This window comes from Gopherus flavomarginatus, chromosome 4 (assembly GCF_025201925.1).
Source record: "Gopherus flavomarginatus isolate rGopFla2 chromosome 4, rGopFla2.mat.asm, whole genome shotgun sequence".
Taxonomy (NCBI): Eukaryota; Metazoa; Chordata; order Testudines; family Testudinidae; genus Gopherus; species Gopherus flavomarginatus.
Window position 1 is genome coordinate 55532130 of NC_066620.1, and position 108610 is coordinate 55640739.

Consider the following 108610-nt stretch of genomic DNA (forward strand, 5'->3'; position numbering starts at 1 on the left):
ATACTTCCTTTTGTTTGTTTTAAACCTGCTGCCTATTAATAGGCATGTTCTTATTCTACTTGCATCATAAATGATCCACATCAGCAGTACTGGGTCAGGATGCAGTGGGGACAGAAAATTTTGCTTTGTTAGGCAGATGAATCCCCAGCCTTCCATCATGGAAAATGCCCCATGCTTTAATTATCATCACTGGATTCCTTATTCTTCCTTATTTCAGGATCGTCTTTGCAAAGCTCTCTCTTTTCTGGGAAGGAGGGACCCCTAAGGGGAATCATTTTAAAGTATTATTTAAAATATCTCCTGCTGGCGATGGTGGGTTTTGCTGTGTATATTTCAGTGAGCTATTTAAAACCCCTCACTTATGGTTTGGTTTTATTAACATTCCTCATGCAGATTGCCACAGCCTGAAAGCGAAGAGACGCTGGGGGACGGGACACAGAAGGGGGATAAAGGAGCAGCAACGAATCGTGGAAAAATCAGCAGCCTTCAGGACGCACGTGGTTTCCTGGGAATTTATGAAAACTCCAGAGATCTGCACGCGGTGGACGAGGGGATGCTGGTGGCCATGCCGAGAGCCCAGGTCCCCGCTCAGCGCGTGCTGCTGCGGGCTGTGAGGAGAAGGCTGCACTGGGGAGGGGAGGAAAGAAGGGGAGGAGATCCCAGGACTCTCGCATCTCCGCCTCCTCGCCCAGCAGCAGCTGCAGGATTTCATTCAAAGCTGCCGCGGCTGACTGAGCGGCGGGACTCAGAGCGGGGGTCCCCCTGCGCCCCCAGTCTGGGATTATAACGGGAGAGGCCAGTGGGGGCGCGATTGAGCGTCGGGGGAGCAGAGCCGGAGCGGGACCGAGGGGAACAGAGAAAACCTGCGGAGCGGGAGGAGAGGGCATCGCTCGCAGTCCGGATCCTGGGGGACCAGAGGGACTCACCCCAGAGCGCCCACCCGCATCGGCGGCTTCTTCTGTGCGCTGGGGTCTCCGTCAGCTCCGGGTTCGCCCTCTGCCTTGGGGGCTCCCCTGGCCGCTCTGGGGGTCCCCGCCCGTCCTCTTGGTTCCGTGGGGTCGCTGAGCGCCCCCTCGCGTTGGGAAGGCGCGGGGGGGGGGGGGGGAAACTCCGCTCCTCGCCTCCTCCTGGCTCCCCGTCTGCTTTCCCAGGTCCGATCCCCGCTCTCCCAAGCCGGGCTCTGCCTGCGTTTAGCAGGGCGAAGGGTCTCCCCTCTCTCGTTTCCTTGGCGGTGAGGACCTTCCCCATCTCCATTTTGGGGATCTCGGGTCTTCTGGGCTTGGGGGCGCCCCAGCAGTGAGCGGGGGTCTCCTCTCGGAGGCAGGGAAGAGTCACCTGCTCCTTGAATTTCTGGGGTTGTCTCCACTCTGCGGCGCTGGGGTCCTGATTGCGGGGTGGCGGGGGAGGGGGTTTCTCCCCTCACCATGGCCTTCACGTTCGCTGCCTTTTGCTACATGCTGTCCCTGGTGCTGTGCGCTGCGCTCATCTTCTTCGCCATCTGGCATGTGAGTATCCGACACGCCCTCCCCTCCCTCCAACAGCGCCCCGCCCCCAGCTCCCCAAAGCCCGGGACAGGGGCAGCCCCCTCCCCACCACGTCTCCCCCTGGCTCCAGGGCAGGGAGATCAGACGCTCCTGAGGTCCCGGCCCGGCTCAGCTCTTGGGAGCGCAGGAGACAGCTCAGATCCACAGCCCCAGTGACCCTCCGGTGCTGCGATGAGTCGAGGAGCGATAACAACGAGGCGCTGGGAAATGCCAGCCTCGGTGGTGGGTGCGTTTAGAAACGATTCCAGACAGAGGGAAAGAAACAACCTTTGAGCGCGGTGCGGGAGGGGGGACGAGAAAGGAAGCGTGTGACAACTGCAGAGGGATAAGTGGGACCCTTGGGCTGAAGGAAATGGGAATTTGCAGCACCCTCCGTTTTCCTTCGGGCCTCCGAGACGTGGCCTTTGTTGGCCTGTGCACCGGTGGAAGTGCTGAGGCCCCGGGCTCAGCGCACGTGGCTGGACTGAGCCGTCCGAAGCTATAGGAATTAGAGATGCAGGAAAAAGTAGCAGGGTGGGTGATAATGATGCGTGCTTTGCAGAGTAGGAGAGTTAAATCCCGGGGCTTGTCCACATTAAGCGCTGCACTGCCGAGAGGAAAGACCTGCCCAATGTACAGGGGTAGGCAGGACCCTTTGGCTGAACATAAGGGTAATTTACAGCGCACAGTCCGGGTCCGATGCTGCAAAAGCAGGAGATGAGCGGAGACAGAGCCAACCCTTTGGCTGAAGAGTAAAGCCGAGGACCCGACCACTTGTTAAAGACCCCCGGTACTTCTTGCTGGAGCAGGTGTGCGAACCTTTGTTTCATATCCAAAGCCAGCTCGGCTGAAGAGGCAACCTCAGGGTAAAGTTGCCCCTAGAGTTGGGTTTATATAAAACAAGCTTTTTGGAAGCCAAAGACCAGTGAAAAGATCCTCAGGATTTTTTAAAAAAATCACAATGAGGAGACCTTTGAAACGCATGTTCCCTGAATGCTGGGCCTGATCCTGTAAAGTGCTGAGCACACTCCACACCCACTGACTTTTATGAAAATCAAGGGCGCTCAGTGTCTCCATGTTCAGTTTGGGCCCATTGATCATGCTAATACATGAGAACTGGGAAGTAAAGTGCTAATCATTTTCATTGTCCAGGAAAGGAGGAATGGTGGAGCGTAAATACTGAAGAGTAAATTAGAGTATTTCACTTTTTTCAGTTTTAGTAATCTAATGTGTCACTAATTACATAGATGAGGACATTTGTGTTAAAATGTTGAATTTATTTAACCTGAGATTGCCCCCTTTTCCCACCCTCTTTAATTTTCCCACAGTTATGGATATGGGGTTCTTCATTTCCTGTCATAACTGTGTAGCTGTGTGGTGTTAAACAGCTTGGGGGATTTGTGTGTGGAAGGTAGGGTGTGTTTCAGTGATGGGTTATAGTTATCCGTATATATAATTTGCCAATCAATTTAAAATTGTTACATGTTTTAGAAGCCTTTGGGATGAAGATGTGCTGTATTAATAATTTCCTTAATGTCATAAAAATACCTACGTTGGGACCAGATAGAATAGAGCAAGATAACCTGGAAAAGGGAGACAGCACCATATAGAACTTATGGAACAGATGTCTAATGGAGCAGGATAGAGGGATTTAGGATTTATTATTAATGAAACATGGGAAGGACAGAGCTGCTAATTTAGGTCTGCTTAAGCATTTCAGGAATATTAAGTGAAAAGATAAACACGTCTATATAGTGAAACAATTTTTGTATCCTAATCATTCTAAGCTAATACAGGTGCAGTAACCAGGTTTCTAAGCGTTAATGCAACTGTAAAAGTTTTGTGATAGGTACTACCTCCATGAAGACATAGAGCACCTGCAGCCACTGAGCCAAATTTTTCTGATGAACTGGTGTAAATCAGTGGAACTACTCAATTTTCTCCAGTGTAATAAAACAGAAAGAGGCCTCGTCTCTTCTTGTAGAATGATAACAAATAATACTACTTAAATAAGTGGTTTATGAAAGTAGTAGAATAAAGATTAAATCCCACACCAACTTTTAAATGTGCCTTCTGTATGTAAATAAAAAACCTGACAGAGCTTTTATTATTCCCACAGTGAGAACAGTAATACTCCCATTTCTTATGAGATTTAACTGGAAGACAAGGATATCTGATGTAGTATATTTACTCTAGTCTTTTATTCGAAATATTTCAGTGCCGAAACCTTCCCATCCTTTCCCCAGAATCTGACATTGGTTCTTATATATTTATAAGGGAGAGTTGATGTATTCCAAATGGATTCTCAAACTCACAACAGAGGATCTTTTTAATGATTAAGATGGCTTGATTGTAAATCTCCTTAAACAGTTTGGCTACTATGACTAAACTGAAGATTGATCCAACACCCAAATACTCAATAACTTTTGAAAGGGGTTGGGAGATTCAAAAACTGAACCTGAATCTTAACTTTGGAATTATTTTAAAGAACCAGAACAAAATCCCATATTCAGACTTTGTGGTGTTCAGAGTCAGATCTGAAATTTGAGACTTCAGCAAGTTTTTAGAATGAATCCATAGTGGTTCAGAATAAAATTAAAGTTCTCATTTTCATCCGTACCTCATGCTAAATAGTACTAATGGTTTGTATAATGATTATTAGTATTACTGTAGTGCATAGGAACTGTGAAACCAAAATAAAAACAAAGACTGACAAAGGCTATTGTTTTATTTTTATTTATTTTTTACTTCCATAGAGCTTTTTATCTGAGATGCTAAAAGTTCTTTAGAAACATTAATACTTGTAGCATCCTAGTGAGGAAGATCTAATAATGGTATATAATATTTAAAGTAAATTATTTGAAGTGTGTGTAAATCAAAATCTAGATGAAACTGTTTATTATCTGGAAGAGTCAATACTATCTTTCCTACTTAAGGGCTGAGTGCACCATCCCTGCAATACTCCCAATATCTGCTTGCATGGAAAGAACTCTCTAGTTAGATGACCCATTGATTCAAAAAAATCCTGTGCACAGTTTAAACTTGTGATACTGTTGTTATCACTGCTGAAATTTCACCGATACTAAATTAGTGGTGGAAAAGTACTGAAAATTCACTGTTAACGCACTCCATAATATCAAGACTTAAATCCAGGTCTCTGTGGCATGGCAATCATCACACCTCTCAGAATTATTTTTATTTGGAATAGCATAGTGCTAAAGTCATTCTATATTATGGACATTCTGTCCTGCTCTTGTGGAAAAGTACTAGAGAACGTGGAAGAGAAGATGACTTCTCTATAAGTTTCTTTTAACCATTTTATGGAATTTAATAGAAAATTATATTCCTGCTATATAGTGGTTAAAAATAGTCTATAGAAAGGTTAGCATTTTCTGTGAAATTCTGTTGATGTTTAGAGTAAGTTTTATAGAGGCTTAGTCCTTTTCAAATTCTTTCTGTCTTTTTCATAAGGTTAACCTACTCAGGTCCTAAAGTATTTCCAAGAGCTTGTTCAAGATCTCTTATAGGGCCAGATTGTGAGACACTTGCTTATGTTTTGTTGTACCTTACTCTTTGAATTGTTACTTTGAATTCAGTGGGACTTCACATGAAGTAAGGCACTACTCAGTGTAAGGAAGGGTAGGGCAATTTGGCCCATAGATAATAAAGGTCTGATGTAATAAATATTACAAAAATAATTCTAAATGTTATAATATGACAAGCTGGTATGTCTACACTGACTCTGTATTGGTACGTCCAGTTAGCTCAATTGTGTTAACATGATTGAAAAATCCTATTAAGATGCAGGCTATCATGTATGAAGCCAGGCTAGTTGGCTGTGTTGTCTGGTGGGAGCCTAGCTTCAGATGTGTTAGCCTGCGTGTTAATGTGGCTTTTCAGTCATGTTACCCTAATTTGATCGAGATAACTCAACTGAAAAACTCACCTTTGCCCATCAAGGTATACTCTGTGGGATTGTAAAACATTGCAAAAATGTAGCAAGCTAGAATATATCCCTCTATTTTGAATTACTAGCTGAAGTAGCCTCCGTATGTAGATATTTGGCCAAATTCTGCTCTCAGCTGCATTCTTACAACTCAGCTGACTTCAGTAGAGCGGCATGGTGTAACTGATAGCAGAATTTTAGTCCAGTTGCTATATAGTTCGGTAGATTTTTCTGATTTAGTTATTAACCTAATAGAACTAAAGATCAAAGCTAACTCTATCCCCTCCTAAATCTCAGCTCTCATTGCTGCTCCCTTTAAACAACTTTCCAACTATCCAAATCAGGATTACTCTTTGTCCTCAACTAAGATTCCATTTATCTAAGCTATGTTAAGTCTTTTTGAGTTCCTAGCAGGACTTAAGGTGCCACATTCATCCCTGGTATAACTCCATTGATTTCAGTGAAGTTGCACTTGGATTGAATGTGACCCAAGATGTCTTAAATTGATGTTTATTCCCAGCCACTTGAAATGTGACTCCCTTATACAAAGTCCTACAACCTTGACACTCGCTTCAGATTAATATATTTGAACATCCATAAGTGAGGCCATCCTCTTTCAAACGTTTTAAGATGAAAGATGCTTATGCTTTCAAGTTTGTCACATTAAAAGCTACGTTATCAATGGAGAGCATGGCTTTTTCCAAAATCTCTTTTTTTATAGTACAACTTAGTAATAATTCATAAATGCAAAGTACTGTACTGTTAACATTAATTAACTGCATACAGTTTTGAGATCACACCACCACATTTCTTTGGTGTTAATGGAGTGTGTCCTGTGAATGCATAACAGTATTTAGTGCTCAGTGCTATGTAAGAATATATTAAGAATACAATTTTAATGGACAAAACTCATTTCACAATATTGAATATATATGTATAGAGCTAGTAGGGTTCATTCAGTGCTTGCATAAAGAATAACATAACATCACCTAAGCATACGGAGTATTTTGCTACAACCTTAGGTCCAAACAAGCCTTGTACTCCATTAGCCCAGTTCTCTGACATGGCAAAAGTAACAATCTTTGAAATCAATGGGAGTTACTTGTATCCTGGGGCAGGAGAATAAGACCCCAGAGCATGGCAATCCACATTCCTTTCCCTTATATTTAATGTCATGTTTTTTTAGGTGAGCGGAGGAAGAGGGGAAAAACATTAATCCTTAAAAAATTACATTCATATAGTTCTGAGCCTGACTTGAAACCACAAATATACATTTTAAGTTATATTTGTGACAGTGGGACAGGAACAACTTGTGTAGTGGGGGTGCTGAGAGCCATTTAACCAAACTGTAAACCCTGGATATGATGGAACCCCTTTCAAGCCAGAGGGTGTGGCAGTAACCTTAGTCCCAGCACTGATTATTTATGATGTATTTTGCCCCCGCCTGTTGTGCCTAGACATTATGGGGGCAGTTATTAATCCTGCATACCTTGGCACAGTGATATGGATTAAAGTTGGCATTTCAGTTTTAAGTGAAGATAGAGAATGATAACAGCAAGGAGGTATGACTCAGGAATCCTGTGTTCTGTGCCCAGCTTTGCAGCTGACTCACTGTGTGATTACTGGGCAAGTCATTTATACCTTTCTATGCCTCACTTTCCTATCTGTTAAATGTGGATAAATAGTATTCAATTCTCAGGGATGTTGCATGTGACCTTGGTCAATTTATATCTTCAGTGCTTTGAGATCTTCGAGTGAAAGGTGCAGTGTGTATACATATAATTTTGTTATTAATCACTCTGTATTTTCTTGCTGGTATAGATTTAATTTTATTGGAATTCAATTTTTAGTACTTTATGCTGGGATTTTCAAAGGCATCTGAGAGAGTTAGGTATTCAACTCCTTGAATTCAATGGCTGTTAGACAGCTAACTCCCAGAAGCTCCTTTAAAAGTGCTGGCTTTAATTTTTGTCAACCTGCATAAGCTTAATTTTGGAGATGGATGAAAAGAGCATAAGGGAATGTCTTAAAGTTCTGTGCTGATAGGGAAGTCAATAGTTCATTGCAGATAATCAGTGTACTTTAGTAACCAGACATACATGAGTAAGTCAGTATTTTTCACATATAATGCCTCACCTATTTCTTTAGCCATGGCTTGGAGGGTAGGTGTCTTACCTGGAAACTGTTAAAGTGATTTGTGAACTAGCTTGAGCCTGGGCCTCTCCTATGTAGAGGTTGTCATTGTCAGTCATCTTGGTTCAAATTATTTGCAATGCATTAGAGTATGCATTGGACTGAAAGTCATTTCCTTCAGGGGTTGAGGTTAGCCTTGAATTTACCTCCAATTATACATGGTTAATACCATCCCTGAATGATTGATTAACAGTAATTTATCTGAGTACACTTTACGATTCTTTGGAGTTAAGGCAAGGGTGGGTCAAGGTTGAGGCACATGGACAGAAAAGTTACACTGCCATTGCCTGTTTTGTACCTGTTTGTTGAAGATTTTTCTTCCCTTCCCCCTCAGCTGAGCTGAGCTGAGCCCTTTGGCTGAGCCCATTGATACCTGCAGATTTCCTAAATTCTCCAGTTTAAGGAATGAGACTGAGATTGAAATCTTCTCTCACTGTTCTGTAGACTCAGAACACCACCAGGCTGGGCTGACCATAATGCATTTTAAGTCAGCTAATAACTACCTTTGGAAAAGTTTGTCATATTAAAGTTGTCTTTAGCAGCCCCAACAGCATCAATATGGTAGACAAATGAATTTTATGTCTTGAAAAAAGAAATAGATTTCAGTTTGTTTACTTTGTCTCATTTAAATAAATAAATCTTTGAAGGATTTATGAGTTGTTGCAAAATTAAAAATACAGTAACTCCTCGTTTAACATTGTAGTTATGTTCCTGAAAAATGCAATTTTAAGTGAAACGATGTTAAGCGAATCCAATTTCCTCATAAGAATTAATGTAAATGGGGGGGTTAGGTTCCAGGGCAGCTTCCCCTACTCAACCCTCAGCCCACCCACTCCACGCCTTCCCCCAAGTCCCCACCCTTGACCCACCTCTTCTCCCCCCCACCTCCTCCCCCTTTACTTCGCACGCTGTGTCCTGGCTCCTCCTCCTCCCTCCCCTCCTTTCTAAATGCCGCAAGCCAGCTGATTGCCACGTTCGGGAGGCAGGGGAGGGAGGAGGAGTGTGCGCGCCAAATCCTTTCTCCTCCCCCCTCCCTCTTGCCAGGGAAATCAGCTGGCTTGCGGCATTTAGGAGGCAGGAGGGAGAGGGGAGGAGTGAGGACTTGGCGCAGGCTCCTCCTCCCTCCCCCCTGCCTCCTTCCCGGGGCAATCAGCTGGCTTCTGGCATTCGGGAGGGAGGGACGGAGGGGGAGCCTGCGCACTGAGTCCTTGCTCCTCCCCCCTCCCTCCTGCCTCCAAAATGCCGCAAGCCAGCTGATTGCCGTGGGAAGGAGGCGGGGAGAGGAGGGGGAAGGCACTGATCCGCAGGGTCTGCCGGCAGGCGGGAAGCACTGTGGGGGAGGAGGGGCGTAGGGAGGCTGCCAGCTGTAGAGAAAGCAGGCAGCCAAACAACGTAAGAGTGGAGCGTTGCACAACTTTAAATGAGCATGTTCCCTAATTGATCAGCAACGTAACAACGAAACAGCGTTAAGTGGGATGACTTTAAGTGAGGAGTTACTGTAGTAAAATCATTTAATGGGTCCAGAAAAAAAAGCCAGTGTGTATGTTTGAACTGTGCACATCGAGATTATTCTGGGGAGAGATTCTAAATTGTAAGTGGGTAACCATCTTGAGCTTACAAGTAGCTCCAGATGCTTTCCAAGTCACAGCCACTTCATCATCAATGAGCCATGAATTATTCTGTGGAGCCTTATGTGAATTTTTATTGGCGTCACAGAACTGTTATAATGTAATTTGAACAGTGGCCAACACTGTTTCTGAACTTATGTTGGCTTTAGAAGGAAAATCTGCTTATTGCTGGCATTTTTCCTCTTAGTTGGTTTAATATTTTTTTTAAAAGCACAAGCAATCTGCCTATTATTACAGTGTTTCCTAATAAGCAGGGCAACACCACTGCCACGTTTTATTGGGCCATTAACATACCTCTCAGATGGGTTGGGAGGAGTGAAGTTATAGGCACTTGTATAAATTTGTATCTTCAGCCACACAAGATATATGTTAATTCAATCCTATAATGTATTAATTCAATTATAAAACGGATCCCGTGTTTTACAGTTGATTTTTCTTCTAAATACAAAAAATCTTTTTATCAAATATCTTTCCAGTAAATTGGGAAGTCTGCATTGCCATTGTTGTTCCTGTTCAATGGGTAAAGAATACTTACCCCTGAAGGAGAGTGAGAGTCAGTGGAGAATCTTGAACCTAAACCTCTAGATATTGGGGTATCCACAAGGATTGTCAACTCCTTGACTTCTCTTCCTTCCCCAGCTTCCTTGACAGCACAGCTCACTTATGAGCAATATTGCGATTGACAACCAGCAGAGTCTCCATCTTTTGCAGACTGTCCTTGAGCCAGGTCATTCTCATTGAAGTCTCTATCTTGGCCAGTTACTAGGAAAGCAAGGAAGCTGTGCTGTCCAGGTTTGCAGGAAAGGGGCTATAGGTTGTACATCATCCAGTTTAGAGCTGGTCTGGAATTTTTTTGACTAAAAGGGGAAACAGAAAGGAAGGCAGCCACCTGTGATTCACCTGATTTGGAGCAGGGACCTGAAACTGAGTCTCTCACATCCCAAGTGATTTCCCTAACCACCAGCTTATTCTTGGGCTCTCTTTCTCAGAACTCTCCTGTAGGAGCTATTCCACTTTGTATTAATAATGAAATATTCAGTGGGCCAAAGAGATTGATTCTAGAGCCCAGTCGTTATGGCCCACACCTGGGACATGGGAGAGTCAGCTTCAAGTCCCTCTTTTGAATCAGGCAGGGCAAGGACTTGAGCTTGAGTCTGCCATGATCCAGATGAGTTCCACCAGGCTATAGAGTATCTTCCTGTCTCACTTCTTGTGAAAAATTTCATCCCAGTGAGGAATGGGCAAATGTTTGAAATCTAAAAAATGACTGACAGCATGGTAGCCCCAAATATCTTTCAGTCTTTTCTGGTGGCCTACGTATTGCACAGGAAGGGTAACAGAATCCAACCTTAGGGACTTTGTATGAGAAACAACACAGGAAGGAACGGAGCCACCAAACAATAACCTCCTCCAGCCCTGTCAGTTGCTATTTCAGCAGTTACGTGACACACATAGTCATAGTGATACTGAAAATGTCTGAGCTTTCTCTCTGGCTTCCCTGTGTCCTGTCTCATGTATTTATTTTACCACAAAGGCAATTGCTAATTCAGCACTTTTACAATATTGTTACCCAGACAGGCTAGTTACACTCTAATATTTGATGATTTGCAGTGCCCTCTAATAGAACCTTTATCAATTATACCCCAAAGTACAGTTCTGCTTCATATAGTGCAGTTAGAATGATTTTATACTATGAGAAGTGAAGAACTTTATAAACTCTCCTCTACATTATGCTTTGATGTTTCACATTTGGATTTTTTATACACACACACAAACAATGGGCAACAAGCAGGCTCTTTTGTTCTGGTAGAGCAGCATACAGCCCAGGAGATCAGCATCTCCTTCATTTGCTTTAATCCCTGGTAATTTTGTATTAGCTTCTTTTGATGTGGCAATTGGACATTCGTTAAGGGTTAATTACTAGCTGCAGCATATACAGAATACAATAGTCATCCCACTGAAAAGAGTTGCATGGCACCCCCTGTTAAAAACATGATTGTTGAAAATTTAATGATTTTAACTGAATAGGAAAATAGTGGACAGTTGGAGGCAGTGTTGTCTAATGGTTAGACTGGGAGCCAGGATTCCTGGGTTCTGTTCCAAACTCCCCCACTGATTCTATTTTGTTACCTGGATGAATCATTTAATCTCTGTGTGCCTTAATTTTCCCTTTTTGTATAATAAATATCATACTTACCTACATCACACGGGGATGTGATGCTTTCTGAATAATTTGCAGCATTCCCAATTCCAAGCATTCAAACATAATGACTCAGGCCACCAAAATCATAACTGGATTTAAAAAAAAATTAAAAAAAATAAAGTTAGAGTTATTTGCCTTCTGGTTTTTGAAATTTTAGGTTGCTCTCTGGTTACATTTTCAAGCTTTATTACGCAACTAGAAGGGCCAGAAACTTTTTTTTTTTAAAAAAAAAAAGCAAACTGAGAATATCACCTAATCACTTGAATCCAGGAACTGGAACTTTAAGAAAAATCTCAAATATTCTGACAACCCAGGAAGAAATGGAAACAATTGGCAACACTCCTTGTACAGTCTTTTGTGATTCTTTGATGATAGATACTATATAAATGTCAAGTGTTGTTATATGGGCCAGCTGTTTAGGTGCAGTAAAGTTCAATTTCCTATAAATCTAAATGCCAACCATCTTCATGCTGTGTGTCACTCTTTTAAGTGTTTGAATGTTTAAAGTCAATGTTCTGTCTTGTTATTATGTTTTCAAGTTAAGAGTGCTGGGTTCATAGCTAACATCACTATGCATGATTTTTTCCTCCCCTTAATAACATTTTAAAGAGAACTAATTGCTCACATATTGACAGCCCAGAAGACTAAAGCTCTTTCATACATTCACAGGATGGGTAGAGCTAGACAGAAATGGTGAAAGTTCTATCAAGATCATTTGGCTACATGCACTTCAACCTTGACCTGTTGTTACTATTACTAACTCAGCAATTACAACAGATCCTCAGAAATGCCATTTCTGTTTGGATACAAGCTCAAGGCTAACCACATTCCTTAACCAGACCATATCCCTTTCGTTACACGAATGTGTTTCATGAGAACATACGCAACTGGAGGGATAGAACAGGAAGATGCTTTTAAGACCAGCATACTTGTCGCTCCTGTGGTTATCTTAACCAGGAGCGGCGCCAAGGTTTCTGACACCCTAGGCGGGCGGCCATTTCGCTGCCCCCCGCCGGTCCGGTAGACCTACCGCAGTCATGCCGGCGGACGGTCCGCTGCTGGAAAGGCACTGGTGGAGCTGCCGCAGTGATGCCGGCGGGCGGTTCGCTGGTCTAAAGACTCCGGTGGACCTGCCGCAGGCATGACTGCGGCAGCTCCGCCGGAGCCTTTCCAGCAGCGGACCATCCGCCGGGATGACTGTGGTAGGTCCACCTGACCCACGTGCTGCCCCCCTGGCAAAATAGCGCCCCCCCCAAATTCTGGCACCCTAGGCCATTGCCTAGGTCACCTAAATGGTAGTGCTGGCCCTGATCTTAACCTCATCTTCCTACTTTACCACCTATCCCTTTCTTCTTATATATCTCTCCACTTTTCTTTGATTGCTCTCCTCCCATAACCAGAGGTGCAACCACTACTGGAACAAACATGTGTTTTCCTTCCCTTGGTGATGTCCACACCCAACTCTGCATGCTCTGTGGATGGAGAGGAAAAAATGGAAAGATCTTGGAACCTTTCCCTGAAAGGCCCCTTTGCTGCTGCTCATCTCCACTTAATATCCCTGGAGTAAACCTTGTCTCTCCTACCCTAGCTCCCGCTGGAGTCATTTGGCTCCTGCTGTGCTGCAGATGGCAGAACCTGCGGGGGGAGGAAGCAGCACAGATGCCCCAGCACTTCCTTCTGGGGCCCCACAACAGGCCCCTTTCCTCCACCGTAGGAGGACTACAAAGCACAAGGAGGTTGAGCAGGAAGGAATCTGGGGATAGAGAGAGCATGGAGGGGAGAAGGAGGAGGTGAGGAGTGTAACAAGGTGACATCTTTCTTTTGCTCTGTCTATACAGACTTGAAGATGTTCATTTGTCAAGCACCCAAGTGCAGTGTATTTTCATTTGCTTTTCCCACCACCTTACTGAGCCATACCCCATAATTATTTACACTTTCAGTTTCTCCTCAGTTCTCTGCCAAGGAAAGGAAAGGGAAAAGATCTCTGTACTCAGCATTCCTTCTCAGTTCTGGCTCTGCTAGCCTGCCCCTCTCTCTCTCTCCTGCACTTCCCTCCTGTGCTTCTTACGCTTACTATGTTAATGGGCCAATTTGCTCATTACTCCTCTCCCAGCCCATTCTAATCCACTTATTAGGCCCCATCATGTCCACCCTGCAGGGGAATTAATTGGTGTTTCAGTGACTAGAGTACTGATTCAGCTGTTGGTTCCCAGCACTCAGTCACAAAGAGAAAAGAGACCATGTATGTGCACGTGTGGGTGAGAGGGAAAGAAGGAGGGGATAGTAAGCATAACAGTGCTTGGTGTTGAGTATAGGAATGGAAGAGGAGAAAGTTGGAGAAGAGGAGGCTGCATGAGTCTGTAAGGTGAAGCTGAATGTATGTGTATGTGGAGTCTCTTGGGATAGCCTGTGTAATGAGTCCTATGTAGTTAGGATGGGGGAGCCTGCATGCATGTGTGAATGGATGTGTGGGGGAGGCAGCCCACAAGTGTGAGTGGGTTCTGGGGGACCTTCAGGTGTTTGTGTATTTTGCTGGAATTTGGGGGAAGGCAGTAGTACATGTGTGAGAAAGTGGGAATGGGAGCACAAGACAGAAGAAAAGAGGGAAAGAGCAGGGTCAGCCTCAGGGAAAATGGCACCCTGGGTGAACTTGTATTTTCGCACCTCTGGCCTCCACTGCCTCCCCATCCATCCCCTGGTTCCCCTGCCTCTCCCCCATTCCTCCCCCCCCAATTGCCCTGAGCTCCCTTTCACAGCCTTACACCCCAGGCCCACCCTGTTCCTTGCCTCTTGATCATAGCTCCTCCCTGACCACTGTGCCCTGGGTGGTCTACCACATCGCCCACCTGTAAGGACAGCCCTGGGAGAGAGATGGAAGCATTGGGGAATGGAGGAAGAGAACTCAGCACAAGAAAACGAGAGGAAGGGATGTGTGAGAGGAGAAGGAACAATGTTCACAATATAGAAATAATATTGAGATAATAGACTGGAAAGACAGAGAAGATAATAAGAGAACTAAAAAAGTGAAGGAAGAGAAGAGATGAAGCTAGAGGAGACAAAGTCACATTTAAAATGTTCACTTAATAGAACATATAAATGCCAAGACAGTTGTCATAAACAGATAGCTAAGGGTTAATGTTCTTTTACCTGTAAAGGGTTAACACAGGGAACCAAACACCTGACCAGAGGACCAGTCAGGAAACAAGACTTTTTCAAATCTGGGTGGAGGGAAGTTTTGGGTGTGAGTCCTTTGTTCTTGGTCTGTTCTTTTCTCGGCTCTGAGAGTGACCACAGGAATCTCCAGGCTTTCTAATCTTCTGTTTCCAAGTTGTAAGTACAAGGATAGTAAGACAATAGGTTTATATTGTTTTTTTGTATTTACATGTGTGTAGTTGCTGGAGTGTATTCTTTTTGGATAAGGCTGTTTATTCATTTTTCTTTTAAGCAATTGACCCTGTATATTGTCACCTTATACAGAGACCATTTCATGTCCTTTCTTTCTTTTGATATAAAGCTTTCTTTTTAAGACCTGTTGGAGTTTTTCTTTAGTGGGGACTCCAGGGAATTGAGTCTGCAGCTCACCAGGGAATTGGTGGGAGGAAGAAGTCAGGGGGAAAATCTCTTTGTGTTAGATTTACTAAGCCTGACTTTGCATACCCTCTGGGTGAGGGGGAAGAGAGATTAGCTCTCTCGGTACTTGTGTTTCAAGGACTTGAAACAGGGAGGGTAGAATCCCTTTGTTTAGATTCACGGAGCTTGCTTCTGTATATCTCTCCAGGAACCCAGGGAGGGAACACCTGGAGGGGAGGAGGGGGAAGGGAAATGGTTTATTCCCCTTGGTTGTGAGACTCAAGGAATCTGAGTCTTGGGGTCCCCCAGGGAAGGTTTTGAGGAGACCACAGTGAGCTAGGCACTGTATAATTCCTGGCTAGTGGCAGCAATTACCAGGTCCAAGCTGGTAACTAAGCTTGGAGGTTTTCATGCTAACACCCACATTTTGGACGCTAAGGTCCAGATCTGGGAAGAAATGTTATGACCACAGTATAATCAGTAACAGAATATAGGAAGCTTTTTAAAAAGAAAACGGATAGGATAAAATGGGCTGTGAGGGCGAGACTGGAAACTTGCTAAGGGTCAGCACTGACTAGTTGTCCTGCCTCTTTCCTATGATTTTTGTCTTTCTTACTCTGAACAGAATTCCTTCTCCTGGTCTCTCTCCTCCCTCCCATCTTCACCTGCAAATATTTTCTCTGGTTGCATCTAGACCAGTAACTTATTCCATCTGTTTATTACCCTTTGCTTGACGTGATTCTGGAGAAACTTCCCATTTACTCTTAGCTTTGGGTTATTATGTCCCTAAGCTTTTGAACCCTTATATAGAAAATACTCCATTTCCTTCTAAGAATGTAACTCTAAGAAGAAAAGACAGTGTGGATTTTATGCATTTGTTTTTCCTCTTGATGTTCCATGGGGAATAATTGATATATACTCTGTGAGTGATAGAAAAAAAAGAAACAAAGGAAAGTGGAAGTATTACACAGGAGCATATTGCACGAATAATCTGCAAATGATTTTGAATGGGGAGAGAAAACAAGGGCAGAAGAACATTTCCTTTCATGACCGTAGATGGGCCAGTTACATGGTCCCTGGTCAGAATTAATCTGGGAACCACATGGCTGATGGTGTGAACTCTTGTAATATGCACACTTTTTGGAAAATTTCTTTCTTGTTAGAGATGGATCTTGTTGGCTCAGAAAACTGGAAAAGCCTGATTTCCACTGAAATCAGGCCCACAGAGTGCCCATTTGGACTTTGGTGCTGCAGGCAGAGGAAGCCCTCCACTGCTGCTTACACATATCACAGCGATCAGCTTGCTAGAGGATTGCACACCTCATTGCTTATGCAGGCTGAGCTGTTAGCCCAGCTGGGCCCTTGCCCCACTATGGCCTGCCTTCCTAGCCAGGCCCTTTTCCCTTTGCCCCCAGCTCTGGCCAGCCCTGATAACACACAGCTCAGCCTACATAAGCAACACAGTATGCAGTCCTCTAGTAATAAACCTGTGATGCACAGATGTGTAGGTAATAAATTTCAGTTGTTTATTTCCTGGCTGCAGCTTCCTGATTTGGGCCTGGGGTGTAAAACAAGGAGTAACAGGAGGCAATGCAGCTCCCTCTCTTATACTAAAGCAGAGGGGAGCCCTCCCTCCTCTGCCTGTCTTTTTGTCTTGGATAAACAGCAATTCCCTGCAGCTCCTGCTACTCCTTCGCTAGGGTGGGCACAGCTCCCACTCCTGGCTCAAGCTAATGGACCCACTGTATGGGTGACTGTCAGAAAGGTTAATGCTGCTGCCACATGACAGTGGTCAGTGTTCTTTGATGTCAGTGGTTTCTATTAGATGCTTGTGCTGCAAAATTCAAATCCAAATTTTCCCAGAATTTGGGGTTGTTGTGATCTGGGTTTTCTGGGATGGTACATTATAGAAATTAGGGCAAGCTGCAAAGTTTGGATGTGGATTTGAACTTCCCATAATTCAAGTGTGTTTGGGTATGGGTATTTGGTTCAGACCCATCTTTATTATGGGCTTTCCAGGCAGGAAGAGAGAAGAGAAACTGGTTGGAGGACTCATTGTTGAATAACACAAGAACGAGTTCCCTGCTCACCTAGTGTGAGACAGTCCCTGGGAATTCATCCCAGGATATTTTGTGGCATTCAAACGTCAGAGTAAACTAGTTCATAAACAATAAGTCATGACTTTCCTAATGTCAGGGGCGGCTCTACATATTTTGCCGCCCCAAGCACATCAGGCAGACTGCCTTCGGTGGCTTGCCTGCGGCAGGTCCCTGGTCACGCGGATTCGGTGGCACGTCTGCGGGAGGTCCGCCGAAGCTGTGGGACCACCGGACCCTCCACAGGCATGCAGCCAAAGGCAACCTGCCTGCCACCCTCGTGGCGACCAGCAGAGTGCCCCCTGTGGCTTGCCACCCTAGGCACACGCTTGGCATGCTGGTGCCTGGAGTCGCCCCTGCCTGATGTGTGATGTCAATGTTGTGTTGTTACCTGGCCAGTCAATAAAGTATTGCATTGGGTTTTCTGGGTATAGTTAATACCTGCCTGTGAACCCTTTAAAAAAAGTTAAGTTACAGCAGGGAGGTGTTTCACCATTGTGTAATGGAACTTTCTACAACAAACTATTGGCTTCCCTGTACTGCATGTAGTAATAGGAGGGTTCTAAATCATAATAATAATTAATAATGGAAGAATTGTGACAACAGTATGATGAAGTCCCTCCAGTAAAGAAAAGCCTGACAGTCTGGGCTTCAGAAATTCTTCCTCAACTTGAAATTTGTTTTGAAATGTATTCTGACTGCAGATATAGTAAGTAAAATCATCAGCCTGTTTAGGAACAGGCTCCATACAACTACATTTGCAATGTCTCTTCCACATAGCTTGCTTGTTTTCATCTCCATAATGAACACCAGTGCACAGCTGATTTCCCCAGCTGAATTCACTTGGTGCTGCATAGAAGTCCCTGAGTGAGTTTAAAGCTCTGATGGAGGCACAGAGAATTTCTGAACCTTTGTTTGTGGATTTGGTAAATAGTTGGATCCTCTTTCTCCCCCTCTCTAGAAAAGACGGTTGAAATCCTCCAGTTTTGGCAGCCATCTTGTTACACCAATTATATTAGACCAGTAAAAACCAGCAGGATATTATTAAAGGGGACAAGACATTTGTCACATTTATTGTCAATACCATAATAAAATAAAAGATAACAGCAAACAATGTTGTTTGGCTACTTATTCCTATATATATATATATATATATATATATATATATATATATATATAAAATCAATTCACACAATCATTCATACAAGTTCTGTATAGATATTATAGTTACCAGCCTAAAGTTGCTTGTGACAGAATACTGGCCAGGTACCCTGTACACAAGAGTGGAGCCGAGTCCCGGTCAGGTGCACCTGGTGCTCCTGGAGGCTGGCAGCAGAACCATAGACTAAAAGTCCTCAGTCTTCAGAGTCCAGTTTTATAGGGATTTTTCCCTATGTTAGTTCATGGGAGTTGTTTCATTCTGCTGTTGCTAGATCAATCAGCAGGTGGCTGGCTCCATTCTGTCAGATGTTTGTTAGGTGCTTGGAGTGGATTCCAGTTCGCCCTCTGGGGGTCATCTGGTTGATGCCACTTGACACCTTCTTCAGCCGACACTGAATTTTTTCAGGCTGGTAACTCTCTAACCATTCATTCATCATTTATACTAGGCACTCATTCACATACACTCTTTATCTTTTGGGGTGTGACACTCCCTGTCTTTAGATAAAAATGAATTTACAGAGGTGGGGGTCTCTATTTGTAGTAATTATACAGTTTTGCCTGAGGCATAGGGTCAATTGACGGCTTGCACGCTGAGTCAATTAACCAATTTAGCAGCTTAGGAGTCAATTGACAGCTCGCCTGCTGAGTCAATTGACCAGTTTAGCAGTTTACATCGGCTATTACAAACTAAAGTAGCGACTACAAAGTTTCTCTTAGAGAACAGGCACTTAGAGTCCATTGACTTTTATACAAAGTATCTCTTTTGAGCAGGCTTCACACAGACACAGCTATTTCTAACAATAAATCATTACAAATTTACTTCTAACATAAACCTTAAGTTATAAAGTATCAATTAACAATAAATCAATAAATCATTTCTCACATAAACCATGTTTAATATAAACCTTTTTTTTAATATCCCTACAATCTGGTAAACAAGGAACATATTTCAGTGGCTGGGGCTGAGGAGGTGGAATGTATATGTCAGTCCCATATCTGCCAGTGAAACCTCTTCTTTCAGTTGCCATTGGATAAGATGGTTTTAAAAACAGGTGCAAAAATCTGTCAGTTGTTGCCTGTCAAGTCAGCCATCTGTGAACATGTTCTCAACCATCTTATGATGCTGGAAACAAAACCAATAACAAGTGAATACGGATTCCTTTAACTTCCAAAATGTGTTTGCTTTTCCCAGGCATTGCCTGCAGTGTTACAATAATAATATTTAATAACTTACATGGAGACAGGGTCCTTCAAGATAAAAATTGCTATCCTTAAAATAAACATCCTTATAAACTTCCAAAACTTGGGTTTTCATGACAGAGTTCTTCATTCTCAAAGTAACAGATGAATTCTTTTAAGTGACTGCCACATAATGATCCTTAGAAGTTTGCACTGTACTTGTCCACTTGCTTGGAAATCTGACTTGGCTCTAGCTGAGGCTGCTTGCCACACTTGTATGTCCATACAGTCACGTCTATATGGGGAAATTTGCCACCATAACAATACCACTGTAGTCATAGTGGTATAAGTTTTTGTGTGGACACTCTTTTTCCAGAATAAAGGATGGTGTATAATTATGCCACCAAATTTTCCTGAGTAGACAAGCTGTTAAAATCATATTTACAGAGTCAAGACTGAGCCTGTGTTGTGAGTATGTCTTTAATTTGTCATACTGTAATGCCATGTAAAAGACATAGTAGGTTAGCTTAAATCACTGAGAAAGTAAAATGAGATTTTCATGCCTTTTGAGTTAGCTAAAATACTACAGTAGTTAGTGCCTAAGAGGCGAAAATCATGTTTGGTAGTTGGACTAAACCTGATACTCTTCTTTCCTTAGCACAACCAATAACAAACCTAGAATTTAACTTCAAGAAAAAGATTAAGACCAAGTGGCTGGGTTTAAATTGGTGCAACTCAGATTGGAGCCAACGGAAATTGTGCCTGCTTACACCAGGGCTGAATTTGGCCTTCAGTTCAGAAAGATGTTTTTAAGTGGTGGCAGATGCATTAGCAAGTTCAAATCAGATGGAGCAAGAAAGTGCCGTATGGTTATTGATGGGAAATCTGACAAAAACAGTTTAAAACCACCCAAGGGTGAGAAATTTGCTATTTTCAATCTTAACCCGAAAGGCATTGCCTAAAGCAGACAACTAACAACACGTGTTAGCTATGGGGGTTGCATTTATTACATTTTATATTAGTCCATTACTATTAACCTCTTCAGCAATGTGGTATTCTGGAGGCACTAATCTGTTTAGGCTTAGACATTCTTATTCTAACATTCCTGCTTTTCTATGTTACTCCCAGGCTCATTCTCTTGCCCCTCCCCCCCAATAATCTATAGGTTACAGCTTTCTCTCCCGCTCCCGTTATTATTCTGTGGGTCACTTCTACTCAACACCAAATGCATTAACCAAGTTAGACGTGCACCCCACAAACATATAAAATGTATACAGCTCCAGATTTTATGTGGTCCGGTGTAGAGTTGGGCCAAAACTGGAACTGTCAAGCTGTACTCCTTTGACTTTCTAGATGTATAGGTTCAGATTCAAATCCCTGGATCTGAAGCTTCTGTAAAATATTGGCCTTCAGTCAAAGCTGGAAGGAAACCTCGGTTCTATGTTTGGTTGGGGCACAGACAGAAATCTCGAAGTGTTCTGACAAAATTTCGACTCAAGATCACAGAAATTCCCCAGGATCAGTTGATCTTTTGAGAAAAGTTTGTGAGATTTCAGTGACAACACTACCCAGATCTAACTCTGTCTTGACTGCCAAAAAAGGTGTGTTTTTACTGTGGGATAAATAACCCATGTTAGCTATCCCACTGTAAAATCCTAATGAAAGCAGGCATTTGTAGTTTTTACTGGGAGGTAGCTAGGTGAGGTCAGCACTCCACTCCACCACCACCTCCAAAACCCCATGCTTGACCTTACCTAGTTTATCTTGTGGTAAAACTGTAGTGTAATGTTTCCACCAGGTTTTTAATGCAAATTAGCTATTCCACAAAAATGCACCTTTTTTGGCAGTGAAGATAAACCCTGAATCTGAACCTTGAACTACAGCTTATGCCTGATTCTGAACACTACCTCCTTGGCCCATGTACAATTCTGACTAGAGCTAGCTGGCTTTGTTTGAGTTTCAAAAATAAAGGCATTTTGAAATTTTAGAGTGATTTTTTTCCCTCCTGTTTTTTGACATTCTCTAGAACTTATCATCAAACTTTATCAAATAAAAATGTCAAATGTTGAAATGTTTGTATTGCTAATGATATTATATTAGTGCCTAGTTTTGGATCATGGCCCCCTTGTGCTAGGCACTGTACAAAATGTAATGGAGACGGTCCCTGCCCCAAACAATTTCCAATCTTAAGTATAAGATGAGAGACAACAGCTGGATACAACAAACATAATTGAGCAGTATGACAGGCAGCTGTCACTGCATACCTGCTGCCTACCCGGAAAATAAAAATGAAATCTCCTCTAGTTTAGATTAGCAAATTGAACTCTGTGTGCACTGGCTTATTTTAACCCTCCCATGCTAGCAAAATCAAAACTGCAGGCGAAGTACTTTATTTGCATTCATAGTAACTTATCCTAAGAAGTGGCATGTTAGTTTTAAAGTAAAAAAAAACCTCAATTTTTTTATGAAGTCAGATTATAATTAATAATAATTTGTACTTGCATTATATAGAGCCTTTCATCTGAGGATCTCAAATCACTTTACAAGTCACATTCATTAAATCTCACTTTAACCCCCATGAGCACATTAAGTATTATACCCATTTTACAGCTGAATAAACTGAAGTACAGAGAGATTAAGGACCTGATAATGAGTGGTGCTAAACACCCTTAACTTTCACTAAAGTCAGAGTTGAAGGTGCTCTGGGCTGAACGTCAGGTGACTTGTTCAGATCCCTAAAGAGGGATTGGCAAAGCTGAGATGAAAACAAACAAACTAGAAAAATGCAACCTAGATGGAGCTACTATAAGGTGAGTGCACAATTGGTTGGAAAACCATTCCCAGAGAATAGCTATCAGTGGTTCACAGTCATGCTGGAAGAGCATAGCGAGTGAGTCCCGCAGGGATCAGTTCTGGGTCCAGTTCTCTTCAAAATCATCATCAATGATTTAGATAATGGCATATAGAGCACACTTATAAAGTTAGCGGATGATACCAAGCTGGGAGGAGATGCAAATGCTTTGGAGGGTAGGATTATATTTCAAAATGATCTGGACAAACTGGAGAAATGGGCTGAAGTAAATAGCATTAAATTTGATAAGGACAAATGCAAAGTACTCCACTTAGGAAGGAACAATCAGTTGTACATGTACAAAATAAGAAATGACTGCCTAGGAAGGAGTACTGCAGAAAGGGACCTGGGGTCAGAGTGGACCTCAAGTCAACACTGTAACACTGTTGCAAAAAAAGTAAACATAATTCTGGGATGTATTAGCAGGAATGCTGTAAGCAAGACACGAGAAGTAATTCTTCCGTTCTACTCTGTGCTGATTAGGCCTCAACTGGAGTATTCTGTCCAGTTCTGGGTGCCACATTTCAGGAAAGATGTGGACAAATTGGAGAAAGTCCAGAGAAGAAAAACAAAAATTATTAAAGGTCTAGAAAACATGACCTATTAGGAAAGATTGAAAAAAATGGGTTTGTTTAGTCTGGAAAAGAAAAGACTGAGAGAGGGGATATGATAAGAATTTTCAAGTACATAAAAGTTTGTTACAAAGAGGGAGAAAAATTGTTCTTAACCTCTGAAGATAAGACAAGAAGCAATGGGGTTAACTTGCAGCAAGGGAGGTTTGGGTTGGACATTAGGAAAAACTTCGTAACTGTCAGGGTGGTTAAGCACTGGAATAAATTGCCTAGGGAAGTTGTGGAATCTCCATCACTGGAGATTTTTAAGAGCAGGTTAGATAAACACCTGGCAGGAATGGTCTAGATAATACTTAGTCTTACCATGAGTGCAGGGAACTAGACTAGATGTCCTCCTGAAGTCCCTTCCAGTCCTATGATTCTATGAGTCCTGACCCCTAGGGCATTTCTCTAGCTCTAGATTACGTAGTGAAGCATGGAGCCATAGAGAGGCAGTGTGATTTAGCTGTTAGAATATGGGGCTATGTGTGAGGAGGCCTGAATTCTGTTCCCTCTTCTGCCACTGATTCAATTTGGCAAATCATTTGATTTTTCTGTGTCCTGTTTTCCCCTTATGTAATGTGAGACCAGTTCTTTCCCCACCTTTGCAAAGTGTTTTAAGAGCCTTGTTGAAAGGTGATTTATAACTGCAACACTTTTTTTTAAATTATTATTGCAGCAATACAGATCTCATGGTTTTGACTTCCTACAGGACAGAGACACCTGTAAGACAAGGCTTGGTGTACAGGGCAAGGCCATACTTTGCATCATTTGTTGTGGCAATGAGTTCATAGCTATCCTCATAGTCTGCAGAATAACAACATCAATGTTATTCACCTTGAGAACTCTTGAAAGCTACTGACACTTAGCATGTGACAGATCTTCTACATTAAGCTGGTATACACATAGAGCTGGTCCTACAGTTCTTTGGTGCTGTCCCAGAAAGGCCTCTTAACAAATTTCACATTTGCTGTTCGTACCTGGAGATTGACAAATCAATGTTCAGTAGCCTTTTGACAACATTCATTATGTTAATTAATAACACATAACAGGAGCTCCACATGAAGGTTGTCATCTTGACTCAGTGTTAACTTTTGTGGTCAACAGATCCAAAGTTCTTGGGGATAACTTAGAAAGAAGCTTGACTTTTAAAGATCAGCTGGAAAAGATCTGTGAAAAGGTAAAAACGAGGACTAGTCTTGTCTGAAAACTTGCGGGCACAACATGGGGTAACAACGCACACATATTTTGAACAGCAACAATAGTACTGGTATACTTGACCATTCTATATTGTACACCAGTCAGAATAGGCAGCTCCCATACAAAATCTCTGGATGCACAGCTTAATGCCACAATGAGACTCATAACAGGAAAATTAAAATCAACATCTGTTCAATGGTTGCCTGCTCTGGCACACATACATCCTTTCCCCAAAATCTGGAAACACACTCAGCTGTGAGTACAGTCAAACCATGGCCAACATGAACCTACCAATTAATCAGGACTTCCCAAACCTTCTGAAGGCACCTCTGAAATCTTGCTAGTCTTTTTGGGATCATGCTAAAGCTCTAAAAGCACCCCCATTCAAGCCTGAGGCGCACTGGAAAGCATTCTGGGATAATGGTAAGGTCCCAAACACCTGATTACCAACCCAACTAAAGAACTTCCAGGCTTCTGCCTACCCTGGAAACAATGGTCTTTGTTGAACCATTTCAGAACATTGCCCCAGATGCTCTCATCTTTTACACCTCTGAAAGGTGAGACATGACACACAATGTGACTATGAACACTAGATGCAAACTATGGACCATGTAAATCAGTGCCCGCTTCAATCATTTGACGGTGGCATCTCAGACTTACACCCAGTCACTTCCAAAGCTATTCAGTAACTCACTAATCTGGACTTGGTTATTTGAACATTGTGGATCACCCCTCTTGCCATACAAAAGATGATTTATTATTACTATTATTATTAACCCAACCATGAATTAATTATTTTAAATATATTGCTCAGGAAAGTATTTAAGTAGCGGAGCAAAAGGAATGTCTTTGATCTCCTTTTCCCTTCCCACATGTCAGTTGGCTGTAGTGGGCTATTAATCAAACTAAGTATTTCAGACATGCTTGCTTGGGGAACCTAGGAGTTACACAAGAGGCTATTGCTGAAATCCCAGGTTTTTCTTTTTCTCTTTTTTTTTTAAACTTGAAATGTTTAAAAGGATTTTGTTAAGTAATAAAGATAAAGAAATATTTAAACATGAGATGCTGTGGCATGTGAGGCAGGCTGCTGAAGATTTTGAATGATCACTCCAGGAAACAGCTGTCTGTCATTTCCTAATGGAAGAGAGAAAAGCTCTTTGTAATAACAGGAAGTCAAGAGGGTTTATTTCCAGTGAAATTATACTTGGCACTGCAAAGATTACCCCAAATTATTTTGCTTTATGTCCGGTACTTGCTTCAGTGATCATGCAAGTCCAATTTCCAAAGAGGTCTAAGACTCACTTAAATATTATTGAGATGCAAATGTGTCCTGCTACAGTTATTTCAAGCATTAGGCAAGTTGTAGCTGGGATTGTAAGGAGAAAAAAGACGAACTAAACCACTTGAGATTATACTGAGAAATTGATCTATATACCCATCTGGCAAATGGGGAAATGCTGTTACAGAAATAAAGATACTTTCTGGGTTTTAAAGATTAGCAGTTAAAAAGAACCAAAATAGGGAATATTGTTGAAGATAAGGAGTTGATTCTTTGATGGTCTGATAATATAATAAAGAGTCCTGTGGCACCAGATAGACTAACAGATGTATTGGAGCATAAGCTTTCTGACGCATGTGTCTGACGAAGCGGGTATTCACCTGCAAAAGCTTATGCTCCAATACATCTGTTAGTCTATAAGGTGCCACAGGACTCTTTTGCTTTTTACAGATCCAGACTAACCCAGCTACCCCTCTGATACTTGATAATATAATGCAACTGGAATTGCATACTTCAGTCACCAGAACAAAATACACAGCAAAATCAAATAATTTTTGGTAAGCTTTAAAGTGAATGGTCTAACTTTATCCCTGCAACTTCATCCAATAGTTACCCTAGGCAAGAATTTTGCCAGTCTTCATACATGTTTTGTAATGAATCCATGTCCTATAGAAAGACAGTTAATACATGAATCACACACATCCCTGGGTTGCTGGGATTAGAACGTTAGGGCTTCAGCTCTAAAAGCACAGGTCTCTACTACTTTGCCAAAGGAAGTGATAGCCTTGGGGTGCTACTAATCAGCTCCCTATCTGACACACAAACAAATCCTATACACGATTATACCATGCCTGCACAAATACCACATAGGGCCTGGATTTGGTCTCTTAGCTTTTGTACTACCATTCCTTTGAATCTGAACTTTGGGCTTAAAACTAGATTTCAGTTTCTGTTTAACAAGAGAAAAGAAATCATAGGTACCAAACCCCATGCAGTTGTTTCTGTGTAATTGTCCATGAATACAAAGCTTTATGCCGTCTCTATATGGTAAATTGAATTTGAAGATTGAATAGTGACTCCAAAAAATACTTATGATGACATGACAGCCATTCAGAGAATTAAGGCTCACACCTGCCATTTGCAAATACCAGCAGCATGACGTTGATGTGAGAGAAGAGATTAAAGCTATGTCAAAACTCCCAGCTCGTACAGCCTCTAATCAAACTGTAGCCTTCGAGACTCATTGAAGTTGATAGCTTATGAGCAGCTTTCCTTATCTCTCTGGCTCCAGCTTGGTTCACGCAACTGGTTTCCCTGCCTTCTGAAGAGACTGAAGATGAAATTCCTGCTTTGTTTCCTTGCCAGGGACTCTTGTTATTTTTCAGGATTTAGCAGCAAATGTAGAATTGAGCAAACTCCATTTGGAGCCAGTCACTGAGTAAGTCATCATCAGCACTATGTGTCCCTTCCACCTCAATATGAAGGGAGCCTAGTCTGCTGGATTTTCAAGAGAAGCCAAAGTATGTAGACCTTTCAGGATGGTTACTCTGTCCTGGGAAGCAGTGACTCTGAAAGGCTAAGCCCAGGTCTACACTAGCGGGGGGGTCGACCTAAGATACATAACTTCAGCTATGCGAATAGCGTATCTTAGGTCGACTTACCTGGCCGTGAGGACGGCGGTGGGTCGACCGCTGCTGCTCCCCCATTGACTCCACTTCTGCATCTCGCAAGCTGGAGTTGCAGAGTCAGCAGGGAGCGCGATCGGCGATCGATTTTATCGCATCTACACTACACGCAATAAATCGACCCCCGATAGATCAATCACCAGGCGAGTAGTGAAGACCTGCCCTTAGGGGTCATCCTGGATGATCTGCTGAACTTGAGCTCCCAAAGTGACTATGTGGTCAAAATGACTAATGTGGTCCTTGGATGCATTAACAGGGAAATCTTGAGTACGAGTAGAGAGGTTATATTATCCCTGTATTTGGCACAGCTGCGACCACTACTGGAGTTTTGCATCTGGTTCTAGTGTCCACAACTCAAGAAGGATGTTAATAAATTGGAGAGGCTTCAGAGAAGAGCCACAAGAATGATCAGAGGATTAGAAAACATGACTTATTAGTGGGACACTCAAGGAGTTCATTCTATCTAGTTTTAACAAAGACAAGGTTAAGGGGTGATTTGATCACAGGCTATAAGTACCTCCATGGGGAACAAATTTTGGTAATGGCCTCTTCTATGGACCAGACAAAGGTATGAGAAGATCCACTGGAAGTTGATGCTAGACAAATTAAGACCGGAACTAAAGTGTAATTTTTTAACTGTGAGGGTAATTAACCATTGGAATAATTTACCAAGGGTCATGGTGGATTCTCCATCACTGACAATTTGTAAATCCAGTTTGGATGTTTTTCTAAAAGATATGCTCTAGTTTAAAAATGAATTATTTTGGGAAGTTCTATGGCCTGTGTTATGCTGGAGAGCAGATGAGATAATCACCATGGTCCTTTCTGGCCTTAGAATCTATGAAATGTTTATCTGATTTTACCTCTTTTTACTTAAGTAACATCAATTACCATGATGCCACAGCACTAGTGTCCTTGGTCCTATCATGAGGGCCTTCTCCTCTGTCCCTAAATCCTGGCAGGATAGGATTAATAATTCTGTGACAGTGCATGGGATTATTGCAGCAGAATTTGATAGGCAAGTGGGGAGTTTAAGGTTTGGTTGGTATTGGTTTTTTAAATGAGGCTGGTTGCTTTTGTTTTTTATTGGTAGGTGTGACGCTGGTAGATATGGTGCCAGCTCATGCCATGGCCCCAAGCCTCACTAACCACTGACAAATGCATAGCTGGAGACCAGTCTGGTTCACCTGTGTGTTAGTATTGTTAAAATAGATATAAGGGTTATAAGAATGTATATAATGTTTACATTTTGGAATGCTTGTAGGATGCTGCATGCGTTAATCCTACTGATAATATCTGTATCCCATGTTATGGGGTAATGTTTAAATATTTGCTTTGTAACTATAAAAATATTTTTTAAGACTGTAAATCACCCACAGTCAGGGCAGAAGCATTATCAAGTATGAAATGCTAATTTACCTCAAGTGGTGTTTTCTCCTCCCCAGCAAAAGAAGGTCTACAGATATCAGACAAGCCACTATGGACAAAAGACTTTGTTGATTGCTTTCTGCATACCACTGAAGAGGGTTTGTGCGCAGGCTCTTGTCCCATCAGTAGGACCCTACCAAATTCATGGCCCATTTTGGTCAATTTCACAGTCATAGGATTTGAAAAATGGTAAATTTCATGATTTCAGCTATGTAAATCTGAAATTTCATGGTGTTGGAATTGTAGGGGTCCTGACCCAAAAAGGAGTTGTGAAGGGGTTACAAGTTTATTGTGTGTGGGGGGAGGGGTTGCAGTACTGCTACCCTTAATTCTGCGCTGCTGCTGGCAGGGTACTGCCTTCAGAGCTGGGTGCTCAGCCAACAGCCATCGCTTTCTGACCACCCAGCTCTGAAGGCAGCACAGAAGTAAGGGTGGAAATACTGCAACCCCCTGCAACTCCATTTTGGGTCAGGACCACAATTTGAGAAATGCTGGTTTCCCCTAAGAAATCTGTATAGTATAGGGTAAAAGCACACAAAATACCAGATTTCATGGCGGGGAAACCAGATTTCATGGTCCATGACATGTTTTTCATGGCCGTATGTAGCAGGGTGGTCACACTGCTCCAGCTTGGAAAGGGTTAAAAGCTAGCCCTTGGAGAGGGCTGGGGATGAAAGCAGTCGAGGGAGGCTGATTGGGCTGGCAGCCGCAGGTGTGGCTGCACCCAATTAGGGTCCACCTGGCCCTGATAAAAGGGCTGGGAGCTAGGCAGGGAGAGTCTTACTCCAGTGGTGGAGTGGGAAGGACCTGCCTAGAGGAGGGTATCCCAAACAGAGCAGTGCTGGGGAAGGACAGGCAGAGCTGGGGATCCCTGGCCAGGCAAGTCCCCAGGCTGAGGTCAGGCTAAAAGGGCCTGTGGTGGTACTGAGGCTGCAGTGGTGCAGCCATGCCAGGAAGAGGCAGCAGGTCCAAATCCCCTTGCCAATGATAAGCAGCCACTGCAGACTACAGTTTGCCTCTGAGAAAAGGGGCTAGATGAAGACTAGCCATCGGTCACTGAGGCAAGGTGGGCTTCAGGGAATTGGGGTTCCCCAGGGAGGGGAAGTCCCTTGAACAAATGGGCACCATGGGCTGGGGGGACATGGGGCCTGACCTAAAGTGTGGTGGAAAAAAGAGAGAAGCAGGTGGTAGCAAGGGAGACACTGGCCAGCAGGAGGTGCTCTGAATCTGGAAGAGCTAATTCCCAGACCAACCAGCAGGAGGTGCCATGCCATGCCAGTGAGTGTGTTCCACCTTGTTACACTGTGAATTTGGTAGGGCCCTACCCGTCACAGCTTGAATGTTGGGGGAATGGAATACAAATTTATGTTAAGGAGAAATTGCTATCCCTATGCTGCTTGAACTCTGAGGGGCAAAGATTTCTAAGCATAACTGAAGAGTCTCCAGCTGTTTAGCTTGGGTTAGCCCTGAAGGACATATAGAGCTTGCTGCTATCATCTTTCAGAGCTTAAGACTGTATCGTGTGTGTGTGTGTGTGTGTGTGTGTGTGTGTGTGTGTGTGTGTGTGTGTGTGTGTGTGTGTGTGTTTACCTGCTCAAACCTTGTCAATAACTCTCATTTCTTTTTCCTAGTTAATAAATCTTTAGTTAGTTAAAGGATTGGCTACAAGTGTTATCTTTAGAGCCCTGTGTAGATAAAAAATTTGTATCCACATTAGATCCGTGATCTGCAAAAATGATCTATGGATTTAAAATGGATATTTGCAGATTTTTCAGTGCTTTAGATATAAAACTTGGATCCGCATTCCTCTGCAAAAGTAGTCTGTTGATATCCTCATTCACATCTGCAGATGTGGATATCTGCAGATATAAAGTAGATATCTGTGGATTTGCAGGGCTCTATTTGTCTTTGGTTTGTGATCTGAGTACAGTTGATGTGGAGTAAGTCACTGATTCTTTGGGACTGGGAGTAACCTGAATATTCTTGTGATTTTCGGTGTAAGGGACCATCTATCACAGAGGCAAGCTTACCTGAGTGGCAAGATGCATTGAAGTACCCAAGGGGACCATCTGTGTCTTCCTGTTAGGGTTGTTATAGTACTGCAGTAATTTACGCTTGTTACTTGGATGGTGAATTCTAAGTATAAAACACCCAACCACTTTGGGGTTCATATTCTGTCTCTTGGCAGTCTGTCCTGAGGTTGGTACCCATGGTCATGAGTAAGGCTGAGAGGTTGTCACGGAGTTTGTGGAAGTCACAGATTCTGTGGCCTCCATAACTTCTGCAGCTTCAGTGGCCAGTGTGGCTGGCTCTAGGGCTGCCCGAGCAGTGGGAGGGAGGAAGGCGGCTTTGGGGACTGCTGGAGTAGCAGCGGTCCTGGGGGCAGCCTGAGCAGTGGCTCTAGGGGTGGCCGGAGGTAGCAAGCCCCCACCACCAGAGTATGAGCCAGCTGTTGGGTCCCAGAACCTCCCACAGCAGCAGCGTCCCAGGCTCCCCAGAGTAGCAAGACCCTAGGAGCAGATAAGATTTAGTCAGAGGTATTTATAGTAACAGTCATGGACAGGTCAGGGCAGTGAATTTCTGTTTATTGTCCGTAACCTATCCATGACTTTTACTAAAAATACCTGTGACTAAATCTTAGCCTTAGTCATGAGCTAGTTAGGCAGTGTAACAGTAGGTTTCAGAAGAGAAATCCCATGGAACCTGCCCAGAAACCCAAGAATTAATTCATTTATAAAATAAAGTTTGAAGTGGAGATTTAGTGCAAGCACTGCGTGGGCCTATTATTAATCCTGACTCTCATGCAGAGATTTTAATGCACTGGCTTTGCGTATGTATGAATGTCAATATCTTGTGCCTGGCCCACAGAGAGAATGAAGAAGCTACTACTAGTGCTAGTTAAGGGAGTGTTGCCAAAGGTGGCAACTTAGTGTTAGGGGGCACTGCTGCTGGATGCTGTTATCTTTTTTGTAAGAGTCATAAAACTAAAGGCCAGACTACCTGAGGTCATTAAAAAAAAATCTCCTGGGATGTCTGGGTGTTGATTCTGTGTTTTGATCAAATTGAAACTCTGGTAATTTTACATTCTGCCAACTAAATCCTTCACTCCCTGCAGTTTCAATTGGATAGGCTATTCTTCATTTCCCACTGTAAACTTGTTTACAAAGTGTTTCTATTTACTGCTAAACAGCTGCTGTGTTCTACCCCAAAGATCATGAACATCACTGAACCATACTGTAAAGCACTTTGGGATCCCTACTGAGGTGTAACTGCATGTAGAATTTGGCACACATTGTGCAGATTTAAACCCACCAGTTTACTGCAGTGTGTGCTACTCTAATGCCCAGGAAGATAGAAATCTGTGTAAAAAAAAAAGAGCCCCAAAATGTTGTTCTGTTATCCTGGAATGCACCATAACCCAGGGGCTTGAGCACCAGGCTAGAAGTGAGGTGTGCCTGTGTTCTAATCCTGGCTCTGGCATAGATTTCTTGTGTACTGTGGGCAAGTCACTGAATTTCCCCACCTGTAAAGTGGTTATCTCACAGAGCTGCTGTGAGGATTAACTAATACCATAAAGCATTTTAATTTATAAAGTGCAGTAGCATAGGTAGGTAAAATCAACATCCTCTAATACCAGCCTTCCAGTACAATGGAAAGCTTGATTCTAAGTTTCTGTACTTGGGTTTGTAACCTTTGTAAATGGTTTTCTGCTATTCCAGTGGGTCACAGAGTTAGATTCGTGAGGCTGAAAATGAAATTGCTCTGTAGCCTGTAACAAAAAAATCCTTAAACCTTATTAGCTCCAGATCCAAAGCTAGATCCCAATAATAAGTGATAGGTATGGGAGTGACTACAACCACGAATGCCCTCCTAGTGTACAGACAAGATAATGGAACAATTTCATCTTTAGAGAGTGACAACTGCAGAGTTTTACTGGTCTGATTTTTCAGAGATGGGCAAAAGTTCAGATCTAGACTTGGAACCAAACTTTGTTGTTTGGGCCTCAGTCTGCATATTTTGTGACCCTCTCCAATATTACTCTCTGGTTTTAGCCTATTTCTTTCTTTTCTCTTTTTAAAATGTCTCATAAACAGCAGCAGTTGACTTTGGCCCATGCCCTGGAGAAACCAGATGATTTGAGAATTGATTCTGAGGAGATAGTCTCCTCTGCAGATCTGTCCAGCTCTGGGTACCTGGAGCAGAGAGTCAGCTGATACTCTCCCGCCTTTCTTAGGTCATGTGAGCCTGGCTGCAGTTCAGGATATGAATTTTGTGGTTATGTAATTATTATGATCTTGTTTTCTCTAAACTTCACTTTTAAATTTCTAAGCAATTTCTAAGCAGCTGGTGGCACAGCTGCTGTTTTGTGAGGTGATATCAGGGCCGGCTCTACAGTTTTTGCTGCCCCAAGCAGGGTGCTGAATTGCTGCCGCGGTCGGTGGGGTCAGTCCATGTGCCCTTAGGGTGGCAGGTGCGTTTCCACGGAGGTGGCAATTTGGCAGCAGCTTCTATGTTTAGCTAAAGCCGCCCTGGACAGCTAAACATAGAAGCTGCCGCCGAATTGCCTTCACCGCGGAAACGCGCCTGCTTCCCTAAGGGCACACGGACTGCCCCTGCCCTCCGCGGCAGCAATTCGGCCCCCTCCTTGGGGGCAAAACAACAGGGATTGCCTCCCCTTGCAGATTGCCGCCCCAAGCACCAGCTTGGAATGCTGGTGTCTGGAGCCGGCCCTGGGTGATATGGGTGGGGGGCTGTGTTTTGGGCTAGAAGCATCTGAGTTCTATCACCTAGAAACTGAGTGGCTGCAGTGTGTAGCATAGTGACAACAATGGAGTTATAGAAGGCCTCAGATTTGTTACAATATAGTTAAACTTCTTTGTTTTCAGTTTAAACAGAGAAAATCCTGGGTTTTACAAAAAATTTTTTTTATTTTCACCCTACTTTTGTGTCTTTCAAATATTTTAAAATCACTTGTTTTATCAGGAAAATGCAATACATCGCAGGAAATATATGTATTATGAAAATACATTGGTCTGTGTGTATATGCAAAGCTGCCTTTGCATATAAGTAAGGCTATGGATTAGTCTAGAAGATACACACAATAAACAGGCATGCACACAAGCTCTGAAGTGTGTGCGCCTCTGAATGTACTGATGAATCTCATGCCCACTAACTAAACATTTCAAGCTATTAACAGATAGTGGTTGAAAGATCTGACACTAAAATGGGAAGAAAACAAAGATCTGTGCCAGAATACATTTCAGAACACAAGGAAGTATTCAGAAGTTTTTTTAAAAAAAAAAAAACAGGAGCAAAAGATGCACTTCAAATGGTATGGCCCAATTATTAAATATGAGTAATATTAGTAAATATTTATAGGCTAATAGTTCTAAGTCCCCAACAGTAACTGTTTATTCAAATGAAAAGTTTTATTTGGGGACTAGAGATACATTGTTTTCGTAACTCAGAGGTGGCATTGTTTTGAGGTCTGTTTAGTACTGCAGCAAACCACACTGAATTCCATTAATCAAAGCATCAATCTACTGACTATTTCCCCCCATCCTTCTGTCCACCAAAATAAACCCTGATATTCACACAGAAAAATTAATTTTTTTCCACCAATTTTCACTTGTTGTAGTAAACACTGATAAATTTCCAGGAAAAATTAAATAAAATAAAAATATAGTTTTGAAACGAGAGCTGAAAACTAGTTCTTCCTGTACTTACCAGATAACCCTTGCCTCAGGGTCACTAGACACCAAACATTTAGCAACATTGCTTAAGATATTACCAATGTTATCCGGCAGTTGAAGAAGAAACAGTTTTTCAGGTTATATCTCAGCTACACCCCATCTCTTGCCTTCATCTGCAATTAGTTATCAAATGTCAGTGGGCCAAATTACCCTCAGGTGTACACATGAAGCTCTCATTAGAAACTTCACAGAAGTTGATAGCATGCAGGGGAGGACAGAGTTTATCTCTAACTTTTTTGCTGTTCCCATTTCAGGCCAGTATCAGTGTTATGCCATTTTAAAGCCTCAATAAATGGCCAAGGCCAGAGGAGAGGAAGCATTTCAAGGCATTAGTAGTTGGAGGGGTGGAGGAAAAAAACAGGAGACTGTCCCTTTAAAGGCCTGTAATGTAGCAGGGTGGGGTTGCGGGACGGGGGGGCAGGAATGCGCTTCCTTATCTCTTGGCCAATCAAGAGGAGCTCTCTGAAAGAGAGCAGTGTATATGCTGCCTTCTCCTTCAGCACAGGGAAGCTGCTGACAGGAGAAGCAAATCAGAGGTGGAAGGTGGAGCTCCCGCTAGGGAGGGCTAGGAGTGGCAACTTTGTAAAGAGCTTACTGGGATAGAAGAAGACCTCCCTCTGTGATAGAACTAAGAGCCAGAGCTGAGTATGAGATTCTGGGATGTGGTGATGGACTTTATTTTGAGGACCTTAAGGACTGTTCTGTTATTTATCCAGCCCCAGATGGGGGAGTGGGGAGTTGGGATGGGAAGGGTGTTACCCACGAGAGAGACTGTGGAGATCTTTAGGGCCTAAAGATGGAAACTAGAGGGAAACTGCTACAGAGCCTCTTCTGCAATGAGGGGGCAACCATGAGACATGAGACTTGATACAAGATCCCACACGCATACCCGTGCACAATGCTGCTGCAAATATTATTTTCCCAGCCCTTCACTTCAACACTTTCACTATTGAGATGTCAATTCCTGCCTCTAATTGGCCAACGATACCAGTCTCCATCACCCACTTGTAAAGTTTTCAAATGAGTACATTTGTTTTCTCCCATCCTGCCCCTCATGCTTGGGAGGTACTCCCCATAAACCTCCACAAAGCTATCTCAAGGTCCTCCTTCAAATTTGTCCTTAAAACTCTTTTTTTTTACAATGGTGCCTACAAAAAACGGGACATCAGTTAGCCTGCTGGTGTGCTGAGACCACTGCCTGTTCTGTGTTTGCTGTTCTCAGATTAGTTCAGCATGGACAGATGTTCACCACATTATTCAGCACTAGCTTGGCACCTTTGCTGGCAGTCTGAACAGGCAAGACACCGTGAATGGGCTATGAATGGACGATGAATGTAGTTCCTCCAGGTCAGGGCTGTGGTACATTTTCATCTCAGTATTTTATTTTTAGATTTTTCTAAGATGTGTATAAATTATAATTTTCAAGCCCAAGAATTATCAATGCAGCGCCTTTTACCAGCCATGAATTCATCTTAAAGAATATTCTCAGCAGATTTCCTACCCATAAATCAGTCATGGTCAGTTTAATAACAAAAAAACAAACACCTGCACTCAAGTCAAACACGCCTGTAAGGGCTCAGTGGTCAAAAATTAGAATGACCTCCCTAAAACACAGAGATCTGGATTCCTTCCTGCCACTGCCAGGTGAAATTTTCAATTAGATCTCTGCGTGAATAGATAAATGGAGAATGAAAATCAGCCTCAATCTCATGCAAATGCTTCTGTATTCAAAGCTGTCATTGTCTGGAGAAACATGCATGGGGAGGGGAGAGGGAATTGAGGCACATCTATAAATATCTTCCTAATTGTTGCTGTTCTGAAACAGGTGATGCCAGCACAGAATCTGTAAACTATGCAGCATAAGAATGTCTAAATTGGGGCAAATTCTGTGCTGATTTGCACTTGGAGTTAATGGCTTTGCATGGGGAGAAAGTCACCACAGAGCATGGCCAGTATATTTATAAATCAAGGGAACTTCTATTCTGTTTTATTAGATGCATAGTGTAGTGTGAGGTCATAAACACAGAGACATGCTTTAAGCAGCAACTGGAGAACCTCCTAACCAGGAAGTTCCTACCTTTATCAAGCTCCTTGCTGCAACACATTCTAGTCCGCTCTAATAACTGTGGAGAACCAGAAACTTTATAACCACCCCATAAGTAGCTCCAATACTTACCTTTTTCTTCCGTCCACAGAACAAGTACAGCATAGGCAGTGGCAGTACAAGCTTCCTGCCATTCTGTGCCCAACAAATATTCCTCAACTCTAACCTGGAAGATCTCTTCTAGGAGTCAGAGGACAGTTCAGTCTCCATAGCCCATTCATTTTCATCATAGTGCAAGAATATTAAATATTGCCAACTATGATGATGTTGGTGGATTTTTTTTTGTTTTTTGTGTTGTGGATACCAGTCCACCAATAACTAGACCACTTGCTTATGACCTTAGATGAGGTGAGGGAGATAATTCTGTGGGTATCAATGGCTCTGTGTATTATGCTTTTAGAGAGACAAGATGGGTGAGGTAATATCTTTTATTGGACCAACTTCTGTTGGTGAGAGACACAAGCTTTTGAGCTTACACAGGGCTCTTCTTTAGGTCTGGGGAAGGTATTCAGAATATCACAGCTAAACAAAAGATGGAACAAATTGTTTAGCATAAGGAGTTAACATCATAAGAGACCATTTTAGGTGAAATGGGCAGGTAACACTTCTGCAGTCACAGAACAAAGGAGGCTTAATGGGTTATAGATTGTTATAATGATCCATAAATCCAGTTTCTTTAGTAAGTCAGTGATTTTTAGTGTCTAATAAAGTTATGAGTTTAAATTCCTAGGCTTGTGTTTTGAAGGTGTTGTGCAGGTTTCCTTTGAGGACAAGAACTGAAGGGTCAAATATACAGTGATCATTTTGTGAAAAGTGTTTGCCCGTGGCTGACATGGTGTTTTTGTCTTTTATCATTTTTCTGTATGAGTTCATTTGCAGGCATAGTGATTGCCTCATTTCACCCACATAGTTGTTTGTTTGGGGCATTTGATGCATTGCATGAGGTACACTATATGTTGTGATAGGTGTGTGTGTAGGACCCCTTGAAAGGTGTGTTGTGGGGGGTATTGATCATCATAGCAATGGAGATATGTCTGAGGTTTTGCATCTATTATGGCAGGATCTGGTGCCACATGCCTATCACAACAGGCGGTATACCTCATTCAGTGCACTAAATGCCCCAATAACAACTATGTGGGTGACATGAGAATGAACTGACACAAAAAATGATGTAGTCTATTCTGGCATCCTTACCTGTCATATATCACTTAAACTGTATGCTGCTCTGGGCAAGGACTGTCCTACATTTCTTTGTGCAGCACCTTCACGTCAATAAGACTATAACAAACATTTAATAATAATGCTGTGACATGAGGAGTTATCAGCTGAATACATTGCAACCTGTAGTTTGCTGTGAAAATGCCATAATTGTTTAATTTTAAATGCTGTCTAACTTGTTAGAAACAGTGTTGTTAGAGCAGGAGACTTGGAATCCTTGATTTTATTCTCATTTCTGCCACTAGAGTGCTATATGGGCTCTGGTCTGGCAAGTCTCAACCTTTCTGCACCTGTGTCCATATCTGTAAAATGGAGACAATCATAACTACTTAACAGGATTGTTTTGAGGCTTACTTGTTCATGAAGCTAGGCAGCTTCCATTTTGTGACCACTGTTTATTTCAGTTTCAGAACAGCTGTCTCATTGGATACGTCTATGCTGCAAAAAAACAGCTGTGAGTCTCAGAGCCTGGTCAACTAACTCAGGCTTTTGAGACTCTCACTATGGGCTAAAAATAGCAGTGCCGATGTTCCTTCTCAGACTGGAGCTTGGGCTCTGACACCCTCTCCCCTCACCAGGTTTCAGAGCCCGTGCTCCAGTCCAAGCAACCATCTCCACATTTCTGTTTTTAGCCCTGTACTGCAAGTCCCGGGTTCTGAAATTCACTGCCACAGGTTTGGGGTTTTATTCAGTGTAGATGTACCCATTACCTTTCTGCATTCAGCATCTGTTGGTTGTGTCTACCTGTTGCCAACTCTCAGGAGACCATACTGGGAATTGTAGGCCCAATTCTTGTCTCATTTAAACCAATTTTACACCAATGTGTCTGTAGTCACTTAAATGGGGTTACTGGAGATTCCCACTGTAGAACAGATTCAGACCCAGTCTGTTCAGGGAACTTAAACACCAGAAGGATACAGACCAAGTAGGTGGAGTTTATAGGAGAACAACAAAAATAATGAATGGACTGAGGTGACTGACTTATGAGGCAAGATTAAAAGAGCTAAATCTATCCAGCTTGGCTAAGCAGTGACTAAGGAGACAGTGGAGAGGGATGTCAGAATGACAGAGGAGTGTAAACAGCAAAAGCCAGATCACCCTCCCCAGAGGGAGAAACCTGAGGGGTTTTCATCAGCAAGCAGTTTTCCTTAGGAAATTCTGTCAAAGGGACAGAATTTGTTCTCCACCTCCCTAGACCTCTTGCAGAACAACAGGGAGTTCAGCCTATATAATCCTCGGACCACCTCTCAGATCTTCATTCTTCTTGGAAGAGCCACTGCAGGCAAAAGGCCATCCACACTAAGACCCTGAGCTTCCAAACTTTGAGGCTCTTTGGTGGTAGCGGGGAGACAATGCAAATTCCCCGCTTGTTTCTGACCCTTTGTGACCGGGTGAGAAGTGAGCCAATCTCTCAGCAAGGTGTGGGCTATCCTAGAGCTGTTTTTTAAAGCATATTTTCCCTGGAAATTTAGGAAACAAAGTGTTTGTTTCTTTCAAAAATTTTCATGGAATTTTCTGGGTTGGTTGGTTTGTTTTTCCAGTGAAGCAAAATGTTTTGTTTCAGGTTTTGCCCTCCACCCCCCATGACTGTTTTCAATTTTTGGCTTTCAGGGGGTGTTTTCATGTTTGGTTCTTTCCTTTCTTTCTTCCTTCTACTTTTTCAGTGGGAAAGAAAAGGTAGGGGAGAGGGAAAAAAGGCGGAAAGGGAACAAAACTGTCAAATAAAAAAATCTCTTTTTGAAAACTAAAAGTTTTTTAATCAAAATGAAAAAAATATATATTAAAAACATTGGAAAATTGTGAACAAAAACAATTTTTTCATTAAAATTTTCCTATTACTTGAAAAAGCTGGAAGGAAACAAAACAAAGAAAAAGGCTGAAAAAATGTTGACCTAGTCTCATCTACACTGTATGAAAATTTGAGAATCCTTGCTCTATGGATCAAACTTTTTTTTACTGGGGTGAGCTGTGGGGGTGTATGATCTAACTGGCATAACAGGTCTTCATTTCTAATTTGTCTGATTTTGTGCTTAGCCTCTTTAATGTTCAAATGGCGAAATAATTCTCCACTTCCAATTAAATCAAGTTGCCTTCTGACTTTTCCTTATTTCAATACAACACACTTTTCCAAAGCTCTCAATGTTAGGACTATGGCTTATTGTATTTATGTATAGACAAATGAATTCATTTTTAGAGTTTTGATCTCTGAAAAATACTGTAGTAGCACTTTTATAGGAGGAGTGATTCAACCTGGCAGAGGGTCAATACATATGTCCTGTTTATAACATGACCTATTCCTTTGTACAGTGATCTTGTGGCTGAAGGTAGCTTTGTGAATTTGTATGTATGGTTCTGTAAAATAAAAGAAAACAATCATTAGTTATATTTGGGATGAATTTTAACCAGAGTTAGTAAGAATAGATCTTAGTAACTACTATAAAGAAAAAGACCTGGATTCACTGCCATTACTGTTATTACAATGTTTGAAAAAACTATTTTGCAGATAATCGCCTTTGATGAGCTAAGGACAGACTTCAAGAGCCCAATAGACCAGTGCAATCCAGTTCATGCAGTGAGTACAGCCTGAGATTTTCCAAACATTAGATATTGAATGGAAGAAGATGTGCAGAGCTGTCAGTGGAAAATATACAAATTGATTTAAGAGTCCCTTATGAATGTAGTTATAGTCTGTAAGAGCAGCTGCTGTTTACTCTTGATTTAGCAACCCATCTTAGTCTGATGGTCTCAGGGTGGATCTTTACTCAGGTAGTTCCTTTTCTTGCTGGAGATGGCATGGGAGCACTTAGAGATTCAGAAAGAGGGAAGTTGAAATGTGATTGGAGGGGTTTTGTGCATCTCTTCATTCTGAGGCACACTTTCCCTCTTTTAAAATCCTTTTCCTCCTCTGCACCCAAGCAGTGGGCTGACCATTTTCTTCAATGTTCGAAGTGGTGTTGTACCTGTGTGGGTCCCAGGATATTAGACATACATGGTAAGTGAGGTAATATCTTTTATTGGATCAATTGCTGTTGGTGAGAGCTTGAAAGTTTGTTGACTCTCTCATGAATGGAAGTTGGTCCAATAAAAGATGTTACCTCATCTTCTTCGAGAGTGACCCATTGTCTGTACTGACTACTCAAGGACTTTGATGAGGGATGCAATCATCATCTTTCTGCCTGGAGGTCTCCCCTACAGTAAAGGGGAATAACCCACCGAAATCAATGAGGTTCCACCTGCTTACAGTAAAGGATAATTTGACACCAAAGCTGTAAACTCTGCTATGCTCCAGCAATCTGTCAATTATGCAGGAGCCTGGGCTAAATTTAACTAAATGTAGACTGGAAGAAAGGAGTGCATCTCCTTTGAAAGTCTGTGGGACAAGTTCTATGGGGACAGAAACAGTTGTATAGATTACATATTGGGTAAGTGGCAAAGATTTGTCATCAGCTGTGTGACTGCAAAACAAGTATAACTTAAAAAGTAAGGGCATGTACCAGGAGGTCCAGCCAATGGATAAGAGACAACTTTCCCTTTTCCCATCTTTTAACATATTCTTGACATCTTCCCAACATTCCTGGTTTAAGCAGGTGCAAATTCTGCTCTCAGGTGAGCCAGTGTTAATCAGAGTGATTCCATTGGCTTCAGTGAAGTTACCTCATATTAATACCAGCAGAACAGAAGCCAGAACTTGGCCCATTGACCTCACTGGGAGTTGCATTTGTTTTCACTACAGGCTGATTTTTGTCCCACATAATATCAAATTGGTGTAAGTTATACATATCTTGCAGTGCCACCAAATGCTAAACAGACTCGAATTACAATACTTGGCCACTTAAATCCATTTCATGACTAGTTTATTCCCAAAACGTAACGTATGCCACCTTCTATGCCACCATTGAATATGACATTGAACCTGAGGCTCCCAAGAAGCTTTGTACTACAGAATCATCGAGCCAGTCTAAAGTTAACATGTATGTTTATGTAAGTAATTGTATCTGCTAATCTACTAAAACAAATCCACCCCTAAAATAGTAACTGAAAATGAAAACTGTAGGGAACAATCTCAACTGAAATATATTACAGCTTTTTCTATGAAAGTAATATTTAGGCCTATTTATCAATGTTTCTTAATTCTCCTTATGCATTTTTGTCCTCATCTTGTGATACAGGCACACTTTCTGTGTCTATCTCTGCATCACGCCCCAGTAATATATTTTGTTCCTAAACTTGTATAGTGCCCTAGAGAGAGAAATTGCTTTTGTTTTAGAATGCTAATGTAATTGGCTTCCAGGATAAGAAAGTCAATGTCTGTGTGTCCCTGTTCAAATCACGTTAGTGATTTAATTAATTAATTCATTAATCCCAGAACGTTCAGGAGTTTTAATTTACTCCGAAAAAACATTACACAGTGTCCAATAAAATCCTGCAAGTTATTCTGTATCAGTAGTACTATTTTGACTCTCACCTAGCAAACTTTCTGTTACTTTTTCCTGTTCAGTGTGGATGTTAATGGGTGCTATTCTAGCACACTAGGAGAGATTTTTATGAAAGGAGGCATTTGCTCTAGTGTCATTCACCAAATGTTTTTCCTTCTTCCCCTATTGTGTATCAGTTGGTGCCCACATTTCCATCTAGCTAATTGTGTGGACTCCAGATCATACTATTTTAATGCCTAATACTAAGCAATTTATTCTCACAGCACCCCTGCTCAGTAAGGGAGTATTATTATCCCCATTTTACAGAGAGGAAGTTGAGTCACAAAGAGATTAGTCAGAAAGACTATGGCAGAGTTGAGACTCAAACTCGAGTCACCTGACTCCCACTGTAGAGTCTAAAGCATTTCCTTCTCCAGAAGACCAGGCATATTTAGCCCCAGACCTGCAATGGGGAGATATGTTGGCAGAACCTTACATCCACATGGACTTTCCATTGAAGCCAATGGTGCTTTACGCAGGTGTAAGATTCCAACCACGTGGACCCCATTGCAGGATAGCATCATAGTCTGATGAGCTTCTTGACATAAACGGTGCCATGTACAGGCAAAATATTACTGTTGTACTTTCCACTGTCTTCCCAAACAGAAACCTTTTTTAGGAGAAATATAATCCTCACAAAACGGAATCAGCTTAAAACAGTTTGAAAAACACAGAAGGCTTAGAGAGAAATGGCTTCACATATTGGTTCATCTCATTGTTTGTTTCAGAAAGGTGACTGTAGATAGTAGCTTTTGCAATTCTAGAGAAAAAGCTTTACCTCCCTCAGGAGACTGTATGGTACACACCAAGCCACTTCTCTAATTTCTTCTAAGAAGAGGTGTAAAACTTCACTTACTTTTGAATTGCTCACTCCTCTTAGGCACAGTGCAGCAGAGTCTGTTCTGCGCTAACCGCAGTAAATGCAGAGTCATTCCATTGAGTGTCATGGCGTTACTTTGGATGTACCCTGATGTAACCAAGAGCAAAATCTTGTCTGGTAGCTTGAGTGATGTGTCTATGCAGAGCGGAATATTGTTTTGCTAGCGAATTTCTCACCTATGATCCATTTAACAGAAAGCCTGTTAAAGTTATTTGTTTTAACTTTCCTTGCATCAGCTGGACCTGCATTGTCTAAACACTGGAATCCTCAAGTGCAATATCTTTCAGTTCATATAAATATATCTTCTGTTTTAAAAGGATATTTTTAGCATATTACAAATACACTGTAGTAGACTGATCAACTATAAAAGTTGCACATCGATAGAGTATCTTGGCAATTATAGAGGTACCTATCTAAACAAATGTTCTCTGTGTGATACCACTACTGAAGTTAGTGGGAATCTGAAAGTTTGTGCCTCTGTCTCTCTGGACCAATTCAGCCTTAGTGTAAGAAGGCACAATTACTGACTTCAAAGTTGTTGCCCTGCTAACTTTAGGGCTCAGTTTTGTCTCTGGTTTGTTTTCTGATATGTTATTGGGAATAATAATCACCTTCCTCACAAGAGTGTTTAGACAACTGAGTGAATTAATTTTAAAGTAATATGTGAGAGCTAAATATTACTAGGCCAAATTCATCCCTGGTGCAACTCTGTTAATATCTGGATATAAGCCATGGATGATTTTGGCCCATTATGTTTGTAATATATTTTCTTCAGTTAATTACACAATATAACCTCCCACCACTTTTTCCTCACCTTTCTTTGACAGCGAGAGAGACTAAGAAACATTGAGCGCATCTGCTTTCTTCTGCGAAAGGTGAGCATAAACCAACACAGGATCTATGACATTGATGAGAATTAAGACCATCATATAGCTGTTCTGGGTATGTCCATTTGCCCGTCCCACTGATCCTCCATCATCACTCATGAAATCTGAGATTCCAGTGCGGAAACCAGGAATCAGTGTTACCTTTGAAAAACAAAGTGGAGGTAATGAGAAGGGGCTGCCATCAGTCAGGATTTCCTGACAAGAACTGAACATTTCAGAACATTCTCAGGTTCAGATTTAATAACCTGCTTTTTGAAGGTGGTGATTGGTTTCTGGAGGTGTAACTTGTGACAGTTATGGCCACATGCCCTGTGCTGCCATCAAGATCTGAGGTTTATAATTATTCTTTGCTGGACAGTCATTTACTAATTAAATAGAGCATTTTATTTGTATGAGTTCAACCTTTTGAGTTTCTTACAGGCTGAATGAGAATGTTGAGATTATAGAGGCAAACCCTATGATGGCGCCAAGTGACCTCAGTTTATATGGGAGTAAAGGGTGCTCTGCTCTTTGCAGGACTCACTCAGTAATGAGTTACACGTTCTCCTGTAATTTAAGAATGGAATTTTTAAAAGCACTCAGTGTTGGCCTTACTCTGTTCCCATTAAAGTCCCATTGATTTCATTGGATACAAAGTTAGATCAAAACTGAACATGTTTGGTTTCCTTAGGGTGGAGCTTTCAATGTAAGCTGTAATGTAAGCTCATCAATGGGAGAATAGCACCAGTGACCATCAGGACCAAAATCACAATGCCCCAATGCATGTGCTAAAGGAGCAACACCGTTAGCTGGGAGTGAGTACAAGGCTCTTAACTTTGAAGCAGGCCAAACACTAGCTGTAGACATGATCACATGCACTTAGCCAGTATATTATGCAAGCTGCTTACATTGTCTTTTTAAGTCATTCTGTCTCTGAACAGATGAAGAAAAAAGACCTGACCTTGCAAAAAAGTTTTCATAAGTGTACTTGTGCACTGTATTATAGAATTCAATGCAACATCATGATAATTAGCAAAACATTCCAGCCCCTAGAAAATGTCATTAGAATGTCCATACTGGAAAGTATTTGTTGCTGCATTGTATCCATCCTTAATAGGTTATCAACTGTGTTTAAATACTGTGGGCCAGATTTATCTGTGCTGCAACTCCCGTGATGTCAATAGTGTTAGACTGGGGGGAATTTGGCTCAGTGGCCAAATTCTGTCATGAGATACATCCTTGCAACTCCTGTTGACTTCATTGTGAGTTGGACGTGTATTGGAGAGCAGAATCTGGCACAGTTTCCCAGGATATTGTAGGTAGGAGCCTAACTCAGAGGACAGATTAGTAGAAAGGAAAGGTAGTGGGACTCAACTCAAGCTGCAGTCACAATCCCAAGCTGTTCTGCTCTAATGTACTCAGGTTCCTATATAGTGCTCTCATCACTATTGTATCTGAGCTCCTAATTCTGCCTATAATTGCAGAGTAGGTGGATGATTCTGCTACTGTGATAAGCAATGAAACAGATAACACTGTTGACTGCATGTGGCTATGTTCAGAACAGCTGGGAAACTCAGTTTCAAAATGTTGTGATCTTGGCAGTGCTAAGTACTGGCTCAGCCTGATCCCAGGGCCTGATTATGTTATAAACAACTGTATCTGCACTAGGGAGGGACCCTACTTTATAAAACACTTTCATTGAATAACTTAATTTATACCAATCTAGATTGATTATGGGAACAATTGTGAGCACACTGCTATCAAGAGCCTGTGTAATCACTTGCACTAAGGCATCTGATGAAAGAAAATATTAATCCATACTAGCTAAACAACATAAAAAAGAATCAATTCTTTTCCAGGAACCATTTTGCTGACTTAGCAGTCAGCTAGTTTCCAGCTGTGTCCCAGTTTCTCTGACAGAAAGCAACAGGTGGGTGGCAAATGTATTAATATATGTGAGTCCCCAGGGGAGTCCTTGCTCATAGGAAAGTTTAATTTTTATTGAGCCTGAGCCTCATTGCTAACAGCAAAGATGGTGCCTTTTGGCTAATTACTGATACTGCATACCCCAGGGATCAGACTTCTAACTCACTTAAATTGTTTGTTAATGAAGCTTCTCCTCCCAGGCTCTTTGGGGACACATTTGTTTTAATTGGGAGATGTGATACAGGAAGAGGAAGAAGGAATAACTACAGAGATGTGCAGTCTTTTCAAGTCCAATATTTACTAACAATCACTTTTGTGTACATAGCAGTTCTGGAACATTCATGATTAGTGGCAGAGCTTTGGGGAAGCAATTAAAATACTAAGTGTTGTAAAGAAAATGTAAGGGACTATGTAGTTTGTAATGAACTCTAGAAGACCTTCTGATTACTGTAACACTGCTCTGTGTGGCTGTGGGTAAATAACCTCAGCGTGTCTGTTTCCCTTTCTATAAAATGAAGAAATAGTAACATACCTGTTTCCTAGGGTGTTGGAGTTGGCTAACGTTTTCAAAGCACTTTACAAAAATAAAGCCAGCAGTCTTACTGTTAATGCCACTAGAACTGAATTCTTGATTTTTTGGCTATAAACCTCTATTTTAAAGGGATTTATAAGTGGGCTGTAAATATTTGCTTCATTTCACTTCCCAGGGTTCTACAGGGGAGTCTCTCACAAGTGATCATAAACACAGCACCATACAAGTCACATATAGTGAGCCCCAGTTGATGAAGAGACTGGATGGTTTGTCAGAATTATTTTGGAAATCCTTAGTTTTTTTTTAATGTCTTGGAGATCATTAGCAGGGTTTGACCATAGCTTGTGTGTATGTATTTGATTATACTAGAAGATGTTACATAATTTGATTGAGTTTTCAAGCATGGTGGGGTTGACAAAGGAGGGATCCCACTACAGCCAGAACATTCACAAACATCAGTATCTGATGTGGATTACTTTTTGGAAAATGTTTATATACCATGAAAACAGTATCTCACTGTCATAAACAGATAGCTAAGGGTTAATGTCTCTTTCACCTGAAGCACCTGACCAGAGGACCAATCAGGAAACCGGATTTTTTCAACTCTGGGTGGAGGGAAGTTTGTGTCTGAGTCTTTGTTTTCTGTCTGCCTGCTTTCTCTGAGCTTTGGAGAAGTAGTTCTGCTTTCTAATCTTCTGTTTCTAAGTGTAAGGACAAAGAGATCAGATAGTAAGTTATATGGTTTCTTTTCTTTGGTATTTGCATGAATATAAGTGCTGGAGTGCTTTGATTTGTATTCTTTTTGAATAAGGCTGTTTATTCAATATTCTTTTAAGCAATTGACCCTGTATTTCGTCACCTTAATACAGAGAGACCATTTGTATGTATTTTTTCTTTCTTTTTTATATAAAGCTTTCTTTTAAGACCTGTTGGAGTTTTCTTTTCTGGGAAATTTCAGGGAAATTGAGTCTGTACTCACCAGGGAATTGGTGGGAGGAAGAAATCAGGGGGGAGATCTGTGTGTGTTGGATTTGCTAGCCTGATTTTGCATTCCCTCTGGGTGAAGAGGAAAGTGCTTTTTGTTTCCAGGACTGGGAACGGAGAGGGGGAGTCACTCTGTTTGGATTCACAGAGCTTGTGTCTGTGTATCTCTCCAGGAGCACCTGGAGGGGGGAAGGGAAAAAGGATTATTTCCCTTTGTTGTGAGACTCAAGGGATTTGGGTCTTGGGGTCCCCAGGGAAGGTTTTTCAGGGGGACCAGAGTGCCCCAAAACACTCTAATTTTTTGGGTGGTGGCAGCAAGTACCAGGTCCAAGCTGGTAACTAAGCTTGGAGGTTTTCATGCTAACCCCCATATTTTGGACGCTAAGGTCCAAATCTGGGACTAAGGTTATGATACTCACTCAGGCGATATGTAAAGCAGGTGGCATGTATGTGATGTTCTGGCTTTTATGTATGTGTATCACTGCCCTCCGCTGGAAAGACCTGCTCAAATTTTCTGCTAGACACTAAAGCTTTGATTACGAAGAGGCTATGAGCTTTGTTCAGACTTGAGTGATCCCTTGGATCATAATGTAAGTGCCTTAAAGATATTATTTCCTGAAGCCAGTTTTAAAACTGGCTTTCCAGTGTGGTACTGAAATTCTCCTTTATGTCAGAGGCCTGTTTTTTTGGAGCTCTGTAGTATGATCTTCCAGTCATATGTGGTTTAGCTGGAAATCATACACTTTTTGTGTATGTACATGCCCATAGATTTATTACATAAGCTGATTTACTTAAAGTATATGCTAGTGATGCTGATAGCTATGCAGGCTGGGTCTACACTAGCTTTTTCCCCCCTAAAATTTGTTACCAGCTCTGCTGGTGAGAGCTCTACTCTAAGCAATGTGCCAATGGTGTTTTAACCATCACTGTTTGCAATGTTTGTAGTCTTTTTGGTCACAGGATATTAAAGAGTGTACCTTTCCCAGCTCTGAAGAAGAGCTCTGTGTAGCTCAAAAGCTTGTCTCTCTCTCACCAACAGAAGTGGGTCCAATAAAAAGATATTACCTTACACACCATGTATCTCTTTCAACCATCATGTCATTTAGACCAGCTATGAGCAGAGAAAGGCATGGTTGTTAAAATGCTAGTGGCCCACTTGCTGTTGGTATTATGGGTGGAACTGAACTGGTGTTAGCAACACTGGGAAATTGTAGGGAAGAATGGCTAGTGTAGACACAGCCACAGTGCTGGCAAGAGGTAGAAGAGCTGTGGATTTCCCCTCAGCAATCTGGATGCAGAGCAGTGCTGTGAAACGTGTGTCTGACTCGGAGCAAGCTGTTCTCGTTCTACATTACCATGGCAAGTCAAGAGCTTACTCTTGCGTCATCCCTGGGAAGGTGGAGGAAGGAGGAATTGAACTGGCAAGAGATACTGCAGCCTGGTATGCAAAGTAACTGCTATGAGATTTTTAAAAGGTAGTTTATAATACTTAGCATATACCATCTGTAGTCACAAGGCTTTTCCTATAGGTGAGTAGTACTAATGTTCCCATTTTACAGCCGTGGGAACAGAAGTACAGTGGGAAAATGAATTGCCCAAATTCACACAACAAATCTGTGAAAGAGCTGGAAATAGAGCTCTGTTCTGGTTCACTGGACTCTCCTCATGCAAGTGATCTAATGGGATTTTTTCTCATTTATATTATATTTTTCTAATTTGTATCTCATTAAATACCATAGTTTTTTAAAATATTTTACAGTTAATTATGATGACTATATTACGTTATTGGTGCACTGCACAACATTCTCTAGAGAAACTTATTTCTATGACAGATGCCTGTTGGAAACTTTTCTTTTCTTCTGGTTTTAAGGGCAGTTAGGATTTTCCTGTATTAACACATTTGGCAATGTGATGGAGCATGAACATTGTAATACTATGATACCGTCCCAGAGGACAAATTTTAAAAGTGGCACCTTTATAGCAGGTAGAAATTCAGATGTGACTATGGACTGCATGGATTGGGAACAATGACTGTTAACCTCATTACCCAACACGGAAGTCCTTCCAGGTTAAAGGAGAACATTGTCTGGAAGGGAAATCTCCCATAACATCTTCTCTCAGCAGATAAATTCCAGACCCATTTGCTCACACTCATCCTTTCATGAGCAATAAAAATGACTCTACGCGAAAAATGACTGAGGGTTTATTTTTAAACCTAGTTAACTTCAAGCAAGATAGAGATATGAGAAGCAGAACTGGAATTGGAGTCTGTGTGGAAGGGGACTAATATTGATAAAAGACAGATCTTTCACCTTTTCTACAACTGTAAAGAAAGCATTTATGCTAGGCCAAACATAACATCTCTGGAGCTGCAGGATTAGAGACCTGCTGAGTCAGATGTTTATCCTTTTATTTATTGTTGGTAAATTCAGAAAGAGCAACAGGGAACAGTGCAAATTTCCAGAGTCAAAGTAACTGTAACCACAAAGTGACTTGAGAGGGACATTTGCCCCCAGAGATGTTCCAAATAATTGTAAAAAAGACAAGTAGGGTTTTGGGGCGGGGATTACAATTGAAAGATAAGAGCAGCAAAGAATCCTGTGGCATCTTATAGACTAACAGATGTTTTGGAGCATGAGCTTTCGTGGGTGAATACCCACTTCTTCAGATGCAGCAACTGAAGAAGTGGGTATTCACCCACGAAAGCTCATGCTCCAAAACGTCTGTTAGTCTATAAGGTGCCACAGGATTCTTTGGTGCTTTTACAGATCCAGACTAACACGGCTACCCCTCTGATAATTGAAAGATAAACATTGTATCTTTCTTTTTATTTTTGGTATCTTTATGTAAGAGTCCTGGAGACTAAAGTCCTCTTTAGTAATTTACTATCACTTTTCTACAGAAAAGATAACGCATGGACAGCAGTAGTGCTAGGTTCACCACACTACCCTACCAATGTCCCTCAGCCATAACCTGGATGGAACACTTCTAGGGGTGAGAGGCCCATAATGATAATACGTTGCACTTCTTCCAGTGTGCTCCATTGGAAGATCTCAAGACATTTCACAAACGTTAATTTCTCACAGCAGCCTTATGAGGTAGGTAATTATCATTAGTCCCATTTTACAGATGGCAAAACTGAGGCACAGAAATGTTAAATAACTGGTACAAGAAGGTGATCTAGCAACTTACTGGCAGAGCAGAGATTAGAACCCAGAGGTCTTGACTCCCAGAGGTGAAAGATTAGTGCACTAACTCACTGCCTTGCCTTGCCTGAAGAATAGTTCATGACAGTGAGAAGAGAAAGCTACACTAGCTTTTTTACCCCTAACATTTCCCAAAATTGCTACCATAGTTCAGCTCCACCAATAGTAGACATGGTGGCACCCTAGTGTAAACAAGCTGCTGGTGTTTTAACCATCTTGTGATCTCATCCTGCTCAGTGCCAGTTTAGGCAATACAATGATTAAAATGCCAGTGCTTGCTGATGCTTTATCTGTTATAGAGTTCCCACCATTGCTATCATCAGTGGAGCTGCCTCAGTGATGGAAGAGGTACTGTAGATAGGGTTCGGGTGCTCAGATATGATTTTACCACTGTATAGAGTTTCAGTTCTGTCTGTACTAAATCCACCAGAGTAGCTACAACTTGTGGAACTGCACCAGTTGGGGAATTAGGGATCTGAAAAATCCCAGGGTATACACAGCCTAAAGTCTAGTGTAAACAAGCCCAACAAATCAGGCTATGTCTATGCTACCGTGGCACAGCTGTAGCTACACTGCTATCATGTAGATATGCTTCCTGCACTGATGGTTTTTCCACTGATGTAGTTAATCCACCTTTCCAAGAGGCAGTACCTGCCTCTACAGAAGAATCTTCCATCAACCTAGGTATGTCTCACTGCAGGTTTGATTGACCTAACCACAGTACCCAGGGCGTGACATTTTTCACAACCCTGAGCAACATAGCTAGATAGACCTAATTTTTAAGTGCAGAACAGGCCTCAGTTGCAAAGCTGGGAATAGAGACTATAACCCTACCTTTAGTAGCACTATAAGTCATTTTCAGCACTGATTAAAAATGAACCAGTTCCTAATTTAGGCAGGGATTAATAATGAAAGTAAACATTACAGCATAGCCATACTGTAAAGATAGGTCTGCTTTAGAGAGAATCTTGTATTGTTTTCACTGCCAGGTTTGTAACATACCAGGTGCTGTCTCCTGCTCTAACGAATAGTAAAAAATTTCTTCTTGCAGTTTAGGTGCCTCTGTCATCAGAGAGGGAGACTGAATTGTTGGCCGGTGAAAATCAGGTAAATTAAGTCTCTGGCAGTAGCAGAACTTGCTGTGATATTTCACAGAACAATGCAGGATGCATTTTGAGTTTTGATAAATTGTTCCTAGGACGAAGACCATAATGAGAACAGAAACTGGCATTACATGAATCCCTTCCGTTGATAGAGACTGTAACAAAGATGAAGTATATGCACTTTGTCCACTCTTGTTAGAGTCCAAAGACTGCATCCTTGTTAGTGGCTTCTCAATGCCTGCTATATTTCCTGGCATACCTAATGCTTTTCTCTTTCATACCTTCTGAATATCATGACACTGCTGAGTCTGACTCACCAGCTGGGCAACAGGAAATCCTGCAGGAGGCTCCTCCTGCTGTGTGATTGGTAGCTAAAACTCACATCAAAAGGTAATGTAAATTAGTTATGAAGAATAACCAATGCTTGTACAAACTGTGCTGGAACTATTTGGGCAATCAGTCAGTTCACATTTTAATAGCTTAAGTGTCCTTTTAAGACAATACAGATAGAAACTTCTACCTTAGCAGACACTGCTGCACATAAAATGATTTGAATCAGTATTATAATTTTAAAGTTTTAAATATTTATCATCTCTTATTATTTTCTTAGGTATTTAAACCATTTGCTTCTAACCTTGAAGCACAGTTGCAAACTGGTTCTAGCTAGAGATGGCCCTGAATCACAAAACATGATCTAAATAGCTGTGGATGTAGGGAAATTTGGGTTCAGATCTGAAGCCCATGCCCAACCCTTTTCTCTAATGATGGAGCATACTGACACTCCAGCTATGAACACCCTGAAACTTCAGGGAAGTTTGAATCCTGCTCTGGACTTGACAGCCTGGACCCATCTCTATTTATTGTGCTGAACTGAAATAAATGTTGCCATTAAAACCCAAAATCACGATGAATGTGCCTAGTTTCAGTTTTTGTTACAAACTTGAAGCTCAGATGTGTTTGGAGATCTTTCCGTCTAGGGTTTTAGTTCAAGCCATAGTTTGAGGGAGGTGTCAGACATAAAATACAGCTGCAGACCCAAACTTTCCCAAAGTTCAAGTTGTGTTTGGATCTGATTTCAGGCTCATCTCTACTTTTAAAAAGAGTTGGGTCCTATAAGGACTGACCAGCTAAACCATTTTCCCCTGAAGTGGGTTTATACCATTTTAAACCTTTTCAGGAATCCTGATTCCTTTACAGGTTTGGATTGGCCTTAAATATGTATTCAGTGACTGGGACCACAAAGGCTTTCTTAAACTATTTGATTACCTGAAAAAATCTTAATGGAAATTGATTAACAAGGATTTTGTGTGTGTGGTCTTGTTCACCAAACTGCTCACTTGAGCATTTTGTTACTATCTCTTTTCTGATTCAAGGAATAACCAGAAACTTTTACCTATCTAGCAGCCTACAAAAATATTGGGTAAATATACTGAAGGGAACAATTCTGTTTTGATCAGGGTGTGGATGAATTAGCATATGTAATAACTTTTTCTTTCTAATTTCTGTGTTGCTGTTGTTTACTTTTCCCTTTCGTTTCTGCTTCCATTATTTATGTACATATGGTAGTCCTTGGCAGGCTGAGGTACTGAAATGGATCATTGGCAGAAATGTGGACTCTTCCACATTTATCATGAGAGCCTGATTCTTATTATTTGTATTACAGGAGTACCTCAAGATCTTAACCAAGATCAAGGCCCCTTTGAGCTAGGTGCTATACAAACACATAGTAAGAAATTGTGTGCTTTTCAGGGCAGGAACTATCTAAATAAACAAGACAGAGAAAAGGTGGGAGATGAAACAGAGGTAGGAAGGCCAACAAAAGAACGTAGACTCCTAGAAAATCACTGTGACCCACAAAGCCTGAGTTAAGTGCTAGGCTCCCTATGCAATGCCTGGGGGGAGAGAGGCACTTTAGAATGCTATGCACAAAACCCAGCACACTAGGCAGGGAGCCACCTAAGCTAGCCAATCGGAGATGCTGAAGAGAGTGGTGTATTCAAAGCCCTGCCCCTCTTATGGAGGTAGGCACCTAAGGTCAACTACATGGAGGTGCTGAGCTCGGCTAGTGATCAGTGAACAGGGAAAGAGATGTGTTCGTCTGTCTAATGTGCATGCAGGCCCGATCTGGTAGGCATGCTCAGAGGCTGCCTATCTCCAAACAAAACAATCAGCCAGGGAAGAGACCCTCCCTTTAGCTTAATAGTTAGGGTACTTGCCCAGGACATGGGAGATCTCCTGTTCAAGTCTCTTCTGCCTCTCAGGGCAGAGAAGGGATTTAAACAGGGCTCTGCCACCTGTCAGGTGAGTGCTCTAACCACTGGACTATGGGATAATCTGATGTGGTGTCTGTCAGTCTCTCATATTGAAATTGTTCTCTTTGAATTAAATAATGGAGCCAGAGAGAGAGACTGACACTATCGCCCAATGATTAGAGCACTCATCCCTATTGAAATTCCTTCTCATTGGGGTAAGGGAAGCTTGAACTGGGGGTCCCCCACATCCTTAACTACTGGGCTAAGGGTTATAAAAGAGGGCATCCTCCTTCCCACCTTATCTTGTGTGGAGTTAGGTGGCCTCTGAGTACAACAACTGGATCAAGCCTCACACGCAGGAATGATTTGTGGATTGCTCTTCAGTTCAGGCAGGTGATACCCATCCAGACCCCTAGGGTGAGGCAGCTGTGCATGTGCTCGGGGCAGAAACATAGGCACCTAGAGAGGCTTTTACTGCAAAAACTGACTCACAAAGTGAGTTTAGGTGCCTATAGGGTTAAACAGCAGCCAAGCAGGAGTTTTGTGGATCACAGTGGTGCCTAAAACAGAACTCGGGCACCTAAGTAGAGCCAGGCCAAAGTGAATTGTCCAAGGTTACACAGCAAAGCCAGGAATAGCACCAACATCATCGGAGTGCTAGTTTACTCCACTACCTACTAAACTCCAAGCCAGCATGAGCCTGCAGTGTGTTGAGTGCCTCCCACAAGGATGCTTCAATAGATATTAAGTGGATTAAGCATTCAGTACCTTTCACAGGATTGGGTGCTGCCTGGTTTAGTCTCAGATCTGTCTGCATATGCTGTAAAAAGGCTGTCTCTGGAGAACGCAGCATCCAGAGCTGCTTGTAATATTAGCTAATTAGATCATGTTTTTTCTGTTTTGAAAATCTCATCGTTGATCACCAGTGTAATTCTATATGGATTTTTAAAATACTCTTGCTTACTGTGGTAAGTTTCTTAATGATAGCCTGGAATATCTCTCTGATATGCTTTCTTTTTATTTTCTTAGTTGTTTTTGAGCTCTCAATTTACTGATTTGTCCAAAATAGATCCTGAAAGAATTTGGGGCAAGAACTTTCAGTTTCTGTTCTCCGTGATTATGGTATCAACTTTCTGTTAGCATGCAGAAAGCTGCATTCCTTTTAGTTTATAAATCATAACTGAAAATGTCTGCTGCTTTTTGGGGAGTTGATGACTTAGGGATTTGATAATGGAGCGTGGGATCTTTCATCTTGAGGACACCCATGCAAATTCAGCCCAGCTCTATACTGATTTACAATTATTACAGTCTGATTGATGGCTCATGGGTGTGAAATTACTTGGTGGTTTTCAGTGTTTAGATAATTTGGTGATGTGTGCTGTACAAAACCCCAAGATTATGTAGCTAGAATGGTCTCAGCCCAGGTTTTAATGGGCAGGAGTCCACCAAACTACCACCTCCATAATTAGTCCTTTTGTAGACTGTATCAGCAGAGACTCCAAGGATTGAATATAGACATAGGGAGGGTAGTATCCTCTTGCCCCTAATGGTGTTGGTCAGCTCCGCAGTAGATCAGCAAGACCATGTGGAGAAGCTTGCAATTCCACTCTACATGCTATGCATGTTCTGTCAGTGCACTTCTGTCTCCAGGGCTGACAATGCAGCCTCCTTTTTTTTTCCCCCTCTTGCATTGTAAAACCAATGTTTATCTTGGCCTTAAGGATAGTTCTAACAACATGTTTAAAACACTTATAATGGGGTATAACTTTGTTAGTCTTACACCATGGAAAATAAGATTTCAAGTAGGTTAAAATACATTAGTACAAAATTTTCAGCTAGCTCATGGAAATCATGCCTTCTGCGTAATTTATTTTTAGACTGTTTCTGTAGAGAGTCTCTTGTTAGTCAGAGAAGAAATGGAACAATTTGCAGTTTATATAAACAGCAGGACTGTCACCAGTTTGCACAACTTAAGGTTTCTTAGCTCTAGAGGGAGCATTGTCTCCCTGCACGGGATGTGGGAGGGAACAGGAAAAGCGAATGAGATATTTTGAAAGTCGTTTGGACTCTGCCAGTTTATGCATCTACATGAACTACATTTCCATTATAGTGCTCCCTCTGCAATCCATATAGCTAGCCAAATCTTTCTTGAGTGGAAGCAGCAACAGTGGTATGCTCAGGGGTGGCTCTAGATATTTTGCCGCCCCAAGCACGGCAGGCAGGCTGCCTTTGGCAGCTTGCCTGTGGGAGGTCCCTGGTCCCGCGGATTTGGCGGCACGCCTGCGGGAGGTCCGCCGAAGCCACGGGACCAGCGGACCCTCCTCAGGCATGCCGCCGAAGGCACCTTGCCTGCCACCCTTGCGGCAACCGGCAGAGCACCCCCCGTGGCTTGCTGCCCCAGGCACGCGCTTGGCATGCTGGTGCCGGGAGCCGCCCCTGGGTATGCTCCACAGGGTTGATTCAGGATTGATCCAGTGTATGATGGTCAGACCCAGATCCAAAGGCAGTGAGAGGTTTTCAGGTACAGACTTTTGCTTTGGGCCAGTTGCAACACTTGGAATTAAGCTTCATGAAAATGGGAGAACTTGGTGCAGAACCACTTCTCATACAAATGGGCCACATCTAGAACTGGTATAAACTGTTGTAACTCCATTGAAGTCAGTGGAACTGAGCTTGCTTACACAAAGTCTGATTTTTGACTCATATTTATAGTTTGACACTAGCCTATTTATGTCCTCTTTATTTATTTCAGATGGTAACTATGCCCTTCACTCGTCTCAAGGATATCTATATGGTGAGTTTCTGTGCAGCAAGTGAGGGTCTGAATTAACTCTGTACCAGCTTGCCATGCAGTAACTCACTGTATGGACACTGCTACAGCACAGCGAAAGTCCCAGAATGCAGCTTAGCATACTACACTTTCAAATATCAATACACGAAGCCAGTACTCTGAGGCTTTACCGTGGTGTAGCAGTGTCCACACGGCGAGTTACTGCACAGCAAGCTTGTGCACTGTAGCTTCACACTTTGGCTTGCTGAGCAGTAATTGACCATGCAGACAAGCCCCTGGTCTCTTAACTTTAAAGGGCCTAAGGCTTTCACTGACTACTGGAGGCAGGCTGTACAGGATGCAGCGCCCAATGTCTAGAGTAAGTTCATAAACTTTATGGAACTTTATTGTTTGGTGTTCAGGAACAAATTATTTAAAGATGCCCTGTCAAATGAAAATGAGCTGAAATTGCAATCACTCTTGCCAAATCTTTCTTGGATTGTGTGTTGCATTTGCTTTGTACTGAACAGGATTGGAATGGAAGAAGAGACGTGAAAAAGACATAAGGATGAGTTGATTAAAAAAAAGGGGTGAGTGTAAGGGGAGAGCTCTAAGTGTTAAATCAGAGATGAAGTGCATCCTCCCCAGTCTCCCATTCGATGTGGGAGGTATGTCTTTACTACCTATCCCCACTGCAGAAAGAAAAAGAGAAAAAGGAGACATGGGAGATGAGGAACAAGGAGGACCTTTCTATTTCTATTAGGTATTTATACAGTCTCATTACCATAGTATCTTTGCAGTTCAGTCTTCAATGTATTTTCCTCACAACATCTTTCTGAGGTAGGGAGGCACTATTGTCCCCATTTTGCAGATGGGGACTTGAGGCAAAGATGAGCAAAGGAATTGCGGTTCTCTGATCAATGTACTTCATATCTTGTCATCAACAGTGGCTAGTGCCAGATGTTTTAGAGGAAGGTGCTAGAAACACCACAGTCGACAGATGTGGGATAATTTGCCCTCCATGAAGGTCTCATCCTATTCCCTAGTAAAGTGCTTCAGCTCTGGCTGAGCTCCTCCTCGTGATCAGACACCAGGTTGCTGTACTGAATACTACTTTTAAGCCTACTGAACAGGGGTCGGCAACCTTTCAGAAGTGGTGTACCAAGTCTTAATTTATTCACTCTAATTTAAGGTTTCACGTGCCAGTAATACATTTAAACATTTTTAGAACGTCTCTTTCTATAAGTCTATAATATATAACTAAACTATTGTTGTATGTAAAGTAAATAAGGTTTTTAAAATGTTTAAGATGCTTCATTTAAAATTAAATTAAAATGCAGAGCCCCCTGGACCGGTGGCCAGGACCCAGGCAGTGTGAGTGCCACTGAAAATCAGCTTGCATGCTGCCTTCAGCACGCGTGCCATAGGTTGCCTACCCCTGGTCTAGACACTGTTTCTTAGTCCAGCGACTCAGGCACATTCCCAGGGAGCAGACCCCTGTCTGGGACTCTACGTTGCAGCTGTCATAGGCCCCAACACCAGTTCTAACCCCTTCAAGTCTCCCCAATGGCTTAAGCACACCCTCTCTAGAGCTCCACCCTTGTGGGTATTTTGGGTTACTGTTTATCCATTTAAGGACTTTGTAGCAATTAAAACAAGGGAACATGCAGACTGTAGAAAGGAATTCTAACTTTGTCTCTGAGTAAATATACATTTTACTCATAGACAAAGCACAATAGTTGCAGATCTAAGCAAAAATAACACACACCTCCTTCCAGTATTCCCACCACTCCAAGAGCCCTTTGCATTTTGATTAATGTCCATTCAAAATCCCAGGACTCTCCTGCACCACACTCATCCTTGTCAGTTTTCCTGTTGTCAGCCAGTGAGACAACCTCCAGCTTGAGAAGATCCAGCCCTTAAATAGAATTCTGGCCTCCACTGTCAGGTGACATCTTGAGCAGCTTCAAAACCACCATCAGGTTGTATCATGTGTAAAACATTTTTATTTAAAGTTAATTTTTCTTGAATAAAAACAAGGATACAGTCAAATCCAGGGCACTCGATTGTCCCTGAAAACTAGAAATGTCCAAGCTTTCAAGACCTATCCTTGAGACAAATATTTTGAAATTCTGCTCTCCATTGACTTAAACAGGGCCAGGATTTCACTCAGTGTGTTTGTCCACATTTTTGCAAACTCTCCGAAGACTCTTCCCTTTGAAGGAATCTCTGGCCAGCTGAGCTGGTGAGACTGGCAGCAGGTTGGATGAGTGCATATGCAATCCAAGAGTGTCTCCATTCAAGTCTATCTCATGTTGATACCTGGTTGTCCCTTCAGAGTTTTCTCCCTCCCCAGCACGTAAAGTCAAATCCAAATGGTGAAAGGGAAGGCATGGGAAAGAAATGAGTGTAGAGAAGAAGTAGGAATCCTTTTCTCTCACCTGCTTGTGTACATGTCCTTGATGCCCAACATCACTGGAGTGACCTCATGCCACTCCAGAAACATATGTCATGACTTGGAAAATCTGGTCTCCCTAGTCCAAACCCTCTTAGTGAGAATATTTATCATAGCACAACTTTACTCTGATCATAAGTTCATGATGCAGGAAACCACGCCCCCTCTATTGCAAGTCCAAAAACACCAAGACACAGTAAATGTGCCATGGGTAGCAATCTATAGAGAGGCCAGGCAGGGGGAATTCCACAACCTCTGTGAACCAAACTCCAATGGTATGTAGCAGCTTCCTCTGGAGAACAATGGAATCAGGTGCTATTGACCCGTCTGCCAGAAACATCATGTAACAGAAGCCTAGTGTCCATAGCTGCTACTACAACCTGGGTGGTGCTAGAAGGGACCTGGAGGGGAAGCTGCATGGGAACTTCAGGGGCAGAGGAGGATTTCACCTCTCCCATCTCTGTGCACACCACCCCCACGCGAAGCCCATTCACTCAGGGTTGTCATAACATAAGAACAGCCATACTGGGTCAGATCAAAGGTCCATCTAGCCCAATATCCTGTCTGCTGACTCTGGCCAACACTAGGCGCTGCAGAAGGAATGGACAGAACAGATAATCATGAAGTGATCCGTCCTCTGTTGCCCAGTCCCAGCTTCTGGCAAACGAGCTAGAGACACCATCCCTGTCCATACTGGCTAATAGCCATTGATGGATCTATCCTCCATAAACTTATCTAGTTCTTTTTGAACGCTGTTATAGTCTTGGCTTTCACAACATCCTCTGGCGAGGGAGTTCCACAGGTTGACTGTGCGTTGTGTGAAAAAATACTTCCTTTTGTTTGTTTTAAATCTGCTGCCTATTAAATAACTGATAAGGAAGCTCTTGCTCCATCAGAGAACTAATAATTTACCTATTGCAGGGCATTAATACCATCCAAGAATTTCTTTCTAGGCTCCTGTAAATGGTATCCCTGTGCCTGAGTTAATTGCAAGCAGTTCATTTTTGTTTTGAAGCATTTTGAATCATGTTTCATAAAGAGAAAGGGAACACATTATCTGCCTTATTGTAACATTTATTTCAGGTGAGAGAGAAAGAAAGCTAAAGCTAAATGACAAGCATGTTTGAAGCAGAAATATCAGAGCTTTGAAGGAAGGTGCTTTTGAGCATGAGTCAGGTTTTTACATAATAGATAAGAAAAAATGATCTTTCATATTTGGGATATTTTTCCTCCCCGTTGGAAAGAAGTCATTTACAGACTGACACCAATGAAGAAATAAATATGCCAGTCTCGTAGGTTTGTATTTTGTCATATAGTGTAGGTCAAATCAAATGGATAAGTAGTCTATTATCTGCTGTGAGCTCAGGTTAAAATAACCGAATGATCACCTGAGCTTTAAATGAATGTGTAACCCTTCTGCCCCTCTGAGTTGGCAGCAACGAGGGCCGGGTTCAGTATCCAGGGGTTCCGTTTCAGTAACACAATTCATAACCGGCTCGAGCCCCCACCCAGTGACCTGGGACACTCACATACCACATCCCCCTGGGCGCCTCTAGGAGGCAATACTTCCCCTCTCGCAAGCACGGACTCTGAGTGTAGCAAAATCTTTTTAATAAAGGAAGGAATCAATGTGGCATCCCATTGGAGAAACACCACAAACAGGGTTATAACACAAACCATAAACAAAAAACCCACCTCCAAGTATGTTTGGCAATGTCCTTTTTCCCCTTAGGGTTTTAAGTCCAATCACCCCAAAGTCCAACAACCCAAAAGTCTCTGGTCAATGCCACCCCAGAGTTCGAGAGTTTATCTGTAGAGGTCCCTTCCCCCAGCCTAGGTAGAAAGGGGCACCTTACGTGGTCCAGGGCCAACTGCCCTGCCTCTCCGTGGGTTCTGCTTCCGCCTTCTCCACAAACTGCTCCGCTTTACCAGCCGCTCCACTCTGCTCCTCCAGCCGTCCTCACAAACTGCTCTGCTCCACCAGCTGCTCTGCTCCATGAGCTGCTCCAGTTCTCCCTGCAAACTGCTCGGCTCTGCTCACTCTATGGGCCGCTCCACCCGTCCCACAGCTACTCCGCTCCGCCAGTTGCTCCGCTCCACCAGCTGTCCCGTGATCCGCTCCAGCCATCCCCACAAACTGCTCCACTCCGCCAGCTGCTCTGTTCCGCAGTATAGCTTCAGGCTCCCCCACTAGTTAGCACAGTACTCAGTGCTCTCAGCTCAGTAATTTCAGCTCTTTAGTGATTTCAGCTCTTAGTGATCTCAGCTCTTAGTAGGGGAGCCCCAGTGCTAGTGCACCATTTGCCCAAAGTGAGTTCAGCTCAGTCACCTGTATCTAGAGTCTTAAGGGAATAAAAAAATCAACTCTGACATTCCACAGTGGAAAGAGGAGGGGGTGGAACTGGTGCTTCTGGCTCCACAAGGAGACTGCACCACCAGACACAGATACCTGTCCCCAGCCTCTCTCAATTCACTGGGTTTTGGAACCCATGTCCCTTGTCTAGCAAGTATCACCTAACTGAGGTTGAGTCATTTCTGTCACAAAGCAGTCCCACAGCTCGGCAGCCTGGGATGGGGTAGGCGTGCCTATGCAAATACACTCTCTGAAATTCTTTCCACCAGATGTCAGGGTAGAGCTCATCCTGACTGCTTACAAATGGATAGAATGCACCGCTGCTTATCTGGGAAAGTGACCCTCAACCAGTGCAGAAAGACCATATAGCATCTAGAGAAAGTCCAGCCCTTGTTTGTAGGCAATTCCTTCATCACCGAAATTGATTTATGTATGCACCTTGCCAGCACAAATCAAACTATTTTCAGTGAAATTTTACAAGTTGCTGAGTTCTGCATTTTCCAGAGGTTAAGAAAATAATGATTTTTATTTTTAGGTATTGTTACCTCAGGGTCTCTGAGTGCTTAACAAAATATAATAAAAAACTACATCCTGCTTGTGCCTGTGTAGGTGAATAAGGAAGAGAGAGATCACAAAGGGCTAGGCTGTATGGTTACCACAAGGCTTAATGAGGAACAGCCCATAACTGTGACCAAGAGTAACAATTCTGTTTCAGCTTCCTGCTTGCTCCAGGGAGGAAGCTGTGCCAGCCATATACCTGGTCCTGCTTACTTCCCCCTCCATGCTGGCTCAGTTGTGCTGTCCAGCATGCTGGGGCTGGTGGGATGGAGATGAAGCCAAGTCTCTGCCCATTCCCTTTCCACTTGAGAAGGAGAGAGAGGGGCAGTCCCACAGCTGATGCGCTCACCATGCACACAGATCAGTGCAGATTGAGGAGTCGGTGGGGACAGAGGGATGGACAGATTCGTGTTTCTTCATTCCTCTTCACAGACACATCAGGCAGCTCACAACTGAGCCCAAAGTCACTGTGGAAACAACAGTGTGCATGTTGCACATAATTAAAAAATGCTAGGTGCTTTGATAACACTTTCCATCTTAGACTCAAAATGCATTTTATAGATACTAATGATTTCAGATTCACAACAGATTGAGGTAGGAGAGCAGTAACTCAGTTTTGCAGATGGGAAATTGGGGCATAGAGAAGTTTATTTGTTTGCTCATGATCACACAGGAAGCCAGTTGCTGACATAGGAATAGAATCCAAATCTCCTGGTCCTGGGTCTTAACAATAAGGCCATCCTTCCTGCCTGTGAGCTATGAGAGATGAAATCCTTTCATGCAGTGGTAGGTATGTATGCTAACATGACAAGATGTCCACCATGGCAATGAGAATATCCTTTGGGGAAAGGGAACTTGCTTATTAATCATATTTATCACGTCGCTATTTAAACATTGTACTGTAGAGATTACTCTCTTCAATGACTCAATATTGCTTTTCTGCAGCCTCCTTTTTTAAAATGTTTGTTGCAAGGATTAATGTGCTAAACAAAATACCATCCTTTAATAGCAAGTCTGAGATTGCTAATTCCACCCCCACCCAGGTGGGAGGCATCTCCAGGTAGAGGGGGCAGGGAGGCAGATACCAGTATGGGAAGATAACCAAATAAGATCATAGTGTTGGTCCCTCTTTCCTTATCAGAAGGATTGAGGTTAATGGTTATTTTATTAATAAACACCTATTTTATACCTATGCCTTATAGGCACAGTAGAGTAAAAGTTATACAATACTCATAGAGTTAAAGTTGGCAATGTGTTTCAGTGGAGTCCAGATACCAGTCCAGAATCAATGTTCTGAAATTTTTACAAAACTTAGACACCATTCCAAAAATCTGGGAAGTCTGGAAATGAAGAGTTAAAGAATACAGCTAATTCCACACTGGCATATAATCCTTCCTCATTCGCTATCACTCCCATTTGTTTACATTGGGCAGTCCACCTTTGCTTTGCTCTCTTGTTATCTTCTTTAACAGAAATGCAGTTTGGGAGCCTACTTGTGATTTAATATGTTTTTTTTATCAAGAGCCAAATTCTTTCATCTTTATTCACTGACTAGCATCTCATTCCATGAGTAATCCCATTTTTTTCACTGCGACCACTCACAGGGAGTAGGGTCCTACTCACCCTGAGTTTTTATCTACACTGAAAATTGTGTTTTCACGCATGATGTGTTTCAACATTTTGACATGGATAAATGACACTCCCTCTCCCAGTTCTTCTTCATACCCACCCCAGCTAACTGCACCCAGGCACGCCCTACCCCAATGCCCTGCACACCAGTACTTAATTTGTAATGAAACAGATGCTGGGCTCAAGCAATTGTTTTTTTAGTTTCATAACTGACACAGCAAGCTCAGAGGTGCCTGGATCTGCCCTGGCACAAATGAAGCACTGCTACACACCCACTCCATGTCCTCCATCTTCTGGTCTACTGTGTGCCCTCGGTGCCTCACCTTGTCATCTGCATCCTTACTCCATGCCTCTGTCATGACTGGAAGGGTGTCCTGATTTCTGGCACAAATGTGTAATTCATGTAATTTGGATGAGCATCCAGACCTAGGGACACTTGCTATCTCTATTGTCATCTGGCACTGTGAAAAGCTTCACCTCTTGGTCCTCTCTTCATGTGTTCAGCTCATATTCTTCATTTCTAACTCAAGACAATGTTAATCACCACACTGCTAATTGCTCTTATGTCTGCTTCCTCCAATACTCTTCACACAGCAAGCCAGAATGGATTATTTTAAATATGTCTCCTTGCAGTGATAATAGAGCAACATAGGAACAAAGTTGTGCCAAAAACAAGCGTTAACAGCCATGCTGCTTCTAATGGCCTCCTGAGAACAGATTCCTAAGCAGCTCTCAGGAACACAATTATACATCTGATTCTCTGATGAGCTGTGTATAAGTTACTGACAAACTTTGAATCACTAACCTGACAGATTTGTTTGATGTGAAGAAAATAAAAGTTTGCATATTATCCAAACAAAAGATTTAGGTTCTCTTCCCACTGAGTTCAATGCAAGTTTAAGTGGAGTCAGGATCAGACTCTTAATCCCTCAAAGTAAGGCTCTATGCAAATGAGTAAAATAAGTACAATAGGTAAAGTGGATTGAGTTAACATCTCTTCCTGTTAAATGGATTGGAAAGCTGTTATAGCTCCTGCTCAGTTTCCCACTGGGCTTCTGCCTCCTCAGATGGACATTCATTGTACTTGAGACGTGTCAGTGTCTTTCTTGTGAGCATGTTACTCGATGTTCATGAAACTGCCAACCTCAGGCAGGCCCCAGGGATGAGGTCTTAGAGCCCTTCCAGTACTATACAGATGTCTGAACTTCATTTTACTGATCCCTGAGACCCTTTCATCAATATGAACTTGTCTGTGAAATGAGATGGTGGTTTCCCAGTTCCTAATGAATGGATGTGGTACTAATTGTCAATCTTGCTGCCAATCTCAGGGAAATGGCCAAAGACTGGATGGGTTTGGGGACTGAATCATCCTCTCACCCCATAACCAGGTCCTGCCTGCCTGAGGCACATTAGTGAGGCAGTGCAAGGAAGTGTGCACCTCTTGTTCCCAGGCATGTACTTATACTGCACATAATTAGAGGACTTGGATCTCCAGGGCTGCCAATCCAGCCTTTGTCACTATTGCTGAATTATTTGAAATTCAAAGCTAGTGTTAATGTCACCTGCACTCTCTTGGGGATTCTGCTGGAGGAGGGAAGCTATAAGTCCTGTCATGGGCTCAGTATGGACTTTGTAAGCATGCAACCCAGGGACCTCGGTCAAACCTGTTCTTAGTGCCAACCACTTTTTACAGCCTCTCAAAGAAAGTGGTGTTGCTTGGATAGGGTGACCATATTTTCCCAAAGGAAATTTTCCCACTTCACATGGCTTGCCTGAGGCCCCTCCCCATCCCCCACAAGGCCAGCCTGATTGTGTCCCACCAACCCAATGCCTATTCACACAGGGCCGGCCCAAGGCCGCCCTCTCAACCCCACGCATGGTGCTGGCCCAAGACCCCCTGCTGCCTGCCTGTGCGGTGCCAGCTTGGCCCAAGCTGCTTATCTGAGCCCTTTCTCCTGTGTGGGGCTGGCGTTGCTGCTTGCTCCCCCTCACATTCCTCCATGGCCCACAAGGGGTCGCACCCCACTTTTTTGGGCAAAACTGTGCATTTGTCAGTTTGCTTTTACCAACTGATGATCAATCAGCAAGAGCAAACAGGACAAACGCCCAGTTTTGCCAAAAAAATTGGGATGGTCAGAACAGGGCTTAAAAAAAGGGACTGTCCTGGCCAAAACAGGAGATATAGTCACCTCATGCTTGGGTCATTTAAGGTGGGCTGGAGAAGACACCCAGACAGGTGTAGGTGTCGCAAGAGGGGAACTTGTACTTGAATAAAATATTTGAGACTGTTGCAAATGCTAAAATATAATGTATATACAATGTGGTGTGTTTGTACACAGTTCATCAAATATCTCGATGCCTGTGACAAATGGAGCAAACATTTACAGTGTATGTGTTCCAGATGTGTGCCTGTTCCAGAGCAACGCACACACTTCCAGAGTGCCACGATTTTTCTGTATAATCCAGTTCATTTTCTTCCAGTAGTTTGTACTGAATTCTTCTGGCTTGGTCTGTGCTTGCAATTAGCACAATTCAATAGCTGTTAAATAGAGTAATCACTTGTTATTCTCACAAAGGCTTTAATCTGGCAACTGATATTTCTCAATAAACCCATGCTCGTACTAGGTGAGCTCTATTAAGATGGACTCTAAAATGAAATTAAATTAACTCTCTGCTCTGAAAACCATGGATTCTGCTCCTCCTCCCTTCTTCCACTGACATGAAAGCAAACAAATTCCACCTTCAGCTTTAGTAAGTGATCATATGGAAAAAATGGCAAACTTCTCAGCACAGACCTCATCAGTGAGGTGCTTCAGACATTTCCAGACTCCCAAAGGAGATGGATTGGGGGGACCTGGGTGTTGTCCATTCACTGACTGTTCCTGCAGTGAGGAGGATAAAAGGAGTTGAAGTTACAGTGGGTGTAAGGGAAAAAAGCCTTGTTATAAACTCTTAAAGTCTATGAGTCTATGAGTCTATGATGCAGCATCACTGATGGATTTGCACCCTATTACATCAGGCCCAGTTTTGGGTCTTTGGCTGATTTTATGCATATGCAACATTTGCAGTTGCTTGTTGCTGCTATGTGGATAGAATGGGACCGATCTGTTCTTAACGTAAACAGACTTGTTTCCACTTGGCTAGTGAACAGTTTTTGTGTCACATGAAGGAGACCTAGCTTCCAGTTCCATGTCCTTTCCCTTTTTATTCCTCAGGATGGGAATGATAGGGAGGATACAGGCTCAGCCTCTAGAGAGATCGGGAGAGTTTATGTCACCTAACAGCTGGATAAAGAATGGCCTGGATGGGCTTGGAAGGGAATCCCATCTATCCATTCTCTGAAAGAAGGAATGGTGTCTGGTATTTAGGGCTTTTGAAATCGGCGGTGTAAGACAGGTGCTAATGTGGAGAGGGGGAGACTTTCACAGAGATGCAGTGGGTCCTCCTTGAGAAGTGGAAAAATTGTGGGGTTTCCAATTGCGCTGAGATATTCCAGGGCATTAGCTCTGAGCTAAGGGCTTCTAAGTAGTATCAGATCCTTAGCACTTAAGTGAGTGACTTAGCAATAATTGGGTGAACAGGCTGTGATAGGTGATTTTCCATAGGTGCAGGATCCATTAGTAAGAAGGAAGATTTTGTAATATTTATTCCACCACCACTACACTTTTACAGTTGTAATTCCTATAATCAATCTTCAGTGTCGATTCAAACATGGCATTATTCAGCAGTGGACCAAGTTAGAATATTCATTTCCCATGAAAATGATGTCATGTGCTATAAGTGTGGTCACATACAAGAAAAATCAATTCCTATGCAATAGAATAATGACAAAAGGGCAAATAACTATATAAAAAGCCAGGGATGTTTTGTAAACAGAACAACAACAACATATATACAGAAAACAAGAAGTCCAGTGGTTTGGGACTGAGCTACCCGAGAGACTGCCTCAGCCCTCGGGTAGCTCAACTGTAGCAGGGAGGGAGTTCAAGTTGCTAGAAAAATGAGGGAGCTGCTGGCAAGATATTGTCTGCAAGGGAGACTGACTCTGAAACTCACCTTCCTGTGCCATAGTCCAGCAGTTCCCAGATCTGTAAACTTCTGGAGTTGCTGCAAGGCTCTTTTCTCTTAGATTTCTGAGGAGGAGGGAGAAAGCGAGAGAGAGAGAGAGGGTGTGTGTATATGCACTATCTGGTGCACTGGGAGATTAGGTATTTATGATGAGATGAGTGATTTTTTCCTGTCTATATTAAATCGTACGTTGTAATTGTTGTAAGGGCACCTGGTGCAACTGATGGGTCCTGCACCTTTGCTTCTCTCAGGGCAGAGTCCCCTGGGTCACCCCACTTTTACACCGCATCTCCTGGCTATCGCATTCTGTGTACCAAAGATGATTAGTCTGCAGGCCTGACTGTGTTTGGTTACCTGCATGGATCCCCTTTGGGGGCTGTGACCAGTAGGTGACTGACTCAGATCAGCTTCTTCAAAACAAAATATTATTGATATACATCTAAAAGAATGTAGCATTTGGAGAAAAGGGTTAAAACAACAAGCAGCCTACATGCCGTTGCCTAAAGGTCACATCTAATTTATCCAAGACTCCTCAGCCTCAGGGAGTGAAAATCAGTGTGCTCCCCAGTACTCACTGCCTCCTTCTGTGTCCCTCTCAGCTTCAGGACTGAGGTTTTTTACCCCTCCACAATTCTTTATTTCATTTCCCCCAATTGGATTTCCTTCCTCGTCCCTCCCCCCGTGCCCAGGGTTACCAGCCAGCGTACTGATCAGAGCACAGTGGAGGTAAAACTTCAAAGGACTTGATACCTGTATTTAAGTACTAGTCAGTGGGTTATCTACAGCCATTGTCTGCCTCCCTGAGGGTGAGCTCCTGCAGTAGTTCACCTTTTGAAACTGGGTAGCAAACAGAATAATGATAATTAAATATACAGAGGTATACATAATATTCATTGAAATAATACAGATGTCTCCCACATTCTTCACAGACATATTCTCCGAGAAGTGGTGGGGGGATCTTGCATTGCTACTTGTCTTGGCAATCCTGATCCCTGGATAAACAGAGGACTTTGGTCTGCAGTGGCCAAATCCTGCCCTGCCTTATGCCCTTGTAGCCTCATTGAAGTCAGTGAGGTCAGTTTCCCTCCAGATTTACCAGTTTTGTACATTTTACCGATAATGGATCACTTAAAAGACTAAAACCCTAAAAAGGCTATTAAGAACAGGTATACGGGAATTGTAACCCACTTTCAGTGCTAGGATGCTTAGCCAGATATATGTCCAGCATTAAGCACTTTGTATCTACAATTTGTGATTGTGATGAATCCTCCTTGCTAGAAAGGTTACCGCTATACTATAAATCAAATTCTGAAAAGGGGGAAAAAAGCAGCAGTGATAAATTACCTGACTCTGGAATCAAACTGTATAGTTGGGCCATGATCTGTCATCTGCCTAGGACAGGGGTTCTCATACTGTGGGTCATGATCCCTCAGGGAGTTGCAAGGTTATTACATGGGGGGGTCATGAGCTGTCACCCTCCACCTCCAAACCCTGCTTTATCACCTCCAGCATTTATAATAGTGTTAAATATAAAAAAAAGTGTTTTTAATTTATAAGGGGGGTGTCGCACTCATAGGTTTGCTGTGTGAAAGGGGTTGTCAATACTAAAGTTTAGAAACACTGGCCTAGGAGATAGAGCTTTGAGGGTACTATAACTGAAGCTACTGACACAGGATAAGATGTCTCTAAATGTGTTACTTGCTATGGCAAAAGTACCAAAGAGAAATAAAAGTTCTGTGACTGTGAGATGGAAAGATTCCCAAAAAAGGAAAAGTTTGGGTTCCATTACAATACAGTGATGTAGCTAAAAAGAGGGGTCACTGTGGCAGTTGACAGGTTCCATTGAACTATTACCAACCAAACTCCAAATGCCTTTTGTGGTGCAGCCTGTCCTTAGCTGAGGTGGCTCCAAGACCCTGCAAAAGATGAAGCCAAGATGCCTATAAAGGTTTCTGCCTGGTGAGAAGTGATTGCTGTTGGCAAATGTATCTTTATGGTTGTAAAAAAGAGCACCCGAGAAAATGAGAGAAAAAGACCAACTAAGAAAGGGGGAAAGCAGTAGAGATAGTGACAGGACTCTACGGTCTTGTCTACAGTAGCCTTTCTTCCTTAAAATTAGATTTCCTTGTTGCTATCTATTCAGTTCCACCTGCGTTGAAGGTGGGAGTGTTTCTAATGTCCACCCAATTTCTCTCTAATGAGAAATTACCCACTTCTTGGGTCCAAAGAGCACTGACACTTGGAGCCATGTTGTTACTAAGGAGAGACTTTTCAAGGTTTCCTTCTCACAAGATTTTGGCTCAAACTGCTCTCTAATATACACATGAGTCTCCCAGTGATTTAATCCTGTTATAGAAAATCAAAATAGTTGAAAACAATCCCAAACAAAAGTGAAACTTCGGTACTAGAGCTCTAATTTTCAATGGTTCAGTTATAATACTTAGCACTTGAATAGCTCTTTCAAACCATTCACTCATTTATTCTGAGAATACCCCAGTGAGATAGGCAAGTGTTATAATCCCCATTTTACAGACAGGGGAAACTGAAGCAAGAAGAGGATAAGTGACTTATCCAGGGTCTCTCAATAAGTGATTGGAGTAGGGTCAAGATTAGAACTCAGCATTCAATCCTGTGCTCATTTCTTTAGACCATATTGCCTCTCAGTTAAGATGCACCTAGGGGCAGGCACATACACCCATGAGACTTGCAGTTATGCTTAGTCTACTGAAAAGCTGTTTTAGACTATAAAAATCACAGAGGGAATTTTCTGATAGATCTGTTCCCTTCTGCTTTTTTTTCTCTTTAGCTGGTGCTGCCTGAGTATTCTATCCATAGCCTTTTCTGCATCATGTTCTTGTGTGCTCAGGAATGGCTAACCCTGGGGCTGAATGTTCCTCTGGTTTTCTATCACTTTTGGAGGTAAGGCTGTCTTCTATGTACTGGACTATGGTCACCCTCATTTGCCCAATCGGTGTGCATGCATATGGCATAAGGAAAACACAGCAGTAACATGAAGGATGGATTTCTTCCTCCACTCTCCCTTTCTAAACCATTAGTTGCATAGGTAGGTGAAACTCAGTTCTGCTGTGGGTTCATACTTTTAAGCTGAAAGGTCCTCAAACTTTAACTGTCAATCTGGAGAAAGAGGAAAACAGGAAGCATTCAGGTTCCAGTGAAGAGAATGAAATGGATTTTAAAGCTTCTACAAACCTGAATATTAAAAGAAATATTTTTATGGCACTTTAGGGGGGAAAAGGAGTATATCTTTTTAAAAAAAAATCTTAGATTGTTAGTTAACTATTCCTAGACAGTAACTCCTCACTTAACGTTGTAGTTATGTTCCTGAAGAATGCGACTCTAAGTGAAACGATGTTAAGCGAATCCAATTTCCCCATAAGAATTCATGTAAATGTGGGGGTTAGGTTCCAGGGCAGCTTCCCCTACTCTGCAAGCACCAGGGGCGGGGGGGTCAACCCTTAGCCCACCCACTCCACCCTTTCCCCCAAGTCCCCACCCTTGACCTACCTCTTCTCCCCCCCTTTACTTTCGCACACTGCATCCTGTCTCCTCCCCCTCCCTCTCCTCCCTTCTAAATGCTGCAAGCCAGCTGATTGCCGCTTTTGGGAGGCTGGGGAGGGAGGGGGGGAGGCGCGCCACGTCCTTGCTCCTCCCACCTCCCTCCTGCTCCGGGCAATCAGCTGGCTTCCAGCATTCGGGAGGCAGGGGAGGGAGGGGAAACCTGCGTGCTGAGTCCTCGCTCCTCCCCTCTCCCTCCTGCTTCCAAAACGCCGCAAGCCAGCTGATTGCCAAGGCAGAAGGCAGGGGAGGAAGGGGAAGACGCTGATCCATGGGGTCTGCTGGCGGGCAGGAGGCACTGTGGGGAGGTGTAGGGAGGCTGCCAGCTGTGGAGAAAGCAGGCAGCCAAACAACGTAAGAGTGGAGCATTGCACAACTTTAAATGAGCATGTTCCCTAATTGATCAGCAACGTAACAATGAAACAACATTAAGTGGGACAACTTTAAGTGAGAAGTTACTGTACAGTGTTGGAACACAAATACTACAGCAGCATAGAAGTGCTTGAGAACCAGGAAATGAAACAGACTACAATATGAAAGTGAAACTAACCACTGCATTAGGCACTATACGGACAGAGGGCAGTCCTGGTCCGAAAGAGCTTGCTATCTAGAGGGACTGAATGGGCATGGAGATGAAACTACCCTCTCAACCCTTCCATCAGGGTTGTGTATCATTGATGGGAGGAGTCTGAGGGATGTTTCCTCTTTCACTGTTTGTAATTGTGGTTAGGGTTGCCAACTGTCTAATCACACAAACCCAAACACCCTTGCCCCGCCCCTTCCCCAGGGCCCCACCCCATGCTCCACCCCTTCTCTGAGGCCACCTCCTCTGCTCACTCCAGCCCCCCTCCCTTTGTTGTTCACTCTCCCCCACCCTCACTCACTTTCACCGGGCTGGGGCAGGGGGTTGGGGTGCAGGCTCTGGGAGGGAGTTTGGGTGCAGGAGGGGGCTCCAGGCTAAGCCCGGGACAGGAGGCTGGAGTGCAGAAGGGGGTGTGGGGTGCAGGATCTGGGAGAGAGTTTGGGTGCAGGAGTGGGCTCGGGGCTGGGACAGGGAGTTGGGATGCAGGAGAGGGTTTGGGGTACAGACTCTGGGAGGAAGTATAGGTGTGAGAGGGGGCTGGGGCAGGGGATTGGGGTGTGGGAGGGGTTCTGGGAGGGAGTTTGGGTGCAGGAGGGGGCTCAGGGATGGGGGTTGGGGTGCGGGAGAGGGTGCAGGGTGCGGGCTCCGCCTGGGTGGCACTTACCTCGAGTGGCTCCCAGAAGGGACCAGCATGTCCGGCTCCTACGCTCTGGGCAGCCAGGAAGCTCTGCGTACTGCCCCAGCCTGTAGGCACTCCCCTCACAGGTCCCATTGGCCATGGTTTCCCATTCCCAGCCAATGGGAGCTGCGGAGTTAGTGCTCAGGGTGAGAGCAGTGCGTGGAAACACCCTGGCTGTGTCTCCGCCTAGGAACCACAGGGACATGCTGGCCACTTCCAGGAGGGCATGAAGCCAAGGAGCCTGTGCTAGCCCCGCTGCGCCACCAGACTTTTAGCACCCTAAAATCTGCTGGATTGGCTTCAGTAGCCTCCAGGAGATCGAGCCCAATTCCAGGAGACTCCCAGCCAAACAGAAGGGTTGGCAACCCTACTTGTGGCCAGATTCTCTAATCTTCTCCAGGCACTTTGTGCTGCTCTGGCTTTGCAGAGTGGCTGGATTCTGGCTGTAGCTGTCTGCAGGCAAGCTTTCCATTAGTGTAAAACTGCCAGAGGCAACCTCCCCCATCCCATCACAGTGGGAGGGACAGGGCATTGCAGGAGAGGGATGTGGTGGAGTGGAGCTGCTCTGTGCCTGATCTTCCACTGGTTAAGGTCACTTGGGGACATTAAGAATTAGTTGCTTAAGGTAAAGTTTCTCTTCAGCAGCTCTAATTTACGCTAGAGCCAGACAATGTAGGATCAGGGACCTTCAGCCAGCTCCCTGGTAGCCAAGCCCCCAGTGCACCCTCGTGAAGAATCAGCCCTCCATCTGTCCTTAGGATAACTAAGGGACTTTAATCTCCAGTGCTGTCAGTATAGCACCTTTCAGTAGCACTACCTTCCCATAAAAATTTTAAAAGACATACATGATTTTTATCTTCTCAGGGACTCTTTATATCAGGAGGGCTAAAGAATGTAGCAGAGACCCACTGCTGTGTAGCAGTGCGAAGAGCAGTGTTATAGTGAAGAAGATAATTAGGAGTATCTTGGCTTGGACCTAAAGAGTGGGAGCTCTCTCATAGTATTTGCTACAAAAGCTCAGTAGTAATTTCGAGTGGAATGGCACAGTGTATTATTCTGAGTTTACAGTGACAATCGAATTCTCAAAAGCTTGATGGAGTTGTGAATGTGCTTTCTCTCTGGTGGGACTGAACACATGAAAGCTAATAGTATTTCCAACACAATTTTCACAGAGGAGAACACCTCAAGTGTCACAAGAACAGGTGTCTGGCAAGTGTGAAAATTATATTTAATGTGCAAGGCAAAAATGTTGTTTGTGGATGGCGAGTGTTTATAGTCATGCTTGGGGGGGAGTATAGTAGATCTTTATCTGCAGAGATGTCTGCGTATGTGTGCTATTACTCTTATTATTATGCCTTCAGTAAGGATCAGGGTCCCTTATGCCAAGTGCTGTACAAAGACACAGGAAGATGTGGGGAGAAATCATAGCCCCAATGAAGTCAATGGAGCCAGAATTTCACCTATGGCCCCTTTTGAAGAATCTGCAGTCTATAGAAAGATGAGTGAGTGTGACAAATGCTAGAAGGGAAGGAGGGAGAGAGAACATGGTTAGCATAATGAGAAGTTAAACATCTGGTTCCACAAGTTGGCTATGTGCTGGCTCTGCATCATTTAAAAGTACGGGTGGGTTTTTAAATAAACATGTACATCTAATCAGTTCCTGATCCCATCAATCTCTATATAAAAGTTTCTATACTGTATTTTTAACAGTAATAATACTACTTCATCTAAGGATCGCAAAGCATTTAACTGGAATTGATCAGGAAATTATTTTTCCTCATGAAATAATTTAGACAAAAACAATGTCTTGTCCTCAACATTTTTCTTCATTTTTTGAGCTTTTGTTGAAAACACAAACATTTTCAACAAATATGGAAATTTTCCTTGTGTAGAAAAGTCATTTTCCATTCAAAGATTATGTTGGTGGCAATTTTTTCAGACATATAACAATGCAGCTAAGCCATATAATGCATGCCTTATGAGTAGGGCCCTACCAAATTTATGTTCCATTTTGGTCAATTTCACATAGGATTTAAAAAATTGTAAATTTCAGGATTACAAGCTATTGAAATCTGAAATTTCACGGTGTTGTAATTGTAGGGGTCCTGACCCAAAAAGATTGTGAGGGGGTCACAAGGTTATTGAGAGGTGCGGGGGCTGGTTGCAGTACTGCTACACTTACTTCTGCATTGATGCTGGTGGCGGCACTGTCTTCAGAGCTGGGCAGCAGGAGAGCAGCAGTTGCTGGCCAGGAGCCCAGCTCTGAAGGCAGAGCCTCTGCCAGCAGCAGCATAGAAATAAAGATGGCATGGTATGGTATTGCCATACTTACTTCTGTGCTGCTGCCTGCAGAAGTGGGCCCTCAATCAGCTGCCGCCACTTTCCAGCCACTCAGCTCTGAAGGCAGCAGTGCAGCAGTAAGGGTGGCATGGTATGGTATTGCCACCCTTACTTCTATGCTGCTGCTGGCGAAGCGCCACCTTCAGAGCTGGGCACCTGGCTAACAGCTGCCACTTTCCAACCACCCAGCTCAGAAGGCAGCACAGAAGTAAGGCTGGAAATACTATGACCCTTTTGGGTCAGGATCCCCAATTTGAGAAATGCTGGTTTCCGCTGTGAAAACTGTATAGTGTAAGGTAAAAGCACACAAAAGACCAGATTTCATGGTGGGAGACCAGATTTCCTAGTCTGTGACATGTTTTTCAGCTGTGAATTTGGTAGGGTCCTACATATGAGATATGCAAGTATTATTATAGCCTTTTTACAGATAGATAAACTGAAGTGTTTATTGGTTCAGAGAGAATTACCTGTTGTCATGCAGTTAGTGACATAGCTGCTATTAGAATTCAGGAATCTTGATTTCCTGTTCTGACCACTAGACAAGACTGCCACTCATAACATATTCATATTAGAGAGTAAGTCACAGTCACATAAGGAGGATGGAATGTATTGTTCTAAACAGTTAATAGAACATAGGAAGTCCACAAGAATTAATTGCGGGTTGAGCATTGGCCTGCTAAACCCAGGGTTGTGAGTTCAATCCTTGAGGGGGCCACTTAGGGATCTGGGGCAAAAATCAGTACTTGGTCCTGCTAGTAAAGGCAGGGGGCTGGACTTGATGACCTTTCAAGGTCCCTTCCAGGTCTAGGAGATAGGTATATCGCCAACTGCTACATGGATATATGAGTAGTCTGTTTAGATTGGTATCGGATTTCAACAATGGCCAATGCCATATGTTTCAGAGGAAGATCTAAACAGGGGTCGGCAACCTTTGGCATGTGGCTCGCCAGGGTAAGCACCTTGGTGGGCCAGGCCAGTTTGCTTACCTGCTGCATCTGCAGGTTTGGCCAATCGTGGCTCCCACTGGCTGCAGTTTGCCATCCCAGGCCAATGGGGGTGGTGGGAAGTGGGGGCCAGCACAACCCTCAGACCGCGCCGATTCCTGCCCCCCAGCGAACCTCAGCCAGTGGAAGCCACAATCAGTTGAACCTGCGGACGCAGTGGGTAAACAAATCGGCCTGGCCCTGGCGAGCTGCATGCCAAAGGTTGCCGACCCCTGATCTAAAACCTCCAAACTGAACCTAACTGTGGATTTCTGTGTCATGGGAGAAGATGGGATTTCTTTACTCTGGGCTAGTGATCTGGAGCATGAGGACCTGTAACCTGTAAAAAATGGATTTAGAATATTAGTGTCACTCCAGATGTTTTCTCTTGCTCTTTCAGGTATTTCCATTGCCCAGCGGATAGTTCAGAGCTTGCATATGATCCACCTGCAGTCATGAATGCAGACACTTTGAGTTACTGTCAGAAAGAAGCATGGTGTAAACTAGCTTTCTATCTCCTTTCCTTCTTCTACTATCTTTACTGGTAAGCTTGATCATTCCTATGTGGAAGTGGTACAGAGCTGTTTTTCATGTAAAAATTAAGCTTGCACTATGAACCATCAAGAACAGGCAGCCTCATTCCCTTTGTCTGGAGCAACCATTTCAGTCCCCGATTCAGGCAGCATCCCTGTTCAGAACAGCACTTAAGCATGTATTTAAGACCCATTGAGGTCATAGGACTTCCAGTTAAGCATGTACTTACGTTCTTTCCTGAATTAGGCCCAATGCATCCCCAAGGTTTCCAATACAATTTTGTTCAGCCTTCAGTCAAAGAGCTATTTCTGCTAGGAAATGAATTTTTTTTGGTCCTTTGGATAGTCTGTTTAGATGGATGTCACTCTATGTTGATATCATAGCAAATAAGTTACATCAGCTGTTAATAATAAACAATATTAGAGTGAAATCCTGCCCTGTGCTATGCAAGCTGATTCTTACCTAACACTCAAAAGAGCACTAGAATGGGGGCCAAATAGCTGCAGGTGCACCTGAGCAGCTAGCATGCATGCTTTGGTCTGCTGCAGTAAGGTGCACTTGGCAGTACCTCTCCCGTGGCCTATCCTGAGCCAGCCTCCCTTGCATTATAAAGATAGTTCTAGTGCTAGATAGATAAGGCCTCATCCAAAGGTCACTGTGAGTGAAGGAAAGACTAGGTCCATGGACAGCTCCACTCTACTCCTCCCCCTTACACTGTCACATTTACTAAGGGCAGAGATGCAAATGGCTGATGCAAGGAATATGCAGGGATCATGTCTAGTTAAGGCAACACCTGCATGATCCTTGCACTTTTGCTGGTAGGGGCCATGTAATTACACTAAAGCAGCTTGATGACACAAATTCATGCTTTTAATTTTAAATGAAGTTATTTTATTTTAATTTTCCCTCTACTCCTCTCATAACTGGGATCGTGTCCAGTACCCCGTCTCCAACACCCTTATGTTGCATAATGCTTTGTAAGATGGGGCTTGTTCAATCAATACAGTGCTGTCGGAGGCTGAATGTCCCTTCCTGATTAGCAATAGTAATAATGTAATATCTGCTCACTTGTCAATTACAGCATTATCCTGAGGTCTAAATACTGCAGGCTGCATGTTAAAATTTGTGGCAGTTAAATTGAAAAGTAATTACTAAGAGCAAAATTATGTCTGGCCAAATCTGTGTGAGAAGGCACCAGGGTCCTCCCCCCTCTTACCCATCTGCTCCCCTTGGCATGAGTCAGAGGCCTGGTCTACACTACGCGTTTAAACCGATTTTAGCAGCGTTAAACCGATTTAACGCTGTACCCGTCCACACTACGAGGCCCTTTATATCGATATAAAGGGCTCTTTATATCGGTTTCTGTACTCCTCCCCAACGAGAGGAGTAGCGCTAAAATCGGTATTACCATATCTGATTAGGATTAGTGTGGCCGCAAATCGACGGTATTGGCCTCCGGGCGGTATCCCACAGTGCACCACTGTGACCACTCTGGACAGCAATCTCAGCTCGGATGCAGTGGCCAGGTAAACAGGAAAAGCCCCACGAAATTTTGATTTTCATTTCCTGTTTGCCCAGCGTGGAGCTCTGATCAGCACGGGTGGCACTGCAGTCCCAAATCCAAAAAGAGCTCCAGCATGGACCGTATGGAAGATACTGAATCTGATCGCTGTATGGGGAAACAAATCTGTTCTATCAGAGCTCCATTACAGAAGACGAAATGCCAAAGCGTTTGAAAAAAAAATCTCCAGGCTTCACAGTGCTGCGTGACAAGTGTAACAGGAAGCCAGAGACTCAAATGGACGCTCATGGAGGGAGGGAGGGGGTACTGAGGACTCCAGCTATCCCACAGTCCACAGCAGTCTCCGAAAAGTATTTGCATTCTTGGCTGAGCTCCCAATGCCCATAGGGTCAAACACCTTGTCCGGCGTGGTTCAGGGAATAGCTCGTCAATTTACTCCCTCCCCCCCCCACGTGAAAGAAAAGGGAAAGAAATCGTTTCTTGACTTTTTTCAATGTCACCCTATGTCTACTGAATGCTGCTGGTAGATGCAATGCTGCAGCACTGAAGAGCAGTATCCGCTCCTCTCCCCTCCCTGGTGGCAGACGGTAGATGCTTGATAACTGCTGAATACCCCTGGCTGGCCTCAGAGGTGCCTGGGTAAAAATAGGAATGATTCCTGGTCATTCCCAGTAGATGGTACAGAACGGCTGGTAACCGCCTTCATCATAGCCATGGGGAGCTGAGCTCCATCAGCCCCTTCCTTTCTAGTGTAAAGAAAAGATTCTGTACTGCCTGGACTATCATAGCAGCGGGATGCTGGGCTCCTCTCCCCTGCACCGCTTAATGTCCTGCCTGGACTGTCCTAGCACGGGGAGGCTGCCTCCCCCTCATTTTATCTCACTAACAAGTCACTGTTTCTTATTCCTGCATTCTTTATAACGTCATGACACAAATGGGGGGGACACTGCCATGGTAGCCCAGGAAGGTTGGGGGAGGAGGGAAGCAACGGGTGGGGTTGTTGCAGGGGCACCCCCCGTGAATGGCATGTAGCTCATCATTTCTGCGGGATCTGACGGAGCCGCTGTACTCTCTGATACACTGCTTCTCTAGTACACTTGCCCCAAATTCTAGGCAGGGCTGACTCTATTTTTAGAAACCATAAAGGAGGGATTGACTCGGGGAGTCATTCCCAGTTTTGCTTTTGCACCCCCAGCCGACCTCAGCCAGGGGCACCCATGATAGCAGCAGACAGCACAGAAGGACAGATAACCGTTGTAACGTCCTTCGATGCTCTGCAAGAATGAGGCCCACACACACTGTGAGTTATTTGGCTTTAATGAAGGTAGAGTGACACATCTGCAACGGGGACCCCGGGCGTTGCTGTCACTTTGGCGGGGAACCCAGCACCGAAGCTCAGCTCGGCCTGGGTCGGAGTCCAAAGGTGGGACCGGGAGCATACAGCTATATATACACAATACAAAAGCAACTCATACATATGCAAAAAGGGACTTCCCACAAGCTATGCCCGCCCTTTGGCCTAAGGCCATACAAACTGGTTTCAACCAGTTAAAAGCAAGTTATAACTGGCATGCCATGTCCTACAATGACCGGCCACTTAGCAAGCAGGGGCTTTCCACAAGGCCGCCGAGAAAGCGGAGATACCCTAGCTAGACCGTGACATAGTCTTCCGCAGTCCCCTACAACCGTCATCTCATTGCCAAATTACACTGGCAGCAGATGGTACAGAACGACTAGTAACCATCTCTGCTATCATGCAAAAGCGAATGAATGCTGCTGTGTAGCGCTGGAGTATCGCCTCTGTCCGCGGCATCCAGTACACATACGGTGATTGTAAAAAAAAAAAAAAAAAAGCTGAACGGGCTCCATGGTTGCCATGCTATGGCGCCTGCCAGGACAATCCAGGGAAAAAGGGCGCGAAATGATTGTCTGCCGTTGTTTTCCCAGAGGAAGGAATGACTGACGACATTTACCCAGAACCACCCGCGACAGTGATTTTTGCCCCATCAGCCACTGGGCTCTCAACCCAGAATTCTAAGGGGCGGGGGAGACTGCGGGAACTATGGGATAGCTACGGAATAGCTACCCACAGTGCAACGCTCCGGAAATCGACGCTAGCCTCGGACCATGGACGCACACCACCGAATTAATGTGCTTAGTGTGGCCGCGTGCCCTCTACTTTATACAATCTGTTTTATAAAACCGGTTTATGTAAAATCGAAATTATCCCATAGTGTAGACGTACCCAGATACTGTCTGAGTGGGAAGGACATGGATTATGCTTTGTTACCTCTCCTGGCTATGCTAACTTCACCCATCCCTTCCTTGGACTGTTTGGGGAAGGCAGAGCCATAGTACCTTTACCTTCACTCTGTTGTACTGGCCAGCAGACTAGAATCAGCTAATTAGTGTTTCAGAATTCCCTCTGGGCCGCTCATTTCTGTCATTCTAAAACATGGCCAGAAACTTCCAGTTGCAATCTGGCCCTAAGTGATCTAGTGTAAACTACAGAATCACCTATGTCACCCCTACCTATATTATCAGAGATGGAGATACAATGAAGCAGGTCTGTGGTAGTATAATATGATTTCATAGTAATACAGGCTTACACTTAAGATATATGTATCCTAACCAACTGATCTCTTTATTTTTGATGTTTCCTCCACTGCATGAAGATTTTTTTCTCTTAAGAAATGAAACACCACCATTTCAGTGGAAACCCTACTTTTCCTTCTGGAAATGGCTGGCAGAAATTTCAAAGATCAAACACTAGTAGAGTGGTTTTATTTTCTTCACTTTTCAGACTCAGACATCGGAAGTACATTATTAAGCTCACACAAAGCTTGTGGTGTGGTGGAAAATGGCTAATGAATTCATAGCATCTTGAGTGATTCCTGAAACTAATCTTGAATCCACCATAATTCAGTTGCTATAGAGAGATGGAAGGAATGTGAGCCAGTATAGCAAAGGAAGGCATAGGCCATTAGAGTCAAAAATTAGGAGTGGAGGGTAAAGGTTATAAAATTCAAAGTGCTTTGCATACTTCAAAGGGACGCTTTCATACTGGCTCTTTCTCTTTTGCATTCAGCATGATCTACACTTTAGTGAGCTCTTAACTCAGAAATCCTCATTGAAGACTGGGAACAACAAAGGATGGAGAGCAAGGACAAGTCAGCCTAAAGTGATGCTTGGTAAAAAGAATAGCAAAGAGAGGAAAGCTTTGAACCCAAGCAGTAATACAGTATATGAAAGACATATGCAGTAAGAATAATGGCCAGCTGTGGATCTGGAGTACCATGGAGACTAGGCTGAGTAAACTATGCTTATCTTCTGTTTCTCTGTGTATCCCAGTCTGTGGCTTTAAAAAAAAAAAAGGCAAAAAATTATCACATGTGGAGACAAAGTCAAAGAACTATCCGCATCTGATGGGAAATGCTGCTTAGTGAAATTGGTTCATCACAAACTGCTATTTCACAAGGAGCAAAGCTTCTCAATGACTGAGAGTGAAGAAGGAGGATCACCATTCATGGGAGTGGTGGCTAAGGATCCTGCTAATACACCTGTTAAATACACAGCATTCTGATCATGAACACTCATCGGAATCAAGGTGAGATTCATGTCAGTTATCCAAGGATGTTCATCTGACTCCAGGGAAAAAGAGTTATTGTATCTTCACAATTAAATGATTTTTAATGCTTTTTTTCTCCACCCATGACGAAGAAATTAATAACTTGCACTGGTAGTGCAGTGATTTCCAAAAATATACTGTTCCTGTGATTGAATATCCAGTGGTATATATTTTTATATTCCATCTGTGATGCAACAGTTTATGTATGGTACAATTATGTCTAAAATGCATTCAGTTATGACCTAATTCTGTCAACCATTCAGTAGCATAGTTTTCCTCTTACTGGGGAAAAAAATTGTTACAAATCGCAATATTATGGAATGTTGTAACATGAATATTCTACACACCAGAATGGTGTATGCAAAATATTGTATCTGTAAAGGACCAGATTATTTTAGTCTGTAATTTTCTCATGCTGTTTCATGTGTGTTGTCCAGTTTAATCTGAAATTAATGGGCTGTTTTGTGCTTGTTTTCCCACATATTGGACAAGTATTGTGAAGGATGGTCAATCCTTTTAAAAATATTTTAATGCAAAGGTTTTTTACTTCATCTTGTTGATATAAATGAACTATGTATGCTTATGAATGAATAAATATATATGCGCCCACACACAATCCAGCTATAAATATATAAAGGTAAACTGTTTGTTTAAAACCTGTGACTAGGATGCTGGGCTTCTAGAAAGTGTTTTACACACCGGCTATTGTATTAAAAACAAAAGGTAATGTGAACAGTAATTTAATTTCTCATCTCATTGAGAAATCCAGTCTTATACTTCTTAAATGAAAGCTGCAATGTAATACAGAGATATTCAAACTATACAATTCCAAAGAAGAGTAGGTCACTATAAAGAAAATTAATTGGCATAAATATTATTTGGCCAAATCCTATTGGCTTTACTCGCACATAACCTTTGTTCTCACAAGTAGTCTCCTTGACCTCAGTAGGATTGCAGGATGCGCCATTTGTCTCTATTCCAGGGCCACCCAGAGTGGGGGGCAAGTGGGGCAATTTGCCCCAGGCCCCGCAGGGGCCCCCATGAGAGTTTTTCGAGGCCCCTGGAGCAGGGTCCTTCACTTGCTCTGCGGGCCCCAGAAAACTCTTGCGGGGCCCAGGCCCCCGGAGCTTCTTCCACTCCTGGTCTTCAGTGGCAATTTGGTGTTGGGCGGGTTCTTCCACTCCAGGACCCGCCGCCAAAGTGCCAGGTCTTTGGCGGCAATTCAGCATCAGGGGGGGTCCTTCCACTCCAAGACCCGCCGCCAAAGTGCCAGGTCTTTGGTGACAATTCGGCGTCGAGGGCACCCCGCCGCCAAAGACCCCAGGCCCCCTGAATCCTCTGGGCGGCCCTGCTCTACTCAAGGCAAAACTTTCAATCAAGTCAAAGAGTGAATTGTCTGAATATGGGGCCAGATCCTGGACTTCACTAAATTTGCATTTCTGGCGCAGTTCAAAGCAAAGCAGACTTAAAGCTGGCCTAAGTAGCTAGCGGAGGATTTCCTTAATGTGAGGGGAAGCCTTGAGCGCCATAGGGCTGGCTACATCAGCCCTACGCCACCCTGCTTGTAGCCTTAAGCATAAGAGCTGTGTCAGGTGCAGGGTCTGAGGTCAATGGGATTTGAGGAAAGATCCCTCACAGCATCTTGCAGGATCAGCCTCCAAAGAAGCAAGGACCACATAGCAAACCAGCCCTGTTTACTAAATGGTGGCAGATATGTCTGAATGCTATATTCTTAGCTCTTCAAACATATACCAGATCTTTGCAGTTTTCTTGTAAAGGTAAGTTTGATTCCATAGAGTTTATCAAATGGTACAGTAAGTAGAACAGATTGTTTGTTTTGTTTTTAAAGTAAAATAGCTTTGTTTTATGATAAAATGTCTTGTTACTGTAAACGGTCCAGAAACTTAATCTGAATTCCTTTGTATTGTGACTCAATGGCCTAGCATCATAACCAGTATAAGGAGCTGAGGGATGTGTGTCACAAGGGCAAAGAATAAAAACATTTGCAAGACTTAAATTATCTTTTTTTATGTCTAGATTTGCCAGCCTTACATTAAGAGGGGCATCATGAGTGGAGCAAGAGACAAGAGATCTGGGTTCTGGCCTCAACTCTCCAATTGATCTGCTGTGTGTGCTTGGTCAAGACACTAGCTAGAATCAAACCTGAGTCAGGGGAGTGTGTGGCAGGGGTGAATTGTCCCAGGACCTGGGTAGAAACCGACTGATTGTGAGAGTCACAATCTGGTTCCTGCTTCTCCTTTGCTTCAAGAGGGAAGTAATTTGGGCCAGCCCTTTGCTGGTGCTGCTCATTTATCTCTCTGTGCTGGCTCAGCTGTGCTGGTTGGTGCATCGTGGGGGGCAGGGCATAAACTCTGACCACTCTCTGACCACCTTTACCTTTGCTCACCTTCAGTGGCAGCAGGTTTGTATAATTTTTGGTGGTGCCCAGAATGGGTCCAAGTCCTGTCCCTCCCCCCCACCACACCTTGTAAGCAGATATATATTTTTTACAATAATGTAAAAATGGACTGGAAACAGTAAGCGGTTCACAATTTCCCTATATTGCACAATATCACTATCATAAGAAAAAAATATTTAACTAAGAATATCAGCTTTATTAATACTCTTTTGAATACAGAAACAGTCAAGCACTCTTGGATCAATAATCCTCAAAAGCAAATACTTTCTAAAATTAAAACAAAATGTAACCCCTTCTTTTGCCATATTCTTCAGGAGGCAGCAAACAGTGTTTTCAATGGAATTTAAAAGAATAATGAGGAACATTTTTCTGGGGGTTTTAACGGTTTGTTTTTATAAAACTAATTAAATAAAGTGGAGTTGTCACCGTACTAAGGGCTTGTCCACACTGGGGTTTCACACGGAGATAAACTGTGCCAGCACAAGTCAGGGTTAACTGGGCCTGGATTGTCTACACTAGGGACTTGCACAAATGCAGCTATGTTGGTGTAAAATAACTCAGTGCAGACAAGGCCTACAAGTCAGACAGTCTAGCATCCACAGCAATGCACAACTAAGAACCACTTATAAAGAACAAAGGAAAGAAATGCCAACTCCTACGCAAATGTAAGTGGGGGAATGGTCCCACTATTGTGGGGAACTTTCCTGGCTTCTGCACTGCCCCAGTGAAATGGGCTAGTGGAAGGATCTGAGTCCTCACTCCCACTTCCTTTACCCAGAGGCCTCCCAGAGGCCTCGAGGACTCCCCTTCCACTCTCCTGTCTTGCAGAGTGCTTGTAACCCCAACAAGGCTGGGCCCAGGATTCCTGGGGGACTCAATCCCCAACCTTGCTGTGGTCACCTAGGACAGGGGCTAGGCCAGAGGTGGCCAAGCTTTTTGGGCCGAGGGCCACATCTGGGTGGGGAAATTGTATGCAGGGCTGAGGCAGGGGATTGGGGTGCAGGAGGGAGTGTGGTGTGTGGGAGGGGGCTTCGGGCAGGGGGCTGGAGTGCACGGGGTGCAGGGAGCAGCAGGGAGCTCAGGGCAGAGGGTTGGGGTGAAGGAGAAGTGCAGGGTGTATGAAGGGGCTCAGGGCAGGGAGTTAGGGTGCAGGAGGAATACAAGGTGCAGACAGGGGGCTTAGGGCAGGGATTTGAGGGGCGGGGTGCAGGAGGGACACGAGTCCTGGTCCGGCACTGCTTACCTAAAGCAGCTCCGGGGTAGCAGCAATGCACACCGGGGCCAGGGCAGACTCCCTGCATGCCTGCCCTGGCCCTGCTCCAGGAAGTGCTGCAGCCCCTGTGGGAGCGGAGAGCTCGGCGTATGCTGGCCTTGCCACGCCGCCAGGTACCTCCCCCAAAGCTCCCATTGGCCAGGGTTCCCCATTCCCGGACCATGGGAGCCTCAGGGGGTGGTGCCCAGAGGCAAGGACCATGCATGTGGAGCCCTCTACCCCCCCACACACCCAAGGGCTGCTTCTGAGAGCAGTGCGGGCCCCACGGCACCATGAGGGCGCAATCCCATGGGCTGGATCCAAAGCCCTGAGGGGCTGGATCCGGCCCGCAGGCCGTAGTTTACCCACCCCTGGGCGAGGGTGTCCCCACTCCGGGGTACTCTCTCTGCACTGGACACTTCCCTGACTCACTGATCATTACATACAATTTAAAGCAAATACAATTTATTTAATCAGCAATTAATTAAAAAAGAATAAGGAAAGGTTAAAGGAAAACATCACCTGCTCTGTGGCAGGGGACATTACAAACAGTGTCTCTGGAATGTCAGGGCAGTTCACGGTCTGTTTCTTGCAGGTCCCAGGCCTCCTGCTCAGGCCCTGGCTGTGCTGCAGGGATGCTGTGGGTTAGACACTTGTTCTGGTGGTGGCCACACACCTCCGGGCTTTGGGTGGTGGGACTCTTCTTCCCAGCGTCAGCCCCCCATCAAGTTAAGATCGCCCTCCCCGTCTGGCCTGCAAGGACCCTTGGCTGGGAGTGTCTTTCTGCGCTGGTCCTTTTGCCCTGGGTTCCCCCTTGACTGGCCCCAGTTGCTCACCACACCCAACCCCAGACTGCTCCAGCCAGCCCCAGCTCCACTGTTCTAGCTCTGGCTCCCTCTGCCTCAGCGCTGCTGCTCTGCCTCCAGCCTGCTGGGCTGCTTCTCTGGCTTCTCTCGCTCTGTGGTTGCAGCCCTGCTCCCAGCACAGGTCTGCTCTCTGGGCTGCTTCTGTAACTCTGCTCCCAGCTCTGACCTGCTTCCTAGGCTGCTTCTCTGGTCCCTTTGGATCTGGCACAGCTCTGCTCCCCAGCTCAGCTCAGTCCCCTGCTTTCTCCTTGGCTCGGCCCCCACTCTGTCTGACCCAGGCAATTCCAGCTCAGATGGAGGATGGGACCCCCCTGGCCTTCTGACTCCCTGATTAGCCTGCCCAGTCTCAGGGTCCTGATTTTCCATCAACCCTTCCCCTTTTTTTTAGTACTGGGAGCTAGCCAACCAAAACTGCCTCCACTGAATGTTAATAAGGGGACAACAGTATTACACAAAGTATGAGGCTGGGGTTGTGGGGTTCATGGTGCAGGAGGGGTTTCAGGGATGGGGCAGAGGGTTGGGGTGTGGGGCAGTGAGGGCTCTGGGTGGGAGTGCAGGCTGTGGGGCTGGAGATGAGGGGTTTGGGGTGTGGGAGGGCCTCAGGGCTAGGGGAGAGGGTTGGGGTGCAGGGGTGAAGGCTGTGGGTGGGGTGGGGTGAGGGGTACACAGTGCAGGAGGGGGCTCAGGGATGGGGCAGAGGTTTTGGGTCGGGGTGGGTGAGGGCTCTGACTGGGGGTGCGGGGTTTGGGGTGGGGCTGGGCTAGGGATGAGGAGTTCAAACTTTGGGGTGCAGCAGGCAGGCTGCCCCAGGGCTGGGGCCAGAGAGGAGGACCCCCCAGCCCTCTCCCCACCAGCAGCAGTGAGCTCCAGGGGAGGGCTCCCCTCCCCTCCCTTCTGCCATGACACACTCAAGCCCCAAGATGCTGCCAGGAGGTCTCGCAGGTGCCTGGTGGGGTGGGGTGGGGCTTCCATGCCCTCCCTTCCTGCCGCTGCCACCGCCACTCCTTTAGCAGCGGTGCAGGCCACAGGTGAGGCAGGGTCCAGGGACGCTTGGGGGAGGCACACAATGGAGCAGGCAGGGCTGGGGGAGAGATCTAGCCCCAAACATTGGTGGAGCCAGGCCCCCAGGGCCCTGAATTTGCTGGAGCACAGGCACCACAGGCCCATACAACTCACTGCCCCTGCTCACCCTCTCTGCCCATCAGTGTCGGAAGGTAAATAACAGCTGGGCACCAGCTTCCCTCCCATCGCACAGACTCCGGTGAGGCAGGTAGCCCAATCAGGGAAACAAAAAGGTTCCTTATGCCCCCTTATTCCTCTGAATGTGTGTATAGCCCAATGCATGACTGAGCCATTCACCTTTCAGTGCCTCTGTGTCCTCACCTGTAACATGGGAATAGTGGTACCTACCTTATGACAGTGCTTAGAGCTCTTTGGATGAAAGATGCATTAGAGGCAGAAGGTTTTGTTTATGGGAGATGAATATTTCTAAAGGAAGGAGGTAAGAGATGGAAATGAACCAAGTGTGGAGAAAACAAACCTGAAGGAGGTGCCAGTACATGGCATGTACCTAGATAGTTTGGGTTCGTTGAGATCCCCAAAGAGCGAGCTCACTGACATGGCCACACAGTATCCTGGTCTTGTTACTAGATTTTCCCGTTACTTTGAGGTACACTCATTTATTAGGGTTACTCTTCTGAGGGGACGGGTTTCTGTAATTCTATCAATGTACTGCTTCTATCACATGTGTTTTCATATGGAGCTCTACTTCGCGGGCTGGGCCAAGCAGCACTTTCATGCTGTTGCCCTTATATGCTACAGATTCAACACGTTCCTATCCCCACTTTCACATTACAATTGTACTGGTAGTAACCCACTTGCTGAGCAAACCCCACAGAATTTTTGGGTGCTACAGGGATCTTTAGCTTAAGTAAAAGAAGCGTTGCTGCAGAGTAAATGGGGAAGCTAGAAACACAAAAGAGTAAAGTTCAGAGAGAGAAGCAACCAGCTTAACCATAAAAGTTATTTATTGAATAATAGTGATAACTACACAAGGAGGGCAAACAAACATATATACATTATTAAAGGTTAATACTTGAGGTAGAAAAGAAAACAGAGAGAGAAAGAGAGGGAGGGATCTCACCCACTCCATGAGGCTTGAACTGGTTGGGGTTCCCAGGTGACGGTGATAGCTCAGGGTCCTGAGTGTTGGAGACAGGCAGCGCCCCCAGAATGATCAGTCAGGAGATGGAGTCTCGGTGAAACTGATGCAGCGTTTGGGTGCATGCATCAGAACACTTACTTGAACATAGGTAGGGGTTTTTGTAGAGAAACAACAATGGTTCAAGGGAGAACACTAGATTTGTTTATGGGTAAACCGATGACTCAAGGGTTTTCTTTAGGCTCTAGACAATACGAGCTGATCACTCTTGGCTATGGGTGGTGTGTTTTCTTCCAGGGAGTCCCCAATGCAATTAAGCTACTACAGTATTTTAGATATCAATTGAGGATTCATTACTAGAATTGGTCTGATAACTGCTAAGCTTTTTGTGTGCAGGCATAGGTTCATTAACATCCAGAGCAGAGATCCCTCATGATGCAGTGCTTCCCTGCTTTTCTGGTCCCAGAGTTCAGTGCGGTTCTCTGTTGTGTATGCTAATGGTGATGTCTCCCTGTCCCATCTTTCATGCAGATGAGGCTAGGGGAGTTGTCTCTGCTCTCCATTCTGTATGCTAATGGAGATGTCTTAATCTTGTCACCCTTGTCGGGAGGGGTCTAGGTGTATCTCCCAATGCCCTTCACTGCTCTCTGCAAGCCTTTTCTCTGACTGATTTTGGTTCAAGCGGAGACTGGTGGGGGTGTGTCTTTCATGAGTCAGACAGGCTGGATACTGCACCCTGGTTCCCCAGGAACACAGAACTGACTGGTATCGTAGCTGCCTTTTCATGCAGTTGTGCTTAACTGAAAAGGCAGCCCTTGGAAGGAGATTTCTGTTCTCCAGTCTTACACCATTCTATTTTTAGTCACAATCATTGCAATGACGTTGAATAAACTTGTCAATGGTCTGACTGTTTTGGTCTTGAATACAACAAATTAATGCTGATAGCAAAGTGCTTTGACTACAGATAATTAACTGCAATTAGGCTGCCATTACTTATGTCTGATTCATTTATTTCCTTGGGCCTAACCCCTTCGTACAAAGCCTACATAGCTGGAGAAGGAATCGTCCAGGCCCCCAAAGTCACATAGAAATTACACCAACCCGAGGCTGCTGTAAACTCCCACTGCTATTGGGGAGGGGGATGACTGCTAACGAATCAACATTGCCGCTAACAAATCCATTCCTCCTGCTCCCTTCTCTACACCTTAATGTGCAGGGATGTGAGGCTGGAATCCAGCATGCAGAGATGTGCACTTCCCTTATGGAGTCCAGAAATCCTGCTTCCACTCTCCAGCAGCAGAACCACTCTGGTTTCTTAACTTCTAGGAACCCTTGACTTTTGCTCAGAAGGCCTAATCCAAAATCCATTGCAGTCAATGGAGGTTTTTCCATTGACTTTAATGGACTTTGGATTCGTCCCATAGATTGCTATAGAAATGTGGGAGTATCCCCACTGCAAAGCCCTTCCTGTGTTACTGTGTCCCATCTGTGCAAACTGAACTTTGCATCAATGATCTGTTCCCTATTACTGCTCTGGTGAGTTATTCAGTCACTCGTTACTTGTGAAAATGCTGCTATGTATTGTAGTCTGTGTTCTCCTGGGATTAACTATGGCTAAACACTAGGAATATTTAAAAAATCCAAATGTTAAAAGGCATTTTATTTTTCTGCATTGACACTAATATAGACATTTATAGTAACACCATATACATTCTTGAATCAGCTACTTAGACATAGTGGGGGAAAGATAGGACTAAAATCTGTTATCTTGCACAAGGCCAGAGTTAATGGAGTTTTTTGCAGGGGAGATGATACTGGCCCCATGGGAGGGGGGACAACCCCAGCTGACTATTCATATTCCCAGTGGTAGCTTTAATCTGGTTAAGTATAAATTTACAGGTATTAATCTACTGATCCTTAAGAGTAACCTCTTGATTTTAATATATGGCTCCAACAAAATCCATTATGGTTTTTGGGAACTATGCTTGAAAAACATGTCCAGATTATACAGTAGAGAGACAGTGGAGTAGTTCATACACCAGTGCAAAATGAATATAAAATGCCACCAAACTGACATTTGTCACTCCTACCTGAAATAAAGTTTGACCACCACTTTTCACAGATGTAAAAAATCTACACAAAGTGAAAGGCAGAGGATAATCAGGCTGCCAGTGTTGGCTAAAAACTCTGCAGTGCAGATCAGAGAGGAGCATTTTGACTGTAGTTGTTTATTATTGCACAATATGATTTCTGTTTCTCTTGCAGTGTTAATGACAACTCTGCAGAGGATGGGGTTAGGGCAGAGGTGAAAATAAGCCAGTATGCCCCGGTACAGTGTTCCGGCAAGAGCCCGTGCGCCGTACCGAACCAGCTTTCCCAGGTGGCAATTTAAAGGGCCTGGGGCTCCCAGCTGCTGCTACCGCAGTGGAGCCCTGGGCCCTTTAAATTGCTGACGGAGCCTTAGGGGTCCCAGAGCTCTAAAGGCCCTGCCCATTCCAGTTGAGGCCCCGTCCCCTGCTCAGGACTCTGGCTTACCAGTCAGTCCTTTAAGTTACTTTCACCCCTGGGTGGAGGGGAATTTGGAGTTAAAAGTAAATATTCACTTAAAAAAATGAAGTTCACATTTATTGAAATGAGTATTTAAAATCCATGTAGTTGCTTTAAAACACATGCCTGATATATTTTCACATAAACCTTAACTGGTTCTTTGATTATGAATTACGCAATCCAGCAAATGGAAGAATGGATACTTTAACAAAGCTCCGTGGAGCATTATTATGTGAAGCTGTTTTCTAATTGTGGTATTTCCATTTGCTGTTCCTGGTCTCCCAGCCTGACAGAGCCCACCATAGTGATGCCCTTCCCCTGCATATTTATAACAACAGTGACCCAGCGATATGAGAAAAGACAAGCGTGGTTGTGCCTTCCTAGCTGCCAAGTAACATCTTGTCATGTAACCATATTTACTCCTGAACAAATTGCATCTGCTGTGTCACTTTGAATCACTTGCCCTGTCATATGGTGGGGACTTCATATTCAAGAACTTGTACTAACCACATGCAGCAGTGATTTAAAACTATCTTGACTTTATAACCACTCACTGGTCATCATGATGAAACGTACGTTAAGCCAAGGGCAATTTACACTGACCTATTTGTTCTTGAGTTTCGGCTTTATTATATTTCTTGAACTGGAAAGGAGATTTAGCTTTAAACTTTATGATCAACCTCGGTACCTTGGGCTTGGAAGTCTCCCTCCCCCTGCCTTTCACAGAGTGAATTTTAGTACTTAAAGTGATTGATAGCACTAAACACACTTCTTTGAAAATGCTCCTCAATTTTGACCTTCAGCTTCCCTGCAATTTCAGTCTTGAACAGTCTTGGAGGCAGTAAGAGGGGTATAAATGAATGATGAAGTTACATAAAATAACCAACGGAAGGAAGAAATTAAACTGGGGGGCTCTTATTTACCCTTTTTCATACTACAAGAACAAGGGACCATTCCATGAAATTGAAAGGCAACAACTATGAAACTGATGAGGAAATAGGCATATAATTAACCCGTGGAGCTCATTGCGACAAGAAATTGTTGAGGCCAAGAGTTCAGTATGAGTTCACAAAAGCCAATACCTTTATATAGATCGGGGTCTGCAACCTTTCAGAAGTGGTGTGCCGAGTCTTAATTTTTTCACTCTAATTTAAAGTTTCAGGTGCCATTAATACATTTAACCTTTTTAGAAGGTCTCTTTCTATGTCTATAATATGTAACTAAACTATTGTTGTATGTAAATTAAATAAGATTTTTTAAATGTTTAAGAAGTTTCATTTAGAATTAAATTAAAATGCAGAGGCTCCCTCAGACTGGTGACCGCGACATGGGCAGTTTGAGTGCTGCTGAAAATCAGCTTGCATGCTGCCTTTGGCACGCGTGCCATAGGTTGCTTACCCTTGATATAGATAATGAGATCATCTAGTTACATGTGAGGGAATAAAAATAAATGCAAGATATAAACCCACATGTTGCATGGTATAAGCTAGCTACTAATTGATGGAGTTTAGCAGACAATTTACCCTACGAACAGGTTATTCCATTATGAAGTTTTATACACCTTTCTATGATATCTAGATAAAGCCACAGTCAGAGACAGGCTATTAAACTAGATGGGCCATCGGTCTGATCCAGTATGGAAGTTCCTACATTCAGATTCTGTTCTCACATGATTGCAAATCCAAAAAAAGTCTGCTGAATTCAAAGTTGCTTTTTAAATTATTTCATTTTCTACTGAGGGTGAGATTTTCAAAAGCACATAAGGGACTTAGGAGCCTAAGTCCCGTTTTCAAGAGACTTGTGTGTTTAGTAGCCTAGGTCTCATGGAAAGTCACTTTTGAAATTTTACTGTGAAATTAGTGTACATATTTATTTAACACCATAAATGTACTTGAATCAATTACTTAGAAATTAAATAAAAATAAGGCAAAATCCTGTTTTCCTGTGCAAAGTTTCTGTAAAGCAAAGAAGCATGGTTATGTGCTAAGGCAGTAGACTAGCCCTCACGAAATCTGAGTTCAGTTCCTGTCTGTGCAGAAGCTTCCTGTCTGACCATGGTCAAGTCACTTAATACCCCATTTTACACATGGTGAATTAAGACATTAATAGTTTTCTCCTACCTTTCTTTGCCTTATCAGTTTAGATTATAAGGTCTTCTGGGATGAGATTGTCACTTACTATGTGTTTGACTAGTGCCTAGCACAATGGGGCCCAAACTGGGACTGGGTTAGCAGAATGCTACTATAATAAAAATTATTAATAATATTTTTCCATAGGAGGGAACAATCTGAATTCAATGGAGTTAGGATTTATTCACAGCAATGTAACTGAGATCAGGCTTTGACCTTTTGGGTTGCTGCTCAGTAGAGCCCTAGCAGCAAATTTAAAGGTGACAGAAATGGAGGTGTACATTACCTATTGAGTGGAGGGAATGTGATGATCTACTTTAGCAGAAAAAAGAAATTAACAAAAAGAAGAAGTTAAAATAGAGAGGGGTTACGTTATCCTACACCCTTTTGCACCCTTCTGTTGCCTTTTTTCTTAACACTTTGTCCACCATCTGATCATATAATTTACACTTACTTACACTGACCTGCCAACATTAAATGTAAGGCTGGGCTACACACCAACTCACACTGAAATACCTTTTGTAGAGATATGTTTATGAAAGATTGTGATTTGGAGATGCTCCCTCAAAAGGGACAGCATTGTGAGTGTGGGAATTTGGAGATGTGCCCTTTGAGGTGGAGGTTGGGAACAGAGCAGGATTGTGTGCAGCAGCTCTAGTTTGTTTTATTCCTTTCTCATTCTCTGGTTTGTTATTTGATGAACCTCATGATCCTTACATGGTGTCAGAAGTGCTGAATGAGAAGGAAACTGCAATCATTTTGAAGTTAACTCCTGTGTTTGCAACTGAAAGCAGAGACAAAGGAAGGCACCAGAGAAGCAAGGTGGAGCACCAGACACAGAGGCTTTTCCATGTATTTGGTGAACACAATAGTGGCTTGACTTGCGTAAAGGTGTGTGTGTGCCAAAAATGAATGTGTTGCAACCTCCATCAGTCTGCCATTGTCAGGCAGTGTTGCGGAGAACTGGAAAAAATTCAGCCAGAGATTGATTGTATTTAGCAGCCATAGGGTCAGAGGAGAAAAATGATAAAGTGACATCATCCTATTTTTTTTTGCATGTTGTTGGGAGGAAGCATCTGATATTTGTAACAACTTTTAAGTTTGAAGAAGGTGAAAGCATGAATTTAAATATAATACTGACTAAATTTGAGGAGTATTGCATGCCAAAAAGGAATGAGAACTTTGAGAGACACACAGTTTTTATATGCATCCAAAAGACTGATGACACCATACAGACGTGTGTCACAGAATTAAGGACCCTCTGTAAAATTTGTGATTTGGTGAGTTGACAGAGTCTGTGGCAGGAGCAATGGAAGCTCTCTAAAAGTGGGGAGACCATGGTCACTCAAACCATGGTCCTGTCCCCCCCACTGCTCTTTCTCTCTGAGGCTCCGCCCTCATGCCACCCCTTCTCTCTGAGGCTCCAACCCCATACTGCCTCTTCTCCCAAAGCCCTGTTTCTGTGCTGCCTCTTTCCCTCCAAACCCTCCCCCCCCAACTTGCTCCTCTGTGCCTCCTCTCCCCGGCTTGCCCTTACAGCCAGTAAAAAAGTGATGGGGCACTGGCCTCCTGGCCCCTGCTTGTTCTAGCATCCCTGGGCTGTGGTCAGAGACAGAATCATTTGTGGCTTTAAAGACAATTCGTGAAGAGAGAGACTGCTCTGTGACGGAGATTTAACTTTAAAAAAATCTCTCCAAATATGCAGGGAAGCGGAAACTGTGAAAGCACAAGCCAAAGAGCTGAATTCACCAGAAGGGGTTATCCATGTACTAGGTAGTAAAGAATCTAGCTAGAATAGATCAAATCAGAAAGTAGAACCACTCACTATGAAAACCACTGCTAGGGAGAAGACTGGGTACAGACGTTCATGCTGAAGATGTGGATCACAGCATGCCCCCCAACAATGTGCTTCCTTTGGGAAACTCTGTCATAAATGTGAGAAAAATAATCCCAAATGCAGAAAAGTCAAATACATTTCGTTAAAGACAATCTGGTTGAGGAGTTTTTCATAGACGTACTGGGATCTACCAAGCCTGAGGAGAAGGATTGCCTATGACAATGAATGGAACAATTATGCCACTGAAACTGGACACAGGAGCTCAGGTTAACATTCTGTCTGAAAAAGATTATGAGAGACTGAAAATAAGACCAAATATAAAAGACTAAAATATAAATACAAAAGACAAAATATAAGTACAAATATAAAAGACAAAAATAAAAGTAACTGGTTATTCTGGAACAAATATACCAGTGAGCAGGAGGTGAATTGCTAGCATCTACCATAAAAACACCATATACAGGCTCACATTCATTGTAGTGCCAAAGGAAATAACCCCAATCTTAGGTCTTGCTGCATATAAGAAGCTCAATCTGGTAAAACAGGTACTCTCACTACAAGATCATACTAAACCTGGCTACGAGGCACTCTTTTGGGAATATAAAGACTTGTTTCAAGGGTTGAGTTGTGTGCAGAGTGAACATACAATCTGAATAAACAAGCAGGTCTCTCCAGTTATCCATCCATGTAGAAAGAGGGTTATTTGTACTCCATGATAAACACAAAGCTGAGAGTGCAAGGATGGAAGCAATGCAAGTAATACAAAAAATTTAGGAGCCAAAAGAATGGGTGAGCTCCCTAGTCATCATGGAGAAAAGTAAAGGCCAGCTTTGCATATGCTTAGATTCCAGAGACCTCATCAAGGCTGTACAAAGAGAACATTTCAAACTAATAACTGGAGAAGAGATTATGGCTCAATTTGCAAATGCTCAATATTTCAGTAAATTGGATGCATCCTCGGGGTTTCGGCAGCTAAAATTAACCGAAGAAAGTTCTAAGCTATGCATATTTAATATCTCATTTGGAAGATACAGATTTTTACGCTTACCCTTCGGCATACCTTCAGCACCAGAAGTGTACCACAAAACCATACATGTGATCTATAAACATATTAACGGTGTTGACACCTTAATGGATGATGCTATCATCTGGTGCTCAACGAAAGAGGAGCATGATCATAGATTTCAGGAAGTCCTGAATGCAACTAGAGCTGCATACCTCAAACTAAATAGGGAGAAATGTGTTTTAGGGGTTACAGAACTGACTTTTGTTGGGGACATTATTTCCAATGAAGGTGTAAAACCTGATGATAGGAAGATTTCAGCCATTGAAATGCCACATCTCCAGTCAAAGAAAGATGTCCAGTGGTTCCTGGGAATGGTGAATTATCTTGGAAAATTCATATCTAATCTCTCTACCAAAGCAGCGGCTTTGAGAAAACTCCTAGAGAGTAAAAATGAATGATATTGGGGTGCAGAACAAGAGGAATCATGGAAAGGTTTAAAACAACAACTGATACAAGAGCCAGTGTTGAAGTTCTGTGCACCAGGAAGGCCTACTGAAATTTCAGCAGATGATTCACCGTCTGGGTTAGGTGCAGTGATTTTACAGAAGCATGAGGATTGTTGGCAACCGGTGCCATATGCATCCAAATCATTGACTGAGGCAGAAACCAGATACACACAGATCAAGAAGGCGCTTTAAGGAATATTGTTTGCCTGTGAGAGAGTTAATTAGTATATTTATGGACAGTGGAAGTTGAAACGGACCACAAGCTCCTGATAGTGTTATATAGCAAACTACTAAATGACTGTACCTTAAGGATTCAAAGAATGATGATAATATGCAAAAGTTTGGTTTGGTTGTGACCTACATGTTCACTGCAGATGCACTTTCCAGAGCAGTGGCTTCTATGAAATCAGAGAAGACTTTAGAGACAGAGATGCAAGCCTATATAGATCTGATTGTAAAGTCAATTCCCATGGCTAACAGGAAACTGCAGCAAATAAGAGAGGAAACGGAGAAAGAAGAATCACTGGGAATCCTTAAAGAAGTGATAATTAAAGTGTGGCCTGAAGAAATAAGCAGTTGCTGTCCAAGTATAAGAGACTATTGGAACTGCAGATATGAACTTGCTGTGATAGATGGGGTGATTTTCAAGGGCAGTAAGGTTGTAGTCATGAGCGGTGTGTGAACTGCCGGCTGGGGGAGGCTAGCTGCCAGCCCCGCCCCTTCCACCCAAACCCCCCTTCTGCTCCCTCCTTCCCTGCAACCACCGACCCCACCCCATGCTAGTGCCCCCAACTCTCCCCCTGCCCAGCCCCAGAGCGACAGGAGGGCAGGCGGCACAGGCCAAGCTGGGGCCACCCCACAGGGGGATTGTAGCCATGCTGAGCGGGAAGCAGGAGGTGAGAGTCTGGGGGCTGAGCATGGACAGGGCCACGCCTGGCTGTTTAGGGAGGCACAGCCTCCCTAACCTATGATACTTGCCATCCATGGTTGTAATTCCAATGAGCCTCTGAAAAGAAATGCTACAGAAGATTTACAAAGGTCATTTAGAAATTGAGAAGTGCAAACAACAAGCATGAGAGGTGCTGTATTGTCTGGAGATCAATCACAACATTGCTAATATGGTAGGAAACTGCTTTTCCTGCTTGAAATACCAAACCACACCAATAGGCAGAGCCGCTGAGACCTCATCCAGTTCCACAAAGGCTTATAAGAAGGTCAGCATTGACTTATTTACCTGGCAATCAAAGGATTATTTAATAGTCAGCGATTATTATTCTCTGCATCCAGCAATTTTCACACTTCGCAGTACTAATAGTAAGTCAGTGACAGCCAGCATGAAGAAAATCTTCTCCAGATATGGAATTCCATAGTTCAACCATACAGAAGATGAAAGAAAATCAGAAATGGAAGCAGAAATATTATTTTGACAAAAGGGCCTGTGATCTCCCATCTCTTCACCCAGGTGATAGTGTACCTGAGGAATCACACCTGCAATACTTGGAGTCAAAGAGGTACCATTAAAGAACAGCTGCATCCAAGGTCTTACATAGTCCTGACAGACCAGGGGAACACATTTTGACATAATCTAAGGCACCTGCAAGTAATCCCAGAAAGTTCCAGCACATTGACAGCTGATGTGGACGTTGGCATTTCCCATCTGACTGATCCTTTATCATCGACGCACAAAGGAGAAACTGTTAAGGAACAAGAGAACAACTCAGACGCTAATGAATGGCTGATAATGAGAAGATCAGAGTGTGATGGGTTAGATCACAGAAACGCCCTTGGGAGCTGCCACCTGATGTGCCAAGACTATTTCTGCTCCTGCTTTCCCTGCCAGCTTGGGACCCCAGCACCCTGTCTTGCTGAGCCAGACAGGCCTGTCTGCTTCAACACAGACCTAGGGTCCTACTTACGAGCCCCAAAGCTACAGACTTAACTGAAAGCAGCTTACAGAAGTGTTCTTGTCTTTAACACTCAGATGCCCAACTCCCAATGGGGTCTAAACCCAAATAAATCCGTTTTACCCTGTATAAAGCTTATACAGGGTAAATTAATGAATTGTTCGCCCTCCATAACACTGATAGCAAGGTATGCACAGCTGTTTCCCCCCTTTCCCCCCCTCCCCCCCGTATTAATACATACTCTGGATTAATTAATAAGTAAAAAGTGATTTTATTAAATACGGAAAGTAGGATTTAGGTGATTCCAATTAGTAACAGAGAGAACAACGTGAATTACCAAGCAGAATAAAATAAAACACACAAGTCTATGTCTAATACAGTAAGAAACTGAATACAGATAAGATCTCACCCTCAGAGATGTTTTAATACATTTCTTTCAGAGACTGGATGCCTTCCTAGTCTGGGCACAATCCTTTCCCCTGGTACAGCCCTTGTTTCAGCTCAAGTGGTAGCTAGGGGATTCCTCATGATGGCTGGTCCACTTTGTTCTGTTCTACCCATTTATATATATTTTTGCATAAGGTGGAAATCCTTTGTCCCTCTGGGTTCCCATCCCTGCCCTTCTCAATAGAAAAGCACTAGGTTAAAGATGGATTTCAGTTCAGGTGACATGATCCCATGTCACTCTTAAGACTTCATTACCCACTTGCCAGCACACATGTATACAGGAAGACTTACAGGTAAAACAGAGCCATCTGCAGTCAATTGTCCTGGTTAATGGGAGTTATCAAGATTCCAAACCACCATTAATGGCCCACACTTTGCATAATTACAATAGGCCCTCAGTTATACTTCATATTTCTAGGTTCAGATACAAGAGTGGTACATTTATACAAATAGGATGATCACACTCAGTAGATTATAAGCATTATAATGATACCTTACATGAAGCATATTCCAGTTATATTAGCATACTTTCATAAAATCATGTAGAGTGCAACGTCACACAGAGCTGGAGACTAAACATCCTCAGAGACTGATGGAGACTTGCTAACCTGCCTGGACAAGGGATATTTGAGGAAAATGAGTGGTAAAGACTCACTCAAGAGTGATGTGCTGGTAATCTCTCCTCTCTAGGTACTTGACACATTGGGTTTATGGAAATGTACTACATGGATTGAGAATTTAATGTATGTGTTATTAGATAGTTGTTAACTGTTTATATATATATGCATATAAAAGTTAATTAGTTTTTCTTTAAGAGGGAAGATGTAGAGATATGTTTATGAACAATTGTGATTTGGAGATGCTCCCTTATAAGTGATAGTGTTGTGAATGTGGAGATGTGTGCTGGAGGCAGAGGTTGGGAACACTGCATGATTTGTTACAGAAGCTCTCCAGTTTGTTTTATTCCTTTCTTATTCACTGGTGTGTTATTTAATGAACCCCAAGATCATAGAGTTGGAAGGGACCTTAGGAGGTCATCTAGTCCAGCCCCCCAGATTTTTACCCCAGTTCCCTAAATGGCCCCCTCAAGGATTGAACTCACAATGCTGGGTTTAACAGGCTAATGCTCAAACCACTGAGCTATCCCTCCCCACATCATTATGCCTGCATCAATTTTAATTCACACCTTTAGTTATTTCAGTGCAAATCTGTGTGTAGACACTCTTATTTTGTAATAAAAGTGTTCTATTCTGATTTTTTTAAATTGTAAAAGTGACAGAAGCTAAAACAAAATAAGTCACTTTTATTCTGAAATAAGTGTGTCCAAACAGACTTGCCCTGATATACCAAAAGCTGTAAATTAAAATCTATTTAGTTATTTTAGGGCAAGTCTGCGTATAGCCCAGCTCTAAAGCTTGTCTATGTATAGAAGTTGCACTAGTTTAACTAAAATTGAAATAAAAGCAGATATAAGCCAGTGGTTAAGCAACTGAAGTGTGTCCACACAGGAATTTGCACCAGTTTAAATAAATAATTTAAAAATCAATTTTAGTTAAAGCAGGTAGAATGTCTGTGTGTAGACTTAGCCTCATGCTACCATTTACATCAGCCCAGAGATTGGGTCCTGGACATTCACTTCTGTTACCCCTGGGTTTAAATTCCAAGTAGGCTGTTTCTGGTGGTGGTGGGTTTTTTTCTTTTTGAAATATGCATATTTTCCTTTTCCTTAAGAGATTGTATGATGTGAACTGTTAATGGATTTGACTATATCTCTACCTTCTGTAGCCAATCTTATATATAAAAGCTATATATAGGTAAGACATAGGTATTATAAGACTGTAATGCAAGGACTGTATAACAATTAGCATAATCAAGGGCTAGCGACATGAGCAGCTTGGGAATAAGGAACTAACTATTAAAAAGACCGTAAGTCATAAAATAAGTATAATAGTAAATAATAGTGTTATGTGCTGGAAAAAGGTGAAGGATGAACCCTGAAGATTATACTTTTGGAATTTCAGGGAAAGCTTAAAAAACGTTGAGCTTAACCAAAACTTACATGTGCTAACCACAGACGTACCATGGCAACTAATTGACATAAATGCTAATGGGTGTAACTTAAATGACTAAGTGATTTGTCGAAGTTAGGGACCCTGATATTAGTGAGGTATGGAAGTAAATATAATGAAAGGAGGCGGAAACCATCACTGGATATGTATAAGGTATGGAGGGCATTAATGTAACCCATTTGTAAAAGGAATTACCCAGCCTGTAGGCCAGTGGTGCCCAAATTTTTCCATTCACCCCCCTCCCCACCAGTAATGGAATCTGTCCACACCCCTCCTTCATCACTGAACAGTTTCCTCAGCAGAGGGGCTTGGGGTAGAACTGCAGATGGGGTCAGAGAGGGAATGAGGGCAAAGTTGGCCTGGGGTCATAGCAGGGGATGGAGTGGAGCTGTGGCTGGAGCTGGGCTGGAGGCTGGGAGTGGGGCTGGGAACAGAGCTGGAGGCTGGGAGCAGAGTGAGGACCAAGCCAGGAGGACAGAGGTCAGGAGCTGAGCCAGGGCTGGGGACGGAGTGAGGCTGGGTGGCACTCCCTTCTCACCCCCTGTGGGGGCTGGCCCAAGCCCCATTGTGCCCCCCAGAATGTTCCTTCATGTCTCCCTATGGGGGCATGCTCAACAGTTTGGGGACCACTGCTGTAGGCAGTGGGATATGTTGGGACCTGTTAACCTGATGACCACCCACTAATTGCCTCACCTACTTCACAGTTCTCTGCAAGGGATGATGTGAGTAATGCAAGTATTGGACATTCTGTATTGGTTCTATCACCTTTACTATATTACATTTTGTTATTCTGTTTGTTTTGGTAATAAACTTTATAATGTAACTAGTCAGAGAACATGTAGTGGATTGTCTTGTGTGCTCCTCGAGGTCCTCATTCTAATGGCAATGACACCACTGTAGCTGATTCAGAGGCAGAACCCTTTCAGACCACTCCATGGCCGATAAAATTAAATATCCTCTGACAGATCAGGCTACACTTCACTGTTAATTTCTGTGCTTTTAAACACTTTGGGTTTTTTTAAAGTGCAGTATTCCTTGGTATGCATGTCGGTGCGTGCACGCACAAACACACATACATAGTAGCCACTTTGAAGTTATATAAATTTGTTGCCTGATAATATGATGAATAGATGGCAATGACTCTTCTATCATCTCCATGCAGCTGCCACTTATACACAACAAGCCCCCAGTCATAGAATTATTTATGAAATTACAGTCAGGGAGAAAAAAAAATGGTGTTCATGCACAGCAGTGGCTTTTCTAACAGGTTCATTTGAAATCTGCTTTTGGGAAGCATCAGTGAAGGGTCTGTGTAGAGCTGCTGCTCAGTTATTACCAGCTCCTACCACCTGCTGCTGTTTGAGTCTTTTTTTCCTGGGAAAGCTGAAGGGTCAGCTCTGAAGGATGCTCATTTTCTGATTGCTTGGCCTTCAAGAGCTAAACCCAGGATAGTGAAATGAAATATTTCATCTGACCACGTTTGATCAATCAGATCTTCCATCCAGAGTAATAACCTTAAATCATCCCTGAGAATGCACCCTCTGGGTTTGTGAGGGAGTCTGATGCTCCAGGGTATCTGCTTTAATGTGTTTGCCTTACTAGGAAAGCTGAAAGGCCTTTACCTTGGACACTTCCCTTTAATGTAAGCTTTTCCTATGTTAATAAAGTGTTTCTGAAAATGCAAAATGATTTTTCCAACACCTGCTACCCTTAAACAGCAACAAAATCTCCACTTCAAGCATATCCTTAGGTGGTGGAGGATTTTAATGGGCCCTTTCTTGATCCTAGTGGAAAGCCAGTAAAAATGATTTTCTAATCTTCAAGGGATTTCTTTTCATTTCAAACTCCCTTCTGGTGCACATTGACACTTAGCTCACCCTCAAGAGAACTCAGAATGTCTCCTCAGGGGATCCTTACTTTTCCTCTTAGAAGTGAGCTACTCTTGTTATGCTCAGCACAGTTCTCTGATACTTCACATAATTAGACTTCCCAATCTTTTAAGTGTAAATTGAATATTTATACATATAAAATATGAGCAGACTTTCCTAAGAAACCTCTTTGAATCCTGAGAAATGCAGAAAGACATTATCAGACCACACAAGCCCCTATAGTAGGGTGACCAGAGGGCAAGTGTGAAAAAACAGGACAGGGGTGGGGGATAATAGGTGCCTATATAAGAAAAAGCCCCCAAAATCAGGACTGTCCCTATCAAATTGGGACATCTGGTCACCCTACCCTATAGGATCCCAATTTATTGTAGGTCCATGCCTCATAGCCTAGTTAGGGGACTTCACTTTGTATCCCCTTTTCCTCTGTGGTGTGTGTAGCTATGAACCTGTGATGCTTTTTGTTTTCTCTGTGTAGCACTTTATCATTTACCATAAGTTCATTTCCCATGCACAGAGTTTGGCAGCCATTTTGTTTTCAGAGCATAGTACAGATTTTCACAGGACACAGACACTCTGCTCTCTAATAGGGACTTCACTTTAGTGAATTCTTGTTTTTTTATTCTGTAAGGGCCTGACCTGGACAGGTGATGTGTCTCTGTCCAGATACAGACACCCTCAGGAGGCACTGATTTAAAGCCTGAGATTTCTTTACCGTTAGCATAGCTTTCATAGTCAGATTTTATTGTCCATAAAATTATTTATCTCTTTTTAAACTCCAGCCTCAGTATTTTGTGATTTTTCTGCATCCATGAGCCCAGCTCTTGGGCCATGTCAAGATAGTTGTGTACCACTCCCTTGATTCAAAGCTGCTCTAAACCTGGCATAACTGGCTTCTGAAATATTCCTAATGCATCAAGGAATTGTCAGGAGGGCAGAGCTCCTATGTTACCTCTTTCCCTGTGGCCAGGGGCAAAGGGATGTGGCTAGAACTTCCTTCAATCCTTGTGATCCCCTGCTGATGGAATAGCCCCTTGGGGCCACTAACAGCAGGCACAATTAAGAGCAACTTTCTTGATACCCCAGGTGATGGGCTGCTCTGTCAGTCCTAGATGTAGCTTATGTTCTACCCATGAATCTAGTTCAGAAACACAATGGAATGATCTAGTAGCCTTGGAGATGTGCAAAAAAAAAAGTAGATGTTTAATGGGTGTCTGCCAACTTAATAGAAAGAAGAGTGAATGACTGTAGATGCTTTATATCCTATTAAAGGACACTGATACTTTTGTCAACTACTCCAAACTATGAACAATTCCGTTAAGTCTCAGTCAGTGAAGGCTTTACCCGCAGGCTGCATCTGCTAAAGCATATATGTCAGGGAAGATGATAGCAACAAGGAAAATATGCTTCTGCAGCAATACCGGATGCAACTTGTTGATATGTAATGGTAGGATTAGAACAGTTTTTTCCTCCTTCAGCCTGACAAGTGATTATGGTATGGTTCACAGAGTTCTTTGCTGTATTCAGAAAATTCTCATAATATGGGGTTATGTAATTCACTTGATTATGATCAGTGGTCTTCCAGGTCCCACTCCACAAAGGCATCTGACCCACTAGTTAGAGCACTATTTTTGATTCCCTAGCTGACTGTGGAATTTCTGCTTTTTAATTTAACCAAATAAACACCTGTTCTTGTATTATGAAACAGGGAGAACAGATGTTCCTGCTCTTCCTTCGCTACATCATTCGTTATTTTATATACTTTTATTATGTCCTCTCTTATTTGTCTCTTTTCTTAGGTGAACAATCCCATTCTTTACAATCTCTTTCTATATGAGTTTTTTTATGCTCTGGATCAATCTCATCATCCTTCTCTGAACTCCCTATAGTCAGGGCCGGCGCTTCCATTTAGGCGGCCCAGGCAATCGCCTAGGGTGCCAGGATTATTGGGGGGCGGCATTTTGCCGGGGGGGCGCAGCAGGCGGCTTCGGTGGACCTGCCGAGGCATTGCTGAGGACGGTCCGCTGCTCCCACAGCTCCGGTGGACCTCCTGCAGACACGCCTGCGGCAGCTACACCGGAGCTGCGGACCAGCGGGCCGTCTGCAGGAATGCCTGCGGCAGGTCCATCGGAGCCACAGGAGCAGCGCGCGGGGTGGCAAAATGGCCGTGTGCCTAGGGCACTAAAAATACTGGCACCGGTCCTGCCTATAGTTCTGCAAATCATTTTTTGAGCCAGGTACTTCACACAACATAACAAACGAGGACACATCATTAATTTATATAAAGGTGCTTTAATATTCTCCATATCATTCACTATCCTATCTGTTATGCAATTTAACATAATATTTTTGTTTTTGGATCACAGCTGCACATTGAGAAGAGATCTTCATTAGCTATCTGCAATGACCCCTAGATCCCTTTCTGGAATGGAATTGAAGTAAGCCACTCTGAAATTGAAATTAGAATCATATACATGTAGGACTGGAAGGGACCTCAACAGGTCATCTAGTCTAGTTCGCCTACACTGAGGCAGGGCTAAGTATTATCTAGACCAGGGGTAGGCAACCTCTGGCACGTGTGCCAAAGGTGCCACGCAAGCTGATTTTCAGTGGCACTCACATTGTCTGGGTCCTGGCCATCAGTCCAGGGGGCTCTGCATTTTAATTTAATTTTAAAGGAAGCTTCTTAAACATCTTAAAAACCTTATTTACTTTACATACAAAAATAGTTTAGTTATATATTATAGACTTATAGAAAGAGACCTAAAAACGTTAAAATGTATTACTGGCATGCGAAACCTTAAATTAGAGAGAATAAATGAAGACTCGACACACCACTTCTGAAAGGTTGCCGACCCCTGATCTAGACCATCCCTGACAGATGTTGGTCTAACCTGTTCTTAAAAACCTCCAGTGATGGAGATTCCACAGCCTCTCTAGGTAATTTGTTCCAGTGCTTAACTACCCTAATGTCTGACCTAATTTTCCCTGATGTTTGACCAAAGTACCCTTGCTGCAATTTAAGCCCATTACTTCTTGCCCTGTCCTCCCTCAGTGGATAAGGAGAACAATTTATTACCCACCTCTTTATAATAATCTTTTATATATTTAAAGACTGTTATCATGTCCCACTCCTCATTCTTCTCTTCTCCAGACTAAAAAAACCCAGTTTGTTTAGTCTTTCCTCAGAGGTCATATTTTCTAGACCTTTAATCACTTTGGTTTCTTCTCTGGACTTCTTCAGTTTGTCCACCTCTTTCCCGAAATGTGGTTCCCAGAACTGGAGACAGTACTTCAGTTGAGGCCTCCTCAGTGCTGAGTAGAGTGGAAGAATTACTTCTCATATCTTGCTTATAACACTCTTGCTAATACATCCCACAATGATGTTTGCTTTTTTGCAACTGAATTACATTGTTGATTCATATTTCGTTTATGAGCACCTATAGCTCCCAGCTCCCTTTCTGCAGTACTCCTTCATAGGCAGTCATTTCCCATTTTGCATTTGTGCAATTGATTACACTGCTCTACAGCCAAAATGCTTCTGAAATAAATGTAGTCCAACTTTACTAGTTCTGGGTCACTGAGGACGAAAATGGTGCTTAAAATTGTTGATTGGCTCTAGTTTTCAAGATATGCTATTGGGTCAGTATATACGACCCTTGACTTGGGAATGGTGGAGGATAAGTGAGTTATAAAGGGAAGGGATCTCAATTTAAACCAGAAATGACTAAAATACATCTTTGACTGGATCTATGAATAAATCTATGCCTGGGTTTGGACAGTACTTGCTTTTTAGGCAAAACAATGAATGATGCAATCTGAAGCTGGTATTGCATCATACATGATATTAATTGCATCATGTTATTCCTAGAAGTCATGGATGATGCAATCATAACGAAGCTTACATCACTCTGCTGAACAAATTGCCCTATATCAGTTCTAGAAATCATACAGTGTCGTGCTCTTTTATTTGTCAGTGTTTGATTTTGCCAAGGGACACATTTCTGTTTAGCCAAAGTGAGCAGAGATGCCTCGTACTTGTGTGAACAGTGCAGATAACTTCTGCTATGTTTGTGATGAAGTGACTTTTGCATCACAAAAGCGCAGTATAACCATTATGGTTAAGAAAGCCTATCACCTTTATTTTGGCTGCAAAATTGGAGATCAGGACAAGAGGTGGGCCCCACACATATGCTGCAACACTTGTGCAACAAATCTTTGCCAGTGGTTGAACAGGAAAAGGAAATCTATGCCTTTTGCAGTGCCAATGATTTGGAGAAAGCCAACAGATCATACCAGCAATTGTTACTTCTGCATGGTGCCTCCAGTTGGGAAAGGTGTGTCAAAGAAGAAAAAGTGGACTGTGCATTATCCAAACATTCCATCAGCTATACGCCCAGTACCCTACGGAGAAGGACTGCCAGTTCCTGATGCACCAGAATCATTCTCACTTGAGTCAGACGAGGAAGAGGATGAAACTTCTGGTCCTGAACCATCAATGTCACAGGACCCACATTTTCTCCCATCCTCCTCCTCCTCTGAACCACAGCTCATAACACAAGGTGAACTGAATGACCTTGTCAGGGATTTGGAACTACCCAAGAGTAAGGCAGAGCTATTGGGCTCCAGACTACAGCAGTGGAATCTCCTGGCAGGCTATCAGGGCAAATGGAGCCCATCAATGCTTGCAGACTATTGCTGGACAGTGACAAGAGATGCTCCATTTAAGGAATACAAGAGACAAGCCAAGAAGCGCCGAGTAGACACTGAATAGGACTAAACTATGTACATAATAGTTTTTTGCCTTTTGTTGCATAATAAATTTTATTTATATAACCCTTTTGCTGATTTTTAAAGTGTTACATAAACAGGACAGGTGAAATATTATCATGTAAAGCAACCATAAACACATGAAAAGACCTAGGTTTACAATTTATGATTAAAACTCTACTATCTACACAATATACATAGACATAAAATGTAAAAACTTAAATATCTTAGAAACAGTAGCCAATCAGTTGTTTTAATTGTCATATTTGAATTCAGGACATCAAAATACATAATAAATATCACATTTTATCTCTGAAGCAGACGACTTCTCAAAAATTGTAGACCAGTGTTATTCCTGCCTAAGTGTAGCACTTTGCATTTGTCATTGTCGTAGCATTCTTTCTCAGATCTGAGCTTTAGAGTTCAGAAAATGAGATACTAGCACCTGAATCCTCTAAGCTTAATTACCAGCTTAGATCTGATAGTACTGCCACCACCCAAAAATATAGTGTTTTGGGGCACTCTGACCTCCCCAACCTTCCCTGGGGACCCCAAGAACCCAGATCCCTTGGGTTCTTAAAACAAGGAGAAATAAACCATTCCCCCACCTTTCCTCCTCCCAGAATTTCCCTCCCTGGGCTATCCTGAGAGATACTGATCCAACCTCTTAAATCACCATACAGAGAAGCATCTCCCTTCCCTTCCACAAAGAGGCAAATAGATTCAAGGAAAACAAAGAGAGATTCTATCTCTCCCCCTCCTGTCTCCCCCCCCACCCGTCCTGGTGAGTTATCCCAATCCCCTGGAATAACACAAGGGAAACAAGGAAAACAAAATCAATCAGGTTATCTAAAAAAAGAGATCTTTTAATAAAAGAAAGGAAAAAGTAAAGAATTATTTCTGTAACTTCAAGATGTAAATATTACAGGGTCCTATAGCTTACAGACACCAGAAAGAGACTTTCCCCCGAGTACCAATACAAATCAAAATATTCCCAGCAACTACACATATAAAAGTTAACCAGCCAGATCCACAATTGCAAATCGAGTAAAACAACCAAAAAGCCTAAACCGCCTGTTTTTACTTACCATCTGAAAAGAAACTTAGAGAGCCTGTAGTAATGTCTGGTCTCTCTCAGACCCTCCGAGAGAAGAACCCACAATGGACAAAGAACACACACAAAAACTTCCCTCCACCCAAATTTAAAAGTATCTTGTCTTCTGATTGGTCTTCTGGTCAGGTGTCCAGTTCCCTGCTTATAACCCTTTACAGGTACAAGAG

At 43.2% G+C, this 108610-nt stretch overlaps 1 protein-coding gene across 1 annotated transcript; it reads left to right on the forward strand.

Annotated features, from left to right (window-relative positions):
- The first annotated feature begins 1296 nt into the window (after positions 1 to 1296).
- Positions 1297 to 82203, forward strand: CNIH3 (cornichon family AMPA receptor auxiliary protein 3). The gene is made up of 6 exons (XM_050948646.1): positions 1297 to 1505; positions 40132 to 40200; positions 43811 to 43858; positions 70492 to 70604; positions 76247 to 76390; positions 80991 to 82203. The coding sequence occupies exons 1-6, from the start codon at positions 1425 to 1427 to the stop codon at positions 81016 to 81018; spliced, it is 483 nt and encodes a 160-aa protein (XP_050804603.1). The 5' UTR covers positions 1297 to 1424; the 3' UTR covers positions 81019 to 82203.
- The last annotated feature ends 26407 nt before the right edge of the window (positions 82204 to 108610 follow it).

Coding starts and splice junctions, on each gene's coding strand:
- CNIH3 (XM_050948646.1), top strand. CDS start 1,425: ATGGCCTTCACGTTCGCTGCCTTTTGCTACATGCTGTCCCTGGTGCTG. Junction 40,201..43,810: donor AGTGCAATCCAGTTCATGCA/GTGAGTACAGCC, acceptor TTTCTTTGACAG/CGAGAGAGACTAAGAAACAT. Junction 76,391..80,990: donor TTCTTCTACTATCTTTACTG/GTAAGCTTGATC, acceptor TTTTGCATTCAG/CATGATCTACACTTTAGTGA.